General features: G+C 42.7%; 3 protein-coding genes and 1 pseudogene across 4 annotated transcripts; 3 read left to right on the forward strand and 1 right to left on the reverse strand.

Annotated features, from left to right (window-relative positions):
* The first annotated feature begins 3,799 nt into the window (after positions 1 to 3,799).
* On the forward strand, positions 3,800 to 4,685 carry LOC139392019 (protein S100-A1-like). The gene is made up of 3 exons (XM_071139661.1): positions 3,800 to 3,813; positions 4,154 to 4,307; positions 4,479 to 4,685. The coding sequence occupies exons 1-3, from the start codon at positions 3,800 to 3,802 to the stop codon at positions 4,683 to 4,685; spliced, it is 375 nt and encodes a 124-aa protein (XP_070995762.1).
* A 22,870-nt stretch (positions 4,686 to 27,555) lies between these two features.
* On the reverse strand, positions 27,556 to 32,696 carry LOC139391964 (SH2 domain-containing adapter protein E-like). Its single transcript, XM_071139570.1, is given in 6 exon segments — positions 27,556 to 27,850; positions 29,926 to 30,076; positions 31,973 to 32,051; positions 32,084 to 32,152; positions 32,154 to 32,266; positions 32,543 to 32,696. Coding segments are annotated over 6 exon segments (861 nt in total).
* Positions 32,697 to 51,525: 18,829 nt separating this feature from the next.
* On the forward strand, positions 51,526 to 84,082 carry LOC139392350 (pygopus homolog 2 (Drosophila)). 2 transcript variants are annotated; one of them, XM_071140278.1, is made up of 3 exons: positions 51,526 to 52,473; positions 81,036 to 81,085; positions 81,405 to 84,082. In XM_071140278.1, the coding sequence occupies exons 1-3, from the start codon at positions 52,416 to 52,418 to the stop codon at positions 83,007 to 83,009; spliced, it is 1,713 nt and encodes a 570-aa protein (XP_070996379.1). In that variant the 5' UTR covers positions 51,526 to 52,415; the 3' UTR covers positions 83,010 to 84,082. The 2 variants fall into 2 exon arrangements, with proteins under 2 accessions (XP_070996379.1, XP_070996380.1); XM_071140279.1 differs by having other exon boundaries at positions 51,617 to 51,741.
* A 1,784-nt stretch (positions 84,083 to 85,866) lies between these two features.
* On the forward strand, positions 85,867 to 107,171 carry LOC139391965 (tuftelin-like; annotated as a pseudogene).
* The last annotated feature ends 4,150 nt before the right edge of the window (positions 107,172 to 111,321 follow it).

Below are 111,321 nucleotides of genomic sequence, written 5' to 3' on the forward strand. Positions count from 1 at the left end.
CAGGATACACAGATGCACATTTTCTTTTCCGTTTCCAGGTCTCTTTTCCAGTGGTATACTGTACTAAATAGACATACGTAGTGTTTACAGGTAGACCACCCACCACATGACATGCTGTTGCACACAAGCTCTATCACAGAGCCACTGCCATGCTCACCAAAAGCCATAATAAATTAACCACTATGCCAATCTTACACTTTCACAACCAATGCTGTGTCATTTTCGTTAAACTACGCTAATAGTATTTACAGTATGTTAACCACTGTGTAACGGCCCATAATAAAATGAAATACTTTGACGCAAGCCTGTTGTCTGATCTGTCCTGATGCTACTGTTGCGTGCTGAGATCAAGCACTCTGTCTGTATGTGTGAGCACCTGAGAAGAAAGGGAGGGAAGGGAGGGGGGAGAGGAAAGAGTGAGAGAGAAATAGAAGCAGCTATGGTGGTGCGTAGGTGGGTAGGTGGGAGAAGGGAAGAAGAAGGACGAGGGGACAGGTGATATTTAAGCCGCTGTCCACTCTCTCCTCATCTTTCTCATCCATCTTTCCTTGGCTCTCTCTCTCATCTCTCTCTCTCCCTCCCTCTTCACCAAATACAAAGGAGGCCCTCCATCAGCACTAAGGTAAGATTGACAGTTTAGAGGAAAGTTGTGCCCTTCTCCTTATTTCTTCTCTGTAACTGATAACTGTTTTCTGGGATCAGCTTTACCCATGTTTTTATATATGTGCCTTATTGCGAATAGTGAAACACTTTTTCACAGTGAGATACCCAGGTATCCAGAGCAATAAAACTTATGGGCCGATAATTTGAGCCCATTACCTCAAACTACAATTAGTTTGCCTGTTGTAAAGGAGGTTTAAAACGTTTAAGTTGGACAGACCAAAACCTGTGAAGAAAATGTTTTTTTCTATATAATGCTCAGCAAGTCAGTTAACTTGTTCCATCAATGCTAATATATGAAATATCTTAATTTTAAGACAATCTATGTAATAAATACAAAAATCCCCATCAAAATCCGTCAGTTTTTTTGCATGGGCTGCGTCTCAATCTATCACATCCGTCTTTGTCAGCCTTCTTCACCTGTGGTGTTTAGACCATCAGACTTCCCGAAAATCGGTCTTCTCACGAAAACTTCTGTAGAGTCCGAAACGGTTTGGCCTACAAACTAATACCACTCTATGGAAAGTTAAGACTCTCACAAACACGATGGTGTTCTCTGTTTTGCTCTACGAGTGTCATAGGACTGGTCTAAAAGGAACTCCATACTGGTTTAAAAAATGGATGGCAGTATGGAGGTAGTTTTGTGCCAACAACAAAAATAAGTTAAATATGTTTCCAAAAAAACAAAAGCTTACCTCCATCTCCTAGTTAATAGGACAGACATCTCAAAACCTTATTCCTTATGATATTTGTTTGACTGTTTTGCCATTTATGAACGTGTTATTCAATGTGTTTCTATGGGCTATACTACTATATACTACTAAAGGACAATATTTTCTATATTTTTTAAATCATTTGTAAAAAAGGTTTTTATACCACCCAGAATTCAAAATCAAATAGCTAAATGATCCATGGTGTAACCATCTTGAAACAATTCCATATGTTATCTTAGGACAGAGGTCTCCAACAGGTCGATCGCAAGCTACCAGTATCTCGCAGGCCACCTATGAGTTGCTCGCCAAACAATTCTGAAAGTACATGCAATTTTCACGTTCCACCCAAACCTTCATAACAACTCACACAAGTATCAGACACCGCAAGCTCCAGGCTACTATCTAATCAAAGCAACATTGACATTATCCCACCCCTGGTTAGCCACTATTGGCTTAAAAAGCTACACCAAACACAATATCTGGCAATTAATTTCAAGCAATATTGCCCCTGTCTGTCTGTGTGGTTCGCACGTTTGTCTATTACTCAGTGTGTAGCCAGTTGATGTGATAACCATCTTGTGGGTTGACGTAAATACTTTCCCCAAAACCTTCTCAATTAAATGTTAACTGCAAAGTAGGCTTACCTTACAGAAGTATATCAGGAGGAAGTATATAATTTGTATCTATTATTTGCAAACTTTGCCATGAAATGAGCAGCAGCAGTACAGAACCATCACTACCCTGGCACATTAGATGGCACATTCCTCACTTGCTTGACACTCAATTAAAGGGCCAGATCTTTTTTTTTTTCTCTCGAGATCAGAACAAAAAATGGACTTCTGATGTGATTTAAACATTGACATGGACTCAATTTCATTGTTTCATTTATGAACAATTGTAATTTTAAGAGTGATCATCTTAAGTGATATTGCCATGCCAATATATTGTCCAAACACCAGCTTCAAGGGCATTATCACTTTTATACAACGAGTTACCAACATATTCAAATAATGATTGACATATTTTCATTAAAAACGTTATTTGGATGAATTTATTCATACTATTCATACTATGTCATTCCACAAGATATAGTCCAGACCCAAATCTGGGGTTGCTATCCAAGCCGGCTGGTCGTTTGTTCTATTGGTTCTGTTGGCAGAGACGTGACCCAGTCGTTCGTTCTAAAATGTTCCATTTCTATACTGACTGGCAACGTTCTTATCCCTTGCTTGCTAGCTAGCCAACTACGGCTAACTTACAGTCACGTCAAACGTCAAAAAGAATAACAGTAGTTGCATTTGCATTTGTTTAAGCTGTTTTCCAGTGATTTTTATTTGGATGCATCCGTACACAATGAGCTAATTTGAGCGATTTCGCCTGGCATAGAAAATGTGCTCACTCGTCAGAAGTGACACTGTTGTTCAGAGGAGCTAACCAACAACACAGCCAACACAAACTGAATCTGGAAAGACTGCAAACTAGCTGCACTTCATTTAATTTGACCTTTTTTCAATTGACATTTCTTTGTATATATATCCATAAAAATGATACCAGCTGATTCATGATTTAGACTGGCTGAGAAAGGCTGCCTGCCTGTCTGTCTGTCTCAACTCAACCCCCGACCCCCACACGTTCATTACTAGGGGACAGCTGGAGATCGAATTTGAATATTGCCAATGTCGGAGAGACAGAAGGCAAGGTTTATGCAAATCTACGCTTTTAGAATAAAATAGATGTTATTCTAAAATAAATGTGAGATGATGCCTGGCTGGGCTGATGAGACAGTGGATTGCACAGTCAGATGGAACATATAGACATTTTAACATCATAGATTTAGCCGGTGGTAACTTGTAGAATAGACACCCGCTGGAATGCCCTTTAAACCAATCAGCATTCGGGATTAGACCCATCCATTGTGTAACGTCTGTCAATGAGACAGATGAGCCCTATGACAGAAACATTTTATAACCAGACTTTTAAAAATCTATTCTGCAGTTATTTGATTAAATTGAATTCCTTAGTAGATTATTTAGTCCATCTCACATTAAAATGATATTGAGCAGTTCTGTATTATTGATCACACAGTCAACATCTGCAAAGGAATATTTTTCAGAGTTTGGAATGACTGGAGACAGATTGTTGTGCGTGTGTGTGTGCCTCGGGTTACCAGATCACCTGGCCTGAGTTCCTGATTGCCAGGTGGTTTATCTGCATTTGGGCAGTTTTGTGTTTCACTTGTGGTTTCCTTCTGCCACATGATTGATATGATTGTGAAACCCTGAAACCTCCATCTGAAGTTACCTCAGTGACATTATCTTTACTTAACAAGCTGCTTACAAGTCTGTCAACTGAGAGAGATTAAATTACCTATCTGTGTCTGTGTGTGCACAGTCTCTCCAACGAAACCAACTCAAGAAGATTCCAAGATGCCGGACGCAATGTGTGTAAGACTGTTGCTTTTAAAAAGCTGTCTCTTCATCTTTCATCCATCACATCTTTCACGTCAAACCAAGTAAGGTTACAAAACACTGTCCAGTGGCCACAGTATGTCGAGAAGGAATAGCTCATTTGTAGCCTGCAATTTAACCTCCCAATATAGTAGCCTAGGCTTAGAATTAGGTCACCTCTTTCTCTAGTTTGCTGACCTTCTTCCATCCAGCGTGTATATTTCACTCTGTCTTGGTGGAGGCTTCACACCCATGTCCGTCATGTGACCGCACATGCGGTTTGGATGGAGCGTGCATCCTGTCATAGTTTCTGACCTCTGCCCTTCCCTCCAGTATGTCCAAAGAACCGTCTTCCAACCTGGAGAACGCAATGCAGATGCTGATCAAAACCTTCCACAAGTACTCGGGGAAGGAGGGGGACAAGTACACTCTGAGCCGTGAAGAGCTGAGAGAGCTGTTAACAGAGGAGCTGGGCAGTTACCTAGGGGTAAGAGGAGTGTACAAGCCGAGAGAGAGAGACACACACAGACACGCAAACATACACAAACACTCACTCACAGGCAAAGAAAATACATGTACTGACAAGGATACACACAATTCTTCAACCCCTCTCCCTCCCTCTCCCCCTGTCCCTCTTCCTCTCCCTCTTCTCATCCAGAATGCCCGGGATGGAGAAGGGGTTGAGAAGGTGATGAATGACCTCGACGCCAACAGTGACGGTGAGGTGGACTTCACAGAGTTCATCATCCTCATGGGAGCCCTGACGGTGGCCTGCAACGACTTCTTCATGGAATATAAGCCCGAGAAACTCGTCCACACGCCCTTCAAAACAAAGGAGGCAACGATAGAGGAGATTAAAGAGTGAAGGAAAGATGGGAGGAGGGACTGGGAGGAGGGAAGGGGGAGGTGGAGGTGAAGGGTGCAATGAACTGTAGAGCAATAGTGAAAGGGTATAATTTATGGTTGTATGATCATCTTATGCAATTTATAAACAGTGCAACTGCAATGTGTAAAAAGAGGCTGAGGGAACATCACTGTGTTAAAGTAAGTAAAGTTTCGCTGATGGACACTTAGACAGGAAAAGCAGTGTTTTCCCTCTGCAACTATCCAAATACTTTTCATACCACAGTTCGGTCACAGGTACGGAGCCAGTTACTCTGTGCACTGTATACCGCAGGGGTCAGCAACAGGCTCCCCGGCGGGCCAAAATCAGCACGCAAGTGATTTTATTGGGCCCCCCCAAAGTTTTTAGTGGATTTTTATTTTATTTATTTTTTGGTAATAAAAGAAGACTGTAAAATCACCAGGAATTTAGGAAAAAAATGTGTTTAACTTAGGAAATCTGTTCCCACGAATTAAAACATGTGATATGTGATCAATGTAATCAGTGACTGTTATTTTAAAATTATTATTTTTTGGGGGCCCAGTTGTGGTCAATTTGCAGTGTACAAATGATCCTAATTATGTTACGGCCCGCAGATCACCCTAGCCTTCCCCTAGTATACACAGTAGCATGTGTGTGTTCAGTTGTGTTCCCTATACAGCCTCAAATTCCAATTCAACTGTGCTTTGGTTATATATTCAGGATAGATTTCATTGAACATTTTCATATTTTCAGTGGATGTCATTGTAACACACTACCACCAATGGCGTGAGATCGGGCCTGAAGCACAACAGGGTGATACTCTGAGTCTCATGAACATAAAGATTACATACCATAGATGTAGGTATTATATGTATAGATATAACCTATTCAATCAATATTTCTGATACTTATTATGTATTCAGTGTTAAACATTTTAATATCATTAACCTTTTTCTTTGCACATATTTTGTAATTACCCATGTGTTATTCTAAATATTAAACATAACATTTAACCAGCTATCAATCAACATTCCTTGGTCTTTTCTGTGTCAAAACTGTGAACCTTCCTAGCCCGATAGTGATACACACCAACTAAGTGTGAAATGGTTGATGGATTTGGGTTAACTACAAATTAGATGTAAGCCTTCAATAAACCAGGGCTGTAGAGTGTAAATAGACATCATAGAATACAAGAAAGCAAGAAGTTAAGTGTGTAAGAGGATCCACAGAATGGAGAGAGTGGGTCAGCACTGCAGTATATACACAGTAAGGGAGATTGGTTGTCACACTTCTACCTGCAAATAGCAGTTGTGCTGCTCCTGGCTCATCCTCAGGTGAGGTCCCCTCTTCATTAGCTGTTTCCGCGCTGCTTACTACACCTTCTGAATACTATCGTGTTGATCATGCACGATCTGAGCCAGGTTGGCTTAAGGCGGTTACAAACTCCACTCCGTTGATCTATGTGCGTGCATGCACTTGGGTGGAGACATTTTTGGGGGGACAGCGGACACTTTTTGAGAGGAAGTCTGCCTTGTGTAGTGTATATCCACTAGAGGGCTTGGGGAAGTAAGACAGACAGTGAGACAAAGTAAGAGTAGCTTACTTAGCAAAAGGGGCCAAGACACTTTTTTTGACTCTAGCTAGTGATGACATTTGAACTTCTGATCCGGTGTTCTGCCTGTTTACAAATACTAACTAGCTACATGTCAGCCTAGTCTGGTGTCATACACTTTACGACACTACTTTTTATCCACAGAAGTAGAAGTTAACACGCCACTTTTTGAATTGCAATTGCTGCAAAATGAGCAGAAATCGGCAGAGATTTTGTGAATCGTTGGAATTCTCAGTTTTGTGCAGGAGCTGCCGATGGAAAACATCTTTGGATCCGAGCTCTGGCAAACTCGGCAGCAAGTACTAAAACTACCAGGGCTTTTTCACAATGGTCCTGATAGGAGTCTGCGATGCAAGGTACAGCTTCAGCATCTCCCTCCCTCCCGATATGGTCTTGAGGGAGATGAGGGAATCTTCTCGCGAAGCAAGTTCGGCTCCTAACTCATTTCAGGCCAGCTGCCGCCCAAACACCATGCCCATATGTCTTTGTCGGAGGCATTCCCTCTGAGGGGAAACCGGATGCGACTATATCCAGGTAAGATACTCTAAATACATTTGAAGTTGGAAGTTTACATGCACCGTAGCCAAATACATTTAAACTCAGTTTTTCACAATTCCTGACATTTAATGTATGTAAAAATTCCCTGTTTTAGGTCAGTTAGGATCACCACTTTAGTTTAAGAATGTGAAATGTCAGAATAATAATAGAGAGAATGACATATTTCAGATTTTATTTATTTCATCACATTCCCAGTGGGTCAGACGTTTACATACACTCAATTAGTATTTGGTGGCATTGCCTTTAAAATGTTTAACTTGGGTCAAACATTTTGGGTAGCCTTCCATAAGTGTCCCACGATAAGTTGGGTGAATTTCCGCCCATTCCTCCTGACAGAGCTGGTGTAACTGAGTCAGGTTTGTAGGTCTCCTTGCTCGCACAGGTTTTTCAGTTCTGCCCACAAATGTTCTATTGGGTTGAGGTCAGGGCTTTGTGATGGCCACTCCAATACCTTGACTTTGTTGTCCTGAAGCCATTTTGCCACAACTTTGGAAGTATGCTGGGTTCATTGTCCATTTGGAAGACCCATTTGCGACGAAGCTTAACTTCCTGACTTATGTCTTGAGATGTTGCTTCAATATATCCACATAATTTTCATTCCTCATGATGCAATCTATTTTGTGAAGTGCACCAGTCCCTCCTGCAGCAAAGCACACCCACAACATGATGCTGCCACGGTTGGGAAGGTGTTCTTCGGCTTGCAAGCATACCCCTTTTCCCTCCAAACATAAAGATGGTCATTATGGCCAAACAGTTCTATTTTTGTTTCATCAGACCAGAGGACATTTCTCCAAAAAGTACGATCTTTGTCCCCATGTGCAAACAGTAGTCTGGCTTTTTTATGCCGGTTTTGGAGCAGTGGCTTCCTCCTTGCTGAGCAGCCTTTCAGGTTATGTCGATATAAGACTCGTTTTACTGTGGATATAGATACTTTTGTACCTGTTTCCTCCAACATCTTCACAAGGTCCTTTGCTGTTGTTCTGCGATTGATTTGCACTTTTCGCACCGAAGTATGTTTATCTCTAGGAGACAGAACACGTCTCGTTCCTGAGCGGTATGACGGCTGCGTGGTCCCATGGTGTTTATACTTGCGTACTATTGTTTGTACAGATGAACGTGGTATCTTCAGGCGTTTGGAAATTGCTCCTGAGGATGAACCAGACTTGTGGAGGTCTACAATTTGTTTTCTGAGGTTTTGGCTGTTTTCTTTGGATTTCCCATGATGTCAATCAAAGAGGCAGAGTTTGAAGGTACGCCTTGAAATACATCCACAGGACCTCAAATGATGTCAATTATCCTATCAGAAGCTTCTGACATCATTTTCTGGAATTTTCCAAGCTGTTTAAAGACACAGTCAACTTAGTGTATGTAAACTTCTGACCCACTGGAATTGTGATACAGTGAATTATAAGTGAAGTAATCTGTCTTTCTGATAAATTACTTGTGTCATGCACAAAGTAGATGTCCTAACCGACTTGCCAAAACTATAGTTTGTTAATTAACAAGAAATTTGTGTAGTGGTTGAAAAATGAGTTTTAATGACTCCAACCTAACCGTATGTAAAGTTTCGACTTCAACTGTATGTTCTCTTCTTCTGGTCGATGTCTGTTCACATATCGTGTTGTGAGCTACACACTTGGTTTTCCTGTTTGGATTGTGCTGTTTTTCTTATTCACACTTAACAAATTCCAATAAATACTACCATAATAACAATCACTTCATCCTAGTTTTTCATATTTTTTTCAGGCTAGACCCTCAATACATTTAACTAACCTTGTGTCATGTGCAGTAGCCTTTCAATGAGGACCTTCCTGCTATGGTACATGAGTGAGAATGGCTGTCCAGCTGTAGACGATAACGCTAGACCCTCGAGACAGCAATTTTATCTACATAACACAAGGTTGTACATTGGTGAGTTTCCAGCTGATAATAAGGACCTGCCTTGCTTTAGTCACTTGGTACTCCTAATTCAGGCCTCGGAATGGCAGTTGTAACTTTGTCCACCCGGCTGTAGAGGTTAATGCTGCTGAAGCTTTGGGGCACTCCAAGCCATCTTCTAAGATAGCCACTGATATTCCTTTCCATAGCCTCTATCATTGTCATTGTTTTTTTGTACACCATTAGGGGCCAGGGTAGCTAGGGCAGAACTCCATGTTGGTAGCACAAGGCTTTGTATTCGGGAGACCAATTGAAGTATTCAAGGTGACAGACAGTGACACTTCAATTCTGCCTTGCACACTCTTGCCTGCATCTAGCTGATCTAGGGTGGAATCATTAGTCCAAACAGTTGCAAACAAGAGTTTATACTGGACAAATTCAGTGACGTTTATCACAGTTGTGTTCTGTTTGCTTCTGTTTAAAAAAAAAAAATCTACAGAATCTGCAGAATGAATACACCCCTGTTCACTCGCACACAAAGTTCACTTTCATAGCAGCTCCATACAAACAGCATCATCAATTTGCTTGTTGTACAATTCCTTCTCGCATCTATGCGCGCTCCTCCTCTCACCTTTTCCCTTTGCTTGTGGACTTCAGTGCATAACACAACAGCCCAAAAATTTTATTTGGCTATGCCGGATTAAGTGATATTTAATTGTACCTTTATTTCACTTGGAAAGTCAGTTAAGAACAAATTCTTATTTTCAATGATGGCCTAGGAACAGTGGGTTAACTGCCTGTTCAGGGGCAGAACAACAGATTTGAACCTTGTCAGCTCGGGGTTTTGAACTTGCAACCTTCCGGGTTACTAGTCCAACACTCTAACCACTAGGCTACCCTGCCGCCCAATGCTATTCTATAAAATAATTTATTCGTAATGAATATTACCTGATTTAGCTAACCATGTAAATGTAATTAACTAGAGAGTCGGGCACCACAAAATCATATTTATAGAGTTGTTATCTTCCGAATAAACTCTTAAAGACCTAGTAATATTTTACATCAATAGCAGTCAATATTAATCGTCATCTTAATTCAGTCTCATCTGAAAGTTGTAAATTCTTAGTTATCTGCACGAACCCTGGCTAACAAGTTGAATCAGCAATACAAAATTGGGTTTAATTATTTATTTACTAAATACCTAACTAATCACACAGAATTACACATACACATATTTAAATCATAACTTGATTACAAATTATGTCATAAAGGAAAACGTCCCTAGCGGGCAGAACAGGTATGACAGCTGGTTACACAAAAGAAAAGGGTCTGGGTTTGAGTGAAAGAGTGGGAAGACTGAGGAACAAAGGGTGAAGCTGTGCTATCGTAAATACAGTATCTTATGCATTCTAAATTACCGCCCATTTGGAAAAGGAAAATGCAATAAATATTTACTCTGAGATGCGCTTCGGTAGGTTGGTGGTAGATGGAAGGCTGTGTTGCCCAACCGAGTCCTTTGTCCCTTGAAGAATGTCTCTGCTGGCAAATTGAATACGTTGTAGTAACGTCGTTGTGTGGTAGACGGGATACTCTGTCTTTTCCTTCCTAACCCTCGTTTGCAGCGGCTGTTGCTAACTCAACGGCTAGGAGGTATCACTTCTGTAGTGAATAAGAGTTCAAAGTTCATACCATTTGCAACCAAAGCTCACGCTGATGTTGTCTTCGTTCTGTAGTTATTATCTGAACCATTCTGACATCGGACCATCGTCCTCACGTCCTCGGAACAGGAGGTTACATTGTTGTCAAGGCTTTATATAGGAAGGGAGAGGAGGGCGTGTTTGAAAAGTTTTATAGCCCATGTCCCTTCACAGGGGCGGGCCACTGATTGAGCAGAGCCCTATCTTATGAAAACCCAAATCTCACATTTTAGAAGCTAAAATCACATTTCATCCCATCACGAATAATTTCATATTCAAACATTTAAATTGAACAACAATTCTATGTGAATCCGATAACTCTGATGTGTAGACTTTCCACTGTAGAGTTTGTCATATTATCATTGATGAGAATGTCTCAGATGACAACCAAACTGACATCATATTCATTAAGTACCACCACATATGTTCAGTTGGTCTGATTACCAGAATATAGTTCATTTCCCCCCACCTACTGATGTTCCCAGAATCTCTATGTTAACCAAGGGTTTTGCAAATGTAACATCAGTAGGGTAGAGAGAGGAAAAAGGGGGGAAGAGGTATTTATGACTGTCATAAACCTAACCCCCAGGCCAACGTCATCAAATCAAATCAAATCAAATTTATTTGTCACATACACATGGTTAGCAGATGTTAATGCGAGTGCAGCGAAATGCTTGTGCTTCTAGTTCCGACAATGCAGTAATAACCAACGAGTAATCTAACTAACAATTCCAAAACTACTACCTTATACACACAAGTGTAAAGGGATAAAGAATATGTACATAAAGATATATGAATGAGTGATGGTACAGAGCGGCATAGGCAAGATGCAGTAGATGGTATCGAGTACAGTATATACATATGAGATGAGTATGTAAACAAAGTGGCATAGTTTAAAGTGGCTAGTGATACATGTATTACATAAAGATGCAGTAGATGATATAGAGTACAGTATATATGAGATGAATAATGTAGGGTATGTAAACATTATATTAAGTAGCATTGTTTAAAGTGGCTGGTGATATATTTTACATCAATTCCCATCAATTCCCATTATTAAAGTGGCTGGAGTTGAGTCAGTGTTTTGGCAGCAGCCACTCAATGTTAGTGGTGGCTGTTTAACAGTCTGATGGCCTTGAGATAGAAGCTGTTTTTCAGTCTCTCGGTCCCAGCTTTGATGCACCTGTACTGACCTCGCCTTCTGGATGATAGCGGGGTGAACAGGCAGTGGCTCGGGTGGTTGTTGTCCTTGATGATCTTTATGGCCTTCCTGTGACATCGGGTGGTGTAGGTGTCCTGGAGGGCAGGTAGTTTGCCCCCCGGTGATGCGTTGTGCAGACCTCACTACCCTCTGGAGAGCCTTACGGTTGTGGGCGGAGCAGTTGCCGAACCAGGCGGTGATACAGCCCGACAGGATGCTCTCGATTGTGCATCTGTAGAAGTTTGTGAGTGCTTTTGGTGACAAGCCGAATTTCTTCAGCCTCCTGAGGTTGAAGAGGCGCTGCTGCGCCTTCTTCACGATTCTGTCTGTGTGGGTGGACCAATTCAGTTTGTCTGTGATGTGTACGCCGAGGAACTTAAAACTTACTACCCTCTCCACTACTGTCCCATCGATGTGGATAGGGGGGTGTTCCCTCTGCTGTTTCCTAAAGTCCACAATAATCTCCTTAGTTTTGTGGACGTTGAGTGTGAGGTTATTTTCCTGACACCACACTCCGAGGGCCCTCACCTCCTCCCTATAGGCCGTCTCGTCGTTGTTGGTAATCAAGCCTACCACTGTTGTGTCGTCCGCAAACTTGATGATTAAGTTGGAGGCGTGCGTGGCCACGCAGTCGCGGGTGAACAGGGAGTACAGGAGTTGGCTCAGAATGCACCCTTGTGGGGCCCCAGTGTTGAGGATCAGCGGGGTGGAGATGTTGTTACCTACCCTCACCACCTGGGGGCGGCCCGTCAGGAAGTCCAGTACCCAGTTGCACAGGGCGGGGTCGAGACCCAGGGTCTCGAGCTTGATGACGAGTTTGGAGGGTACTATGGTGTTAAATGCTGAGCTGTAGTCGATGAACAGCATTCTCACATAGGTATTCCTCTTGTCCAGATGGGTTAGGGCAGTGTGCAGTGTGGTTGAGATTGCATCGTCTGTGGACCTATTTGGGCGGTAAGCAAATTGGAATGGGTCTAGGGTGTCAGGTAGGGTGGGGGTGATATGGTCCTTGACTAGTCTCTCAAAGCACTTCATGATGACGGAAGTGAGTTCTACGGGGCGGTAGTCGTTTAGCTCAGTTACATTAGCTTTCTGGGGAACAGGAACAATGACAACCGCTAAACGCTACACACAGCCTACATCATCGTCACCATTTAAGCGAAAGTCATTGTCAACATAGCTACTAGAACTAACGCGATACTTAACCCGCTACAGTCAAGCAGTACAGTGTACTGCAAGCAGTTTAGCAGTTACACTCTGTTTGAGCTGGGTGTTTGAGTGGGCTAAATTAGCTAGCTGCATTAGCTAGCTAGGTAAGTGAAAGTGAAAAAATACAACAAAATATAGCTAGCTCTCTCTCTCTCTCTCTCTCTCTCATTCTCTCTCTTTGCTACTTCTCCTTAATTTTTGAAGAAATGTATTTGTTCAAAACTGTTCAACTATTGTCTTTCTCTCTCTTTGAGTCAATTATCTACCACATTTTATGCACTGCAGCGCTAGCTTGCTGTAGTTTCTGCTTTCATTACTAGATTAATTCCTTTGATTGGGTTGACAACATGTCAGTTTATGCTGTAAGAGCTCTGATAGGTTAGGGGACGTCCTCCAGAAGTCGTCATAATTACTGTGTAAGGCTTTGGAAGGGGTTGAGAGTCATCAGCCACCTAGGTTTCGTATTGAAGTACCAGAGGAGGAGGGAAATACCTATCTTCCAGCTGGAGACCTTCATTGCAAAACAATGTTTTAGTCAGTTATTTGGTGACGTGAATATATTTAGTATAGTTTAATCTAAAAATGATAACTTTTTTAATCCATAACAATCTAAGTTCTACTAAGCTGCATGGAATTGTTTAAAGAAGGTCATTCCAAGGACTATTTAGCTGTTTGATCTTGAATTGTACCCCTTGAAGAATATATATATTTTTTTACATTTTTTTGTTGTTGTTGTCCTTACTGCTATTAGCCCATACAAACACATTGAATAACAGATTACATACAAGGAACAACAGATAGTCCCCCCCAAAAAAATCTAAAGAGCTTTTGTTCTGAAGTGTCTGTCCTATATCTGAGGGATATATGAAAGATCAGGAAACATTTTATTTTTACAAAAAACAATGTATTTTTGGCACTAAACAGTCTCCATAATTTCATTCATGTTATCAACTGGTGTGGGCGTCCTAGAGCAAAACAACCAACATGTACGTGTTCGAGAGTCTCACCTTTCCTCAGAGGGGTCATATTAGTGTGTTGCCCAAACTGTTTGGACGTTACAGACAGAAGTTGGCTGATCGACTGTACCGACTTCAGACAAGTCCCAAGACACATGTGGGGGTCATAGAGCAAAATGGAGAACACCGTCATGTTCGTGAAAGTCTCATATTCAGTTTGTAGGCCAAACTGTTTGGACACTACAGGCGATTTTGTGAGAAGGCTTTTTCAGGATGTTTTATGGTCTGACAAACACCGCTTAAGCTCTGTCACCTTTCACCGCAGATACGGAAGTGCGACATCGGCGGATGCGGTGGATCGAGACAGATCTCTATCTTAAACTGACCAATTTTTATGGGATTTTTTTTTATTGTGCTAAATTGGACTCGGGGGGGGTTTAATGTTTCACCATTTTTATGAGATTCACTGAGTAGGAAGGTCCATCCCTTCCTCTTCTGAGTTGCCTCCACCGGTCCACCTACCCTCTCTGCTCTTCCCTCGACCGGCTCTTGGAGGCTCCTATCACTGTGGTTTGATTCCTGGTTTGGTTCCTCCTCTGTCTCACCAAGGTCTTGCCTTGTGCGTGTTGACTGTTGTTGGCTCACTGAACAGCCCATGTTGGTGCTGTGGATTTTCAGCCCTCTCTGGTTCTCAAGCACTTTTCCACAACTGCATGTTTTATATCCGAGTCCTCCCTCCTTGTCCTTTGTTTAGGCAAAGTCATCATCTGTGTCTGTGTCACACCAGCCTTCGCTTTGGCTCCCCCTACTGTCCAGCTCAGGCGTTCGGTGTCGCCGGCCTTCTAGCTGCTGCCGAACCTTCTGATGGAAAACACCCTTCACTCATCAACCCCAGACTTGTCTCGTCATCGTTACACACACCTGGTTCCAATACCCACTCCGTATATATACTCCCTCTGTCATTTGTCTTTGTCGGTCATTGTAAATGTTGCTTGTTTTCCTGAGAGGAATCTCTCCTACTATTTTCCTGAGTACTTTATTATTTTGCACTTTGGGTTTCGTCCCGCTTTTATAGTTATAGTGCTTTAATAAACTCAGAAGTTCTAAACCTGCGACTGCCTCCTGCCTACGCCTCTCTACACTTGACAGTCTGAACAGTGAGCCGTTCTTCCTTCACCCCTCTCGGTGCCTCATGGGGTATCTCTCCATAAATCATTCCATAGCAATGCTTTTTGGGTCATAGCCACAGGAAGTACGGGTGCTGAAAATACAATAATAATTATTATTCAAAAATGTAAACGCAGCACTCCAGACTACTTCTCATGACAGAGCTCCCTCATTATTGCATGCTTTGGCTAGCCAGGCCTCTGCTCCCAATACTGTCTTTCCAGCTGTCACCAATCTTTCTCTTCAGCCAAGCCATTGTGTTGACCTCTCTGCTTCCTGCCCAACTGTGTGACAGATCTTCTTCCTCTGTACTCTATTTACTTCAAGGATCATTAGTGCCCTCCACTGAGACTGGCCTGGGAAGCCTCTTGCCCCAACCTCCACTGGTAGACACTTGGCCTTCAATCCCTTGTTAGTACATTCATCCAAAAGTGCCTGGTACTTTAACTTCTTTGGGACTGGGAGGCAGTATTGTGTAACTTGGATAAAAAGGTGCCCCGAGTAAAATGCCTGCTACTCACTCCTAAAAGCTAAAATATGAATATAATTAGTAGATTTTGATAGAAAACACTCTGAAGTTTCTAAAACTTGAATGATGTCTGGATTTACAGCAAGTGTATCTTTAAAATGGTGTGAAATACTTGTATGTTTGAGGAATTTTAATTATGGGATTTCTGTTGTTTTGAATTTGGCGCCCTGCACTTTCACTGGCCGCTGTTTAGGTGGGTGGCTTGCGTCCCGAATATCCCAGAGAGGTTAACAGCTTCCTCTCGTAGGCTTCCTCAATTAGCTCCTCCCATGGAACCGTCAGCTTGAGTATGACATTACAGTAGAGCACGCTAGAGTACAGTATTATTTACTGTACTCTACTCTACGCTGCTGTGCTGTGATGTCCAAACCTCTGAAACATAGATGTCTATGATTGGTACAGATATGGTCCAGTACAACCAAATTTGGTCATGAATTGAGGAATAGCTCATTAGAATAATAGCCCGTGTGAAGAATGATACCCAAATATGCAACGGAGAATTCTAAATTGTCCTACTTTGTGTACTAGGATACCTCACCATTAAGAGAATGACATTCATAATTATGCATTTCTGTATAGTACAGATCTGGGACCCATGATGCCAATCTGTTACCGTGGAATTTCCCACAAGATGGAGGGACTGTTGGAACATAACTAACGAAATTGCAATTAACAAAAATTACACTTAATCCAGTATAAACTAATGTGTAAAATATATTACACAAGAGACAAAATGATCTAATTCTACAGCACAATGGCAGAGTCATGTCTTAAGTGTAAAACTAACAATGACTCAATAATCCATACCTTCTGGGAATGCTATGAAGTTCAAAAGTTATGGGCACAGTTAGTAAGTTGGCTGTCAGAAGTATTGGAATGTAAATGTACTTTTCCTCTATTTGTCTGTGCCACGGTCATGTGGAGAGACAGAGCATGATTAAAGTTCCACATCTTTATTCTAGTGAAACTTTCAAACAAAACAAGAAACAAACATTGACCGTGCAGTACTGAAGTGCTACATGCCCTCTCTCAAAAACAATATCCCACAAAGCAGGTGAGAACAGGGAACCCTTAAGTATGATCCCCAATTAGAGACAACGATAATCAGCTGCCTCAAATTGGGAACCATATTCAATCCCAAAACATAGAAACAAAATGACTAGAACACCCACCTAGTCACGCTCTGACCTAAACATCATGGAGAACCAAAGGCTCTCCATGGTCAGGACGTGACAGTCTGCATATCTACAAACATGACATACGAGGGTGCAATGAGATACCCAATGGGTTTTGATGATACTTTTCTCATCAATAATCTTGAAAAAATGCATAATTAACAAATCAGATGGTTCAACACCCTTCCTATCTTTCCATTGTCTTTCCAACACTTTGTAAGGGAACATGTTATAGTCTGAAGAGAGCCTTGAATTGTACACAGTATGTATGCATGTTCCCTCACTCGATCTTGGTTCGTGCAGGTGACTGTGACCTCCTCCTCAGACCAATTGGCAGAATGCACAGAATGTGCCCAGAAGAAGTTTCTTGGGAAACTGAGCCCGTGTGATAACAGCCTGCAGGAACCAACCCTATGAACCATGCCTATGTAGCTTTTTTGTGAAGCAGTATATAAGAGGACTGAATGGACTGCCCTGGGGGAGCTTGTGGCACACTTGTACTTTGTACCTGTGTTTGTTGTAAACTCTCCAGTTAACTGACTATAAAGAGTGATTCATTTAATATTGACTTCAGGTGTCCCTGGTGTTGAATTTCTACAGGATCAGTGATTCCACCCTTGGAGCATCCCAGTGAAGGTCTGCAAGAGAACACCAGGGGTGCATTCCGTGTGAAGGAAATTCCCGTCTGACCAAAGTTGACGTGGACCCACCCAGACCAGACCTTTACTGTGAGCTGCCCGGGGGAAGATACCTGATCCACGAACCTCTGAGGCACAGTCAATTTAAATGAATTTGTATGAAAAATAATAACAATAATTATAAAACCAATAAAACTAAGCATAAAAATTAAGAAATGTACCATTGTCTTAGAAGAATAGAGCTCATCTTAGAAGAAGGCTAGAGTGAGTGCAGGAAAAGCCCCACTGACAATTGTCTGTAGGCATTTATGAGAAGTGTCTACGTGTCTGAGAACCACTGGTAATAGCACCTGGTGCTATTTTATATGTATAAGAAGTAGCGGCAAGAGAACCGTTAAAGATACATATGTATGCATAGGAGGTAACGACAAGAGAATCGTTGAAGATGCATAAGGGTTTAAGTATGGGAAAGGGAAATAGTAAGAGTACGATGGAGGATCCGTGCTGGGAACCAAAAGGACTGTGTAGTGTAATGGCAAAAAAAATGGGTAGGGTACTGGACCAAACAGAAGACTGAACAAGATGAACAGTGAAGTGGGACGATTTCAGAAAGTGAGCGTGAGAAGCAGAAAATGCAAAAGATAAAACTGTAAGACGATTGATGGTATATCAAGTGGAACCGGAGAAGAAAGAGGAAGAAGGACAAAATAAAAAAGAAGAAGCCTGGCTGGCTGGCCTTTCTCTGAGTGGAACCCTCTCATGGGGTCCCCCCTTGTATCTGCCACTGCCAAATCCTCCACCTGCAGAAAGAGTTGGTGGCCTCCCACACCCTCATAACCCACTTGGGGATGGGCCTGTGCCAGGTGGAGGAGCCTGAGATTAGGAGCTGTTGGAGGAGCTGCAGAAGGTGCTGGAGCGGAAAACAGAAAGCAACCAGCCAAGACAAGAACCAGAGCAAAGGAGCAGAGAGAAAAAGAGGAGAGAGAACGTGAAGAAGAAGAGCTAGAGGATCATAGAAAAGAGAGGAATGGAAGACAAAAGCAGAAAACAGAGGATGGAGCAAAATGTGACACTGAAGCCGAACACAGAATAAAAGTAGAAAGAATGATGAGAGTGAACAGGAAGAATTTACAATTCAAGAAGAAGAGGAAAGAGAAGCAGCGAGGACAGCAACGAAGGAAAAATTATTAAAAACAAGAAGGATAAAATAAAAACCCCAAAAAGAAGCCTGAGGGAATGTTACCAATAATATGCTACCCCAAACCCAAGGGAGGTGGGATGTTGGAAATGGAGGGGCCATGGGATTTTGACGAAGTAAAAGCGATTGTGGGCGATGTCACTGAACCAACAAAAGATGCTGTGAGTTTTAAGGAAGAGGTAAAAGCAATCATCTCCACGCACAACCCCACCATCAGAAAAATTGAAGAAATATTCCGCCGCTGCTTGAAATTTAAATGGAAGGACTATAAACACATGTGGGACCACGAGTGGTTAAGTAGCATTTTTTCCACCTTTGGGTTATGGGGATATTGTTTCTGTGTAGTTGCCTGTTAGCACTGCATTGTCGTCATGGTTCGTTTATTCTTTATTGTTTTGTCTTTGCTAAAGTTTCTCTTCTTTAATAAATTATGTGTAACTCAAAGTACGCTGCGCCTTGGTCCGTCTATACTAACGATCGTGACACATCAAGCTCATCACATTGCACATTCACCATACTGTGACGTTCTTAATGTATTTAATCTGTAGCCTAATAAACTGCACGCTTTCCGGAGTCGTAGTGGGAGGACCACTCCGGAGAGGGGGAGCGGGAGTAGACGTGACAAATATTTGACAAAGGCCTTTCCACCGCCTTTTCTCGCATAATTAATTTTAACGACACAAAAATATAACACCATGTCAAACTAACAAATTGACTGTCCTATTATGTGTTTGATATCAGTTTTCCAACTGTGCCCCAGCATGGGAATTCCTACGGACCCCGACATATCAGCTGCCAGAAACAGAATATCCCGCAGTAAGACTGTTGCGAGCATGTCTTTTTTTTCACTAGTAGTGGATAAGTATCTGATCTTGTATGTAGTGTGAGAAGTGAATTAATAGATCAATGGATGGATGTGCCACGAGTGTCTCATTCCAATGATAACATGCTATTAAGGCACTATTTATAAGTCTGTTAAATATATATATATTTTTTAATTGCCTACAGTACGGTATGTGGCTCATTTTGCCGTAGTTCTACTACCGAAGTGTGTTAGTGAATGCGCATTTCTATTGGTTAGCACTGAGTCTGTCTGATAGACAGATCTTTGTTAATACCACCGAAGACAGTGTGGCACGCATCATTTGTTGTGTGCACATGAAGTTCATCTTGAAGCTTTAGTCTGATGTTTGGACTGTTAGGTTCATGAAGCAATACAAATACATTTGTGTTTTATCTTGTGAAATAATATATATTTAGACAATAGGGCTTTGTTTCAATTAGCTATTTAATTTGTATATATATTTTACGTGTTCTTAAATGCCGCCAACAGAAATTCATTATTTGAAATTCAACATTGTATCTTGATTGTGTGTAGGAAAGGGAGAGGGTGGGATGGTCGAGAAGGCAAAAATATGCAAGCAAAAATGACACTGAAAATAAACCAAGGATTACATAAACTACATCACAACCCAACACACTGGGTTGTTTTAACCCAGCAATATAGTCTAATTTACCCAGCAGTCGGGTCAAGTGCTCAACCCAAGGCGCTGGGTTAGAAGCACAATTCAAACCCACTGGGTTGAATTAACCCAATGCTTTGTTTTGTCCAACATTGACCAAACAGACCGTCCGCCACAAGGTTCCCAGAAATGTTTGCCAGAAGTTCACAAGTTGCTGCAAAAAATATGAGCTTGCCGCAAATTTGTGGCAAATTGGCAAAAGGTTTGACAGAAGCCTGTTTTTTTTGGTATGTTTATGAGTCAACCCACACATAACTATAGTATGTGTGTGGAGTGGGGATTCATTGCAGAGTAAATTACTTCAGCAGACACATCCTTCCAACTATATCCTGCAAGTACTGCTTGACTAGATATAAGTTGACCCAGATGTTTGACTTGGCCCAGTGGTGGATAAATTGCCTTAAAATAAGTTTGTGTGCGTGTCTGTGAGAATAAAAAGGTAAAAACATAGGCGTGCAAACTTCAGTGTATCAGTGAACTACGGAACAAAAATTTAAACACAACATGTAAAGTGTTGGTCCCATGTTTCATGAGCTGAAATAACAGATCCCAGAAATGTTCCATATGCTTAAAAAGCTTATTTATTTCAAATTGTTTGCATCAATTTGTTTACATCCCTGTTAGTGAGCGTTTCTAATTGGCCAAGATAATCCATCCATGTGATAGGTGTGGCATATCAAGAAGCAGGATTATTACACAGGTGCACCTTATGCTGGGGACAAAAAAAGGCCACTCTAAAATGTGCAGATCTTCTGAGACCAGCCACCTAGACAGCTGATGAATCTGAGGATTATTTCTGTCTGTAATAAAGCCATTTTGTGGGGAAAAACAAATCTGACTGGCTGGGCCTGGCTCCCCAGTGTGTGGGCCTTACTGCCTATGCCTTCCGAGGCCCACCCATGGCTGCGCCCCTGCCTAGTCATGTGAAATCGATAGATTAGGGCCTAATGAATTAAATTAAATTGACCGATTTCCTTATGTGAACTATAACTCAGTAAAATCGTTGAAATTGTTGCATGTTGCGTTTATATTTTGTCCAGTATATATTGTCTGGAAAGCTGTAGTATACACTGAATATACCAAACATTAGAAACACCTAAGTCGAGTAGGTGAGTCTTAAATAGCCGCCTGTCATTTTTAATAGCCGGGCATCGGCACACATTTCAGCAAACAAATGCCTGTTTTAAATAAAAGCTGTGTTAATTGTTTAATAGTGATCTGTTATGGATTTGTTATTATGTTTATACTGGTCATACTGGTCACAATAAACAGTCTTTTCAAGATGAAATTGAGCAAAAGCTGTGTGTGTTAAGGCTCAAATAGAAGCCTGTCTCTAGTAAGCGCTGGTTGTGTTCAGTGATAGAAGCAAATAAATAGCAAATATTAAACGTTTTACGGTAAATCTCTTGGGGACACAGAGCGATTACCTAACTATTTACAAACCAAAACAATTGAACCAGCACCTCATAAAAAATATTTATCAAATACACATTTGACCTTGACCAGTGAGTGACCTTTCACTCAGCTGCCTGTCTTTATGAGACAAACATGTCTGGGCCAGTCTGGGTAAAGTAAGAAGAAGTGGGACACAGATGCTGGTCGTGTCACTGGGGAAGCAGACACCACAGGCAGATAAGAAGGATGGGGACACTTCGGTTACCAGAGGGCCAGGTCAAGCAACCACAAGATCTCAAATGCCTCGTCCATCAGAGTCACAGTCAAACGGTCCTGTCTGTCACGCAAGCCTGAGGAGCTGGAGGGCCTGAGAGCATAAGGCAAAGATAATATCAAACACAAGACAAAATAGATATTGTGTATCTCGTATATTCATCAAACTGCAGTCCAACTTCCGCTCTAGACTAGGACTACATCCTACTGTATATCTAACACTTATCTTACTGTATCACTCAGGTAGAACTTAAAAAGGCCCACCTTGAACACTTTTAAGTGGTCCATCTTGATAGAACACCTTGATGCCCCTTAAGGCCTTTTGACCAGGACAATTTAGGACCCTAACTCCTGTATTGAATTTTTTAAAAGTGTTTTGGTTGCTTTACCTTCTTTTTTAAGTTAATCCAAACGAAGTAGATTTTGGATTTTCTGAGAATTGGACCTCTGTAGCTCAGTTGGTAGAGCAAGGCTCTTGCAACGGCAGGATAGTGGGTTTGATTTCCGGGACCGCCCATACCTATAAAAAAAAAATGTAAGCACGCATGACTAAGTTGCTTTGGATAAAAGTATCAGCTAAATGGCATTTGTTATGAGATGGCAGACAATTGAGGTACAAATACTGTACTGTACTGTATACCAGAGGTGTAAAGAGCTGAAGTAAAAATACTTTAAAGTACTATGTTTTTTTTGTATCTGTACTTTACTTAATTATTTACATGTTCGACTACTTTTACTTTTACTTCACTACATTCCTAAAAAAATGATGCACAGTACCAGAATCTTAAATATAAAATATATTTTGATTTGTTAAACACTTTTTTGGTTACTACTTCATTCCATATGTGCTATTTCATAGTTTTGATGTCTTCCTTATTAATCTAAAATGTAGAAAATAGTAAAAATAAAGAAAAACCCTGGAATGAGTAGGTGTGTCCAAACTTTTGACTGGTACCGTACTTTTTACTCCATACATTTTCATTGACACCCAAAAGTACTTGTTACATTTTGAATGCTTAGCAGGACAGGAAAATGGTCCAATTCACACACTTACTAACAGAACATCCCTGGTCTCCCCTACTGCCTCTGATCTGGCGGACTCACTAAACACACATGCTTTGTTTGCAAATGATGTCTGAATGTTGGAGTGTGCCCCTGGATATCCGTCAATTTTAAAAACAAGAAAATTGTGCCGTCTGGTTTAAAATAAGGAATTTGAAACTATTTATACTTTTACTTTTGATACTGAAGTATATTTTAGCAATTACATTTACTTATACTTAAATATATTTTAAACCAAATACTTTTAGACTTTTACTCAAGTTGAATTTTACTGGGTGACCTTGACCTACTTGAGTCATTTTCTATTAAGGTTTCTTTACTTTTACTCAAGTATGACAGTTGGGTACTTTTTCCTGTGGATCCTGTTGATAGACAGATTATCAGACTCAGATATCACAGTAATGGAGTGATAAGGGAGAGGGGGAGAAACAGACATTCTAGGATTGAGGGCAGGAGAGATGGATGGTGTCATTTTTTCTTCTTCACGTTAAGTGTCTCTGATACCACTGGGTGTAATAATGACACTCTTACACTTTGGCATTTTTTGTGATGCATTTACCTCAAGAGTACACAAAGTGACCTGCGTGCCTTTGCTGTTACCGTGTAGCTTAACTGTTTGTCCCAGGCCCCACTGTCACGTTCTGACCATAGTTCTGTTATTTTATTCTTTGTTTTAGTATGGTCAGGGCGTGAGTTGGGGTGGGCAGTCTATGTTTGTTTTTCTATATTGGTTTTTGTGTTCGGCCTAGTATGGTTCTTAATCAGAGGTGTCGTTAGTTGCACGTTATTTTGTTTTGTTCCAGTGTTCTGTTGTTTTTATTAAACATTATGGACACTTACAACGCTGCGTTTTGGTCCTCCGATCCTTCTCGCTACTCCTCTTCAGAAGAGGAGGACGAGATCCGTTACAGAAACACCCACCACAAAAGGACCAAGCTGAGCTGGAGGCAGCGAAAGCCGAGAGGCGGTGGTATGAGGAGGCAGCACGGCGGCGCGGCTGGAAGCCCGAGAGGCAGCCCCAAAAATGTATTGGGGGGAGGCACACGGGGAGTGTGGCGAAGGCAGGTAGGAGACCTGCGCCAACTTCCCGTGCTTACCGGAGAGAGAGAGGGACCGGGCAGGCACCGTGTTATGCCGTGAGGTGCACGGTGTCACCTGTGCGTGTGCATAGCCCGGTGCGGTACATCCCAGCTCCTCGTATCGGCCGGGCTAGAGTGGGCATCGAGCCAGGTGCCATGAAGCCGGCTCAGCGCATCTGGTCTCCAGTGCGTCTCCTCGGGCCGATGTACATGGCAGCAGCCTTACGCATGGTGTCCACGGTTCGCCAGCACAGCCCAGTGCGGGTTATTCCATCTCGCCGCACTGGCCTGGCTACGGGGAGCATTCATCCAGGAAAGGTTGGGCAGGGTCGGTGCTCGAGACCTCCTGTGCGCCTTCACGGTCCGGTCTATCCGGTGCCACCTCCACATACCAGCCCTCCGGAGGCAGCTTCCCGCACCAGGCTGTCTCTCCGTCTTCTCCCTACAGGTGCTCCCGCCTGTCCAGTGCTGTCAGAGCCTTCCTCTTCTTCAGCGCTACCAGAGTCTCCCGTCTGTCCTGAGCTGCCAGAGTCTTCCGTCTGTCCTGAGCTGCCAGGGTCTCCCGTCTGTCCTGAGCTGCTAGAGTCTCCTGTCTGTCCTGAGCTGCCAGACTATCCCGTCTGTCCTGAGCTGCCAGAGTCTCCCGTCTGTCCTGAGCTGCCAGACTATCCCGTCTGTCCTGAGCTGCCCGAGTCTCCCGGCTGTCCTGAGCTGCCAGAGTCTCCCGTCTGTCCTGAGCTGCCAGAGTCTCCCGTCTGTCCTGAGCTGCCAGAGCCGCCAGTCTGTCCTGAGCTGCCAGAGCCGCCAGGAGCTGCCAGAGCCATCAGTCAGCCAGGAGCTGCCAGAGCCGCCAGTCAGCCAGGAGCTGCCAGAGCCGTCAGTCAGCCAGGACCTGCCAGAGCCGTCAGTCAGCCAGGAACTGCCAGAGCCGTCAGTCAGCATGGAGCTGCCAGAGCCGTCAGTCAGCCAGGAGCTGCCAGAGCCGTCAGTCAGCCAGGAACTGCCAGAGCCGTCAGTCAGCATGGAGCTGCCAGAGCCGTCAGTCAGCATGGAGCTGCCAGAACCGTCAGTCAGCCAGGAGCTGCCAGAGCCGTCAGTCAGCCAGGAGCTGCCAGAGCTGCCTGTCACGCCGGCAATGCCAGAATCGCCCTTCACTCCGGAGCTGCCGGAGTCTCCCGTCCGTCCGGCACGGCCGGAATCTCCCGTCCGTCCGGCGCTGCCGGAATCTCCCGTCCATTCGGGACCCGTGGCGAGGGTCCCCAGTCTGAGGTCGGCGGCGAGGGTCGCCGCTCTTAAGAGGCCACGGAGGCGAATAGAGAGGCGGAGAAGGACTATGGAGGAGTGGGGGCCATGTCCCGCGCCAGAGCCGCCACCGCGGACAGACACCCATCCAGACCCTCCCCTATAGGTTCAGGTTTTGCGGCCGGAGTCCGCACGTTTGGGGGGGGGGGGGGTACTGTCATGTTCTGACCATAGTTCTGTTATTTTATTCTTTGTTTTAGTATGGTCAGGGCGTGAGTTGGGGTGGGCAGTCTATGTTTGTTTTTCTATATTGGTTTTTGTGTTCGGCCTAGTATGGTTCTCAATCAGAGGCAGGTTTCGTTAGTTGTCTCTGATTGAGAATCATACTTAGGTAGCCTGGGTTTTACTTTTGGTTGCTGGGTGTTTGTCTTCCGTGTCAGTGTTTGTCGCCACACGGGACTGTTTCGTTGATGCACGTTATTTTGTTTTGTTCCAGTGTTCTGTTGCTTTTATTAAACATTATGGACACTTACCACGCTGCGTTTTGGTCCTCCGATCCTTCTCGCTACTCCTCCTCAGAAGAGGAGGACGAGATCCGTTACACCTACAACTCTACATCCAATCTCTCCCCAGACCCTTTCCCTTTATACTCGGAACAACACATTTAAATATGGCAATAGAAACTTCTTGAAAACGGACAGATTTAAAGCACTCTGAATTTCCAGCCCACCTGATACTGACAAAGTAATACCATTTTTAACAACATAGACAGCAGCATTAATGAGGCAAGGGTAAACAAAGGCCTACAGAGAGTTGGTGTGGGCAATACAATACAGCATCATCTAAATAGCTCTATTTATTATATTAAGTGGATTATACATTTATACATGTATACATTTTAAAACAAAAGTTTAGTCACTAATAAACGCTGTGTACACTTGGATTGACAGATATGTCTAGTTGCCTGTACTGACCTTGATCATCCCATGTGGCCGCATACATTACTACCACAACATCTCGATCCCATATTTCTTTCCTCACATATTAACTACTTCCAAGGCAGTAAAATCCAAACACACATGACTAAATCCAAAAACGTTCCTTACCCCAGGACACTTCATCGGGTGACTATCAAGGGAAATAAAGAAAAAGGAGCGTTCTGTTTCTGCTTAGATCTGATTGATTTATTAACGGGACAAACTAACAAGCACTCGTTGTGGGGTAGTTCGCCTTTATTTTAGCCTTGCGTAGGAAAAGGTGGGAGGCACCTATATAACCTCACAGGAGAGTGTCTCACTCGCCATGTCAATTAAACATGTCAATCAGAGCTGTCAATCATAGCAACTATACATGGGCTATTTAACCAAGTGTATAATAAGCATTTGAGATTCCTGCAGGTACATTCCACTTGAATAAACTGGCTGGTGGGCGGGATTACATAGTATCAAATCAAACCAAAAATGCATTGGCACTTTTGATTTGGTTGGTCCATTTGTTAGCACCAGGGGGTGCAATGTGACAGGTAAGGTAAAATCAGGCACAGATCAAACATCAGATTATTTTTCACCAAATATCTCACCAATTTGCATGGGAAATTAACATGGGATCTGATGACACATTTTCAGCCATATTCCTTAGCGACGTCATCTATATTTGTTTATCAGTAGTTTACACATAGAAAACTCCATCAGCATTCAACAACGTCTTAACTTGTTGATGCTCAGTCCTACAGTCGCTGACTGTAGGCAAATTGGCCATTGTCAGGGTTTTGTCACAGTTGTCACAGTTCAAATTACAGTAGATAAGACGAGGAAAATTGGGTGAAGGGAGGATATTTCTCCTCTATATAAAAAATAAGGCTAAGAGCAACGACTTAAATGTTTACTGTGAGTGTAGACATGAAGTAGTCTTTGTAAAGTGTTGTATAGTCAGTAACGTTAGTCTTTGTCCTATACAGCAGTTGTGGTTCTCCACAGGGATAGGTCCAGTTGGTGCAGTGAGCCAGCACATCCACCAGAGGGTAAGGGAGTTCCTTTACTGTTTTTCTTATCAAACAGCACAAGCTTGATCCCTTTGCAGCTTGATCAATTTCATGACAAATTATGATGAATGATCTTGTATTCTCTACACTGCTTTGAATTGAGAGTAGAATGTAGTCTGAATTTCTGACTGGCCGGGCTCTGACTAATTTGATAATTCATTTCTGCCCCGTTTGTACAGTCAAAGCATGGGTTGAGTTTCTCCCAAGCTCACATGCAAAACAGTAGCCGGGGCATTTTGAATTAATTGCATATGACAGGTGAGGGAATGATAGTACAGCATGAGCAATTGCTCCTGGACCCAGGTCTCTGAACTTGTCTGTCTTCTGTTTATCCAGGAGAAAATAAGACTGAAAAGAAACTGGTAATGATATGGAGTAAAATAATATGAAAGAGGGAGGGGCAAAAGAGTGAATGGATAATAGATGAAGAGATACGTTTAGAGTTTTTGTAGACCGGCATTTCGTTGGACATGTTCGTTAAGGATGATATCAGGCAGATACAGAAACATGGGGTTGTCGGGGTACACCGGAGTATGGTAGGGGGTGGAGTCAGTGAGGGCATTCAAGGGGTGTAGCAGGGTCATGTGCTCGGCCTCATTGAAAGGCAGCCGCTGAGTGAGGTAGAGGTGCACCCCCTCTGGAATGCTGGGTAACACACAGCTGCTCTGGTCCAGCGTGTAGCCATTCTCCTTAGTCTGGGCTATGATGATGTGAACACAGCCCTGGTTTGTCCTGAGACAGAAGGATCTTAAAAAGGTAGAGCGGTAAAAAATTATTAATAAAAAAAAACTACATTTTTCATATATGCCGAATACAACATGTTCAGACCTTACCGTGAAATGTTTACTTTACAAGCCCTTAACCAACAGTGCAGTTCAAGAAAGACAATAACGAGGCTATATACAGGGGGTACCGGTACTGAGTCAATGTGCAGGGGTACAGGTTAGTAGAGGTAATTTATTAATGTAGGTAGGGGTGAAGTGACTAGGCATAGATAATAAACAGCGAGTAGCAGCAGTGTACAAAACCAATGGAGGTGGGGGTAGAAGCTGACTTGGGGGTAGAAGCTGTTGAGGAGCCTTCTGGTCCTAGACTTGGCGCTCCGGTACTGCTTACCATGCGGCAGCAGAGAAAATAGTCTATGACTTGAGTGACTGGAGTATCTTACAATTTTGGGGATTTCCTCTGACATCGCCTAGTATATAGCTCCTGGATGGAAGGAAGCTTGGCCCCAGTGATGTACTGGGCCGTACGCATTATCCTTTGTAGCACCTTATGGTCAGATACCGAGCAGTTCCCATACCAGGTGGTGATGCAACCGCCGGTCAGGATGCTCTCGATGGTGCAGCTGTAGAACTTTCTGGGAGGATCTGGGGACCCATGCCAAATATTTTCAGTCTCCTGAGGGGGAAAAGGTGTTTTTGTGCCCTCTTGATGACTGTCTTGGTATGTTTGGATCATGATAGTTCCTTGGTGATGTGGACACCAAGGAACTTGAAACTCTCGACCTGCTCCACTACAGCCCCGTAAATGGGGGCCTGTTCGGCCTCCCTTTTCCTGTAGTCCACGATCAGCTCATTTGTCTTGCTCACATTGTGGGAGAGGTTGTTCTCTGACCTCCTCCCTATAGGCTGTCTCATTGTTGTCGGTGATCAGGCCCACTGTTGTGTCATCAGCAAACATAATGATGGAGTTGGAGTTGTGTTTGGCCACGCAGCCGTGGGTAAACAGGGAGTACAGGAGGGGACTAAGTACACACCCCTGAGGGGCCCCAGTGTTGAGGATCAGCATGGCAGACGTGTTGTTGCCTACCCTTACCACCTGGGGACAGCCTGTCAGGAAGTCCAGGATCCAGTTGCAGAGGGAGGTGTTTAGTCCCAGGGTCCTTAGCTTAGTAAGGAGCTTTGTGGGCTCTATGGTGTTGAACGCTGAGCTGTAGTCAATGAACAGCATTCTCACATAGATGTTATTTTTGTCCAGGTGAGAAAGAGCAGTGTGGAGTTCGATTGAGATTGCATCATCTGTGGATCTGTTGGGGCGGTATGCGAATTGGAGTGGGTCTAGGGTATCCGGGAGGATGCTGTTGATGTGAGCCATGACCAGCCTTTCAAAGCACTTCATGGCTGCCGAGTGCTACGGGGCGGTAATCATTTAGGCAGGTTACCTTTGCTTCCTTGGGCACAGGGATAATGGCGGTCTACTTGAAACATGTAGGAATTACAAACTCGGTCAGGGAGATGTTGAACATGTCAGTGCAGACACTGCCATTTGGTCCGCGCATGCTTTGAGTACACGTCCTGATAATCCGCCTGGCCCCGCGGCTTTGTGAATGTTGACCTGTTTAAAGGTCTTGCTCACATCGGCTACCGAGACCGTTATGACACCGTTATGCAGAATAGCTGGTGCTCTCATGCATGCTTCAGTGTTGCTTACCTCGAAGCGAGCATAAAAGGCATTTAGCTCGTCTGGTCACTGGGCAGCTCGCATCTGGGTTTCCCTTTGTAGTCTGTAATAGTTTTCAAGCGCTGCCACATCCGACGAGGGTCAGAGCCGGTATAGTAGGATTCAATCTTCATCCTGTATTTGCTTGTTTGGTGGTTCATCTGAAGGCATAGCGGAATTATAAGCATAAGAAAGTGTCCTTTTACACTAAGGTTACGTATTATGAATTGTGTCGAATAGCAAGCCAAATTAGCATAAAGAGGTCCTATGCAAGGCAATGTACTTTTCTTTTTCTTTTTTTCACATTATGTATGGTATCAGCTCTAAAGAGAATGAACAGGTGTACTAGTGATGAGTATACTCACCTGAGAGCAATGGAGTGTTTGCTGGTTCCTGATACACTGTTCCTCACCAGGAAACTGGTCTCTTTGCAGGACTGGAGCTGAGACTCTGCCTCCTGACGTGTTACACAGCCATGGTACCAGTTAGAGCAACCGAGGGACAGAGGCAAGGGGTCTGAAATTAGAGTACTGGAGGAGAGTCTCATGAGCACATGAAGCTAACAAAGTACAAAGGCCTTACAAAATAGTAGATGAAGTGGTTCACTAATATCAACAGAATATCTGAAAAACAAATGGTAAGTTTGCAAGGAATTGGGGAGAGTGGGGTAAGTTGAGCCAAAGGGTTGGTTGAGCTCAATGACTGTATATATGAATGGACAAAGCCATCAATCACGTGACACCATTCATTCCAACAGCAAATTAATTTGGTTAACATGGAGTCTCATGGAGACATAACATGCAGCAGTTTAAGCTACTCCAAGAAGTAACGTTACAGGCTAGCTCAGTGCTGCCCCTTCTCATTGAGTGACTCAAGTTGAAGGCCAACCGGGGAACTGCAGGCTGCCATGAGCAACTAAATTATCCTTATTAAAACTTCTTCTGTGTGCATTTTTTTAAATAGTCGGTTTAATGACATATCTGGTTTATTAGAAGCAATTATTGGTACCATGACAGTCTTCAAAAAATTTTTTAGAAGATTGACCACGAAGATTGCAATTTTTCCATTCACGATGTTTGTGGAATCCTGTTTTCTGGCAGCAATGCCTGCAGTACCTCGGCATTGCTCAACTTGTTGTACCACCAGTTGTTTCTAGGAAAACATACACAAAATGTATCATGTGACCAAATATTTAGGAAGAGGTCATAATTTCATGTAGTCTGTGAAGGAAGAAGCGACATGGAAAAAATTGTTAAGTAAGTCATCCCCAAAAATATTTTCACAAAGTAGAAAGAATTGTCTTATAAGTTTGATGATGCTTGTATCTAAACCAAAGTATATCATTTTAAGATTGTTTTATACATCACTTGGGGTCTCTATAAGCTACAATATCAAGTTTTAAACCTATCATTAAAGTGCATCATTGTAGCTGTGTGTGCTAATATAGTCAAAATGCCTTGGGGTAAGTTTAGCCAATGGCCACCATACCCCATACAAATGATGATTACATTATGTTATGTTTATGCATAATACGTATAGCATTTTTGCAATGTGTCATGCATATGAACTGAAAATTGTTATCTCCCATTGAGGTTCATGAGAGAGGAGTCAAGGAAGTGAGAAAGGGATGAAGTCCATTTGAGCAGTAATAAGGGATTACATTTTTTTTACTGAATGACACTGAAGAGATATATTGACAAAGAAGAAAATTGGCATGTACCTGTGCGAAAGAGTAGCTATGATAGAGTAGCAGAGGCACAGAAGGTCTTATCTGATGACATGGAGTCTGAGCTTGCTAAAGATATCAAGAATCTCGCAGACCAGTTTCCTTAGTAGCCTCAAATGCAGAGAATTTGCCTACGAATTGGCACATCGAATCCCTGTCTCAGACAAGTGGTCAAGAAATGGAAGGGTAAGTGATATTGAACAGAGAGATTATGTCTGAGGCATACATTAAAGTTATACAATATACCGCAACCCCATTCCAATAATTAAACTTTAATATTGCAGCACTATCACTCACTGTCACAGGACGCCATCACCCACTTATCCCAAGGCAGCTTAATTTACCTTGCCCCTATGCTCAACTTACCCCGGGGCAAGTTGTGCCAAGAAACCACTTTTTTTGGACAAGCTATGTTTTCAAAACTGTTATGTTTACATTAATTCTGATTATTTCCAGGGATACACAACATCTTGAAATACAGTACCAGTCAAAAGTTTGGACACATCTACTAATTCAAGGGTTTTTCTTTATTTTTACTATTTTCTACATTGTAGAATAATAGTGAAAACATAAAAACTATGAAATAACACATATGGAATCATACAGTAACCAAAAAACAAATCAAAATATTTTTTGTATTTGAGATTCTTCAGTAGCCAGCCTTTGTCTTGATGACAGCTTTGCACACTCTTGGCACACCTCAGGGCTGATGTTGGGCATGTAGGAGAGGGAGGGCGAGAGGGTGGGAGAGGATTTCAGGATCTTCTTGTTCAGTAGGTCATGTCACTTGTCTAGACTATAGTACCAGGCAATGCCTTGACAATCTGTTCCTTCTTCCACTCCCAGGGCAGCTTGTACTCACCAGGGGGCCCGGGGGTCTAACTCTGGCCTGGTGACCGGCGTCTTCATGCTCCCTTCGTCGCCCTCATAGGACACATTGTAGATCTTCAGCAGGTCCTTGGAACCCCTCCGTCTGATCTCTGTGAAAAAAAAGCAGTCACTCCTGTTAAGGCTTCTGCCTGCTTCGATGGTGCCTTGCCAAACTCCCTTAAAAGACCTTCACTTGGCCTCCCGGGTGGCACAGTGGTCTAAGGCTCTGCATTGTGCCGCCAGAGATTCTGGGTTCGAGCCCAGGCTCTGTCAGCCGGCTGCGACCGGGAGGCCCATGGGGCGGTGCACAATTGGCCCAGCGTCGTCCGGGTTAGGGAGGGTTTGGCTGGCAGGGATATCCTTGTCTCATCGCGCACTAGTGACACCTGTGGCGGGCTGGGTGCAGTGCACGCTGACGCCAGGTGTACGCCAGGTGTACGGTGTTTCCTCTGACACATTGGTGCGGCTGGCTTCTGGGTTGGATGTGCATTGTGTCAAGAAGCAGTGCGGCTTGGTTGGGTTGTGTTTCGGAGGACGCATGGCTCTCGACCTTTGGCTCTCCAGAGTTTGTACGGGAGTTGCAGTGATGAGACAAGACTGTAACTACTAGCAATTGGATACCACAAAGGGGTAAAATAAAAGACCTTCACTTAAAAACATTGAAAAAGCAGCATTAGTACTGTTTGTCCATCTTCAGACATTGTAGCCAGTATATACTTAGTCAGAAGGTAGCCTAGTGGTTAGAGCATTGGGCCAGTAACCTGAAAGGTTGCTAGATCGAATCCCCGTAAAAATCTGTCATTCTGCCCCTGAACAAGGCAGTTCCGAGGCTGTCATTGTAAATAAGAATTTGTTCTTAACTGACCTAGTTTGTTCTTAACTGACCTAGTTAAATAAAAGTTCAGAATAAAAAAAATAAGATTTTGTTTACCAATGAAGGGGTCATTGGTAACTTCTGCTCCGAACTTCGGGTTGACTTGAGAAAAAATGTTTTGTGCACGAACAACCGAAAAAAAAACCTTGCCTGAGACCAAAACTAACAAAAACGTTGTCATAATATATGCATAAACTGTTCCCAGCTGTTTCAGATAGGAAGCATGTGGGAATACACCAGAATGATAGATGGCAGAATGCCTCTGACCAGAATATTGGCCACCATTTTCTGGTAATTGTCAGACGATTCTACATGTTGAATCAGTCCAAAGAGACACCCTTCACCGGCACCCAGCAGATGGTGGATGTAACACACTGCAGCGATAGGATGGCCACCTGCTGCTTTTAGTCATTCATCATCGCGGTGTGTCTGACCCACCATTTCAGGCAACAGTTATAGCTACCATTCCCAGACAACTGATCCTAGGCCTGCATAGTCCTCAAGAATGGTCACCTGAAGTAAAGGAGCATAGCAAAATGAATAGGCATGATGATTACTACAAGATTCTGGGCTGGTTTCCCGGACACAGATTAAGCCTAGTCCTAGATTTAAAAACGATTTCAATGGAGATTCTCGATTGAGCGTGCTTTTAAGTTCAAGACTAGTCTTAATCTGTGCCCACAAAGTAGAAGTATGATTCACTAGCGGGAAAGAAAGAAGTGAGATGGCATGGGGTTTTTGGTGACCATACCCAATATATTACCTAATTTTCCTTGCTTCCAAAGAGATGTTGTTTAAAATATATAATCAGTGATACAAAGAGAGTATGGGTGATGTTTTTATTTAAACTATAAATCTGTTAACATGTCTGTATGCCCACCATCTCTGCCATCTCTCCTAAGCTAGTAAAACTGACTATCCTACCGATCCTCGACTTCGGCGATGTCATCTACAAAATAGCTTCCAATACTCTACTCAGCAAATTGGATGTAGTCTATCACAGTGCCATCCATTTTGTTACCAAAGCGCCTTATACCACCCACCACTGCGACCTGTATGCTCTAGTCGGCTGGCCCTCGCTACATATTCGTCGCCAGACCCACTGGCTCCAGGTCATCTATAAGTCTATTCTAGGTAAAGCTCTGCCTTATCTCAGCTCACTGGTCATGATAACAACACCCACCCGTAGCACGCACTCCAGCAGGTATATCTCACTGGTCATCCCCAAAGCCAACACCTACTTTGGCCGCCTTACCTTTCAGTTCTCTGCTGCCAGTGACTGGAACGAATTGCAAAAATCGCTGAAGCTGGAGACTCACATTTCCCTCACTAACTTTAAACATCAGCTATCTGAGCAGCTAACCGATCGCTGCAGCTGTACATAGTCCATCTGTAAATTGCCCACCCAATCTACCTACATCATCCCCCAAATAGTTTTTATTTACTTTGCTGCTTTTTAGCACACCAGTAGCACTACTTACACACCATCATCTGCTCATCTATCACTCCAGTGTTAATCTGCTAAATTGTTATTACTTTGCTACTATGGCCTACTTATTGCCTTACCTCCTCATGCTATTTGCACACACTGTATATAGACTTTCTTTTTAAAAATTGTGTTATTGACTGTACGCTTGTTTATTCCATGTGTAACTCTGTTGTTGTTTCTGTCGCACTGCTTTGCTTTATCTTGGCCAGGTCGCAGTTGTAAATGAGAACTTGTTCTCAACCAGCCTACCTGGTTAAATAAAGGTGAAATAAAAATAAAAAAATAAAATAAATGAGCTCAACTCTGGTGGTATAAAAGCCCAGTTAAGTTCTGCACTGCGAGGGTCAGACCTGTTGGCAAATCTTCATCTATGGGCGCATCTGTAGTTTTAAGGATAAAAATGAATATGCAGATGTTTTAACCTGCTCACTCAAACTGAATTATACTTTACTTTAGGAGCATTATTACAATGCAGCAGATGGGAGTGGATATCTAGCATGGAGATTGAAATTTGTTATAAGGGAAGCATCAGAGGGACGACAGAAGACCATGCGTAAGTCACTGACGTGTAAGTGATTTTCATTGTAGTTAATCTCATTCATGACACATGACCAGAGAATAATTGTATGTAAACATCTGTATAAGCAAGTGTTTCTTAGTCTCTTACTCTTTTAGTATTTCTTAGTATTACTTTTGTTTCTGAGTCAAATAAATCCTACTTTTCATCTGGTGACATAACTGCATGCATGGCCATCCTTGCAGTTTCCGAGCCTTGTTTTTTATATCTTATGACACAATATTGTATACTTGTATAGAGCAGACAAACCCAGTAACTGTAAAAGTTTCACCATGTTACAGGTGGTCCAAAAGCTGATAGAGACCCCTTCAGAGAGGAAAACTGTCCAACAACAGAAAGCCTGTGTTGAGGCCATTACACTGATGAAGCATACAGCTGATGAAGCAATTGTAAAAGAGAATATGAAGCAGGCGTTCGCCTATCGCCAAAAGATGGTTCATGACCCAGTGAAGTCCTCTGAAATATTCACAGCGTTTCCAAGACTCCAAGACATAGCAGGAATGGTATGTGGCTCTTCGACTGCCTTGCCTTGAAACTGTCAGGATAATTGTTTTATTTTCTACAACAGTCTGATTAGGACTGTGATATATTACATGACGATAGTGCCACACCATAATGTTTACCGTTGGGTCTTGACTTATTCCACCTTGTCTGCAGATTGAGCAAGATTTTAGTCTGATGTTTGGTGATGCAACCTCTGCAAAGCTCCTGGAGAAGTGGCCTACTCTCTACAAGCAGAAAGTCATTGACCAAAACCGTGGCCTCACACAGACAGGCAACCTGCAAGACCTGGTTCAAAATGCTGAATCCGCAACAGAAGTGGAAAATGGTATGCTGGAATAAAAGTATTATACTAATGGAAGGGAGCATTGTTTTTGAACGCAAAATGGAATGATGTAACTTTCAGTGAAAATTTCTACTTTCAGGATGGGACAGTGACATGTCCTCCATTTTGGTCCTTGTCCACCTTCTCCCACCGTCACCTCATGGCCACCAGAGACCAGGAAAAATCTCAGCCAGACACGCCAGTGATCACATTGTGAAGTTTATCAAGGTGAGGTTACAGTTGACTGTTCTGTCCCCATTCCTAATCCTAATAACTGCTTTTAATAATATGGACAAATCATGGTAAGATCATGTGTAGCTGTAATTTACATTTTCACAAACTGTTTGCAAACAGTGATTTATTTTAATAGCACACTAATGAATTTATTGTGTCACAGACTGGGACCAGCATCCAGGGGCATCTGGAGAGCGTCATGGAAAGCCTTCAACCCGATCTGCTTGCTGTGGGGACCCAGAGGAGTGGGATTCACAAGTACTTCATTGTGATTGACAAACATACAATACCTTGTAAGTCACCAGACTCTCTTACCTGTTTTGATAATTTTGTCTTTGGTACCTCGTACAACCAGGATCTGGAAAATGTGTAAAACTTCTTGCAAACCACAATTTATGAAATTGATGTTGATACCACTAAGGTTAATCCTAGGGTTGCAGAGTTGAGGTCTCGGATGCTGCATTGAGTTACTAAAAGTTTTGAAGTTGCAAAGGGTTAAAACACAGCATAGGAAATAATATTTTTCATTTCACACAACGTTTTCATATCATTCATCTAAAATGTTGTCTTTTGCTTGCAAAAGCCCCCAGGGTAATGCTAATTCCTTGACAAAACACTTGAAGTTGGGCCACGGACTTTGTCCAGGAAAGACACCTCATCTTAAAATGCGGTCAGGCTGGTTGTTCACAAGTTTATGGCACTTTTTCTGGGTTCAGAAAGCATCTTTATAAAGCACATGAACCTAGTTCTGATCATGGTGAAGGCCCCTCTACAGGTGAATATGTAGCACTAAGTCATTTTGATGACTTGCCATCAACAAGTTCCCCTTCTGACTCAGTCCTTGTCAATAAGAGTCTTGTAGACAGATGAGCTGCAACCATAGCTGAACTTAAAGTGGCAGGTGTTGGTGAAACAACCATTAACTCTTTGGTCATTTCCATGGAAATGATAATATTCATATTCAAGCTAAAGAAGCTGTGAAGAAATGTCTGTTTATACAGGAGCCTATTAAAAGTGACATTGAGTGTAAAATTAATTAGTGTTTTGAAAAAATAAATCCTTTTGGTGTATTAAATTCTGAAAGTAAGAGAAGGCAGTATTTTACAGAAAAGTGGGGAAGGGTAGACCCAGTTGAGTACGTTCTTGGTACAAGATTTGATTCACAACGCAATCGGACTACTAGAGGCTATGATCAAATTGTTGTCACTGATACATTTGTTTACATCCCAATTTTGAAAACATTACAGTTTATTTACAAACACCCTAATATAAAGGAGATGATGCAGACTGATTCCAGTTCAAGAAGACTTTATAACTAATGTGATGGAGATCTGTTCAAGAGCCATGCTCTATTTTCAAAACAGAAGCATGCAATTCAGATACAGCTTTTCTATGATGATTTTGAAACTGCAAATGCTCTTGGATCAAAACGGGGTATACATAAATTAGGAGCAATCTATTTCACCTTACGGAATTTTTCTCCAAAGTTCAACTCATTTTTGCTTAATATTCGTTGCTTTATTTCATGCCCAAGACCTTAAAACATATGGCTTTTCGAAAATACTTGATCCAATTGTGTAGGATATTAAATTACTTGAGAGGGATAGAATTATGGTCCCCTTGTATGATAGACCAGTGTTTGGAACTATTGTCCAAGCCCCTGTTACAGGTGACAACCTTCATCTTCACTGTTTATTTGGTTTTGTTGAGTCATTCAGTGCCAGATATTGTTACCGCTTTCGTCTTGCTGAGAAAGAGGACTTTCAGACTGAATTTGATGAAGATTCACCTAAGATAGTTATGCGAACTCGAGCACCTCATGCAGAACACTGCCAAAAAAAGGAGACAAATCGCAGTCTTCCATATGTGATGGGTGATAAACGTTCTTACATTCTAAACTCCTTGCAGTACTTCAATACATGTGAAAACGTCTCTGTCGATATTATGTGTGATATCTTGGAGGGAGTGGCACAATATGAAATGAAACTGTTAATACTGCACTTGATAGACAAGTACACAACATCAAATGAAATAGACAGGAGAATAAAGAGCTTTAACTATGGTTACATAGAGCAAAACGACAAACATGAAGTTAGGAGAGGACTCTAATGACTAAATGCTATCCAGTCCTGGTGTTTACTTCGCAATCTACCACTTATCTTCGGAGACTTAGTTTGTCCAAATGATCTACACTGGTATTCACTGTTGCTTCAGATAGTACACATTGTATTTTCTCTAATGATATCAAAGGGTATTAAAAAAATTTTGAAACACTTAATCGCAGAACACCACAGGTTGTTCAAGCAATTGTTTCCAAAAAAGAAGCTGCTATCGAAGCATCATTTTATGGTGCATTACCCCACATGTATGCTTAAAATGGGACCTGTTTTGCATAGCTGGTGCATGCGCTATGAAGCAAAGCATAATTTCTTTAAAAAACAATTAAAAAGCTTCAATAATGTAACTAAAACATTGGCAAAAAAACACAAGTCAAAAAGCATACAGTTGGCAGACATTTGACACCAACAGAGTCATGGTCAGTCAGGCTGTGAGAAGGTGTTCGCCCTTGTCTCGTGCCTCTCGGGGAAAGCCCTGGAGTGGGCCAACGCCATGTGGGGAGAAGGAGATGCGGCGCTGGACCATTTCGAGGATTTCACCCGCCCGAGGGTAGAGCGGCGGGTAAACGCCTTTTCCATCTGAGGCAGGGGACGAGGACCGCCCAGGAGTGCGCAATGGACTTTAGGACCCTGGCCGCCTGTGCGGGATGGAAAGACAGGGCCCTGATCGACCACTATCGCTGCAGTTAGTGCGAGGACGTCGAGAGTTGGCCTGCAGGGACACCACCCTCACCTTTGACCAGCTGGTGGACCTGTCCATTCGGCTGGATAACCTGCTGGCTACCCGCAGACGTCCAGAGCGGGGTCTGTCGGTTCCATCCCCCAGCACCACCGCTCCGATGCCCATGGAGTTGGAAGGTGCTGTGCTCAGGGAGACCGTAGGAGTTTCCATCTCGTGCACCATCTGTGGCCGCAGAGGTCACACTGCCAGTCGGTGCCGGGTTGGTCCCTCTGGGGATCGAGGCAGCAGGCAGGGCACTCTGGCATCACCCCAAGTGAGAAGGCACCATTCTCACCCAGAGCCCTCTGTTGCACACATGCTTTTGTTTGTTACTTTTCCTGAGTTTTCCCCGCATTCCCAGCATAAGGTGCTCGTCAATACAGGCGCAGCTGGGAATTTTATAGACAGATCTGTAGTTTTTTTTATTTTTATAGACATTTGCCTGTAGTTTAGGGATCCCCATCGTTCCAGTGGCTATGCCCTTCCCAGTTCACGCCTTAGACAGTCGACCATTAGGATCAGGGTGGATTAGGGAGGCCACCGCTCCTCTGGGTATAGTGACGCAGGGGGGTCACAAGGAGAGAATCAGACTCTTCCTCATTGACTCTCCTGCGTTACCCGTGGTGCTAGGCCTACCCTGGTTAGCTTGTCATGACCCCACTGTTCCATGGCAACGGAGGGCCCTCACGGGGTGGTCGCGAGAGTTCTTGGGGAGGTGTTTAGGGGTTTCCGTGGGTGCTACTACGGTGGAAAGTCCAGACCAGGTCTCCACCGTGCACATTCCCCTCGAATATGCCGATTTGGCTCTCACCTTCTCCAAAAAGAAGGCGACTCAATTACCACCCCATCGACCATGGGATTGTGCGATAAATCTTCTGATAGACACCGCACTTCCCAGGAGTCACATGTATCCCCTGTCACAGGCGGAGACGGCTGCTATGGAAGCATATGTCTCCGAATCCCTGCATCAGGGGTACAAGTTTATTTTTTGTGAAGAAGAAGGAGGGAGGTCTGCGCCCGTGTATTGACTATCGAGGCCTTAATCATATCACTGTGAGGTACAGTTACCCGCTACCTCTGATCGCCACAACGATTCAGTCAATGCACAGGGCGCGCTTCTTCACCAAACTAGATCTCAGGAGCGCGTACAACCTGGTGCGTATCTGGGAGGGAGACGAGTGGAAGACGGCGTTCAGTACTACCTCAGGGCATTATGAGTTCCTCGTCATGCCGTACGGGTTGATGAATGCTCCATCAGTCTTCCAATCCTTTGTAGACAAGATTTTCAGGGACCTGCACGGGCAGGGTGTAGTGGTGTATATTGATGACATTCTGATATACTCCACTGCACACGCCGAGCATGTGTCCCTGGTACACAGGGTGCTTGGTCGACTGTTGGAGCATGACCTGCATGTCAAGGCTGAAAAATGCCTGTTCTTCCAACAGTCTGTCTCCTTCCTAGGGTACCGCATTTCTACCTCAGGGGTGGAGATGGAGAGTGACCGCATTTCAGCCGTGCGTAATTGGCCAACCCAGCGGTTTCTAGGGTTTGCCAATTACTTCCGGAGGGTTATCTGGGGTTTTGGTCAGGTGGCGGCTCCCATTACCTCACTGCTGAAGGGGGGACCGGTACGTTTGCAGTGGTCGGCTGAGGCGGACAGGGCTTTTGGTCACCTGAGGGCTCTGTTTAACTCGGCTCCCGTGCTGGACCATCCGGATCCCTCTTTGGCATTCGTAGTGGAGGTGGACGCGTCCAAGGCTGGGATAGGAGCTGTGCTCTCTCAGCGCTTGGGTACACCACCGAAGATCTGCCCCTGTGCCTTCTTCTCGAGGAAGCTCAGACCGGCGGAGCGAAACTATGACGTGGGAGATCCGGAGCTGTTGGCTGTCGTCAAGGCTTTGAAGGTGTGGAGACATTGGCTTGAAGGGGCTAAACACCCTTTTCTCATCTGGACTGACCACCGCAATCTGGAGTACATCCAGGCGGCAAGGAGACTGAACCCTCGCCAGGCAAGGTGGGCCATGTTTTTCACCCGTTTTGTTTTCACCCTTTCTTACAGACCAGGTTCCCAGAACGTGAAGGCAGACGCACTATCCAGGCTGTATGACACAGAGGAGTGGCCCATAGATCCCACCCCCATACTCCCGGCCTCCTGCCTGGTGGCACCGGTCGTGTGGGAGCTGGACGCGGACATTGAGCAGGCGTTACATGCATTGTCCGCTCCCCTCCAGTGTCCAGCTGGGCGTCTGCACATTCCGTCTGCTGTTCATAACTGGCTGATGTATTGGGCCCACACGTCACCCTCCTCTGGTCATCCAGGCATGCGCTGTCTGAGTGTGAAGTACTGGTGGCCCACTTTGGCTAAGGACGTGAGGGTTTATGTTTCCTCCTGCTCAGTGTGCGCCCAGTGTAAGGCTCCTAGGCACCTGCCCAGAGGTAAGCTACACCCCTTACCCGTTCCACAACTGCCATGGTCACACCTGTCAATCTATTTCCTGGCCGATTACCCCCCATCACAGGGAAACACCACGATCCTGGTTGTTGTGGATCGTTTCTCTAAGTCCTGCCGTCTCCTTTCTCTGCTCGGTCTCCCTACGGCCCTTCAGACTGCGGAGGCCTTGTTTACGCACGTCTTCCGGCACTACGGGGTGCCTGAGGATATAATGTCTGATTGGGGTCCCCAGTTCACGTCGAGGGTCTGGAGGGCGTTCTTGGAACGTTTGGGGGTCTCGATCAGCCTTACCTCGGGTTTCCACCCCGAGAGTAACGGGCAGGTGGAGAGAGTTAACCAAGATATGGGTAGGTTTCTGAGGTCTTATTGCCAGGACCGGCCGGGAGAGTGGGCGGTGTTCGTGCCCTGGGTAGAAATGGCCCAGAACTCGCTCCGCCACTCCTCCACTAACCTCTCCCCTTTCCTGTGCGTACTGGGGTACCAGCCGGTTCTGGCGCCTTGGCATCAGAGCCAGATTGAGGCTCCTGCGGTGGACGACTGGTTCAGGCGCGCGGAGGAGACGCTCATGTTTACCTTCAACGGGCCGTGCTGCACCAGAAAACCAGCGCAGACCATCACCGCAGTGAGGCCCCGGTGTTCGCACCGGGGGACCGGGTCTGGCTCTTGACCCGAAACCTGCCCCTCCCCCTGCCCTTCCGGAAGCTGGGGCCGCGGTTTGTGGGGCCATTTAAAGTCCTGAGGAGACTGAACGAGGTTAGTTACAGGTTACAACTTCCTCCCGATTACTGTATTAACCCCTCGTTCCATGTGTCTCTCCTCAGGTCAGTGGTGGCTGGCCCGCACCAGGAGTCTGAGGTGCGGGAGGTTCCTCCGCCCCCTCTGGACATTGAGGGGGCCCCGGCGTATTCCGTCCGCTCTATACTGGATTTGAGGCGCCGGGCGAGGGGCCTTCAGTACCTCATGGAGTGGGAGGGGTATGGTCCGGAGGAGAGATGCTGGGTTCTGGTTAAGGACGTGTTGGACCCTTCATTGCTGCAGGAGTTCCACCGTCTCCGTCCGGATCGCCCTACACCTTGCCCTCCGGGTCGTCCCCGAGGCCGGTGTCGGCGCTGCTGGAGCCACGCATCAGGGGGGGGGTGGGGGTGGTGGGGGGGGGGGGGGGGGGGTACTGCCGAAGTCGGTTCCTCTCCTTGTTCGGGCGGCGTTCGGCGTCACCGGTCTTCTAGCCATCCCCGATCCGCCTTTGATTTTCCATTTGTCTTGTCTTGTTTTTCCACACACCTGGTTCACATTTCCCTCATTACTTGTCATGTATTTAACCCTCTGTTCCCCCCATGTCTGTGTGTGAAATTGTTTGTTGTAAGTGGTTGTGCACATTGTGACTGGTGCGCGACGGGTTTTGTACCCATATTTTGTTATTCTGGATGCCGTTGGTTTTGTTAATTAAACTGCTCCGGTTATTACCCAGTTCTGCTCTCTTGCATATGACTTCCCTGCCACCAGTTACTTACAATGTGAGATGCCAGTTTCCCAAAATCCTCCATGTCATTGTTTGATGTATTGAATTGCAATATTGAGCTTTTTTATGTACATGTATTAAAGTGAACAGAGGTCAACATTTCATTTGAGTCTACAATTGTATTTTATTTATCAGTATTTTGATGTATGTATTGCAATTGTCTTACGTTTAAGAATAAAGTGCTTTGTTCAATACTGACTTCTGATTTATTGACGTTAAGTTTAGTTGTACAAATGCTACTCTTGACTGATAATATTCAATTCTATATTGAGTGAATTTTCAGTAGAGTTGTTTCCATGTTAAGCTAAATAGAGTAAATTACAGTTTGTAGAGTTAAATATCAACACTGAAGAGAGTAGAAATAACTCTGAAAATTGAACTCTGCAACAAGAGTAATTTTTACTCTATTTAGACTGGGACCAAATGTTCTCTTTTGTAGAGTATAATTGTATTAAATTTGAGTAAAATTTACACAGATAAATTTACTGTGTACAGCGGTATCATTGTGGCACCATCTTCGTCCCAGATCCATTATCCAAACAACAACACCTATCTGCTAAATACCGCCATGGTAAAAGGAATTCATTCACACCTGATTCCTCTGCTCTGTCTTTTTATCAGTGCCTAGGCCTCAAGTTTATCTCATTGTCTGATACTAAATACCAGATCAGTAACTGTACAGGGGGTCGTTTGGATGTAGTAAATGTTCTTATTCAGTCATCTCTAACCCGATCCCCAGGCTCAATTGCTACAGCATATAGAGATCCGGCTGGTGGACGAAATAAAGTAATCTCTAGTTATATTGCCTTGCAAGCAGGATGATGGTTAATTAAATAATGACTGATACAGAGGTAGGATCTTCATTTGAGCCAGGTCTATTCAAAATGAAAATAATCCTTTAACAATAGGAAATGTTAATTATTATGTGGATTATAGTTAATTTAAAAAAATGTAGGGATTGATATATTTTACAGTAGGGCAAATCAAGGCTGACATTTTAAAGTGGAAATTACAATGCAGGAAAATTCTCATAAACAAATGAGTGGTCAAATTAAGATCCTACATCTTTAGGCCCCAGTGTGTCCATCCCTTCCCTTAACCAGGATCTAATAGCACAGAGTACGCAATTGGTGATGGCTTTAGCACTTCAAAGGACAGTTTTAGGGACAACTCCTACGACAAACACACAGACACAATCTCTGTATCTCTCTTTCTCATGCACACATGTGCACACACACACGCTTTAGCATTTCCAGTGACCTGACCACAATATAGTGTGTAGGATAAGCAAAGTGATATATAGGCTACACACTGATCAGGCCATGAGTTGCTCAGAAAATACCTCAGTCGGCCCCATGTCAAGTTAGGTATTTTTTGGTCAGAGTATACTTTTTGGGGCCAGGCCTCATACGTGGAAACACAAAAGTCTGCGTCTTTAGGGCAAACACTGGGGTAAAGTCTTATAATGGAAATGATGCAAAACTGTAGCTTCCTCTGAGGCCCGTGACAGATATTCCCTTTTTCATAGCCAAACAAAGACAGGCAGATTGAGAACAGCAAACAGGAGTCAAAGGGATTTACCCCTCAAAACATAAAACTATACCTCACCTATTTTTCATCCCTCCTTTAACTGTCTTTATTTCACACCATCTCGCCACATTGTTTTCTCTTGATTTTACATTTTCGAAGCCTAACCAGAGGGGACCTGGGTTAGCGCCTGAGTGTCAGATGCTTTTTATAAAATGATAGTCTTCACCGGGAGCTTGAAAGAGAGAAAAGAGAAGGATGATGTGGAGGGGTGAGAGATGGGGAACCTTGCTGGGGGGGGGGGGGGGGGGGGGGGTTGAGAGGGAGATGGAAAGGAAGATAAAGAGACAGACAAGGAGTGGATACAATGAGATTCATGAGTGGATTCACAGCTTCAACCGTTCCTTTGCTTTTCAGTGTCAACAGTATGAATGACACCACATGTTCTTTTTTGGTAGGATTCCTGTTGCAACCTACTATTAAATCATGGCTTGCCTTAGTGTATCAAAAATCTGTTAATATAATACAATAGTTATGCTTCATTCATTGAGTGATACTCATCAAAATTAAGTTTAGGTTCATACTTTGAATTTGCAGTCACTATACACCTCGGCCCTCATACAATAACTGCTATATAGGCCTATACCCCCATAATAAAACATAATGCAAGCTAAACAAACAAACAAATACAAATATATTATCAAATGTATTATTAGCATTTATCATTAGCCTCATATTGCCTCTAGAAATCTATTCTGGTCTCATAGACTAGACGTAACATAGTAAATGTACATCTGGGACACTAATTAGTATTATATGTTACGTTTGGTTAGTATTATATGTTACGTTTGGTATGGTTACAAAAGACAGAAAGTTACTTAAGGCAAAAATGAAAGGAGGGTGGTTGGTCAGGGTTTTGATCACACAGACAGATATGTTCCGGGTTGCCTCTGAGAATAACATTGATGTATACAGTGACTCGTTGACTGGCTTAATCAGAAAGTGCATAGAGGATGTTGTTCTCACTGTGATGATTAAAACCGTGGATAGATGGCAGCATTTGAGCAAAACTGAAAGTGCGAACCACGGCAAGGTGACTGGGAACATGGACAAGTACAAACAGTTCAGCTATGCCCTCCATAAGGCAGTCAAACAGGCAAAACGTTTCTGGCAGGGACTCCAGACAATCAAAGATTATAAAGGGATAACCAGCCACGTCGCGGACACCGACGCCTTGCTCCCGGAAAAGCTAAACACCTCCTTCGAAAACATAGTGCCGCCAACGCGGGCCACCTCCACTCATGAGGACTGTGAGCTCTCGTTCTTCGTGGCCAAAATATGTAAGACATTTAAGCGTGTTAATCCCCTCAAGACTGTCGGCCCAGACAGCATTCCTAACCGTGTCGTCTGAGCATGTGCAGACCAGCTGTTAAATAGTCACTACTAGCCGGCCTGCGCCCAGTACCCTGCCCTGAACTTTAGTCACTGTTACTAGCCTTTACTCAACTCTGCACCTTAGAGACTGCTGCACTATGTGCATAGCCATTGAACACTGGGTTCTTGAATAATGTTTACAACTGTTTTACCCATTTCATATGTATATACTGTATTCTAGTCAAGGCTCATCCTATATAACTACTGCTGTACACACATATATGGTCCATAATGTCTATAAACATCATTATATGCATATATATTTCTATTCCTGCCTCTGACGTAGTATTATTTAGACATTTCTTAATTCCTTTATTTTTATTTGTTGGATCTGCGTGTATTGTTTTGTATTGTTAGGCATTACTGCACTGTTAGAGTAAGGAACATAAGCATTTTGCTCCACCTGCGATAACATCTGCAAAATATGTGTACGCGACCAATACAATTTTATTTGATGGAAGAGCATATATGTATGTCTAGCAACCCAAAGGTTGCGTGTTCGAATCTCATTACGGACAACTTTATCATTTTAGCTAACTTTACAACTACTTACTATTTTTTAGCTAATTTGCAACTACTTGGCATGTTAGCTAACCCTTCCCCTGGCCTTAACCTAACTCCTAACGCTAAACTTAATCCCTAACCCAACCCCTAGCCACCTAGCTAATGTTAGCCACAACAAATTGGAATCTGTGTCCACGTATTGCAAATTTGTAACATGTTATACGAATTGCAATTCGTTACATGTCATTATTGGCGTGTATTCATGGATGCCAATGGAAGTCAGAGTTCCCCAGAAAATTTACAACAACAAAAAAATACAGATATATCTTTCTTCTCTGTGTTTCATAATTTTTCTTCAATTAGCAAGAGGCTGAACATATCCCACCAGAAAAAGCTAAACTGGAATTCTTCCATCTCATTGTGTTGTTGTCCTAAATTAGCCATGGATGGAGATAGGGATTTGGACTTGTGGTTTAATTTAATTCTCAGTACTTTTCTTTTCTGGCTTGGCTTCCCCAGTGATTTTACCCCCTCACCGCTACTGCGTGTCATACAAATTGTAATTAGTAACATATCATACGAAATTGATGATGGACATCCACAAATGGACATCCACAAATTAATACATACCATATGATATACTAATATACTAAATGGAGGGAGAGAGATTTACGTGTACTAGGTTACCTCTACCCTTGAGTCCAGCATCACATCCTGTTGAGAATAGAATTATCCTACAATTTCTAAAGTGCTTCAAAATGTCTTACCATCTCTGTTTTGAGTACCACTGGGCTGCTGTGGAAGTTCGGGTTCTTGTCCTGCTTTTCCACTTTGATCAGACAACTGATCATTTGCAGAACCAGTACTTTTCAGTGGCCAGTGCTCATCAAAAACCGGTGACTCTGCTTTGGAATTGTGCCATTCCTTCCCAATTCTATGGCAGAAATTTGAGAATTGCTATCCACTTTGTGCGCTGGTTGCTTTGGTGCCAATGCCAACTCCCTGTCCAGGTTACCCCTTGATAGGGAGTGTGATTCTGAAGCAGAGAGGATCCTTTTGGTACCGTTCTTCAAATTGATGGGGAATTCTTTGAACCACTTTGCCATGATCTCTGTATAAAGCTAATACTCTCTTTGGTCCAAAAACGATATGTACCATGCACTGTGCAAGCCCCAAAGACGCACATTTAGAAATCACAGTAGGCTATTCTGAAACAAAAGACTTCCATTGCTTTAACACAAGGCTCTTTTTTTTTTTAGATTCCCTGCATGTAGTCTAAAGTCTCCACTAGATAATATTTTGTTTAAATTAAACAGAGGATATTGTTATTATAGCCAAATTGTCTAATTATAGGTTATAACAAATTCCAAATTAAATAGAATATGATTTTCATTTGATAATCAGATATATTGATTAGGCTAACGTAATCATCATGTTCAATTACATTTTCTAATAAAGATCACAAGGTAAAAACTAAATGAGAGAAATAATAAATGCCCTACATGTGATAGCCTATAACAAAATAAAGGCGTACCTGTAGCCTATATTGGAAGATTTCTCCCTACTTTAACCCATTGTTGATTATCTAAGTCAGGTCCTATCTCAGCCTCTTCCATTCAGCTGCATGTAACAGTTATTCCTTTTGGGTGAAGAGAAGTCTTTGGAGTGGGAAAACTTGAAAGAATCAAAAGTTTTTCTTAGTTCTTATTCGTGATCCCATTCCCAGACTGTCCAATCTTCTTGGCTGTCTATTCTTGTGATGTAGCTCGCTGACTGTGGCACGAAGTTGAGGAGTGGGAAAGAAGGGTGGACACACACTAGAAACACAGACTAGCGTACAGTGGGAGGTGATTATTTCTAGTGGGATCTACTATCATGGATGCAAGACGGGGAAAACAATTGTATTTATATATTTTGTCTGTGATGCTTATAGCCTGGAACAAAGGTAAGGCTAGGCTATTCATATAATATGTTACAAATTTACAAATCGTGTATGATATGTTACAAATTCCATATTGTTGTGGCTAAAGTTAGCTAGATGGCTAACGCTGAGGGGTTAGGGTTAGGGGTTAAGGCTAGGGTAGGGTTAAGGGAAGGGTATTGGTCACATACACATGGTTAGCAGATGTTATTGTGAGTGTAGCGAAATGCTTGTGCTTCTAGTTCCAACAGTGCAGCAATATCTAGTAAGTAATCTAACAATTCCACAACGACTACCTAAAACACATAAATCTAAGTAAAGGGATGGAATAAGAATATATACATATAAATAAATTGATGAGCAATGACTGAACGGCGTAGGCAAGATGCAATAGATGGTATAAAATACAGTAAACACATGAGATGCGTATCGCAAGATGATGATTTCAAGTCTGTATGTAGGCAGCAACCTTTCTGTGTTAGTGATGGCTGTTAAACAGTCTGATGGCCTTGAGATAAATTGCTTCTTTCAGTCTCTCGGTCCAAACTTTGATGCACCTGTACTGACATCGCCTTCTGGATGGTAGGCAGTGAACAGGCAGTGGCTCGGGTGGTTGTTGTCCTTGATGATCTTTATGGCCTTCCTGTGACATCGGGTGCGGTAGGTACCCTGGAGGGCAGGTAGTCTGCTCCCGGTGATGCGTTGTGCAGACCGTACCACCCTCTGGGAGCCCTGCGGTTGTGGGCGGTGAGGTTTCCATACCAGGCGGTGGCACAGCCCAACAGGATGGATTGTGCATCTGTAAAGGTTTGTGAGGGTTTTAGGTAACAAGACAAATTTCTTCAGACTCCTGAGGTTGAAGAAGGCGAAGGGCGCCTAATCAACCTCAGGAGTCTGAAGAAATTTGTACCATTTCAGTTTGTCCGTGATGTGTACGCCGAGGAAATTAAAGCTTTCCACATTCTCCACTGCTGTCCCGTCGATGTGGATAGGGGGGTGCTCCCTGTAGTCAATGAACAGCATTCTTACATAGGTATTCCAGATGGGATAGGGCAGTGTGCAGTGCGATGGCATCGTCTGTGGACCTATTGGGGTGGTGTGCAAATTAAAGTGGGTCTAGGGTGTCAGGTAAGGTGGAAGTGATATGATCCTTGACTAGTCTCTCAAAGCACTTCATGATGACAGGAGTGCTACGGGGCAATAGTCATTTAGTTCAGTTACCTTTGCCTTCTTGGGTACAGGAACAATGGTGGCCATCTTGAAGCATGTGGGGACAGCAGACTGGGATAGGGAGAGATTGGACACTGTATGTCCGTTAACACACCAGCCAGCTGGTCTGCCATGCTCTGAGGATGTGGCTAGGGATGCCGTCTGGGCCAGCAGCCTTGTGAAGGTTAACACTTGAAATTTTCTGGATTGACTGACCTTCATGTCTTAAAGCCATGATGGACTGTCATTTCTCTTTGCTTATTTGAGCTGTTCTTGCCATAATATGGACTTGGTCTTTTACCAAATAGGGCTGTCTTCTGTATACCACCCCTACCCTGTCAAACTAACTGGCTCAAACTAATTGGCTCAAACTCATTAAGAAGGAAAGAAATTCCACAAATTAACAAGGCACACCTGTTAATTTAAATGCATTCTAGGTGACTACCTCATGAAGCTGGTTGAGAGAATGCCAAGAGTGTGCAAAGCTGTCGTCATGGCAGAGAGTGGCTACTTTGAAGAATCTCAAATATAAAATCTATTTTGATAAGTTTAACACTTTTTTGGTTACTACATGATTCCATATGTGTTATTTTATAGTTTTGTTGTCTTCACTATTATTCTACCATGTAGAAAATAGTAAAAATAAAGAAAAACCCTTGAATGAGTAGGTGTCCAAACTTTTGACTGGTAGTGTACATCAAATGATAAATCAGTGTCACAAATGCGCCTTATGTGAAGGAGTTGGCTATATATGGTAAACTATTTTTTAATGAAGGTGTATGATCGCTGTTGAAATGAAGAAAGGCATTTCCCTCCGTTTCTTTTCTATACACCTTAGTGTGCAAGCCATTGCCATCTTTCTTAGCCAAAACATCCAAAAAGGAAACATGTCCTTTATAGGACAGCCTACTAACATACGTTTAATGGACGGCATCCTGGAATTCATGTAGCCTATGTAAAGAATTACTGCGATTTAAGATCACCTGACCAAATGAAAAAAATGTAATCAATATATCTCATAAACAATTTAATACACTTAGAATAGGGATTATTATCATACACGATGTCCAACTCAAATTTCTCTAGAAATATATTTGCATAATTGGGCGATCCCATGGCATTTAGGTAATGACATCATAATGTATTTGTAATGCTTGTGTTTATCTTTATTGGATTTTCATGTTTCCCCCACAGCTCCCTCTGCTGGGATCTCTTGATTGAGCCAATACTGACTGTGAATGCATAATTAACTACGCCCAAGAGGTATTGTTGTTGTGACATTGATTGACATTGCCCTTAAAAAGGGCTAATACCCAAAACGTTCATGCGGATGTATTTACCGGAGTGCTGTCCTATTTCTGTTCTTTGGATTATATATGAGGATACAGCACCCGATTTAAGTTTATATAAAGTGGAGTCGAGCATGTTGTTTATCTTTTCAAACACTATTATTACAGAGTCCATGCAACTAATTATGTCACTTGATAAGCACAGTTTTACTCCTGAATTTATTTAGGTTTGCTATAACAAAGGGGTTGAATACTTGACTCAAGAAAGACATTTAAGCTTTACATTTTTTATTGATTTGTAAAAATGTCTAATAACCTAATTTCACTTTGACATTATGGGGTATTGTGTGTAGGCCAGTGACAAAACATTTAAATTTGAATCCATTTGAAATACAAACTAACACAAAATTAGGAAAAAGTAATGGGATGTGATTACTTGTGTCCATCCCTACTTCAGCGTTGAAAGTGGTCCGTTCTAGACTGCTCCATAACCTGCTGTTAAAGGTGAGGTAATTCACAAATTAAGTAAACAATGTGTGCTATTTCTTGCACAAAATGAATCGGTAAAACTACAGCTAGAAGTATGATGAAGTGTAATAACGTTTATTATCACCCTGGATGCAGAGAGTGACTGATTTAGAAATCTCGTTTTAGGACACCCCTACTTTCCCTCTGAGTTGTAATGTTCCCGGGTGCGCGTCTCCTGCCTGGCCCTCTTTGTCCGGCGGCGACAGTAGAGGCCGTGATTAATATGGCAAAATTTGCATGAATTATTATTTTAAGCTGTATCACAACATAAAGCATATACCATGTGAGGACTGGTATATCGGCAATGACACACCGGAGATGTTCATATTAACGGACTGCAGAGCAAGCAACGCCGGAGAAAGGGTATAGTTTGCTTCCCAATAATGCTAGCAAGCTAGCTAGCTTTTCGTAGCTAACTAACTCAAGTAGCTAACATTTTACTAGAGACCGGTTATTTTGTACCGCTTGCTATGAAGGCGAAACTGGTCAATTAACCAAATTGAATGTAGATAATGAATTATTATAAATCATAATCTACATGTTATCACAAACATAGTAACTAGCTAGCGACTAACGTTACCCAAATGTGATAGCTAACTTTGCTATCCAGCTAGCTAGCCAACTATCTTAATTGCTAACTTTACTCATATGTAACTAAGTTTTATTATTTTTAGAGCGAGGAAGGTAGTGTTATGCAACTTGCATTCTGGCAAACATTATCCACAGTTTCATTCAGCCCGGCTCTTCATCTTTTGCAAGGTGGCTGCTGAAACTAACCCTGGCTAGCCACAGTTGTTGGCCACCGAACTCCGTGACAGTCAAAGCGTTGTGCGCAAGATATCTAGCTGTTAAACGAGTTGTGAATTGCAAGGGGATACACATTACCTATCTATAGAAACCGTCCTCATATCCAAAGACCGTGTATGACTCTACTTGCGAGTATTGCTCAGGTCCAAATTATCAAGACTTTTCGTAATTAAAAAAAAATTCTTACATGATATGAACGGTGAAATGTCACCGCACCGACAGTCATATTAATGGCTGCCGAATCGGGGAGACTACTGGCGGGACAAGGCCAAGGAAAGCGAGGCAAAGGTAGGTATATGATAATTCATTCATCCACCCCCGTCTGTCTCAGATCAGAACTAACCATTAGTTACCCCTGCTGCAAATCCACGTGTCTTACAGGACTGTAGACGGTTGTTCTGTCATGTAGTTTGTCTGACCTGCTATTCATGTTGGTATTAGCCTGCCTTGTATTAATTTCATTTCTACGTTCATGATTTGTCCATTATTTCCCTCTGTCTCATAATCAACCAAACCTGCTTGGTGATTTGTTGTGGCTGTTCAACACTCAAATGAAATCTAAGTTTATCAGTACATACACAGTTCAGATATTATAGCGGGTGTAGCTCTTGAAAATCCATCTCCATATGTAGTGTTTTCAACCATTAAATTCACCGCCATGTAAACTACAATTTAGTCATTTAGCAGACGCTCTTATCCAGAGTGACTTAGAGTTGAGTGCATACATATACATTCGTACTGGTTCCCCGTGGGAATCAAAGCCACAACCCTGGCAATGCATGTGCATGCTCTACCAACTGAGCCACATGGGACCAATTATGATGCTGTGTTTTTTAAAGGTCCCTGTTACGAATCCCTTTTGGCCCGACAGTCTAGGGGGGGGGATGGTAATGAGACCCGTAACATAACTCATGCAAATTATAATGTGACAAAGTGTGAACGAAATAACCACGATAACTGAAATATACCATCAAACTCAGGGTTTATTTATAAACACACGGTAATGGGGAGGGGGGGGGGAGCAGGAAAAGGGGCTGAGCTGGACCCGAGGAAAGAAACAATAAGTATTCAAAAACACCCCTAAACTAGACTAGCCTATTTCAACAACAGCGAACTAACTAACCAAAAATACAGTGGGTGGTCCGCCCAGTTCTAACTAGTGTATTTAACAAAGTCTACCTATGGGTAGTGTATGCCCATGGGCGACTTGTCTTGGTTTCCCCTTTTCCCACCAGCAATCAAACAAACACCATAACCAAAGACAATACTCACAGGTGATGACAAAGTGATTTGGAGGTGCTCAAACAAAAGAGAGGTTAAGACACAAAGAGAGAGTGAAACACAGAGAGCTACAGACATGGCATTTACAGAGAGATTGAGCTCTAGAGCAAACAACTAATGGGGGTTTTAAACCAAGGGAAAGGAACTGTGATTAGGTAGGAAACAGGAGGAGGTGTGTCTTCTGATTGATGATTGATTGTTGACTGATTTGGGGAGTGATGATTTTCACCTGTGAGGGGAGAAGGAGAGAAAACAACACAGGATACATACACACACACACACAGGATACCTGTATCCGTAACAGTCCCAAACAGTCATTCAGATTCCCATGTATAATAGCCTTTTGAGTGACTGAAATATCACCAATAATATTTTTGAGGGGTAGAAATTATCAACATTTTAGAAATTAATTAAATTAATTTCTCTCATGGCTTACTAGCAGGAAGTTTGACAATACAGGCTGAGTAGGCAGGGAGCTTATATTCATGAGGTCGCCTTTACTGACATGTCTTTGAAATGCCTATGTCAATAAACTTGGATGCAGTGTTGCAGTAAAATCATCTCAAGCAAATTTGGTGATGCACAAAGCAACTCAAACAATATTGAAGTTCCATCAATGGTGTAATTTTTATTTATTTATTCATCTCCCGATTGGCATGTCTCTTGTGATGCAGTTCACAGCAGCACTGATGGATGTGTTGACATGACAACTGTCAGAGTTTTGACCCCCCCCCCATCTTCTTGTTCCATGCTGGCTCAAGAACTAACTAGCCAATAACTAGCTAACACCAGACGCAGATGAAAGGGAAGACATGTAAGTATCTTTGCCATAGATGAAGTGTAAACTTTTAATTGTATTTGCTGACAGCCTACAGTCCCAATTTGGGCACTAGTAGAGTAGCCATCTAGCTATATAAATCACGCCCCTCCGCAAACACGCCTTCTCCCCGATGTTGGTTATAAGGTGGTACTTATTTCAATTGGGTAAGAGAATATGTTACCATTGGTGTATTAAAATGAGTTAGGGTGACATCCCCCTATCCCCTCAATAATACCGCCCTGTGAATCCATGTGGGAGGGGACCAACAATTTATGATCAAACTTTATCAATGTAGATGCAAAAGTCATGTTTCATACTTTGGTCATATACTTTGATCTGGTTTCATCCGAATATCATCACATTTAATGAGAAACATAATTTTGACTGTTCATGACCTTTAGAGACGTCAGTCATCGTTTTCTAAACATATTTATCTTTCATGTCACCGATAAATAATAAAAAAGACACTTACTGTAGCAGTTTTGCACAGATCTTCACTTCCTCCCCAATTAGCTTACACACGGGTGTTTGGAGCGTGCTAGATGGGTAATTAGCACAAGTGACGGCCTATGTCTTCCGTAAACAAGCGCTGTAACATGGAGATATGTGACTCGTTTCAGGAAACTAGGTTTATGTCACTACTTCACAGAAGAGCCATTTGAACGTACATTTACATTTCTTTTTTTTTTTTATCTAAATGTTTTTTTTGGGCTGAAATGCCTTCTTGGAAATGATGTGCCTTAACACTTGTATGCCATCTTTAAATATGAATCAAATTGTTAAATGACGAGCCTAGTTGGTTTAGCCACAGAAAAAGCTAGCAACCTTCCTGCTAGCCATGATTGGCTGAGATAGTCAGTGGGTTGGACATGCGGAGAGATGAGTTTGGATTTGTCTGCCATGTAGCACGCTTCTGTCTATAACGTGAGCTGTGTAGGTAATCCTTTCTAACGTGGCTTTTTTGAAAGATATCACGTAGTAGAACTGTGTTGCTCTCCAGTTTCTGGAGGACCGAGTTTTGAAATCAGTGGAATTAGTGTAGGATAGCTAAGGAGATGGAGAAAATTCAGGCGTTTGATTGCAAAAATGCAGACCGAGTCGAAAAGAGAACAATTATACAACAGAAGGCTGTTGTATAAAACACCTGTCTCCAGATAACATCTTCAAACTAAGGGAAACCATGGTATCCATGACAGAGAGGGTGAAGCGTCCATCCATGTATACAGGTAAGATAGTCTAGCTAGCTACATTTTCAGATATTACACGTTTCACATTTTGTCAGTCGTTTTCATTTGAAGTTAGTGTACTGTTAGTTAGCTAACGTTACGTGTATGATCTGTGTAGTTACTTGTATCTCAGAGCCATTTGCGTAACGTTATCCGTTGGGATGATGTCACTGCGACAACTGTCGATAGACGTAGCTGGCAAATACGGTCTGGCGATCTACTCTGATTTCAGAGCACTCTCGTCAGTGTGCCAGAGCGCAGAATAACTGACACATTTACGAATGCTCAACACCAGTTGAATATGGCCGGTGTCAGTTAAAGTTGGAAAAAAAGCGTAACTAAATTGTTGCCAGCAGCACAGTTGCAGTCACCAATGCCCTGAATAACATAAAAACAGCCTAGGTGAGTAAAATGGTCAGTGAGCTGTTCTCTCATTTGTGTCTGGAAGTAGCTAGCCAACGTTAGCCAGTTAGCTTGGGTACTTGACTGCTGCTGTTAGGTTGGAACGCTCGGATCAACCCTACTCCTCGGCCAGAGCGTCTAGTGTGCACTCAACACTCCTAGAGCAACCACTGAGTTTACGAACAGACAATCTGACAACGCTCTGAGTTTATGAACGCCCAGAGCGCACTCTGAGCACACTCTGACACTCCAGATTAAATTTACAAACACACCCATATTATAAATCAGTCTTTAGTCTTGAAATCTTTGGTTGTTTAGTACAAGGCCTCACATGTGAATCCTTAAAGAGATGGGTGGGGCTAAGGCTTTAGATGGTGTGACCGATACTGAATGGGTGTAGATAAAGAAGGGTTGTTGAGTAGTGTTGCACATTTTGGGGAATATATGGGAATTATCGGTAATATATGGGAATTAATGGAAATGTATTCAAATTAATATTAATACCATCTAAATGTAAATGTATATATTTACCATATCATATTGAGACATAATTGTATGTTCTTAAATCCTTCCAATAGAAATAAAAAAAACTATTTAGTTACGAATTGAACTCTAATAAAATGAGTTGACTGAACAACAACAAAGGGAATATTGAATGATCCCCAATGATCCATCGCATCTCTAAAATGATAGTCTAGAAACCTACTAAAGCTTTAGTTGTCTTCCTCTCAGGCTTCCATGTCTTCTCCCTGAACCTCATCAATGTCCACCACTTGAACATCAGACTTAGTCCTCATCTTCACTGTCACTTTCCAACCGTGTTGAGGATGGCTCATTGTCATGCTCAAAAAGCGACAAATTTGCCCAGATGGCCACCAATTTTTCAACCCTTGTATTGGTCAGCCTGTTGTATGCTTTGGTGTGTGTGTTCCTAAAACAAGGACAAGTTGCGCTCTGAGGCGGCTGGTGTTGGTGGGATTTGGAGGATGATGGAGGCAACAGGGAAAAGAGCCTCAGATCCACAAAGTCCCTTCCACCAGGTGGCTGATGAGATGTTGGCACGACTGCCATATTGCATCTCCATCCCAAAGCCCTTGCTTGGAAGTGTACTTCGCCAGACTGCCAAGAACCGTGCCCTCATCCAGGCCTAGGTGGCGAGACACAATAGTGATGACACCATAGGCCTTATTGATCTCTGCAACAGACAGGATTCTCTTTTCAGCATTCTTGGGGTCCAACATGTATGCTGCGGCGTGTATGGGCTTCGGGCTGAAGTTGTCAGGCTTTGATGTATTTCAGAACTGCAGTTTCCTCTGTTTTGGAGCAACAGTGAAGTGGGCAGGGCAGTTGTTACTGTAATTTAATTATGCCAATGTGCTTTCATTAATTGAAAACCCTTAATCTAGTTTATGAGAATTTGTAAGATTCTTGTTTGCATAAAATAGACGGAGACCAGTCAATCCAATAATAGGTAACAGAATTTATTCTCGGAGCGCGCTCCCACTTCACCACGAGCAACAGTTTATATACAAATCATGACGTCATTTCATTGCTTTAACCTGTTGGATCTCTAGGGGCGCTATTTCATTTTTGGATAAAAAAACATTCCCGTTTTAAGCGCGATATTTTGTCACGAAAAGATGCTCGACTATGCATATTCTTGACAGTTTTTGAAAGAAAACACTCTGAAGTTTCAGAAGCTGCAAAGATATTGTCTGTAAGTGCCCCAGAACTCATTCTACAGGCGAAACCAAGATGATGCGTCAAGCAGGAAATGAGCAGAATCTCTGAAGCTCTGTTTTCCATTGTCTCCTTATATGGCTGTGATTGCGCAAGGTATGAGCCTACACTTTCTGTCGTTCCCCCAAGGTGTTAGCAGCATTGTGACGTATTTGTAGGCATATCATTGGAAGATTGACCATAAGAGACTACATTTTCCAAGTGTCCGCCTGGTGTCCTGCGTGGAATTCGGTGTGCAAACGCCAGCTGCTTGTACTTTTCCATTTGATTGAGGGGAGAAACCATGCTTCCACGAACGATATATCATTGAAGAGATATGTGAAAAACACCTTGAGGATTGATTCTAAACAACGTTTGCCATGTTTTCAGTCAATATTATGGAGTTAATTTGGAAAAAAGTTTGCGTTTTGAGGACTGAATTTTCGTTTTTTTTTTGGTAGCCAAATGTGATGTAGAAAACGGAGCTATTTCGAATTCACAAAGAATATTTTTTGGAAAAACTGAGCATCTGCTATCTAACTGAGAGTCTCCTCATTGAAAACATCCGAAGTTCTTCAAAGGTAAATGATTTTATTTGAAGGCTTTTATGTTTTTGTTGAAATCTTGCGTGCTGGATGCTAACGCTAATGCTAACGCTAAATGCTACGCTAGCTAGCCACTTTTACACAAATTATTGTTTTCCTATGGTTGAGAAGCATATTTTGAAAATCTGAGATGACAGTGTTGTTTACAAAAGGCTAAGCTTGAGAGATTGCATATTTATTTCATTTCATTTGCAATTTTCATGAATAGTTAACGTTGCGTTATGGTAATGAGCTTAGGTCTGTAAATAGAATCCCGGATCCGGGTTTGGTAGACGCAACAGGTTAACAGAATCCCCTCCTCTCGACCGGGACGAAGTAAGGTGAAAAGTTCATTCTAACTTACTAACACACTCCCAGGTAACTTTTGACCCCTCAACATTATCGATCACCACTGAGCTGACAGTTCTAATTAACAGAAATCATTTAAAATGATTTGTTCAGTCATCAGATTTCTTAAATACATCTGCAAGCAGAGTCTGAACATCAGACAGGATGGCATCGTCTCCATCAATCTGTGCAATGTCTACTGCTATAGGTTTCAGGAGTTTCAGGCTGCTTACCACTCTCTCCCAAAATACATCATCCAGGAGGATCCTCTTGATGGGGCTGTCCATATCAACAGACTGTGATATGGCCATTTTCTTGGAGAGACTCCTTCTCCTCCAGCAGACTGTCAAACATGATGACAACACCACCCCAACGGGTATTGCTGGGCAGCTTCAATGTGGTGCTCTTATTCTTCTCACTTTGCTTGGTGAGGTAGATTGCTGCTATAACTTGATGACCCTTCACATACCTAACCATTTCCCTGGCTCTCTTGTAGAGTGTATCCATTGTTTTCATTGCCATGATGTCCATGAGGAGCAGATTCAATGCACAACTCCTCCACTTTGGACCATGCAGCCTTCATGTTTGCAGCATTGTCTGTCACCAATGCAAATACCTTCTGTGGTCCAAGGTCATTGATGACTGCCTTCAGCTCATCTGCAATTTAGAGACCACTGTGTCTGCTGTCCCTTGTGTCTGTGCTTTTGTAGAGTACTGGTTGAGGGGTGGAGATGTATTTAATTATTCCTTTCCCAAGAACATTTGACTACCCATCAGAGATGATTGTGATAGTCTGCTTTCTCTATGATTTGTTTGACCTTCACTTGAACTCTGAACTCTGCATCCAGCAAATGAGTAGATAAAGCATGTCTGGTTGGAGGGGTTTTATGCTGGGCGAAGAACATTCAGAAATCTCTTCCAATACACATTGCCTGTGAGCATCAGAGTTTTTGAATAAGTTGCATACATTTTGAGCAAGACATTTTTCTGGCTACATTCCTCCATTGAGTCAAACTTCTGATTCCAGGAGAACCATGAACTGTTGCTATAAGGTGTCTGATTCATCAGTTTCACCTCGAATAGAAGTAGAGGGACCTTTGTCAGAGGTTGCTTGTTGTGATCACTGAGGGAACTTTATGCACTTGGCCAAATGATTCTGCATCTTTGTTGCATTCTTTAAATGATTTGAAACGGTATTTGCAAATGTACCCAGATTGTCCTTCTACTTTAGCTGCAGTGAAACCCCTCGACAACCTTCCGCTGAAAAGGCAGCGCGTGAAATTCAAAAATATTTGTTTGAAATATGTAACTTTCACACATTGACCTCTTGTGTCTGGGGGGCAGTATTTTCATTTTTGGAAACATGATTTTCCCAAAGTAAACAGGATATTTTGTCAGGCCAAGATGCTAGAATATGCATATAATTGACAGTTTAGGATAGAAAACACTCTAAAGTTTCCAAAACTGTAAAAATATTGTCTGAGTATAACAGAACTGATATTGCAGGCGAAAGCCTGAGAAAAATCCAATCCGGAAGTGCCTCATGTTTTGAAAGCTCTGCGTTCCAATGCGTCCCTATTGAGCAGTGAATGGGCTATCAACCAGATGACTTTTTCTACGTATTCCCCAAGGTGTCTACAGCATTGTGACAGTTTTATGCCTTTATGTTGAAGAATACCCAAGCGGCTACATTGCGTAAGTGGTCACCTGATGGCTCTGAGTGATTCTCGCGTAAAATACAGAGGTAGCCATTTTTCCAATCGGTCCTACTGAAAAACCAATTGTCCCGGTGGATATATTATCGAATAGATATTTGAAAAACACCTTGAGGATTGATTATAAACAACGTTTGCCATGTTTCTGTCGATATTATGGAGCTAATTTTGAATATTTTCCGGCGTTGTCGTGACCAAAATTTTCGGTCGATTTCTCAGCCAAACATGAAAAACAAACGGAGCTATTTCGCCTTCCTTTGGAAAAAAAGGAACATTGGCTATCCGGGATGGGGTGTCTCTAGAGGTTAACAAGTCCAATACAGCAAATGAAAGATAAGCATCTTGTTAATCTACCCATCATGTCCGATTTCAAAAATGCTTTACAGCGAAAGCACAGCATATGATTGTTAGGTCATAGCCAAGTCAAAAAACCACAGCCATTTTTCCAGCCAAAGATAGGAGTCACAAAAAGCAGAAATATAGATAAAATTCATCACTAACCTTTGATCTTCATCAAATGACACTCATAGGACATCATGTTACACAATACATGTATGTTTTGTTCGATAATGTGCATATTTATATCCAAAAATCTTAGTTTACATTGGCGCGTTACGTGCAGTAATGTTTTGATTCCAAAACATCCAGTGATTTTGCAGAAATACTCATAAACATTGATAAAAGATACAACTGCTATTCACAGAATTAAAGATAGACTTCGCCTTAATGCAACCGCTGTGTCAGATTTTGAGAAAACTTCACGGAAAAAGCATCATCTGAGAACGGCGCTCAGAGCCCAATTCAGCCAGATAAATATTTGAGTCGACAGAAGTTAGAAATAACACTATAAATATTCACTAACCTTTGATCTTCATCAGAAGGCACTCCCAGGAATCCCAGTTAGACAATAAATTACTGAGTTTGTTCCATAAAGTCCATCATTTATGTCCAAATAGCCACTTGTTGTTAGCGTGTTCAGCCCAGTAATCCATCTTCATGAGGCGCAGGCACTTCGTCCAGACAAACTCAAAAAGTTCCGTTACAGGTCGTAGAAACAAGTCAAACGATGCATGGAATCAATCTTTAGGATTTTTTAAACATAAAATATCAATAATGTTCCAACCGGAGAATTCCTATGTCTGAAGAAAAGCAATGGAACGAGAGCTAACTGTCGGGAGCGTGCGTCACGAGCCTGAGACTCTGCCAGACCACTGACTCAAACAGGTCTCATGAGCCCCTCCTTTATAGTAGAATCCTCATTCAAGTTTCTAAAGACGGTTGACATCTAGTGGAAGCCGTAGGAAGTGCAACTTTATCCATATCCCACTGTGTATTCGGTAGGCCAAGCTTTGGAAAAACTATAAACCTCAGATTTCCCACTTCTAGGTTGGAGTTTTCTCAGGTTTTCACCTGCCATATGAGTTCTGTTATACTCACAGACATTATTCAATCAGTTTTAGAAACTTCAGTGTTTTCTTTCCAATACTAATAATAATATGCATATATTAGCATCTGGGACAGAGTAGGATGCAGTTCACTCTGGGCACGCGATTCATCCAAAAGTGAAAATGCTGCCCCCTATCCCAAAAAAGTTAAACACACTTTGCTGTAGGCTACTATTTACTAGTTAACAAAAAAATTATGCATGTCCTCATATAAAATATATTCACCCCACACAGTATTGTAATCAAAGCCAGAAAGCATGTAGTCCTTGGTTCAGACAGTGTAGTAGTGTGGGCTCAATAGCATCTCATTAGTGTGCAAGATCTTGAGAATCAGCTGTACATGTGATGGAAGAGTGCACTGCACATGTGATGGAAGAATGCACTGCATGCAGAAGGGTTGCAATTCCATTGATTTGGGGATAGTTTAACCAAAATAATCCACCAGACCTAGATTTGCCTTATGTGTATCCCACAAAAAGATTCACTGTTATAAGCTAACTTTTTTGATGAATTTAAGCAAAATTCACAGGCTTTATTTACCGTGGAAAATTTCCGGAAAAATTATAGTAATTCACCGGAAAGTTTCCGACCCTTTGCAACCCTCCTCTTGAGTAGTTGTACCAAACATTCAAGACCCATTTTCTCAAGTGAGGTTACAAGTTTATCAACTTCCAAAGCAGAATGACTTTAATTGTTCCGCAACTGTACTGTTAGTGTATGATATACCATTTTCTAGCTCTGAGTCGCTTTTATCCAATGTAAAAAATATTTAAAAAACACAATTTAAAATTTTGCTACAAGACCGAATCGAGCCGGTCGGCCCCATATGGCCATGTGGGAACACTAACCCTATAAAATAGTGTAGTAATTGTATTACATTTTCATTTCTCGCTGATGTTTCTAAAACAGTACGACAAGTGCTGTGTGTTTTAATGTTTTCACATTGAGATTCAATGTTTCATATGTACATGGTTGCAGGTGTCATTTCAGGGTACAGTGACAATCTTAGGCTTCGAGCTCCAACATGCAGGACTAAGTGAAATTAAATAATGGAAATTGTAATAAAAAACAATAGAAATAGCACTATATATAATACAACTGTTGCTGTGATGAATAAATACATGTCCATTGGGGTGGAGGCAGAGTATAACTGTTGAGGGGGTGTGGGGGAATGTTGGTTGAGAAAATGCTGAGATTGTGCAAAGCTGTCATCAAGGCAAACTGTGGCTACTTTGAAGAATCTTAAATATAAAATATATTTTGATTTGTTTAACACTTTTGGTTACTACATGAATCCATGTGTTATTTTATAGCTTTGATGTCTTCACTATTATTCTACAATATATAAAATAGTAAAAATAAAGAAAAACCCTCGAATGAGTAGGTCTTCAAACTTTTGACTGGTACTAAACTCAGCAAAAAAAGAAACTTCCCTTTTTCACGTCTCTCAAAGATAATTTGTAAAAATCCAAATAACTTCACAGATATTCATTGTAAAGCGTTTAACTTTTTATGGCTGCAGGGGCAGTATTGAGTAGCTTGGATGAAAAGATGCCCATATCAAACGGCCTGCTCCTCAGTCATAGTTGCTAATATTTGCATATTATTATTAGTATTGGATAGAAAACACTGAAGTTTTTAAACTTTTTTAATTATGTCTGTGAGTATAACAGAACTCATATAGCAGGCTAAAACAAAAAAACTCTTTTTCTTTCTGAAGGTGGCAGATTTTCAACCACGGTCTCATTGAAATTACAGCGAGATATGGATGAGTTTTCACTTCCTACGCCTTCCACTAGATGTCAGAAGTCAATAGAACTTTGTCTGATGACTCTAATGTGAAGGGGGGTCGATTGACACAGAAATAGTCACCACAGCCATGAGTGGACCATGCTTTCACCAGGCTCGTTCACAGATGGACCTGCGTTCCATCGCTCATCTGAAGTCATTCTAATTCTCCGGTTGGAACGTTATTCGAGATGTATGTAAACAACATTCTAAAGATTGATTCAGTACATCGTTTGACATGTTTCTACTGACTGTTACGGAACTTTTGGACATTTCGTCACGTTATAGTGGACGCGCTTTGTGACTTTGGAATTGTTTACCAAACGCGCTAACCAAAGTAGCTAATTGGACATAAATAACGGACATTTTGGAACAAATCAAGCATTTACTGTGGACCCGGAATTTCTAAGATTGCATTCTGATGAAGTTCATCAAAGGTAAGGAAACATTTATCATGTATTTTCTGGTTTCTGTTGACTCCAACATGGAGGCTAATTTGGCTACTGTTCTGAGTGCCCTCTCAGATTATTGCATGGGTTGCTTTTTCTGTAAACTTTTTTGAAATCTGACACAGCTGTTGCATTAAGGAGAGGTATATCTATAATTCCATGTGTATAACTTGTATTATCATATGCAGTTATGATGAGTATTTCTGTTGAAACAATGTGGCTATGCAAAATCACTTGGTGTTTTTGGAACTAGTGAATCTAAATAGCCAATGTAAACTCAATTATTTTTAATATAAATATGAACTTTATCAAACAAAACATGCATGTGTTGTGTATAACATGAAGTCCTATGAGTGTCATCTGATGAAGATAATTCAAGGTTAGTGATTTAATTTTGTCTTTATTTATGCTTTTTGTGAATGCTATATTTAGCTGGAAAATGGCTGTGCATATTGTGGTTTGGTGGAGACCTAACATAATCGTTTGTAGTGCTTTCGCTGAAAAGCCTATTTGAAATCGGACACTTTGGTGGGATTAGCAACGAGAATAGCTTTAAAATGATATGACACATGTATGTTTTAGGAATTGTAATTATGAGATTTCTGTGGTTTGAATTTGGCGCCCTCTATTTACACTGGTAGTTGTCATATCGATCCCGATGTCGGGATTGCAGCCATAACAGGTTAAACACCGTTTCCCATGCTTGTTCAATGAACCATAAACAATTAATGAACATGCACCTGTGGATCGTCGTTAAGACACTACCATCTTACAGATGGTAGGCAATTAAGGTCACAGTTATGAAAACTTAGGACACCAAAGAGGCCTTTCTACTGACTCTGAAAAACACCAAAAGAAAGATGCCCAGGGTCCCTGCTCATCTGCGTGAATGTGCCTTAGGCATGCTGCAAGGAGGCATGAGGACTACAGATGTGGCCAGGGCAATAAATAGCAGTGTCCGTACTGAGACGACTGACAGCGCTACAGGGAGACAGGACGGACAGCTGATCGTCCTCGCAGTGGCAGACCACGTGTTACAACACCTGCACAGGGTCGGTACATCTGAACAGCTCACCTGCGGGACAGGTACAGGATGGCAACAACTGCCCGAGTTAAACCAGGAACGCACAATCCCTCCATCAGTGCTCAGACTGTCTGCAATAGGCAGAGAGAGGTTGGGCTTGTAGGCCTGTTGTAAGGCAGGTCCTCACCAGACATCACCAGCAACAGCGTCGCCTATGGGCACAAACCCAACAGTCGCTGGACCAGGCCGGACTGGTAAAGAGTGCTCTTCATTGACGAGTCCAGGGGTGATGGTCGTGTTCGCGTTTATCGTCGAAGGAATGAGCGTTTCTCCGAGGCCTGTACTCTGGAGCTGGATCAATTTGGAGGTGGAGGGTCCGTCATGGTCTGGGGCGGTGTGTCACAGCATCATCGTTATGGGGAAGACATCCTCCACCCTCACGTGGTACCCTTCCTGCAGGCTCATCCTGACATGACCCTCCAGCATGACAATGCCACCAGCCATACTGCTCGTTCTGTGCGTGATTTCCTGCAAGACAGGAATGTCAGTGTTCTGCCATGGCCAGTGAAGAGCCCGGATATCAATCCCATTGAGCACATCTGGGACCTGTTGGATCAGAGGGTGAGGGCGATTCTCCCCCAGATATATCCTGGAACTTGCAGGTGCCTTGGTGGAAGATTGGGTTAACATCTCACAGCAAGATCTGGCAAATCTGGTGCAGTCCATGAGGAGGAGATGCACTGCAGTACTTAATGCAGCTGGTGGCCACACCAGATACTGACTGTTACTTTTGATTTGGACCCATTCCCCCTTGTTCAGGGACACATTATTTAATTTCTGTTAGTCATATGTCTGTGGAACTTGCTCGGTTTATGTGTCCGTTAGAGGTCGACCGATTTATGATTTTTCAACGCCGATACCGATTATTGGAGGACCGAAAAAAGCCTATACCGATTAATTGGCCGATTTTATAAATAAAAAAAGTAAGGAAATAAAGTATTTATTTGTAATAATGACAATTACAACAATACTGAATGAACACTTATTTTAACTTAATATAATACAGCAATAAAATCAATTTAGCCTCAAATAAATAATGAAACATGTTCAATTTTGTTTAAATAATGCAAAAAGAAAGTGTTGGAGAAGTAAAAGTGCAATATGTGCCATGTAAAAAAGGTAAAGTTTGAGTTCCTTGCCCAGATCATGAGAACATATGAAAGCTGGTGGTTCCTTTTAACATGAGACTTCAATATTCCATTCCAGGCTTGAAGTCATAAACAGCGCTGTGCTTGCGAAGAGCTGTTGGCAAAACGCACGAAAGTGCTGTTTGAATGAATGCTTATGAGCCTGCTGCTGCCTACCATCGCTCAGTCAGACTGCTCTATCAAATCAGACTTAATTATAACATAACACACAGAAATACGTGCCTTTGGCCATTAATATGGTCGAATCCGGAAACTATCATTTCGAAAACCAAACGTTTATTATTTCAGTGAAATACGAAACCGTTCAGTATTTTATATAACGGATGGCATCCCTATGTCTAAATATTGCTGTTACATTGCACAACCTTCAATGTTATGTCATAATTACGTAAAATTCTGGCAAATTAGTTCGCAATGAGCCAGGCTGCCCAAACTATACCCTGACTCTGCGTGCAATGAACGCAAGAGAAGTGACACAATTTCACCTGCTAACCTGGATTTATTTTAGCTAAATATGCATGTTTAAAAATATATACTTCTGTATATTGATTTTAAGAAAGGCATTGGTGTTTATGGTTAGGTAGTCGTCCAACGATTGTGCTTTTTTCGCAAATGTGCTTTTGTTAACTTGACGCTACCAATCCCTGTAGCGGGATAATTTCCGTCTGCAACCGCTGAATAGCATAGCGCAACAGTCAAATAATATTACTAGAAAATATTCATATTCATGAAATCACAAGTGCAATATTTTGAAACACAGCTTAGCCTTTTGTTAATCACCCTGTCGTCTCAGATTTTGAAATGATGCTTTACAGCGAAAGCAACCCAAGCGTTTGTGTAAGTTTATCGATAGCATAGCATTATGCACACTTAGAATCAGGAAGCTTGGTCACGAATCAGAAAAGCAATCCAATTAACCGTTTACCTTTGATCTTCGGATGTTTTCACTCACGAGACTCCCAGTTACACAGCAAATGTTCCTTTTGTTCCATAAAGATTATTTTTATACCCAAAATACCGATGTTTGTTTGTTCGCGTTATGTTCAGAAATTCATAGGAAAGAGCGGTCACGACAACGCAGACGGAAATTCCAAATCGTTTCATGTCCACAGAAACATGTCAAACATTTTTTATAATCATTCCTCAGGTAGTTTTTAAAGTATATATTCAATAATATATCAACCGGGGGCCTCCCGGGTGGCGCAGTGGTTAAGGGCGCTGTACTGCAGCGCCAGCTGTGCCATCAGAGTCCCTGGGTTCGCGCCCAGGCTCCGTCGTAACCGGCCGCGACCGGGAGGTCCGTGGGGCGACGCACAATTGGCCTAGCGTCGTCCGGGTTAGCGAGGGATTGGTCGGTAGGGATCTCCTTGTCTCATCGCGCACCAGCGACTCCTGTGGCGGGCCGGGCGCTAGCCAATGTTGCCAGGTGCACGGTGTAGCCTCCGACACATTGGTGCGGCTGGCTTCCGGGTTGGATGAGCGCTGTGTTAAGAAGCAGTATGGCTGGTTGGGTTGTGTATCGGAGGACGCATGACATTCAACCTTCGTCTCTCCCGAGCCCGTACGGGAGTTGTAGCAATGAGACAAGATAGTAGCTACTACAACAATTGGATACCACGAAATTGGGGAGAAAAAGGGGTAAAATGTAAAAAAAAAAATAATGGTTGATATATATATATATCAACCGAGTGTGTAGCTTTTTCCATAACAGCGGGAGGAACAATGGCCGGTTTACTCAATTGCGCACCAACTCGCTCTGAGAGCCCCCACCTTTCCACTCCATCGATTTATATGCAAAGCAGGCCACGCTAGATAAACGAGTAATATCATCAACCATGTGTAGTTATAACTAGTGATTATGATTGCTTGATTGTTTTTTATAAGTTAAGTTTAATGCTAGCTAGGAACTTATCTTGGCTTCTACTGCATTCGCGTAACAGGCAGTCTCCTCGTGGAGTGCAATGTAATCAGGTGGTTAGAGCGTTGGACTAGTTAACTGTAAGGTTGCAAGATTGGATCTTCCGAGCGGACAAGGTGAAAATCTGTCGTTCTGCCCCTGAACAAGGCAGTTAACCCACCGTTACTTGGCAGTCATTGAAAATAAGAATGTGTTCTTAACTGACTTGCCAAGTTAAATAAAGGTATAAAAAAAATCTGCGCCCAAAAGTACCGATTTCCGATTGTTATGAAAACTTTAAATCGGCCCTAATTAATTGGCCATTCCGATTAATCGGTCGACCTCGAGTCTCCGTTGTTGAATCTTATGTTCATACAAATATTTACACATGTTAAGTTTGCTGAAAATAAACGCAGTTGACAGTGAGAGGACGTTTCTATTTTTGCTGAGTTTATATGCATCTACTGTTGGTCCTAGGATACAACAATGAATAATGTGGAACAAATAAATACCTTCAAAGGATACCTTACAACTTACAAGAATTAACATCTTGTGAAACAGCTGTGAAAACCAACCTGGAAATATTTAAGGTTTTAATGCATCAACTTTGATATTTTTTTGTACAGTTCTGTCATTCATTTATTTTCACAGATTTTATGTACATTCACATGGCTATCATAGACTAAAATACTGAAATCTGGTTAGTGTGTGGAATATAGAGGAAGTGGTTGCTGTGTGGTTGGGAGGTTCTGCCTGTCACTGGTTCTCAAAAGGCAGCCAGTCTCGAAAGGGGAACTTGAAGAGCAAAAAAAATGTCTTAGCAGATAATGACATGATTATTTGTAGATTATGTAATGAAAAGTTGGAGGGGGGGTTGGTAATGGAGGACATCAGGTGGATCCACGTCTGGGTGTTGGGCAGAACCCCTAGCTCCTAGAAAAACCTGTCCAGAGTTAGAGGGAACAGGGTAGGAGACAAACACAAAGGTTACACTTTACTGTGAGAGAATTGTATTGATTAGTGCAGTATTATAAATGCGAAAGATGTACTTTTCAACACTTTTGGAAGAAATAGCCTACCTCAAGCTGGTCCCTCTTTGACTCAAGACTGATCCGAACTCACTGATTCTGGTGGATGGGATACCTCCTGGGGTACTTGGACAGTCAATGGTCCTAAAGTAATTTGGAGAGGTAAATTAAAGAGGTAAATTTTTATAAGCTTAGCATAACTAAAATGTATTGCTTTCTCAAATGTCAACCAAAGCTTAATATACTTAGTCTATCGGTCTTCACTGAAGTGAAGGGCTTCAGTGCTTTCAGTGGTCGACCATCCAACTGCTACAACTGCTTCCACCGAGGTAACCCTAGAAAAACAAAGGGAAACACATCAGTGTTAGCCTGAATCTAGTTTTATAGTTTCCCTATGCAAAAAGTAATGATATTTTTTTAATGTTAACTTTAACAGATGGTGACCCCAGCCTGGAGCGAATGAGTAGCGAAGTCATCGCCTTTCCCAGGTCTCACCTTCCTTTCGTAAATGCAGTTGTATTACAAATACATTTCTTTAATATCTCTTGGAGGGCCAGAAAATAAATGAACAGCGAACAATCAGTTTTACCTGGTCTAAAACCTCCTCATCCTTAGTGCGTGCCTGAAGGTGGTCCTCGAAGGCGTTCTGATCTAGTTACGACAACTTCCACCACATCAGGTGGGGTTTCGGTGATCTGAAAGTACATTATACATAAACAGCAATAGACAAACAACAATACAAAATCAATCACAAATTTGAAAGACTGCAATACTTGTATATACAATTGCATTGTTTACCTCAGCTGCGGCTCCCGTCCGTGCTCGGTGGAGGCCTGAATGCTGCTGTTGTGTGCAAAGAGAATTACTTAAAGGTTGTTCTCCCACCCTTCCTGGTACCAATCAGGGGACTTGCCCATGGCATTCTTGAGGGTCTGGTTGGCCCATTCACCAAACCTGGAGGAGGGGGTACGAAGCGATATATCTAGTTAAAATGTAAAATATTGAAATATGTCTTATATACCATGGAAAAACAAATGGTAAAAAATAAAACAAACCATTGGTGACAGAATATAACCTCTAACCTTGTTCCAGCGTTCATGACCTTAGTCACTCAAAATTACCTCGGGAGAACCATGGGCGTTGAAGATGTCCACCATTGCCTTGAAGGTGGCCTCGCCAATCTCGTCCTTGATGGGTATCATACAAAGCGAGAATCTATTTTTGGTTCCAAGCACCATTTTTTAATTGGTTACAGAGGGGAATTTAGAGATAAGAACGTACTCTTCCTTTACTGACCTTAATGGGTATTGCCTCCATCCACTTGGTAACGTGTTCGGTCGCTGTTAGACACCAGTTGTTGCCATTCCTTGATTTCGTGACAGGTCCAATGAGTTCCACTCCTAACATGTAAAGTGTTAGGGAGAAGATTACTATATTCTTATCTGTGTCATATAGTATGCAGATTTTCATATTTGTAAGGATACTGACACACACACGTTCTATAATATTAAACTTTGCTGTGGTCAAAAAAATAAACCATTACAAAACAACAACAGAATTTGAATTGAGACACAGATCATGTACCATGGTGAAACAATTTTGATGGGCTTCAACTCTGGTGCCACAGGCTAACCCTCTCAATCATCTGGCAGACTAGACAGGGCAATGAACTTTAGGCAAAAAGTGACCAATTGAAACATGGTGTGCTCTCTGATATGACATTCATTGAAATCATAATATTTCAGATATAATAGAATGATTGATAAACAAAAGGTTATTTCACTTGCCCAGCTGTCCACCTTCTTGACAAGTCTACGTCAGAAGAAGCGTAGGGTGATTTTGGAAATCATGGGCTTCGCTTCGAAATGGCCAGCATGCATCTCGGTCAGCACGGCATCCCTTCTCCTTAGTAAAAATCACCTGTGTGTGGCTGGCCATCCTTCCCCCATAGGTACATATGATTTCCTAAGGAGTTGGGAGAGAAGAGTTGTTAAAATACTTAAGTCTTAAGTTTTTTAACATTTTTATTCCACCTTTATTTAACCAGGTAGGCTAGTTGAGAACAAGTTCTCATTTGCAACTGCGACCTGGCCAAGATAAAGCATAGCAATTCGACACATACAACAACAGAGTTAGACATGGAATAAACAAAACACAGTCAATAATACAGTAGAAAATTGGAAACAAAGTCTATATACAGTGAGTGCAAATGAGGTAAGATTAGGGAGTTCAGGCAATAAATAGGCCATGGTGGCGAAGTAATTACAATATAGCAAATTAAACACTGGAATGGTTGATGTGCAGAAGTTGAATGTGCAAGTAGAGATACTCGGGTGCAAAGGAGCAAGATAAATACAATATGGGGATGAGGTAGATAGACCATCTGTAAACAGCCCATCTATGTGCAGTGATCTGTGAGCTGCTCTGAGAGCTGGTGCTTAAAGCTAGTGAGGGAGATATGAGTCTCCAGCTTCAGTGATTTTTGCAGTTCGTTCCAGTCTTTGGCAGCAAAGAACTGGAAGGAAAGGCGACCAAATGAAGAATTGGCTTTGGGGGTGACCAGTGAGATATACCTGCTGGAGCGCGTGCTACGAGTGGGTGCTGCTATGGTGAACAGTGAGCTGGGATAAGGCGGGGTTTTACCTAGCAGAGACTTGTAGATGACCTGGAGCCAGTGGGTTTGGCGACGAGTATGAAGCAAGGGCCAACCAACGAGATCATACAGGTCGCAGTGGTGGGTAGTATATGGGGCTTTGGTGACAAAACGGATGGTACTGTGATAGACTGCATCCAATTTGTTGAGTAGAGTGTTGGAGGCTGTTTTATAGATGACATTCCCAAAGTCGAGGATTGGTAGGATGGTCAGTTTTAAGAGGGTATGTTTGGCAGCATGAGTGAAGGATGCTTTGTTGCGATATAGGAAGCCGATTCTAGATTTAATTTTGGATTGGAGATGCTTAATAACCTCTAGTGACTCCCCATCCCGCATGAGGGAGCGTAATCATCGACTGACACAAATTAGCATAACGCAACGGACATAAATATTCATATTCATGAAAATCACAAGTGAAATATATTGAGACACAGTTTAGCCTTTTGTTAATCACCCTGTCATCTCAGATTTTCAAAATATGATTTACAGCCAAAGCTAGACAAGCATTTGTATAAGTTTATCGATAGCCTAGCATAGCATTTTGTCCAGCTAGCAGCAGGTAACTTGGTCACGTAAATCAGAAAAGCAATCAAATGAAATTGTTTACCTTTGATGAGCTTCGGATGTTTTCACTCACGAGACTCCCAGTTAGATGGCCAATGTTCCTTTTTTCAAAAAATATTATTTTTGTAGGTGAAATAGCTCCGTTTGTTCTTCACGTTTGGCTGAGAAATCGCCCGGAAATTGCAGTCACGAAAACTCCGAAAAACATTCCAAATTAGCTCCATAATATCGACAGAAACATGGCAAATGTTGTTTATAATCAATCCTCAAGGTGTTTTTCAAATATCTATTCGATAATATATTCACCGGGACAATTGGTTTTTCAGTAGGACCGATTGGAATAATGGCTACCTCCTGTATTTTACGTGAGAATCACTCTGAGAGCATCAGGTGACCACTTGCGCAATGTAGCCGCTTACGGGTATTCTTCAACATAAATGCGTAAAACTCCGTCACAATGCTGTGGACACCTTGGGGAATACGGAGAAAAAGTAATCTGGTTGATAGCCCATTCACTGCTCAATAGGGACGCATTGGAACGCAGCGCTTTCAAAACATGAGGCACTTCTGGATTGGATTTTTCTCAGGCTTTCGCCTGCAATATCAGTTCTGTTATACTCACAGACAATATTTTTACAGTTTTGGAAACTTTAGAGTGTTTTCTATCCTAAGCTGTCAATTATATGCATATTCTAGCATCTTGTCCTGACAAAATATCCCGTTTACTACAGGAACGTTTTCCAAAAATGAAAATACTGCCCCATAGTTACAAAAGGTTAATTACAGAGAATCTTTGATATAAACTATAAGTCTTCAGTTTAATGATAGTAAAGACACAACACTAGATACCTCAATATGATAGACATAGTTATACGTCAGTGGAGGCTGCTGAGGGGAGTACGGCTCATAATAATGGCTGGAATGGAGTCAATTGAATGGAAACCACGTTTGATACCATTACATTTACTCCATTCCAGACAGTATTATGTGCCGTCCTCCCCTCAGCAGCCTCAACTGAACTATATGTAAAGCTAGCAACATATAGATGACCAACTAGCTAGATGGAAAACAGTTGTTGAAAAAATGGTTGTACATAGCTCAACTTTTTTTGGCAGGGGGACACTATTTGGCATGACAGGCACCCCATGTTGAGAATTTGTGTCGAGTAGGTAATGTTTCCTACATTCACCACCTGGGGGTGGACTGTCAGGAACTCCAGGACCCAGTTGCATAGGGAGGAGTTCAGAGCTGTGAGCTTTGTCATGTGCTTATTGGGTACTATGATGTTGAAGGCCGAGCTGTAGGCATGGTAGTCATTCAGTTCAGTAACTTTCCCTTTCTTGGGCACGGGGATGATAGTAGACATCTTGAAGCAGGTGGCTATAGTGGCACTGAGTTAGGGAGAGATTGAAAATGTTTGAGAACACAACAGCCAGCTGGTTTGCACATGCTCTGAGGGCACGTCTAGGGATGCTGTCTGGGCTGGCAGCCTTGCGAGGGTTAACCCGTTTTTAATGACGTAATAAGTACACTATATATACAAAAGTATGTGGACACCCCTTCAAATATGTGGTTTGAGCTATTTTAGCCACACCCATTGCTGACGTGTATAAAATCGATAATGGTCTGGGGCTGTTTTGCGTGGTTCGGGCTTTGCCTCTAAGTTCCAGTGAAGGGAAATGTTAACGCTACACCATACAATGACATTCTAGATAATTCTGTGCTTACAACTTTGTGGCAACAGTTTGGGGAAGGCCCTTTCCTGTTTCAGCATGATAATTCCGCCATGCACAAAGCGAGGTCCATACAGAAATGGTTTGTCAAGATTGGTGTGGAAGAACTTGACTGGCCTGCACAGAGCCCTGATCTCAACCCCATCAAACGCCTTTGGGATGAATTGGAATGCCGACTGTAAGCCAGGCCTAATTGCCCAACATCAGTGCCCGACCTCACTAATGCTCTTGTGGCTGAATGGAAGCAAGTCCCTGCAGAAATGTTCCAATTTTTAGTGGAAAGCCTTCCCAGAAGAATGGAGGCTGTAATAGCAACAAAGGGTGGACCAACTCCATATTAAGGCCCATGATTTTGGAAAAAGATGTTCATTGAGCAGGTGCCCACGTACATTTGGTCATGTAGTGTACATCCTCAGTGGAGACTGTGACTGTGTAGCCCACTTTGTCATTGGGGGCTCTCAACGACAGCTCAGGTTCATTCGAATCCTTGAGAAAAATGTGTTGAGCTCATCCAGTAGGGTGGCTTGGTGACTGAGGCTGGCTTTTTGTAATCTGTGATCCTTTCGAGCCCCTGCCACATACAACTTGTGTTCGACCCACTGATTTATCCCTCCACTTTGTCCCTATACTTGTTTCGCCATCTTGATCAATCTGAACAATCATATTTGTTATTTTTAACTAAACTATTGTCTCCGGTCACCTTGCCCTGTTTATAAGCAACCTACAAAGCTGCTATCCATCCACGGTTTTTGAAAGCTACTATATTACGTAATCTATGCATTTTTTTAATAAATCCGGTTACTAAGACTGCATTTTCGTTAACGTTATATCCAGAGGTGACCCAGAACTTATTACAGTCCAATTGATCAAAACAGTGGAGTGTGAATTTTGATTGATTGGATCTGACCTCTGGAACTTCCCTCTTGAGTCTTTGTTTGTAGGCGAAAGGAGGGTGGAGAGGGCCATATCCATGTGGAAAAGGCAAGTAGTAGTGGTTAAGTAGAATTTACATGAGGTAGACAGTCAATGTGTTGGTAATAACTTGGTAGTACGCTTCTCAAATTACTTTTGTGAAAGTACACCACAACAATGAATGCTGTGTCTGGGAGTGCCGTCTCCAGTTTCTTCAGTGTCCAATGAGATCTTTGATAGCCCTTTTGGTGTCTGCTTGGGGCGGGATGTAAACAGCCATGACGATAATCCCTGAGAACTGTCTCTTGGAAGGTAAAAAGGGCGACATTTGATTACCAAGTATTCCAAATCGGGGGAGCAGAAGCTTGCAAGTTCCTGTACGTTTCCCCTGTCGCACCATATGTTGGTCATAAAGCAGAGCCCACCACCCTTCCTCTTGTCAGAGATCCCGACTCCTCTCACTCAAACTGTAAAACCCACTGGTTGGATGTATATCTATTTGGATGTCGGAGAAAAGTCTCAGAAAAACAGTATGTTTCAGGATCTGATGTCCCTTCTGGAAGGAGATCCTCGCTCAAGTTTGTTCATTAGTAATTGAACATTGGTGAGTAGCATGCTTGATAATGGAGGACGGATTGCCTGGCATCTTAATCTCACTAAGACCCTGCCACGTCTGCCTCCCCGTCAGCGTCTTCGCTTCCTGCTCATCGGTAGGACTCCCAAGCAGCTCGGCGCCTCGCCGAGTAAGAATCCATTGTTCTTCCGTTTTCAGGGTATTTGGAGAGGTCGGGTGGATGGAGAGTACCCAGCAATTCGTATTCCAAAAGTTTTAACCGGGTGTGTGTAGTAATGCACGAAACAAACTGATAAAGGAAATGGGAGGGAAGCACTAGTAGAAACCTGCAGTGTTTTATCTGGGCTCAAGGTGAGGCGCCATATAGATGATATCTTAGAGCAAGCGTCGAGGATCTCAAAAAAACTCCCCCATTGAGATGATACTAAAGTAGTTAGCATCTATGAATGGGTGTAGCGGGTTCAGCAAAATGCTTATGTTATTAGCTCTTAACAATGCAGTAAAATATCAATCATGAATACAAGTAAAATAAAATGTTGTAACCAATCTAACCCAAATAGCACTATAACAGTAATCCAAATGCAATCTTTATGTATGTACACAAATATATATGAATTTATGAGATAAAAAGTATGGTATGTACAGCAGTAGATAGTGCCTTCAGAAAGTATTCATACCCTTTGACTTAGTCCACATTTCTTTACAGCCTGATTTGAAAATGAAATGCTGAAATATATAATTTACATAAGTATTCACACCCCTGAGTGAATACTTTGTAGAAGCACCTTTGGCAGCAATTACAGCTTTAAGTCTTTCTGGGTAAGTCTTTAGACAGGGGTACTCGGAACCTGCTGGTTTTCTGTTCTACCTGATAATTAATTGCACACACCTGGTGTCCCAGGCCTAAATCAGTCCCTGATTAGAGGGGAACAATGAAAAAATGCAGTGGAACTGGCTTTGAGGTCCAGAGTTGAGTTTGAGGGCTCTGGGAGTATTCCACACCTGGGTTGTGCAACATTTGCCCAAAATTCTTAAAAATTATTCAAGCTCTGTCAAATTGTTATATTTTCAAGTAGATTTAAGTCCAAACTGTAACTCTGCCACTCAGGAACACTGTCTTCTTGGTAAGCAACTCCAGTATAGATTTGGTTTTGAGGTTATCGTCCTGCTGAATAGTAAATTCATCTCCCAGTGTCTGGTGGAAAGAAGACAGAACCATGTTTTCCTCAAGGATTTTGCCTGTGCTTAGCTCCATTTTCTTTTTTTTTATCCTGAAAAACTCCCCAGTCCTTAATCGATTTACAAGCGTACCCATAACATGATGCAGCCACCACTATGCTTCAGAATATGCAGATTGGTACTCAGTAATGTGTTATATTGGATTTGCCCAAAACAACATAACACTATGTATTCAGGAAAAAAGTTAGTTGCTTTGCATTATTACTTTAGTGCCGTGTTGCAAACAGGATGTATGTTTTGGAATATTTACAGTGCCTTGCGAAAGTATTCGGCCCCCTTGAACTTTGCGACCTTTTGCCACATTTCAGGCTTCAAACATAAAGATATAAAACTGTATTTTTTTGTGAAGAATCAACAACAAGTGGTACACAATCATGAAGTGGAACGACATTTATTGGATATTTCAAACTTTTTTAACAAATCAAAAACTGAAAAATTGGGCGTGCAAAATTATTCAGCCCCTTTACTTTCAGTGCAGCAAACTCTCTCCAGAAGTTCAGTGAGGATCTCTGAATGATCCAATGTTGACCTAAATGACTAATGATGATAAATACAATCCACCTGTGTGTAATCAAGTCTCCGTATAAATGCACCTGCACTGTGATAGTCTCAGAGGTCCGTTAAAAGCGCAGAGAGCATCATGAAGAACAAGGAACACACCAGGCAGGGCAGGTCCGAGATACTGTTGTGAAGAAGTTTAAAGCCGGATTTGGATACAAAAAGATTTCCCAAGCTTTAAACATCCCAAGGAGCACTGTGCAAGCGATAATATTGAAATGGAAGGAGTATCAGACCACTGCAAATCTACCAAGACCTGGCCGTCCCTCTAAACTTTCAGCTCATACAAGGAGAAGACTGATCAGAGATGCAGCCAAGAGGCCCATGATCACTCTGGATGAACTGCAGAGATCTACAGCTGAGGTGGGAGACTCTGTCCATAGGACAACAATCAGTCGTATATTGCACAAATCTGGCCTTTATGGAAGAGTGGCAAGAAGAAAGCCATTTCTTAAAGATATCCATAAAAAGTGTCGTTTAAAGTTTGCCACAAGCCACCTGGGAGACACACCAAACATGTGGAAAAAGGTGCTCTGGTCAGATGAAACCAAAATTGAACTTTTTGGCAACAATGCAAAACGTTACGTTTGGAGTAAAAGCAACACAGCTGAACACACCATCCCCACTGTCAAACATGGTGGTGGCAGCATCATGGTTTGGGCCTGCTTTTCTTCAGCAGGGACAGGGAAGATGGTTAAAATTGATGGGAAGATGGATGGAGCCAAATACAGGACCATTCTGGAAGAAAACCTGATGGAGTCTGCAAAAGACCTGAGACTGGGACGGAGATTTGTCTTCCAACAAGACAATGATCCAAAACATAAAGCAAAATCTACAATGGAATGGTTAAAAAATAAACATATCCAGGTGTTAGAATGGCCAAGTCAAAGTCCAGACCTGAATCCAATCGAGAATCTGTGGAAAGAACTGAAAACTGCTGTTCACAAATGCTCTCCATCCAACCTCACTGAGCTCGAGCTGTTTTGTAAGGAGGAATGGGAAAAAATTTCAGTCTCTCGATGTGCAAAACTGATAGAGACATACCCCAAGCGACTTACAGCTGTAATCGCAGCAAAAGGTGGCGCTACAAAGTATTAACTTAAGGGGGCTGAATAATTTTGCACGCCCAATTGTTCAGTTTTTGATTTGTTAAAAAAGTTTGAAATATCCAATAAATGTTCCACTTCATGATTGTGTCCCACTTGTTGTTGATTCTTCACAAAAAAATACAGTTTTATATCTTTATGTTTGAAGCCTGAAATGTGGCAAAAGGTTGCAAAGTTCAAGGGGGCCGAATACTTTCGCAAGGCACTGTATATTATGTACAGGCTTCCTTTTCACTCTGTCAGATTAGTATTGTGGAGTAACTACAGTGTTGATCCATCCTCAGTTTTCTCCCATCACAGCCATTAAACTCTTAACTGTTTTAAAGTCACCATTGACCTCATTGTGGTTTCCTTCCTCTCCGGCAAGTCAGTTAGGAAGGACGCCTGTCTCATTGTAGTGACTGGGTATATTGATACATCATCCAAAGTTGAATTAATTACTTCACCATGCTCAAAGGAATATTCAATGTCTGCTTTTATGTTATTTTTTACCATCTACCAATAGGTGCCCTTCTTTGCGAGGCATTGGAAAAGCTCTCTGGTCTTTGTGGTTGAATCTGTGTTTGAAATTCACTGTTGGACTGAGGGACCTTTACAATTCTGTATACGTGTGTGGTACAGAGATTGCGTAGTCATTCAAAAATCATGTTAAACACTATTAGGCCATGTGACTTGTTAAGCACATTTTTACTCCTGTAATTATTTAGGCTTGCCATAACAAAGGGGTGGAATACTTATTCACGAAAGACATTTCAGCTCTACATTTTTTATTAGTTCCACATTGACCAATATTGGGTATTGTGTGTAAGCCAGTGACAATTTAATCCATTTTAAATTCAGTCTTTACCAACAACAGTGGAAAAAGTCAAGGGGTGTGAATACTTTCTGAAGGCACTTTAATATTAGAGTTGGCTACGTCCAAGAATCCAGCATATATACAGTACATTCAGAAAGTATTCAGACCCCTTTTTGTTACGTTACAGCCTTATTCTAAACAGGATTAAATAAAAAGTCTTCATCAATCTACACACAATACCCCATAATGACAAAGCGAATACAGGTTTAGACATTTTTGCAAATGTCTAATAAAATAAATATAGTATTTCTACCCTTTTCTACGAGACTCTAAATTGAGCTCAGGTGCATCCTGGTTCCATTGATCATCCTTGAGATGTTTCTACAACATGATTGGAGTCCACCTGTGGTAAATTCAATAATTTGGAAAGGTACACACCTGTCTATATAAGGTCCCACCGTTGACAGTAAATGTCAGAGCAAAATCCAAGCCATGAGGTCGAAGGAATTGTCCGTAGAGCTCAGAGACAGCATTGTGTCGAGGCACAGATCTGGGGAAGGGTACCAACAAATGTCTGCAGCATTGAAGGTCCCCAAGAACACCGTGGCCTCCAGAAGTTTAGAACCACCAAGACTCTTCCTAGAGCTGGCTGCCTGGCCAAACTGAGCAATCGGGGGAGAAGGGCCTTTGCAGGGAGATGACCAGGAAGCCTATGGTCACTCTGACACAGCTGTGGAGATGGAAGAACCTTCCAGAAGGACAACCGTCTCTGCAGCACTCCACCAAACAGGCATTTTATGGTAGATGGAAGCCTCTCAGTAAAAGGCACAACAACCCACTTGGAGTTTGTCAAAAGGCACCTAAAGGACTTAGACCATGAGAAACAAGATTATCTGGTCTGATGAAACAATATTGAAAGATTTGGCCTGAATACCAAGCATCACATTTGGAGGACACCTGGCACCACCCCTACAGTGAATTATGGTGGTGGCAGCAGCGTCTTGCTGTGGGGATATTTTCAGCAGCAGCGACTGGGGGACTAGTCAGGATCGAGGTAAAGATGAACGGAGCAAAGTACAGAGATCCTTGACGAAAACCTGCTCCAGAGTGCGCAGGATCTCAAACTGGGGTATAGGTTCCCCTTCCAACAGGACAATGACCCTAAGCAAACAAGACAACACAGGAGTGGCTTTGGGACAAGTCTCCGAATGTCCTTGAGTGGCCCAGCTAGAGCCCGGTCTTGAACCCGATCGAACATCTCTGGAGAAACTTGAAAATAGCTGTGCAGCAATGCTCCCCATCCAACCTGATATGATCTGCAGAGAAGAATGGGAGAAACTCCCCAAATACAGGTGTGCCAAGCTTGTAGCATCATACCCAAGAAGACTCAAGGCTGTAATCGCTGCCAAAGGTGCTTCAACAAAGTACTGAGTAAAGGGTCTGAATACTTATGTGATATTTCAGTGCAAACATTTCTAAAAAAAACTATTTTTGTTTTGTCTTATTGGGGGATTGTGTGTAGAATGATTTTAATTATTATAATTTTTCATTTTAGGATAGGGCTGAAACAATGTGGAAACGGTCAAGGGGTCTGAATACTTTGAATGCACTGTAAATATGCGGCGTGTAACTAAAATGTTATGTACAGTAGAATTATTAGCATGAGCTATGTGGGTTACAGGTGTTGGTATAAAAATAGATCATGTATGTTCATCTGTAAACTGGAAAGATAAGGCTAGAATGTCTCATGTCCCTGCTCCTCTCCCTCTTCCCCTCTTTAGGTGGACAGATGAAGAGTCCAGAAAAGAGGAAGAGAAAATCCAACGCTCAGGTAACTACTGCCTTCAACACATTGCTCCATAATGTAAACATTTTTGACGTGTTTGACTGGTGGCCTCTTCTTCGAGAAGGTTTTATTTGTCCTTTTACTGGTCTTGTTATGATGGTTGCACATTTAAGCATGGTCTAAACACCTCAAGTTAACATTTTACGTTGTAACATAGTTGACGACTTGTTACATCGATCAGTGGTTTCACTAGTTGACTATTCAATCATTCTATACTACCTGTAGCTTCTCTGCTCTTATCAAACTCATGTTGTTCAATCTCAAAGATCCATTATCTCCTCTCTCTCCTGATCTTGTGTTTCAGGGGGCCGGTGCCGCGTTCTCCCACCTCTCTGAGTTTGCGCCCCCTCCTACCCCCATGGTGGACCACCTGGTTGCCTCCAACCCTTTTGATGATGACTTTGGCCCCCCATCGCTGCCGTCCCGACCTGGTGGGGCTGGAGTTCCAGGAGGGGGTCCATTCCTCCCAAGCCCCGGGGCAGGTGGAGGAGGGGGGCCTTATGGAGGCAGGATAGGCCCCGGGGGCATGGGCTTCATGGGGGGCCCTGGGGGAGGCCCTGGAGGACCAGGACGGAGACCGCCCTTTGGCCCAGGACCACCCAACGCAGGACCGCACCACCAGCTGGGCTTTGGGGGGATGCCTGGCTTTGGGGGTGGAGGTGGCGGAGGAGGTTTCCCAGGACCCGGGGGTCCTTCGCAATTTAACATGCCCCCCAATTTCAGTCCGCCCATGCACCCGGGACCGGGGTTCAACCCTATGCTGTCCCCTGGTGGTATCGGGGGTCCTGGAGGAGGGCCACCGCACCCTCGGTTTGGGATGCCCCCGCAGCAACAGCACGGACAGGGTGGGCACCCCTTCAACAGCCCCCCTTTGCCCGGTGGCGGAGGACCCAGGGGACCCCCCCATGGCCCCATGAACCCCATGGGTGGCATGCCTGGTGGGATGAACATGATGGGGGGCATGGGCGTTGGCCCAGGAGGAAACATGGGAGTGATTCCAGGTTTACCCCCTCAAGGACAGTTCCCTCCCTCACAGGATGGCCCATACCCAGGCCTCAGCCCCCCGGGCCCAGGGAACGATGAGGGGAAGAACTTTGGCGGAGGTGGGCCCCAGTCTGGGCCTCCGCAGCAGCAGCCTAACTTAAACACATCTGGTCCACCGGGTCCCAACAACACTCCCCCCGGGCCCCCCAACTCTGGCCCTTCCCAGCCTGGAGGAGGCTTCCCTGACCAGCAGCCCAACACGCCCGGCCAGCCCCCCTCAGCACCGCCCCAGTCCAACCCCAACTCCTCCCCCACCGGCCCACTCAACGGCTCCCAGCCCCTGCAACCGCCACCCAATCAGCTGCAGGGGCCCAACTCTGCCAACGCCCCCTCCTCCAATAACCCATCCCAACAGCAGTCAACTCCGCCGAATTCTTCCCTTGGATCAACCCTTTACAACCAGCAGAACAACACCCCTGGTGGAGGCTCCATGCCAAATGCTCCCCCCAACTCTGCCCAGAACAACATGACCAACAACAGCAGTGGGGGTAACACCCCCGGCAGCAACCCCAACCCCCCTTCCAACTCTACCCCCAACACTCAGTCTCCGCTGCCCCCCGGCCCCGCTAACCCCTCCACCGGCCCAGGCTCCGGTCCAGGGAAGCTGGGCGGCCCGGGCATGGTGTTCCCCTGCGGCTTCTGCCTGTCGGAGGTGCACGACGACCAGGATGCCATCTTGTGTGAGGCGTCGTGCCAGCGCTGGTTCCACCGTGACTGCACGGGCCTGACGGAGCCAGCCTACGGTCTGCTGACCCGAGAGAGCTCTGCTGTCTGGGCCTGCGACTTCTGCCTCAAGACCAAGGAGATCCAAGCTGTGTATGTCCGCCAGGGCTTGGGCCAGCTGGTGGCTGCCAACGAGGGCTGAGGAATGGAAGGCGGAGGAGAATAGACTGGGAGGGAGGAAGGGGTGCAGGGGAAGAGGCATTGACTGCTCTGATCTCTCTCAGAATGGCTTTGGGCTGGGTTTCCCAAAATAATCGTAGCGCTAAGATCATCTTAATTCCATTGAAACTCAATGGACGAAAGATGATGTAAGTGCTACAATGCTTTTGGGAAACCCAGCCCTTGTCTACCCACCAGCTACTCACCCAACCTTATCTGACAAGCTTTTTACAATGCCTGATTAAATAACTTTATTAAATACATAAACACACACTTACATGAAGCACTTTTAGTGACTCTTTTGGACTGAACAACTGATTTCCCCCTACATGACAAATGTCCACTCCACATGAACCCCCCCAGACATCCGGCCTGCCGACCAGCAAAGCACTGACACCAACACACTACCTCATACTTTGTGACTGACCGGTAAGGGCCCCTCGCACTGACACACTGACTGACTGACCCCTGGTGAGAGCGTGGTCACCACACATACCCCTGGTTCTGACCCAGAGCAGATGACTCCAAAGGTGATCCAAACCGCCCCTCAATGTACTTGACTGTCCTCCCTCCGAAACCTCCAGAGAGCAAATGAATGGCGCCACAGAAAAGTGTAGATATACAGCCTGAACATTTGCCCAAAACACGTGTCTGTCGATCTTGGAATGCAGGAGAATCAACCAATGAACGAAAAAAATGAACTATATTATGTCTAGGTTCTGTCAATGGACTTTTTGTTTTTATACATTGAATCAACCATTTTTTAAATATTTTTTTTTCACTGGACATGGAAGTTGTGATATCAGTGCTGTTTGGATGGTGTTGGCATAGCTACAAGTAGTGACGACATGGTCATATCCGATGTGTGTACTAGTCTTTGGGGTTGCATGTGAACCAATGCAGTAACTTTGTCCGATCTGTTTTTATTTGTAATTTGGTCTCTGCTAGAGGCCTCAAAGTAGACCAAATAACGGCGCGAAAAATATCAGTTTTCATATTACTGTCATGGCAGGTGTTTCTAATTTTTCTTAAAAATAAAAAATCTGTTCAATTTGCCTTTTTCTCAACTGTTCCCTTTGCACTGATATGTGCTCTGTAATAATGTGCTCTATGCTGGCGCCCTCTGGCTGGAACCTGGGGGACTGACCAGCAGCCCACACAGTGGGGGAAGGCACTAAACTCTGAAGTAGTAAATTTAATTGTTTTTGTACTCGTCCTCTTCCAAAAAAAATAATATTTGTGGCTTTTTTGGAATTAAACATGGGGATATGCTAAACCCACTAAAAACAGATATGGTGCTATCCTAGTCCAGTTTGTTCAAATTGTCTAATGACCGGAGCAGAGTTGTTTCTTACATTGTTAGCCCACATAATCTTAAGCGTTATTACATACAGCCAGGAAGAACTATTGGATATCAGAGCGACGTCCCACTTACCAGCACTATGACTTTCCCGAAGCAGATCCTTTGTCCGAAACACCCAGGGCATTTGAACGGATTCCAGAGGCTGACCCAAATGTGTTAATTAAAAAAAATATATTTAACCTTTATTTAACGAGGCAAGTCAGTTAAGAACAAATTATTATTTACAATAATGGCCTAAGAACAGTGGGTTAACTGCATTGTTCAGTGGTAGAACGACAGATTTTTACCTTGTCAGCTCGGGGATTCGATCTAGCAACCCTTCAGTTACTGGCCCAATGCTCTAACCACTAGGCTACCTGCCACCGGAAAGGGGAAGACGGAGCGGCCTTCTAGTCAGACTTCAGAGGAGCGCACACCACCCATCACTTCCAAGTATATTACTTGCTAATGTCCAGTCTCTAGATAACAAGGTAGATGAAATTAGGGCAAGGGTTGCTTTCCAGAGACATCGGGGATTGTAATAAACTCTGTTTCATGGAAACATGGCTCTCTCGGGATATGCTGTCGGAGTCGGTACAACCACCTGGATTCTTTGTGCGTTGCGACGACAGGTATAAACATCTCTCCGGGAAGAAAAAGGGCGTGGGGGTATGTTTCATGATTAATGACTCATAGTGTAATTGTAACATACAGGAACTTGAGTCCTTTTGTTCACCTGACCTAGAGTTCCTCACAATCAAATGCCGACCTTATCTCCCAAAGGAATTCTCCCCGGTTATTGTCACAGCCGTGTATATCCCCCTTCAAGCCGATACCACGACGGCCCTCAATGAACTTTATGCAAACTGGAAACCGTATATCCGGAGGCTGCATTTATTGTAGCTGGGGATATTAACAAAGCAAATTTGAGAACAGGGCTACGTACATTTTTATCAGCATAATGACTAGCACTCGCTCTGGAAAAACACTGGATCACCGCTACTCTAAATTCCGCGATGCATACAAGGCCCTCCCCTTGACCTCCTTTCGGCAAATCTGACCACAACTCCATTTTGCTGCTCCCTTCCTAAAGGCAGAAACTCAAACAAGATGTACCCGTGACAAGGACTATTCAACGCTGGTCTGTCCAATTGGAATCCACGCTTCAAGATTGTTTTTATCATGAGGACTGGGACATGTTCCGGGTAGCTTCAGAATAATATACACGTCTACGCTGATTCGGTGAGTGAGTTTATAAGGAAGTGTATAGGAGATGTACCTACTGTGACTATTAACCTACCCTAACCAGAAACCGTGGATAGATGGTGGCATTCACTCAGAACTGAAAGCGCAAACCCCGCATTTAACCATGGAGAGGTGACTTTGAATATTGCCTAATACAAACAATGTAGTTATTCCCTCTGCAAGGCAATCAAACAAGCGAAATGTCAGTATAGAGGCAGTGGAGCCGCAATTCAACGGCTCAGACACTAGGCGTATGTGGCAGGATCTACAGACCATCACGGACTACAAAAGAAAAACCAGCCACATCACGGACACAGGAGTCTTGCTTCCAGACAATCGAAACACCTCTGCCCGCTTTGAGGATAATACAGTGCCACCAACGCGGCCCACGATCAAGGACTGTGGTCTCTCCTTCTCTGTGGCTGATGTAAGACATTTAAACGTGTTAACCCTCGCTAGGCTGCCAGCCCAGACGGCATCCCTAGCCGCATCCTCAGAGCATACACAGACCAGCTGGCTGGTGTGTTTAAGGACATTATCTCTCCCTATCCCAGTCTGCTGTCCCCACATGCTTCAAGATGGCCACCATTGTTTTTGTACCCAAGAAGGCAAAGGTAACTGAACTAAACGACTATCGCCCCGTAGCACTCACTTTTGTCATCATGAAGTGCTTTGAGAGACTAGTCAAGGATCATATCACCTCCACCTTACCTGTCACCCTAGACCCACTTCAATTTGCGTACTGACCCAATAGGTCCACAGACGATGCATCGCCAACCCACTGCACACTGCCCTGGACGAGGAATACCTACAGTTGAAGTCGGAAGTTTACATACACTTAGGTTGGAGTCATTAAAACTCATTTTTCAACCACTCCACAAATTTCTTGTTAACAAACTAGTTTTGGAAAGTCGGTTAGGACACCTACTTTGTGCATGACACAAGTAACTCTAGCAGCAATTGTTTACAGACAGATTATTTCACTTATAATTCACTGTATAACAACTCCAGTGGGTCAGAGGTTTACATATACTAAGTTGACTGTGCCTTTAAACAGCTTGGAAAATTCCAGAAAATGATGTCATGGCTTTAGAAGTTTCTGATAGGCAAATTGACATTTGAGTCAATTGGAGGTGTACCTGTGGATGTATTTCAAGGTCTACCTTCAAACTCAGTGCCTCTTTTGCTTTTACTCAAGTGTGATTTTACTGGGTGACTAACTTTTACTTGAGTCATTTTCTATTAAGGTATTTTTACTTTTGCTCAAGTATGACAATTGGTTTATTTTTCCACCACTGGGAATTTGTCTATTTCCTGAATTGAGTAGTCTCCCTAGGCCAGGGGTCATCAACTTCATTCAACCAGGGCCCTGGAACATAATTACAAATAATTTGTAGACTGCAAATTGACCGCAAGAAGCCGAAACGGATATATTTTACTAAAACATAACCATTTCAAACCTTGCTTACATTTGTATACAATCACATATCTCCATGTGGGAATACTTTGGAAATGTATTTGGAGCTGATTTGCTGGTGTTTTAACAGTCTTATGTCCAACAACTAAAAAGTATTTTGATCAGAGAACTTGGGTGGCTAAATAATATCCCCCATGGGCCAAATTCGTGCCGCGTGCCGCCAGTTGGGGAACCCTGCCCTATGCAGGCAGGTTGCCTCCCACATTAACATTCTGACATACACGGAGTGTACAAAACATTATGAACACCTGCTTTTTTCCATGACATAGACTGACCAGGTGAAAGCTATGATCCCTTATTGATGTCACTTATTAAATCCATTTCAATCAGTTTAGATGAAGGGGAGGAGACCGGTTAAAGAAGGATTTTTCAGCCTTGAGACAATTGAGAGATTGATTGGATATGTGTGCCATTCAGAGGGCAAATGGGCAAGACACAATATTAAAGTGTCTTTAAACGGGGTATGGTAGTAGGTGCCAGTTGCTTCGGTTTGTGTCAAGAACTGCAACACTGCTGCGTTTTTCACACAACAGTTTCTTGTGTGTATCAAGAATGGTCCACCACCTTAAGGACATCTAGCGAACTTGACACAACTGTGGGAAGCAATGGAGTCAACATGGCCCAGCATCCATGTGGAATGCTTTTGACACCTTGTAGAGTCTGTGCCCTTACAAATTCAGGTTGTTCTGAGGGCACAAGGGGGAGGGTATTACTCAATATTAGGAAGGTATTCTTAATGTTTTGTACACTGCATAGCGCTGTTGCCCTAGGTCTGGGATTTCCGAGACTGATTTGAGTGAATTTAAATGATTTTGACCCAAATCCCGAATGGTACTGACATGAGCATTGATAACCATTATGCCAATTCCATCTTTCAGTGTCTGACATGGGGATTATATCCATCTAAATGCATTGTTGATGTCTGAGAAACAGAATTTTGTTCTGCTCTGTAGAAATGTACTGTTGGGGTCCTCATCAAGACTTTCCACTGATACATTGTAACAATCCAACATAACTTGTTTTTGGTCATAGATGAGCAGTGAGCTATGAAGAAAATGTATCTTGTTAAAGAAAATTAGTTATTACCATGGCATGATGCAAGTAGTCTTTCTATGGGCCAGGAGAAACTGCACTCCAACCACTGTATTACCATTCATGACCAAAAACCGAATGGATCCTTGGTTGCATTAATTCACAAATCACCTCAAATCAGTCATCAAACAACATGATCAATCTTATATAGTCACACAGTGGAACTGCAACCTTATATAATTGTGTAGTGTAAACCTATATGTTAGGCTGCCAGATTTCTCTTGTGGTAGTCAATTGTGATATTTAATTCCGATATTCATTGTGATCAATCCATGATCATTGGTGATCAATCCATGATAATTTATCTCTAGACTATTATTTTATTATTTTGAGAATAGCCCAAAATTCTATTGAAAAGAAACTGGGTTAATGTACTCAGGTAGCCTATAGCAAACATAGCTATGAAGCGCAAATAATCGTAATCGCTAGACCATTGATTGGCAGCAATGTCCCGCCAATATCGAAAAGACCGTGCGTTCAATAGGTGCCGCCTTCCCCGGTATCCTGCGCCAATTAGCTTGTTTCGAGGGCGGGACGATAGTTATCTGACGTACCCGCTGTCAACAGGTTGCTCTTGTAGCAGTAGTGGGAATTTGTTTGTCCACAGTATAATGTGAAACAATTCAATTCAAGGGGCTTTATTGGCATGGGAAACATATGTTAACATTGCCAAAGCAAGTGAGGTAGATAATTTGTATTGTTTATTTCACTTTGGTATATTAACAGTAAACATTTAGAAGTTTCAAAAGAATAAATACATTACAAATGTCATATGTATATATAGTGTTGTAACGATGTACAAATGGTTCATGTACAAAAGAGAAAATAAATAAGCATAAATATGTGTTGTATTTACAATGGTGTTTGTTCTTCACTGGTTTACCTTTTCTTGTGGCAACAGGTCACAAAGTGTGCACATAGCCTGTCTTCTCCATCAGTGTTTTATTCTAGGCTACTACACTGCGAGAGCAAACACACTTCTCGAAAATCAAAGGAGACTTGATACGACACTTCTGATATCTCGCCTGGAACTTCCTCTTTTATAGCAGGTAGACTACAGTAGGCCATTAACGCGCCTGTATATGTCGTTGACAGCTACTTATTTGCCCCAGTATCTGTGCGCTAGAGATGTCGACGATACACGTTATACTCATCGTCGACATCTCTAACGCACAGATACTGGCGCACTATCCGAGTTATTATTTGCTTATGCTACTGTATTTGTTCTTGCCGTTGGTCGGTGTCAGTAAATGATTGCCAAAGGGAATTGTTTAATCGTATTAAATAGCTTCTGCATTTCGCTGAGCCAGCGTTTTTTGGGGATATGCTACCTGTGGCTTTATGGTACGTTGGCAGCAGTTTTACTTATACTCTGCTTTTCCTGGCCACAGTAATAACCTACAGCGTGGTGATATAAAATGTATTATAGCGCTGTAATTGTATGGATATTAACATGTAGCCTTTCAGCGTACCCTGGACATTTTGTATAAAATAATAGTAAACACGGGATATCTCATAGTGTCGGTTTATAGATAGAGAAGTAGGTTGCAGATCTGCAGACAGCATTTCGCAGAGGCAGACTTCGCGATGAAGGACTTTTCGAGGGTTATGGTGTAGGGGTCACCGACCGACCATCATCAAACGCGACTGAACGAAGGAGGCCACGCGAGTCAATGCAATGGAGCCCCAGAGGTAACGTTAACCGGTCATAACTGTGGTTGATTAGGCTAGCGTTAGACACTGGACAACTTTGTTGCAACTCCAGTCGAAGGTAACTAGCTAATTGCATCTGAAGTGTTTTGTGTAACACCCCCCAGCAAATAAGGTTAGCAAGCAACTCAACTGCAACTAAAATTGCAACACAGTTTATCCGTGTACCCCTGTTATTAGGTATCGTTAGTTACTGTAGTTAGCTCCCACCTCAGATAGACAAGTACTGTAATACATTTTGTTGACAAATTTGTTTTTGTAATGTTTTGTTAGCTCCACCTCATTTAGCTAGACTGAAGTTGACATAGCTAATGTTTGCTGATAAATACATGTCCCTGTATTTGCTGTGTGTGTGTGTGTGTGTGTGTTGATAAAGCATACAACAGGTAGATTGTTAATGCCAACTGATATATGTGGGTTCAGTTGTCTTAACAAAACGTTTGCTTGTTTTCAGGATGACATCTTCATCCCTGAAAATGTTTTCATCCTGGAGGAGGAGACTGTGCAGGAGGCAGGTGGTACATGCAAATCCATGTTATTTCTAAGGCTATTGTTTATGTCAAGTATATGCAGTGATTCTTGAATATAACTATAGCCAAATAGATTCCTTAATTGTTTTCTACCAAAAGGAAAGAACGGTTAGTACAGCATGCCGAACTGACCCCTGGGTGCCAGAGTGTTCCTGTGCTGTGGTGGAGAAGAGGTCCACCGGGACCATCACTAAAGAGCTCAGGGCCCAGCTAGATTGCGCTCACGACCATCAGTATACAATCGAGTCGTGCCCCTAGTCGCCACAGATGGAGCTGACTGAGAGTGAGATCAGTGAAGACCATAACTCGCTACATCAACCTGAGAGCTCAGAAACACACTCATCACAGTGCGAGCTAAAATATACTATCGATCACTCTGGGGGAGCGGGATGGTGTTCCGAAAATGGAGAAGGAGCAGGCCATTCAACAGCGAATTCAAAGATACACCCATCCATAAAGGGAATTGGAGTGGAATTGTTTTTCCAAATATTTTTTTTACCAGTTTCAATGGATGTGCTTCCTTGTCCTGGTTCTGCTGTTTCGACTCTCTCTTTCAACCTATTATTGCTCAGCTATGAAAAGCCAACTGACATTTGCTCATGAGCTGTGGAACAGTTGCACCCTCTATAAACACTGTGGTTATTATTTTGACGTAAAAAGGGCTTTTGTCTATATATTTGATTGATTGATTGATGTGCTGGATGCTGTGTATTCACTAACTGTCTGAGTGGTGGGAAATTTTTATAGTATCTGTAACATATTTTGGTGTGTATATAATGCATTTGAACTTCTTTTGACTGGCTATGGCTTTCCAGATTGCCCAACACTGCTATTTGTAAGGTTAATTTTAAGTGCATGTTGTGATTTCCTTAACCATTCCTGAACCTGTGACCAGAAACAAGCTACATAGGGGCAATACCAGAATAAGTAATCTACTGATTCAGTCTCTTCACAACCAAATCTACAGAGCTGAGATTGTTGTATGCCCCATACATATAGCATTCTGTTGATGGCAATAATTTAAATAATCATTTTAATTGATAAAAAGTGTCGTGTCAAGTGTGGTTGTTTGTACCAGTTCATAAACCATGTGCCATGGAATTGGTACATTGAAAATCTTCTCCTGTTTTTTCACAGCTGTCAACATTTTTGTCCTCAGATGAAACTGGTATATTTTTCTATTTATGCCAGTTCCTTTCATCCAAAGTGTATCTTTAATATATGGCAGGCAAACAAGTTCCATACCTTCTCCCTTTTTCACTTGTCTCCTCCATTGTTGTGGTAGTGCTGCAATCAGTTGGTTGTAAATTTGGATTGAGCAGATATTCCCATATATTTTCGATAACTGCATACGTGACATACAGTACTTGTGCATTGATTTTAAGAAAGGCAATGATGTTTATGGTTAGGTACACATTGGTGCAACGACAGTGCTTTTTTCGCGAATGCGCTTGTTAAATCATCACCCGCTTGGCGAAGTAGGCTGTGATTCGATGATAAATTAACAGGCACCGCATCGATTATATGCAACGCAGGACAAGCTAGTTAAACTAGTAATATCATCAACCATGTGTAGTTAACTAGGGATTATGTTAAGATTGATTGTTTTTTATGAGATAAGTTTAATGCTAGCTAGCAACTTACCTTGGCTCCTTGCTGCACTCGCGTAACAGGTAGTCAGCCTGCCACGCAGTCTCCTCATGGAGTGCAATGTAATAGGCCATAATCAGTGAAAAAAATGCAGATTTACCGATTGTTATGAAAACTTGAAAACGTCCATAATTAATCGGCCATTCCGATTAATTGGTCGACCTCTAGTATGTACGTACGGTCACTGTGGGGACGATGTTGTCGGTGCACTTATTGATAAAGCCGTTGACTGAGGTGGTATACTCCTCAATGCAATTGGATGAATCCCATAACATTTTCAAGTCTATGCTAGCAAAACAGTCCTGTAGAGTAGCATCCGCATCATCTGACCAGTTCTGTATTGAGCGAGTCGTTGGTACTTCCTGCTTTAGCTTTTGCTTGTAAGCAGGAATCAGGGGGATAGAATTATGGTCAGATTTAACAAATGGAGGGTGAGGAAGAGCTTTGTATGCGTCTCTATGTGTGGAGAAAAGGTGGTCTAGAGTTTTTTCCCCCTCTGGTTGCACATGTGACATGCTGGTAGAAATTAGGTCAAACTGATTTACGTTTGCGTGCATTAAAGTCCCCTGCCACTAGGAGCACCGCTTCTGATTGAACATTTTCTTGTTTGCTTATAGCCTTATACAGCTCATTGAGTGCAGTTTTAGTGCCAGCATCGGTTTGTGGTGGTAAATTGACGGCTACAAAAAATATAGATGAAAATGCTCTTGGTAGATAGTGTGGTCTACAGCTTATCATGAGATACTCTAGCTCGGGCAAGCAATATCTCAAGACTACCTTAATATTAGACATTGCTCACCCCAACCCCTCGTCTTACCGGACGTAGCTGTTTTGTCCTGCAGATGCACGGAAAACCCAGCCAACTGTATATTATCCGTGTCGTCGTTCTGCCATGATTCGTGAAACACAAGATATTACAGTTTTTAATGTCCCGTTGGTAGGATAGTCTTGAATGGAGCTCATCTAGTTTATTCTCCAGTGATTGCACGTTGGTCAAAATAATGAATGGTTGAGGTGGGTTACCCACTTGCCGACACATTCTCACATTTTCCGCCCCCTGTATTTCCATATTTTCTTCATGTGAATGACAGGGAATTGGACCTTGTCTGGGACCAGCATTATATTCCTCGCTTTAGACTCATTAAAGAAAAATTATTTGTCCAGTTCGAGGTGAGTATTCACTATTCTGATATCCAGAAGCTATTTTAGGTCATAAGAGGCGGTAGCATCAACATTATGAACAAAATAAGTTACAAACAATGCAAAAAAAGGATCCCGTAAATCGGCAGCTATTTCCTCCAATTCCATTCCAATCAAAGTATTTCTAGTGTGTGTGTGTGTGTATTTTTGATGTAAATTCTTATATGTGTGGTGTCTTTCTCTTTAGGTTCGGTACTGTTTGAAGACTTTGAGGGAACAGACAAAATAATAACAACAATAAGGTAGCTAAGCCACTCAAGGTGCGTTCACATTGCAAATTAGCCCAGGGCTAAGAGCCTCCTTAGCCCTGTGCTAAGGGAGATTTTAGCGCGGAGCTAAGCGAGTGTTCACACTTGCACATTCTGAAGTGTTCTGTTCACTGTCTGAAGTGTTCACACTTGCACATTCCTAGAATGCTCACTGTCCAATCACAAATGTGACACTTAATTGACATATGCTTGTGATGCCTGCAATGCATTCTGCATGTAAATTCATACTATTTATTCCTTGAGTTGAGAGAGAACAACTGTGGTCGAGCGAGCAGAGGACAAGTGCAGGCCAGCGTGGTGCGCACAAATTAAACTTAAGAGCTTGCGAGTGTGACTTTGAGCAAGCAGAACTGAATTTCCACACGCAGTAAATTAGAAAGCAGAGATGTTTGTTTGCCTAAAGAAATACTTACTACATGTCAAGACTCAGAAATTACTGCACTCACAGAAATGTGTCCCATCATGGATGTCTTTTCTCCCTGTCACACCAATTTTTCAGTTTGCTCTCCAAAATACATTTGCTCTCACAACTGCTTACTATAATTTTATAACGGAAATTCTAGCCAATGAACATAGCCTGTAACAGTCTACTGAAAAACGCAATTGGTCAGGTATTTGGACCAATCACAGCTTGACTGCTCTAACCGGATTTTTGACCACAGAGATGAAAGGGGACAGTGAAAGGTGAATGATGGCTGAGAGAAAGGATAGGTGGCAGCAAGACAGCCCGCCTTGCCGCTTTGTGGACAACGACTCCCATTGTTAGGGCGGAGAAACATGTGTCTTGTCAGTATATCTATAATCTTTGGTACTGTTTTAGCCCGCCGATCTAGTTAGAAAGAAAGGCCTCCTGTTGTGTTGGCTTATGAACAGTGAAGAGTTGTAGCTGTATGCACTGCAGTGTTTTAAATGCCAAAGGATGGGACATGTAGCTGATCAGTGTAAAGGACAGAAAAGATGTGTGGAGGGAAACATGTGTCGTGTCTTTGGCTATGCCGGATTAAGTGATATGACATGCTATCCTATAAAATAACTTCTCCGTAATTAATATTACCTGATTGAGCTAATCATGTAAATGTAATTAACTCGAGAGTCGGGGCACCACGAAATAATATTTATAGAGCTGTTATCTTCCGAATAAACTCTTAAAGACCTAGTAATATTTTACATCAATAGCAGTCAATATTAATCATCACCTTAATTCAGTCTCATCTGAAAGTTGTAAATTATTGAACCCTGGCGAACCCTGGCTAACAAGATGAATCAGCAATACAAAATTGGGTTTAATTATGTATTTACTAAATACCTAACTAATCACACAGAATTACACACACACATAATTAATCATAACTTGATTACAAATTACGTCATAAAGGAAAATGTCCCTAGCGGGCGGAGCAGATATGACAGCTTGTTACACAAAAGAAAAGGGTCTGGGTTTGAGTGAAAGAGCGGGAAGACTGAGTAACAAAGGAAGAAGCTGTGCTATCGTAAATACAGTATCTTATGCATTCTGAATTACCGCCCATTTGGAAAAGGAAAATGCAATAAATATTTACTCTGAGCTGTGCTTCAGTAGGTTGGTGGTAGATGGAAGGCCGTGTTGCCAAACCGAGTCCTTTGAAGAATGTCAATTGGAAAACGTTGTAGTAACGTTGTTGTGTGATAGACGGGATACTCTGTCTGTTCCTTCCTAACCCTCGTTTGCAGCTGCTGTTGCTAACTCAACGGCTAGGAGGTACACTTCTGTAGTGAATAAGAGTTCAAAGTTCATACCATTCGCAACCAAAGCTCACGCTGATGTTGGCTTCGTTCTGTAGTTATTATCTGAACCATTCTGACATCGGACCGTCATCCTCACATCCTCGGAACAGGAGGTTACATTTTCGTCAAGGCTTTATATAGTGGAGCGAGAAGGGTGTGTCTGAAAAGTTTTATAACCCCTGTCTCTTCACAGGGGCGGGCCACTGATTGAGCAGAGCCCTAACCTTATGAAAACCCAAATCTCACATTTTAGAAGCTAAAATCACATTTCATCCCATCACAAATAATTTAATATTCAAACATTTAAATTGAACAACAATTCCATGTGAATCCGATAACTGATGTGTAGACTTTCCACTGTAGAGTTGATGTCGTCTTATCATTGACTGACATCATATTCATTAAGTACCACCGCATATGTTCAATTGGTCAGATTACCAGAATATAGTTAATTTCCCCCCACCTTCTGATGTTCCCAGAATCTCTATGTTAACCAAGGGGTTTGCAAATGTAACATCAGTAGGGTAGAGAGAGGAAAAAGGGGGGAAGAGGTATTTATGACTGTCATAAACCTACCCACAGGCCAACGTCATGACACATGATTATGGTGAATGTGAAAGCAATGTTAAGGTTAGGTGCTGTAATTGTGGGGGAGAACACAGTGCAGAATTTGGTGGATGCCATGTACAGAGAAAGGCTAGAGATGCTCAGAGATATAGGATCAGTCATGATGTATCATATGTAGAGGCCGTAAAACAGATTGGTAGAAATTTGGGATTTATTTGGTTTTGAATTTTATTTTCATGGTAGTACAGAATTGGGCAGATCATGATTGAGTGTACATTCCACCACAGTAGGTGGAGGCATGCACTTTAAACATTTGTTTGCGGACCACCATGATATCCTAGAAGAAGAAGAATGATTGCTGACAAAATTGGAGAGGTAATTTCGATCATTTTTCATTATCGAAACTAGTTAACCAACTAGCTAGCTAATCAATTATTGAAGTCGGGGGTTATTTGGTCTTCTGTTATTAAAAAATTATGAACTTGAAAAGTTATTAATAAACAAATTAGGCACACTTGGGCAGTCTTGATACAACATTTTTTTTACAGAAATGCAATGGTTCATTGGATCAGTCTAAAAATTTAGCAAATACACTGCTGTCAGCTAATGGCCAAAATCTAAATTGCACCTGGGCTGGAATAATACATTGACCTTTTCGCTTGTATTTCAAAGATGATGGTACAAAAAATGGTTGGTTTTTTTCTTTGTATTATCTTTTACCAGATCTAAAAGGTTATATTCTCCTACATTATTTTCCTATTTCCACAAACGTTAAAGTGTTTCCTTTCAAATGGTATCAAGAATATGCATATCCTTGCTTCAGGTCCTGAGCTACAGGCAGTTAGATTTGGGTATGTCATTGTAAGCGAAAATTGAAAAAAAAAAGGGTCTGATCCTTAAGAGTTGTTATTAAAGCAGGCTAATGATGAGTCAAGCTAGGTGAACGTCAGGTAGCTAGGAAGCTAACTAGATAATGTTAGATAGCGATCTATTGTTTAGCCATGTGGTTTAACCAAAGCTGCTGTCTATCGGTTAGAAAGATGTTTCTGTATTGAATGTATCTGATAGTCATTGCTAAACAATATGAGTAGTGTAGGTAAGGTGAACCTATAGGAGGATAGTTCTCCACGAGCTGGGCTGGGCATGAACTGACAGCATACTGTTCAGTACTGAGCCATGCTGACTGACAAGTGGCATGGATAGGTACAGGATAATTCTATGGTAACGGAGTGATGCAGAGACTAAGATTTTTCACTTTAAAATGCATGTCAGACAAACCGATGATGCAAATTGTTAAAAGTAGTCCATGTGCATAGATTTGTATTGTTTGTTTCACTCTGAAATAATTTGTTTCTTTTTGACATAATCTGAGATCAGCATCACTCTGTTACAGTGGAATTGCCCTATAGCTCAGCTCAGTCCAGTCCCACATCTTGTTATCACCTATTTGGCTAAATGATTAACCATAGTTGCCTCTTTTGATACAGCCAGAGCAGTCTTAAAATAGACTGTTGCCTTGAATGAAACATTAAAATGTTAAAACATTTAAACTCCAATTGAACTCTGTGACATTTCCTGACATCTTATTTTCCTCTCTCTCTCTCTCTCTCTCTCTCTCACTCTCTCTCACTCTCTCTCTCACTCTCTCTCACTCTCTCTCACTCCAATTGTTCTCAGGAGACAGGTCAGTGTGTGTAGAGGGAACACATTTGAGCAGGTGGAGTCAGGCTTCTACTTCATCTCCCTGGCCACTACACCAATGAGGCTGAGGACCTCAAGTTTGGACCAGTGGGACACCAACTCATCTTATGCCTATCACAACTCGGCACATATGTATCGTTCCACCTTCCTCAAACTCTAGTGCCATGCTTTTGATGACCATTTTACCAATGTCTATGGATTGTACAAGGATTTTATGTCGGGACTTCCAACTCCACACTAAATTTAATTCCATCTCCTGTATTGTTCTGCCCTCTCTATAGATTATGCTAATGCACCACTGTAAGAACCTGGAGATTTTCACTGGTTCTGAGGGAGGTGACGTGGCCACAAACAGTGCATGGGACACCTTCCAGCACTACCTCTGTCTAGAGAACAGCCAGAGAGGGTGGTCAAGACATCTGCCGTAACTTCATCTTTAGTGTGTCAGCTCTGCTGTACCTGGGAGCTAAAGGTATGGCACAGCACTGCCAACAGTCATGTATGCTTAAACATACTAGTATGCTCATTTATCTGTTTTTTAAAGCGGCATTCAGCAGTTGAAACAATAAGAAGTATACTCCCCGCCCCTGTTTGATAAAAAACTGAGGGATGGGGTTGGAGAAATGTAACCACTCTCAAATTCATAGACAGAGCTATGGATGCAAGAACTGACCATCACGCCTTCTAAAACACCGTTGGAGGAGACGACCCAAGGTTCCTCGCCTTAGACCTCCTCCAATGGGTTTCGAGATGGATGCAAATGGAGAGGAGGTGAGGAGTTGAGCAGAGATCAATTGTGACAGAGCTCATGTCATTGTTTTAGTTGGAATTTTATGTTGAAGGATACATTCATTCTGTTTGCACTTATATCTTGGTTTTACCTGTGCTCTTTCCACAGATGGCTCTGGCTTGCTGATGTCATCTGATCTGATGAGATTCCCTATGTGATTTGACTCCTGTATCACTGACTGTATTAAAAAAGAAAAACATCCAATGACAAATATAAATAATTTGGGATTCTGTAATTGATAGTCGATTGGGTCAAATCCAATTCAAAAGCACGAGATGGCACGCGCGAGCAAACACTGAGTTAAGAGAGAAGAAATGTGGTCCAGCGAGAAGAGGATGGGTCCCCTGCACAGGCCAGTCAGAGTGCAATTTAAACTTGCAAGTGTGACTTTGAGCAAGCAAAACATCAGTCACACATAAAAATACATCTTAAACAGTACATAATATGTTAATAAATGTCTTATTACTTGTAACATAGGTTGCGTGTAAGAGAGAGAATGTTGCTCACATGTTGTTTGTCCGTTAGCCCAAGGCTTTGGAATACAAGTGTGAATCCTTAGCCCAGGGTTAAATCATAGCCCAGCCAGGGTTAACAATGCTTGTGTAAACACAGGCTAAGCTAGCCCAGGGCCAGTCTAGCCTGGGGCTAAGAACAATGCAGTGTGAAATGGCCTTCAGAGGCTCATCTCAAGCTCTTTCTAATACTCAAATGCAAACAATCCAGCATCGTCAGTATTTGTATCTGTTTTACTCCACTAACCCCTTCACTCTGCCTCAGTTTCCAGCCAATGTTTACATAGTCACCCTGCCTACCAACCAAACAATTGTCACCAATCATAACATTGTTGGGACAGAGTCATACACAAATGTAAGACCATATTTGCATGTCAACACCCACTAACCTTCGTTATCTAAAATGTTGTGGGTTTTTTTTGCATCAGTTTCACATTAGTGCTTTTTATATAAAGAAAGTATTAAATTACTGTGGAGACAATTTGAGTATGAATTTGAATTTGAACATGAACTGAAAATTACATTTATATTCAAACTATAAAAGTATTTGCCAAGTCATAGGAAAGCATACAATGCCTTGCGAAAGTATTCGGCCCCCTTGAACTTTGCGACCTTTTGCCACATTTCAGGCTTCAAACATAAAGATATAAAACTGTATTTTTTTGTGAAGAATCAACAACAAGTGGGACACAATCATGAAGTGGAACGACATTTATTGGATATTTCAAACTTTTTTAACAAATCAAAAACTGAAAAATTGGGCGTGCAAAATTATTCAGCCCCTTTACTTTCAGTGCAGCAAACTCTCTCCAGAAGTTCAGTGAGGATCTCTGAATGATCCAATGTTGACCTAAATGACTAATGATGATAAATACAATCCACCTGTGTGTAATCAAGTCTCCGTATAAATGCACCTGCACTGTGATAGTCTCAGAGGTCCGTTAAAAGCGCAGAGAGCATCATGAAGAACAAGGAACACACCAGGCAGGTCCGAGATACTGTTGTGAAGAAGTTTAAAGCCGGATTTGGATACAAAAAGATTTCCCAAGCTTTAAACATCCCAAGGAGCACTGTGCAAGCGATAATATTGAAATGGAAGGAGTATCAGACCACTGCAAATCTACCAAGACCTGGCCGTCCCTCTAAACTTTCAGCTCATACAAGGAGAAGACTGATCAGAGATGCAGCCAAGAGGCCCATGATCACTCTGGATGAACTGCAGAGATCTACAGCTGAGGTGGGAGACTCTGTCCATAGGACAACAATCAGTCGTATATTGCACAAATCTGGCCTTTATGGAAGAGTGGCCAGAAGAAAGCCATTTCTTAAAGATATCCATAAAAAGTGTCGTTTAAAGTTTGCCACAAGCCACATGGGAGACACACCAAACATGTGGAAGAAGGTGCTCTGGTCAGATGAAACCAAAATTGAACTTTTTGGCAACAATGCAAAACGTTATGTTTGGCGTAAAAGTAACACAGCTGAACACACCATCCCCACTGTCAAACATGGTGGTGGCAGCATCATTGTTTGGGCCTGCTTTTCTTCAGCAGGGACAGGGAAGATGGTTAAAATTGATGGGAAGATGGATGGAGCCAAATACAGGACCATTCTGGAAGAAAACCTGATGGAGTCTGCAAAAGACCTGAGACTGGGACGGAGATTTGTCTTCCAACAAGACAATGATCCAAAACATAAAGCAAAATCTACAATGGAATGGTTCAAAAATAAACATATCCAGGTGTTAGAATGGCCAAGTCAAAGTCCAGACCTGAATCCAATCGAGAATCTGTGGAAAGAACTGAAAACTGCTGTTCACAAATGCTCTCCATCCAACCTCACTGAGCTCGAGCTGTTTTGCAAGGAGGAATGGGAAAAAATTTCAGTCTCTCGATGTGCAAAACTGATAGAGACATACCCCAAGCAACTTACAGCTGTAATCGCAGCAAAAGGTGGCGCTGCAAAGTATTAACTTAAGGGGGCTGAATAATTTTACACGCCCAATTTTTCAGTTTTTGATTTGTTAAAAAAGTTTGAAATATCCAATAAATGTCGTTCCACTTCATGATTGTGTCCCACTTGTTGTTGATTCTTCACAAAAAAATACAGTTTTATATCTTTATGTTTGAAGCCTGAAATGTGGCAAAAGGTTGCAAAGTTCAAGGGGGCCGAATACTTTCGCAAGGCACTGTATGTGTCCCCTCACCACATCACTCTGTTCTGTGAAAAGGCTGCTGGTCTCAGTTTCACGCAGACTGTAGTGATACAGACCAAATATATCGAGAGATCTCACACACAACACACACACACACCTTAGCACAACATATCCAATTTCCCACCACATTATCTCAGGCTCAGTGGAGCACATCATAACGTCCTGTAAAAAGACACCAGACATCCATTACCTAGGTAGTGGGAAAAACAATACATTCTAAGGGAATAAACATCTACACAGACAGTAACTGAAGTCTATGACCTGTCTGTGTATGCTAGTGTCCTGTTACACTGGCCTCCATTCTAAAAAGGTGTCATGTTAAAGAAAACGATACATATATTGTTACATATATGATCTTCTACCGGAAAAACCAGTGTGTATTCAGCTGACAGACACATGACATTCACCTGACGCACCAACCTATTTAGGTGACCTTTTACCTCAGGCAATTACGGAAACACTTATTTGCAAATGGTATGCAAATAGTATGTCAGCACCTAGCACTCTCTATCTGTTTGTTTACTCTATGTCCAGGTTCATTGAGCTTGCTTTTTCTCTCTCGCACATGTCAGGGAGAATTCAGAGGGCAGTGCTAAGTATGGGAGGTGAGCAAGCGCCTGAATGCCCAGCTGAAAGAGTCTGAGAAGAGACACCAGGAGGAGAAGGACTGAATGCAGGTCAGTGTTCACCAGATGATGAAGAATATTCATCCCCCTCTTTCTCTCTCTCTCTTTCATCTCCCATCCTTTTTTTTTTACTCAACTTGTCTACTGTCTCATCGGTCTCCCTCTTTCTTTTCCCCATCCCTCTCTCTCTATCATCCTCTATCGTTTTTGTTCGTTCGTTCAACTGTTATTCAGTGTCATCTCAGAACACAGTCATTAGTTCCAGTGTCATCATGATGCGTATGTGTTGCATAATATTACATCCCAGTCCACAATTGAATTTGAACTATTTCCTGACCATTACTGTAACTAGATGTAATTGGGAACTCCCCCTGCAGACTGAAAGCGGTGAGTTCAGCCGGCGTCTTGACAAGCAGTCGAAGCACCTGCAGCGAGTGGAGGGGTAGGCGGAGGAGCGAGGTCAGAGGTTGGAGGAGTTGGAGCGGCTGCTGGGGGGCATGGAGCTGGAAGGTGTTGTCCTGAAGGACAAAATGGCCGACAGCGAGGCTGAACTGCTGCAGCTGAGAGCAGCCAAGGAGGGGGGCAGGTGAAAAAGCAGAGGTGAGGAGGATCTGTCGCCATAATGACTACAAATCAGTCATACAACTGAAACGTAGACTGTCTGCACATAGTATCTCATATACAACTCTACATGAGTATACAACAATACAGTCCTCAGCAACAGACATTGAAACATTGCTACTCAAGCCTACAACGTTCATGAATTGCCATACTTATAAATCCAAAGTTTGAAAAGAGTATACAGCATATTTTTTAAGATACTAAAAAGGATACGGTATACTCCCTGTAAAATTTGGACCCATAAATATGGCAAGTTCATACACAGTGTAGATATGATGGTAATTCTGTTTATGTAACCACTGGGTTGTGGTGTGAGAACTGAGGAGCTGGAGAAGGAGCTGGCTGTCCTGAAGGAGAAGATCCATCATCTGGACGACATGCTGAAGAGCCAGCAGAGGAAGGTCTGCCACATGATCCAACAGCACACACACACACTCGGATGCATATACACGCATGCGGCAGATACACACGCACATACAGTGCATTCTGAAAGTATTCAGACCCTTTGACTTTTTCCACATTTTGTTACGTTACAGCCTTATTGTAAAATTGATTACATTCCCCCCCTCTGCATCAATCAATCATTGCTGTTCTGGTTAGTGTTTATTGGCTTATTTCACTGTAGAGCCTCTAGCCCTGCTCATTATACCTTATCCAACCTTTCAGTTCCACCACCCACACATGCAATGACATCACCAGGATTCAATTATGTTTCTAGAGACAATATCTCTCTCATGATCACTCAATACCTAGGTTTACCTCCACTGTATTCACATCCTACCATACCTTTGTCTGTACATTATACCTTGAAGCTATTTTATCGCCCCCATAAACCTGCTTTTACTCTCTGTTCCGGACGTTCTAAACGACCAATTCTCATAGCTTTTAGCCGTACCCTTATCCTACTCTGTTCCTCTGGTGATATAGAGGTGAATCCAGGCCCTGCAGTGCCTAGCTCCACTCCTATACCCGAGGAGCTCTCTTTTGATGACTTCTGTAACCGTAATAGCCTTGGTTTCATGCATATTAACATTAGAAGCCTCCTCCCTAAGCTTGTTTTATTCACTGCTTTAGCACACTCTGCCAACCCGGACGTTCTAGCCGTGTCTGAATCCTGGCTTAGGAAGACCACCAAAAATTTTGAAATCTCCATTCCGAACTACAACATTTTCAGACTAGATAGAACGGCCAAAGGGGGCGGTGTTGCAATATACTGCAAAGATAGCCTGCAGAGTTCTGTCCTACTATCCAGGTCTGTACCCAAACAATTTGAACTTCTACTTTTAAAAATCCACCTATCTAAAAACAAGTCTCTCACTGTTGCCACCTGCTATAGACCACCCTCTGCCCCCAGCTATGCTCTGGACACCATATGTGAACTGATTGCCCCCCATCTATCTTCAGAGTTCGTGCTGCTAGGCGACCTAAACTGGAACATGCTTAACACCCCAGCCATCCTACAATCTAAGCTTGATGCCCTCAATCTCACACAAATTATCAATGAACCTACCAGGTACCACCCCAAAGCCGTAAACACGGGCACCCTCATAGATATCATCCTAACCAACTTGCACTCTAAATACACCTCTGCTGTCTTCAACCAAGATCTCAGCGATCACTGCCTCATTGCCTGCATCCGTAATGGGTCAGCGGTCAAACGACCTCCACTCATCACTGTCAAACGCTCCCTGAAACACTTCAGCGAGCAGACCTTTCTAATCGACCTGGCCGGGGTATCCTGGAAGGACATTGACCTCATCCCGTCAGTAGAGGATGCCTGTTTTTTTCCTCACCATCTTAAATAAGCATGCCCCATTCAAGAAATGTAGAACCAGGAACAGATATAGCCCTTGGTTCTCTCCAGACCTGACTGCCCTTAACCAACACAAAAACATCCTATGGCGTTCTGCATTAGCATCAAACAGCCCCCGTGATATGCAACTTTTCAGGGAAGCTAGAAACCAATACACACAGGCAGTTAGAAAAGCCAAGGCTAGCTTTTTCAAGCAGAAATTTGCTTCCTGCAACACAAACTCAAAAACGTTCCGGGACACTGTAAGGTCCTTGGAGAATAAGAACAACTCCTCCCAGCTGCCCACTGTACTGAGAATAGGAAACTGTCACTACCGATAAATCCACTATAATTGAGAATTTCAATAAGCATTTTTCTACGGCTGGCCATGCTTTCCACCTGGCTACCCCTACCCCGGTCAACAGCACTGCACCCCCACAGCAACTCGCCCAAGCTTTACCCATTTCTCCTTCTCCCAAATCCAGTCAGCTGATGTCCTGAAAGAGCTGCAAAATCTGGACCCCTACAAATCAGCCGGGCTAGACAATCTGGACCCTTTCTTTCTAAAACGAAATTGTTGCAATTGTATTACTAGCCTGTTCAACCTCTCTTTCGTGTCGTCTGAGATTCCCAAAGATTGGAAAGCAGCTGCGGTCATCCCCCTCTTCAAAGGGGGGGACACTCTTGACCCAAACTGCTACAGACCTATATCTATCCTACCCTGCCTTTCTAATGTCTTCGAAAGCCAAGTCAACAAACAGATTACCGGCCATTTCAAATCCCACCATACCTTCTTTGCTATGCAATCTGGTTTCAGAGCTGGTCATGGGTGCACCTCAGCCACGCTCAAGGTCCTAAACGATATCTTAACCGCCATCGATAAGAAACAATACTGTGCAGCCGTATTCATTGACCTGGCCAAGGCTTCCGACTCTGTCAATCACCACATCCTCATCGACAGACTCGATAGCCTTGGTTTCTCAAATGATTGCCTCGCCTGGTTCACCAACTATTTCTCTGATAGAGTTCAGTGTGTCAAATCGGAGGGCCTGTTGTCCGTGCCTCTGGCAGTCTCTATGGGGGTGCCACAGGGTTAAATTCTTGGACCGACTCTCTTCTCTGTATACATCAATGATGTCGCTCTTGCTACTGGTGAGTCTCTGATCCACCTCTACGCAGACAACACCATTCGGTGTACTTCTGGCCCTTCTTTGGACTCTGTGTTAACAACCCTCCAGACGAGCTTCAATGCCATACAACTCTCCTTCCATGGCCTCCAATTGCTCTTAAATACAAGTAAAACTGAATGCAGATCGCTGCCTGCACCTGCCCGCCCGTCCAACATCACTACTCTGGACGGTTCTGTCTTAGAATATGTGGACAACTACAAATACCTAGGTGTCTGGTTAGACTGTAAACTCTCCTTCCAGACTCACATCAAACATCTTCAATCCAAAGTTAAATCTAGAATTGGCTTCCTATTTCGCAACAAAGCCTCCTTCACTCATGCTGCCAAACATACCCTTGTAAACCTGACCATCCTACCGATCCTCAACTTCGGCGACGTCATTTACAAAATAGCCTCCAATACCCTCCTCAATAAATTGGATGCAGTCTATCACAGTGCCATCCATTTTGTCACCAAAGCCCCATATACTACCCACCACTGCGACCTGTACGCTCTCGTTGGCTGGCCCTCGCTTCATACTCGTCGCCAAACCCACTGACTCCAGGTCATCTACAAGACCCTGCTAGTCCCCCCTTATCTCACCTCGCTGGTCACCATAGCAGCACCCACCTGTAGCACGCGCTCCAGCAGGTATATCTCTCTGGTCACCCCCAAAACCAATTCTTACTTTGGCCGCCTCGCCTTCCAATTCTCTGCTGCCAATGACTGGAACGAACTGAAAAAATCTCTGAAACTGGAAACACTTACCCCCCTCACTAGCTTTAAGCACCAGCTGTCTGAGCAGCTCACAGATTACTGCACCTGTACATAGCCCATCTATAATTTATCCCAAACAACTACCTCTCTCCCTACTGTATTTATTTATTTATTTTGCTCTTTTGCACCCCCATTATTTCTATCTCTACTTTGCCTGTCCACGACCATTCTCTTGCCTATTCCCTTTGGATTTATTAAACATCTTAAACTCTAACCATCTGCCTCCTGTGTCTGCATTTGGGTCTCGCCTAGTGTCATGATACCTACACTGTGAATGTTTAAATGATGTATTCAATACAGACAAGAAATACAATTTCTGTGTTATTTGTTTAAGCACGCTATGTTTGTCTGTTGTGACTTAGATCGGATCATTTTGCAGAAATCCAGGTAACTCCAAAGGGTTCACATAATTTTGTTGCCACTGTACGAGTATTCTGTTTTGTGAGTGTTACAGCTGCAGAACTCACGGACAGTGATCCAGGAGAGAGATCAAGTGATCAGGGATCCAGAGGAGAAGGTGATTTTCTGGAAGCTGAGGTCCGTACTCAGCTATCTATCTGTACAGCTAGCTATCTGTGTTGTGGTGCATGTGCATGTTTTTGAGGGATAGAGGTCCCTCTCTCTATGAGTGACTTTTCACCCCTCTCCAGAACACAGAGATGCGTGACCAGATGGACTACTTCCTGGAGGGTCAGAAGCCCACCTCTCTGCCCACCAAAGAATGGAAACCCAAACCCCATCATCTACAGGTGACAACACCATCTTCCTGTCTCTTATCTCTATAGGGCCGATTTCCCGGACACAGATTAAACCTATTCCTTAGTCCTGTGCTAGGCCTAATCTGTCTGGAAAACTGGCTCATAATAGTTCTTCACATTTGACTCACCTGTCTTGACATTCAGTCAGTGTGTGACGGTTATTTTCATGAACAACAGCAATGCAGTATACTTTTTGAGGATAGAAACGAGGGCCAAGGAAGTGGAAGAAAATCTACCACCTTGTGTTTTACGGTATATTTCTGCTTTTTTGCCCACAGTAAGCTGATAAAACCTTCAACAACGCAAGGCAACAAGTCACTTCCTTTAATCAGTCATTGAGGTCAAGGCTTGGGAGCGGGAGAGAGAATAGTATGTGAGTAGTCTGTCCACGCATGTACAGTGTATTCGGAAAGTATTCCGACCACTTGACTTTTTCCAAATATTGTTACGTTACAGCCTTATTCTAAAATGTATTAAATTGTTTTATTTCCTCATCAATCTACACACAATACCTCATAATGACAAAGCAAAAACATGTTTTTATGTTTGCAAATTCATTATTATTATTATTTTTAAATATCACAAGTATTCAGACCCTTTACTCAGTACTTTGTTGAAGCACTTTTGGCAGCGATTACAGCCTTGAGTCTTCAAGCTCTGTCAAGTTGGATGGGAAGCATCTCTGCACAGCTATTTTCAGGTCTCTCCAGAGATGTTTGATCAGGTTCAAGTTGGGGCTCTGGCTGGGCCACTCAAGGACATTCAGAAACTTGTCCTGAACCCACTCCTGCATTGTCTTGGATTGTGTGCTTAGGGTTGTTGTCCTGTTGGAAGGTGAACCTTCACCCCAGTCTGAGGTCCTGAGCACTCTGGAGCAGGTTTTAATCAAGGATCTCCGTACTTTGTTTCGTTTATCTTTCCCTCGATCCTGACAGCATGATGCTGCCACCACTATGCTTCACCGTAGGAATGGAATTGGCTAGGTGATGAGCGGTGCCTGCTTTCCTCCAGACGTGATGCTTTCTTATGGTCTAAAAGTCCTTTAGGTGCTTTCTGGAAAGTTCCAAGTGGGCTGTCATGTGCCTTTTACTGAGGAGTGGCTTCCATCTTGTCACGTTCGCTGGAATAAATATTGGAACAAGCTGCAGCGTGATATGGTTTCCACATATTATTTATTAGAAACTAACAAAAACAATAAACAAAGAAAGAACGAAAGAAAGAACTAACCATAACTAAGAGGTGTAACATACACTAACTCAAAACAATATCCCATAAAACAAAGGTGGAAAAAATGCTACTTAAATATGATCCCCAATTAGAGACAACGATAACCAGCAGCCTCTAATTGGGAATCATACCAAACACCAACATAGAAAAACTCAACTAGAACCCCACATAGAAAATAACAACTAGAAACCCCTCCTGTCACGCCCTGACCTACTCTACCATAGAAAATAAGGGCTCTCTATGGTCAGGACGTGACAGTACCCCCCCCCCCCCAAAGGTGCGGACTCCGGCCGCAAAACCTGAAACCAAAAGGGAGGGTCAGGGGGGTGTCTAGTGTCAGTGGCGGCTCTGGTGCGGGGCGAAGTACCCGCTCATCCTGCGGATCCGCCAGCATCGGGGGCAGCTCTGGTGCGGGACGAAGAACCCGCTCAGCTCGCGGATCCACCATCTTTGTTTTTAAAGTAAGTGAACCACACAACAAAACAATAAAGAATAATCAAAATGTGACAACAATGGAGTGCTAACATGCAACTACACATAAACATTATCCCACCAAACACAGGTGGAAAAATGCTACTTAAATATGATCCCCAATTAGAGACGACGATAGCCAGCTGCCTCTTGGGAATCATACCAAAAACCAACATAGAAAACAAAACTAGAACCCCACATAGAAAATATAAACTAGAAACCCCCCAGTCACGCCTTGACCTACTCCACCATAGAAAATAAGGACTCTCTATGATCAGGACGTGACACATCTGGCCACTCTACCATAAAGGCCTGATTGGAGGAGTGCTGCAGAGATGGTTATCCTTCTGGAAGGTTCTCCCATGTACTCTGGAGCTCTGTCAGAGTGACCATCGGGTTCTTGGTCACCTCCCTGACCAAAGCTCTTCTCCCCCGATTAGTACCCTTCCCCAGGTCTGTGCTTCGACACAATCCTGTCTCTGAGCTCTACGGACAATTCCTTCGACCTCATGGCTTGGTTTTTGCTATGACATGCACTGTCAACTGTGGTATCTTACATAGACAGGTGTGTGCCTTTCCAAATCATATCCAATCAATTGATTGGCGTCGACCTGTGGTAAATTCAAGTTGTAGAAACATCTCAAGGATGATCAATGGAAACATGATGCACCTGAGCTCAATTTCGAGTCTCATAGCAAAGGGTCTGAATAGTTATGTAAATGTATTTCTGTTTAAAAAATATATAAATATCAAAAAACCTGTTTTCGCTTTGTCATTATAGGGAATTGTGTGTTGATTGATGAAGGGAAAAATGTATTTAATCAATGTGAGAGTAAGGCTGTAACGTAACAATGTGGAAAAAGCTAAGGGATCTGAATACTTTCCGAATGTACTGTATATAGCCACCTCCTAGCATTGATGCTGATATGTGTTGGTACACTAGATAAACCCCATGGTAAAAAAGCACTCCATTTGCAGGAACATTCCCAGTTCGATCATTACTTCCTTGCTTGAGGCATAACTGTATTTGAGACTGTTTTATGTGCAATTTATTGTCTCTCTCAACTTTTCTCAAGCTGTATCTAGAATTGGGAATTTGGCCAATACATGTACAGTGGGGCAAAAAAGTATTTAGTCAGCCACCAATTTTGCAAGTTCTCCCACTTAAAAAGATGAGATAATTAATTGTAATTTTCATCATAGGTACACTTCAACTATAACAGACAAAATGAGAATTTTTTTCTCCAGAAAATTCACATTGCAGGATTTTTAATGAATTTATTTGCAAATTATGGTGGAAAATAAGTATTTGGTCAATAACAAAAGTTAATCTCAATACTTTGTTATATACCCTTTGTTGGCAATGACAGAGGTCAAACATTTTCTGTAAGTCTTCACAAGGTTTTCACACACTGTTGCTGGTATTTTGGCCCATTCCTCCATGCAGATCTCCTCTAGAGCAGTGATGTTTGGGGGCTGTTGCTGGGCAACACGGACTTTCAACTCCCTCCAAGGATTTTCTATGGGGTTGAGATCTGGAGACTGGCTAGGCCACTCCAGGACCTTGAAATTCTTCTTACGAAGCCACACCTTCGTTGCCCAGGCGGTGTGTTTGAGATCATTTTCATGCTGAAAGACCCAGCCACGTTTCATCTTCAATGCCCTTGCTGATGGAAGGAGGTTTTCACTCAAAATCTCATGATACATTGCCCCATTCATTCTTTCCTTTACACGGACCAGTCGTCCTGGTCCCTTTGCAGAAAAACAGCCCCAAAGCATGATGTTTCCACCCCCATGCTTCACAGTAGGTATGGTGTTCTTTGGATGCAACTCAGCATTCTTTGTCCTCCAAACACAACGAGTTAAGTTTTTACCAAAAAGTTATATTTTGGTTTCATCTGACCATATGACATTCTCCCAATCTTCTTCTGGATCATCCAAATGCTCTCTGGCAAACTTCAGACAGGCCTGGACATGTACTGGCTTAAGCAGGGGGATACGTCTGGCACTGCAGGATTTGAGTCCCTGGCGGCGTAGTGTGTTACTGATGGTAGGCTTTGTTACTTTGGTCCCAGCTCTCTGCAGGTCATTCACTAGGTCCCACCGTGTGGTTCTGGGATTTTTGCTCACCGTTCTTGTGATCATTTTGACCCCACGGGGTGAGATCTTGCGTGGAGCCCCAGATCGAGGGAGATTATCAGTGGTCTTGTCTGTCTTCCATTTCCTAATAATTGCTCCCACAGTTGATTTCTTCAAACCAAGCTGCTTACCTATTGCAGATTCAGGCTTCCCAGCCTGGTGCAGGTCTACAATTTTGTTTCTGGTGTCCTTTGACAGCTCTTTGGTCTTGGCCATAGTGGAGTTTGGGGTGTGACTGTTTGAGGTTGTGGACAGGTGTCTTTTATACTTATAACAAGTTCAAACAGGTGCCATTAATACAGGTAACGAGTGGAGGACAGAGGAGCCTCTTAAAGAAGAAGTTACAGGTCTGTGAGAGCCAGAAATCTTGCTTGTTTGTAGGTGACCAAATACTTATTTTCCACCATAATTTGCAAATAAATTCTTTAAAAATCCTACAATGTGATTTTCTGGATTTTTATTCTCATTTGTTCTTTCATAGTTGAAGTGTACCTATGATGAAAATTACAGGCCTCTCTCATCTTTTTACGTAGGAGAACTTGCACAATTGGTGGCTGACTAAATACTTTTTTGCCCCACTGTATATTGCACCTTTTTAAAAAGGGCGGTGCCTGTTTTCTAGTTCACCCAAGGGAGAGACAATCAATATAAA

Source organism: Oncorhynchus clarkii, chromosome 32, assembly GCF_045791955.1.
Source record: "Oncorhynchus clarkii lewisi isolate Uvic-CL-2024 chromosome 32, UVic_Ocla_1.0, whole genome shotgun sequence".
NCBI lineage: Eukaryota > Metazoa > Chordata > Actinopteri > Salmoniformes > Salmonidae > Oncorhynchus > Oncorhynchus clarkii.

Excerpts from the sequence above, each read along its gene's own strand:
- LOC139392019 (XM_071139661.1), top strand. Across the intron at positions 4,308-4,478 it reads AGCTGGGCAGTTACCTAGGG|AATGCCCGGGATGGAGAAGG; the intron begins GTAAGAGGAGTG and ends CTTCTCATCCAG.
- LOC139392350 (XM_071140278.1), top strand. The coding sequence starts at position 52,416 with ATGGCTGCCGAATCGGGGAGACTACTGGCGGGACAAGGCCAAGGAAAG. Across the intron at positions 52,474-81,035 it reads CCAAGGAAAGCGAGGCAAAG|GTGGACAGATGAAGAGTCCA; the intron begins GTAGGTATATGA and ends TCCCCTCTTTAG. Across the intron at positions 81,086-81,404 it reads AGAGAAAATCCAACGCTCAG|GGGGCCGGTGCCGCGTTCTC; the intron begins GTAACTACTGCC and ends CTTGTGTTTCAG.